Raw genomic sequence first — 115,331 nt, 5'->3', positions numbered from 1 at the left:
TGCTCAATCTCTTTTCAGTACAGCAGCATAACAGCTCTTTTTTTTGCTCTTTTGCTGGTTTTGTCTCCTACCTGGTAGTACTATTACTGGCAATGGAATTGGATTATCTGCAGATTGCTAAGCAGTGTGACTCAACTAAAATAATTACTCTTCTTATCTCCTATTTCAAACAGTGGTTGTTCTTCTGAGGCATCATTCTGAGCACATACCATGGTTTTGTATATCTGATTGATACTCATCAATCCTATAATGCCAAAAGGCAACTGCTTTAATTCATCTCCAAATATCTTTTTAAAGTACAGTTGCTATTAACCATAAAGGTGAGCTAACCATATACAGCATTTCGTTAATCTTGGACAGATATATAAATTCAACTTTCTACAGCACAGCAGTCATTGGAAGTTGTATGATGATCCATTTCGGAAGAAATACATTCCTTTTTACTTCTTCATTGAACATAGATAATCATATATGATTAATTTTTTAAACCTTCAGTGGAATTGAATTTCTTGTAATCGTAAAACCTATTTTAAAATCAATAAAAATGTCCCCAACTAATAATTTTTTGCTCCTTGATTTGCATAGAAGTAATGCAGAACAGCATGTCACTTACTACTTTTTTTGATTAGCCAACTCAGTTTAAAAAATAATAAATTGAAGGTATTGGAATTTAGGGGGGTTTTCCTTAATTTTCCTCTTCTGCATTTTATTGCAACTTGCCTAAAAAAATCTAGGTCTCTCCTGATGACGTAATGCTCTTTGTTAAAAGATAATCGACCATAAGAGAAGAAACACTGTATTTGTTTTGGGGAGAAAACTGAAATGGCAGGAAATAAAAAGAAGCCAAACTTATAAGACTAGGAGAAAGTAAGAGGCAGATCTATGAAGTGAAAGACTGCAGAAAATAATACCTGGTTTTTTCCAGCTTCTGCAACAATTACTCATATTGAAAAGTACCTACTCATAAAAGTAGCATCTTTGAGTCCAATGGGACAGTAAAGTGAATGAGAGTTACTCATTTTAGCCACCATATGTGTTTGGCCAGACAACTGTAGGAAATACACATGGGTGGCTCTAAACAGGAATAGCTGTGTTGCTTTGAAAAACTTGACTCAGTGGGCAAAAATCAGCCAAACATCAACAATAATGAATTTTAACAGTGGTTTGCAATTCTGGACCACCAAAACCCGAAGTAGTTCAGAAGAATTTCTCTAATATCCAGGTATACAACCATAATTTACAAAGTCCACCTAAGTGGTACCACATAAAATCCATACGAAATCCAGGAGGGTGAGGAATCCCAAAGGTTTTGCTGGCTAATGGTCAACTTGTTCACCATGAATTATTCGCTTCACCACCTTCCCTGGGATCGAGGTGAGGCTGAACAACCTGTATTTCCCCAGATCCTCCTCCTTGCACGCTCAGACAGTAGCTCTATATTCTTCCCGGGTCACCTGCCCCTGCTCCCACCTTTTGTACGCTTCTTTTTTATATTTGAGTTTAGTCAAGAGCAGCTTGTTCATTCACGCAGGCTTTCTGCCACTCTTGTTTGACTTCCCACTGTCAGGATGGACTGTTCTTAAGCTTTTAGGTAGGGAGCCTTGAAAATCAAACAGCTCTCCTGGACTCTTCTTCATCCCATCCTTCCAAGCTGATCCCTGAGACCCCTGAAGAGGTGCAAGTCTGCTCTCACTAAATCCAGGGTTGTGATTCTGCTGTTTTGCCCTAATTCTACTGTCACATGGTCACTGCAGCCAAGTTCTTCCCCATTTGTAGGTATCAGATCCAGAAGAACATCTCCCCTTGTCAGCTCCTTGATCACCTTTGCAAGGAAGTTATCAGTGCACTCAGAAAACTTCTTATGTCATTGTAAGGGTAGCAAAATTTGGCCTTTAGAGACACCGGGTCATACTATGGTCCGTCCAAATACATCTAGGCAAGCACTGAGATGGGAAATAGCACTCTGAATGTCTTCGTCATATCACCAGCTATGCTACTACTACTTTCTGGACAGTGAGACTCAGGAAGCATATAGATTAAGCAGAGCAGACCAGATAATCAGCACAAGGAAAATACATCTTTTGCTAGGAGTGAAAACCCGTAGGTTGTTTCCCTTGGAAGTAAGGAGGGGAGGAATGAAAGCAGCTGGGTCTTTGGTTGTGGTTGTCTCCCAAAACTCCTCTCAGCATGGCACAGCTGTGTACTATACTATGCACAGGATGGTGCTGGTAGAGACAATCTGTCCATTACTATTTTAATTTAATCCTAAAGACTGGTATGTTCCAGCATATTGTCACTATTAATGTGTAGCAATGTTGTCCATATTTGTTATGCCATTTAAGTTAATTGTCTGCATACTTTTCCAGTAAATGACTTTCCTAAACAGTCTGTGCTACAGTATTCCACGTTGCAGTCAGGATCAATGCTGGCAAGAATCTCTGTCAGGAATAAAGGAGAATCTAGAAACAGATACCAGATTAAAGCTTGTGAAATTGATAACGGGGAGGCTTTTGGGTTTACTCTTTACCACTGAGAATTTCCAAAGTACCTGTAAGTGTAGCACCTGACCAGTGACATTAGAATGGCAGGGACTAAAGTTTCATGCCAAAGATTAAAGTTTCTGAGGTCAGGCAGAGAAGAGAGTATAATTGAGAGTTATCAAGGAAATCATAAGGCGTATCATATAAAACTGGTAGAGTCAGTACTTGAGCCTTGCTGAATTCTCATGTGCATACAAATGAATAAAGGATAAATCTTCCCAGCCACTGCACCAGGATTAGAGGTTGGAAGAGTTCATTGCTCCTAAAAGCATTTGTATGTTTCTTTAATTACCGCAATATACTATAAAAGCAAAAAGAGGCATGAGCTGTGGACTTCTACTAATTTAAGTAACGTATTCTGAAACATTAAACAATAAAGAATGTAATGTTCTTTCTAGATCCTATAATAGTAGTCTGTATGACACCTTTGGTTGACTAGGTACCACAGGGTAGTATATTATACAAAATCCTAAGCTGGAACTAATCATGGCCTTCAGGAATTACAAGAGTACAATTATTCCTTGAAGAAGATGGCAAAACGCTCAGGTATCTTTTGTGAATAAGAATGTTAAAATAATGTATGCACAAGTAAATATCCTCTGCTTTAAAAACTGTTAAGAAAAAGATATATTCAGGAATTTTACAAATACCCTTTTAATACTGTCAGACTTTTCAAGGACTTTTTCTTTCTGGTCACAATGCTGGAGCAATAGCTGTAAATTCTTCATTTCTGGTAGCATTTGTGTAGTTTACCAGTTAATTTTGCCTTTTCCAATAGATTTGTCGCAGGCATTTTTAATGATATAAAACATTCATTTGTAGTTCTGATAGTTTTTATAGCATCAGACATTTCAAATAGCCCTGCTTTATTATTTATTATTATTTATATAGCAATATAGGTATGCATAGCAGTCTCCAGGCATACGAATACTCCTAAAATATAGCAATAATTTTCAGGCACTACTTCAGGACCTTAATATAGCAAGTTCTGGACATCAGGTCAATTATATTTTCAATCTCCACTTCATTTTACTGAAGAAGTATTAGCTAAAAGGAGAGGTGGACCTGCTCTAATGTGAAGGATACTGCAGGGAAGCAAGGGTCAATTTTCTTTTAGAGAGTGGAAGATGATAGCTTTTGACAGGTACCGTCAATTTCAGCTTTTTGCAATAAAATGGGAAGTGTGTGCAGCATTTTACATCTCCTAAACAGATTACCCAACACAGACACACACGCGCACTTGTCAAAGCTAATGGCATTCTTTCTGCTGAGCCTCACAAACTCCAGTTCTAAATCTAAACAAGAATAAATCTTGGCCAAATGTTGACATTTTGCCCTCCTTCTGGGGCTGCCTCTCCAGGGAACAGAGAAATTTCTCTTCTCCAGCATCCTGAGCTGTAACAATTAGTGCTATAAACCCTGCAGAACAGATTGTCCTCACAACAGAGCAATCTTGCTCTTAATGAAACATTTTCTGTGAAGTGCAACAAAATAAAAGTGATACTACAGCTTTCATTTATATTAATGTTTTCTGGTTTTGGTCTACAGTGAGCTCAGGTATTTTGCTTGCCATAAGCATGCTTTAGATCAAGTATTTTAAAAATCGAGCTGAACATTACTTGTTGTCCAGTTTAGGGTTTTCTGTTCACAACTAATTGTACAGCAAGCTAGAGTACTCAGCCAGAAAAAACTTGGTAAAGTAAAATGCATCCTTAAAAATTCAATTTTTAATTTGTCATCATCATATAAAAACATTATATGCAGTGTTAATTATAGATATGCTTCTAGGTATATTTGCCATCCCTTGTCATTGCCCTAAAATATAGGGAGATGTTCCCAATGATCAATTACACTTGAGTGACTCTAGTCATACATACCTTTACTTTGATTGGTATAAAGTTCTCCCGCTTTGCTTTTAAAGGTATATACTAGAAAAAAATTCAAAGCGTATGCTCAGTGGGGGGGTGGTTGCACCTTGGAGGCGAGTAACTTTTGGGATGGAGATATCTTTTGGTATTATAATGATATTATAATGAACAAAGTTCACCCAAAGGACATGATGTTGCCTGTCAGTACCCCAGAATGGGGCACGTGTGATATAAATCAGAAGTAGGGCAGTAGGTCAACAGAACCCCCCTTATTTTACCTCCTTGCTTCGGTGGATTCAGTGCAGGGACCAACTGTTCTCATTCCTATCATTCCAGTTCCCTATCCCTCTGATCACACAGAGCCTGGCCACGGCATCTCTACTCCGCTCCACCTTCCGTGTTACTTCTCAGAGTCAACATACCAAGCTCCCCTGGTGTTGCTAACATCTAAGGTTGCAAGCTATGTTGCTTAGGGAATTATTATGGAACCAATTCCTTACGTGTCCACTGCATTCCACCCTGGAGGTTTACCTTCCCTTAAGCGGAGGGGGCGTCATATCAGTAAGTCACCTCCAGCAATCATTCCACACCCCACCAAATCTCAACCCTTCCCAAATCCTCCATAAGAATTTTAATTCAGTAGTTATATTTTTCTAGACCCACCAAATACCAGCTGCCTATTCTATCTGACGGCTTGTGTTTATGGTTGTCTTGCATCCCTAACTGGGTCCGATGCTGTGGTGCATCGGTCCTTGCTAGCAGGCAAGTACCCATGCAGCTGGTGGCTCCCTCCCTCCCCGCCAGTGGGACCAGGGAGAAAACAGGAAAAGGAGTGAGAAAATTCATCTGTCAAAATAAAGCTTTTTTGTCTGCAAAGCTCTGTTGCCTCCAGCTATTAACAACTTTTTTTTTTAATTTATTTTGTGGGAGATAGAAAGATAGAAAATGATCTTTCTTCTGCTTTGAGAGAATCCTTCAGTAGACATGTGAAATATTAAGAATCACCCTACTCCCTGCCTCACCTGTGTTTTTCATGAAATTACAATAATAAAATAACTTCTGTAGAGGAACATTATTGAATCTTTATTTCCAACTCAGCAGCAGCATGAACCATACCAAAAATGAGATATCAGAGATCCTTTCTCACTATAAGAGATACTCAGAATCCCAGTCAGCCACCTCATCCTTTCCTTGGGAATGTCAGATGAGATAAAACTCTCTTCTATGAAAGAAACAGTATTTAAAAAAAAAAAAAAGTAAACCGATATAATGTCCCCTACCTTTCCTTCCCTGAAAACACCTGTTCATTCTTCATATTTCACTGTTGGTTTATGGATTTTAAGGTTTTGCATTTTTAAGTTTTTTCCACAACCACGGACACTTTTCATTAAAAACTAAGATTTTCATTTAATACAAGAAGACTAGAAGCCTAAAGCTTTTACAGCCCTCTTTTTTGAGCAATATAGGTGTAAACTATTTAGATTCTACAGTTACCATTTGCAGCCAAAAATTTCTGAATTTCAACAGGAAATGGATATTAGATCTGAATTTTACATAACAGTGTGGGTTTGAACATACAGCAGCAGTGGCCACATTAATTATAATCAATTTTCGTAATTAAATTTGGGTTATTAAGGCATCAATCTGCATGGGTTAAGAACCCAGATGTTGAAGCTGGATATTTACCAAATAGGATGCCTGTAGGCACAGCTGTTATCCCACAAATCTTTGCAGTCCTCAGACATGACTGCTATCATTTTGCACCGCTTCTAGTCTCTCTGCACCTCCTGTACGCTCCTGTATGCACCCACAGTCCTGCATAAGGGGCTAAGCTTGATGCTTACTTTCATTTGCCAGCACCCTGTACATAAAATAGATATGTATTTGTGAAGAGGAGGGGGCACCTGGCTTAAGAGATCTTCCCCAGGGCCTGCATTTAGGTGTGCCTGGCAGCTCACGTGAAGGAAGACAGCAAACCTCGAGCCTTCTGGCCCACTCAAACACTTTCTTGGACGACACAGGGGATGACTCAGATTGTCAAGTGCCATGCATTTGATTTCTGCTAAGAACACAATCACTATCCGCGACAAAATGTCCGTGTTCCCCACAGAGACCGGAGGTAAAGAATAAATCCACACACCTAGTCCAAGGCTGTAATGCCCTTTTCTCCTTTAGCAATTCCTGAAGACATCTGGCAGAGGAGACACTCTTGCCCAGACTGACCTGGAACACCCTTAAACAAGAAACCTGCCTGGGTTGGCTGTTGGCATTATCAAGAGCCTTGGAGCTATGACCCAGCAATATCTTACAGACGAGATGTACTCCCTTGCCCACAACATATGGCTTTGAACAACAGGAGGCAAAGGCGGCTGTTACAGTCTATGTTTATCTTCTGCTCTGGCCTCCTGGGCAGTTTCCAGACCAAGACGGTTTGTGTGAGCAAGCAATCTGATTAATAACGCAGGCAGCTGAAAGAAATTGGGATTAGAGAGATCGGGGCTTGGCAGGAGGTAGGTAGAGGGCCTTTGGGTGACTTCTGCTATCTGTCTCCAAGAAGTGATAATACTGGACTCTCCTACAGTGTCTCTGTGTGTTCATAGACCAGGCTAGACCCATCGTGGCCCAGAAGTGAGACAATTCTGGGAGTGGTGCAAGGGACTACGCACCAGGTCATCCCTTTGCAACACACTGCCATTGCACTCCAGAGTCTGCAGAGTGATTCGTGTACAAATGAAGATCATCCCTGCTGCAGAGGGATGGTGGGACAGAGACACCGTGGATGCTGCCTTCATCGGAGATAGGAGATCTCACCTGGGAGATAGGTCCTGCTGGATGCGGCAGCTCTGGGGGGTGTGCTGCTGGTGACGGGGTCCCATACAGCACCCCAAGGAGCATCACGAACACCAGGCAGCCTGGTGGCATTTTATTTGGCTACTTTCCCAGCATGTGTGGGGTGTGCTGTAAGACCTAGACAGTCCGGACAGTCAGGAAACCTGGCCACAAAAGCATCCCTTCAGCAATTTTAGTGCAGCTTGAGCAGCTGAGGACAAAAAGTGACAGGGTCTGCATGTGTGGATTTCCCTAACTCTGCTGCATAAAGCTTGAGTAGTGTTACTAGTTCTTTTTTTCTTGCGTTAGGAGCTGCCAAACATCTTTATTTTACTAGTGATATTACAAGGTTTTCCCTAGCCCTGCAGATCCCATAGATACAGTACTACTGGTTAGATGTGTTCACTGAAGGGATCTGTGTTTTCGCTTAAGAGGATCACGTATTTGTCCTCTATTCATCAGGTGGAATTAGGAAAGTCAAAGTAAAAAAATTTTCTGATTGAGCAGAATTGAAAGGCAGAATTGGGAGTTGTGCAGGACCATTGCCTTAGGATTTATGTGAGAGTTAGTTTTCAGTTTCACTTTCATCTTTCTTTGTACACTCCTGAAAAATAGAAACCAGCAAACCCCCTAGTGTTATCCCCCTCTGTCACAGGAAAATTTGAAGTGCTGGGGTAAAACATTGTCAGAAATATGGCTTTGAGCCAGACCTCACCGTGCTTATGCCGAAGCAGTCTATTCCAGGACTGCACAAACTGTTCTGGACTGTTTTATTAGTATCGATCAGCTTTGCTTCCCCCCCACGACTCCAGCCTGCCTGGGTGCTGTGGGTGAGATGATCAAGCTGAGCCTCAGCTGGAGGATGACTCAGAAACCTGTGCATGTATTTGCATGTATTAGAGCTGAGAGTCCAGGCAGGGGCGGGTCTTGCAAGGAATTGAAACCAACTTGCGAGAACTCAGAGGTCTGAGTCTTTCCCAAGCCTTAGTGGCAATACTCGTTTCTGACAAGGCAAGGTGCTCCCGAAGCAATGTCTGGGGTTAGGGGATGGAGGGAAGGCAGCAGGCACAGGACGGCTGCTGGCTCCGCTACCCCGTTTTCCTCTCAGGGTTACCTTTGGGATGGCAACAATAAAAGAGAAGAGGCTGAAAACCCCCAGAAGCTGTCAAAATCTGAAGAGGAGCAAAGCAGCCAGGCGTTGGTCTACCAACAACAGCAGGAGCAGTAGTAAGTATCAAGGAGCCTGACTGAGATGGTGTTAACGTGTATCGGGTGCCTGTTCTCTACCATATTCGAGGTGTGCGCCTTCAAAGGTGGAAATTCTTTATAGAGAGCCTGTGAATGGGACCGGACACACAAGAAGCATGTCCTCGTCGCCTCAGAGCCACCTACGAACAACGCTTCCTACATGGGACCCGCGTTGTTCTGGTAGGATTCCTGATAGCGTGGCTTACAGCTCGTGGGATAGCAGTGGCTGGTTCTATACGTCTGATGTTGGCGTACACGGTGTCTGTTTCTTGTTTTCAAAGTGGAATTTCAAATCTGGTTCTACCTCCCTGTTTTCTGTCTCCTAATACTTCATCCTGGAAAGTCTAAAAATACTTCCTTTGGCTTAAGAGATGGATGCAGGCTGTGTTCCAGCACTGATCTGAATGCAATCCAGGACACAAAACGGCTTCCAACAACTCCATGCTGACAGAAGTAAAGCCAAAGCTTCAGCCCTCAGTTTCATTTTAGGCTTTATTGGGATCCATCCTCAGTCCCTCTCTGGTTTTCCAGTGACAATTCTTAGATAGCTTGTATAAGCTCTAGCTTGCAGATATAATACAGAACAGAAACTGACAGCAGTGTGTGTGTATTTTATGCACATGTGCTTAATACATATATACCTAGCTAACCAAAGCTAATTTTTTACAGTCTTTTTCCCCAAATGTGCTTTTTCTGAGCTGTTAGTAACAGTGCCTATAATGTTGTTATTATTATGTGCTGAGTTTGCTTAGCTTGCTTTTTGTTCCTGTCTCTCAAAGTGCAGCTGACAGAAACTGAAGGCAGTTTCAGTTTCCTTTCCCTTCTTTCTGGATGAAGAAAGTGGAGCCACGCTGTGAAAGCGGTGGCAGGCTGCTGATCGCAAGCAGCAATCAGCAGCTTTCCACTGTAACCCGTGAATGCTTGCCTACTAGGGACTATTAAGAGCTGGGTAGCTTTGAAATCCGTCAGCGCTTTAATGACCGACTTTCAAGAGAGCAAACAACCATTCCTGAATTACAGTCTATGTTTATTTTCTGCCACTTCCAAGCAGAAAAGACCCTCTGTCTTGCCTGCCCTCACACTGGCATATATCCACAGTAGAGTGAGAGCAGCCCTAGTTGGCTTACATAGTTGTGCTATGTGCATTTTTTTCATAGAACCGTGGAACGGTCTGGGTTGGAAGGGACCTTAAAGATCATCTAGTTCCAACCCCCCTGCCATGGGCAGGGACACCTTCCACTAGACCAGGTTGCTCCAAGCCCCATCCAACCTGGCCTTGAACACTGCCAGGGATGGGGCAGCCACAGCCTCTCTGGGCAACCTGTGCCAGTGTCTCACCACCCTCATAGTGAACAACTTCTTCCTTCCATCTAATCTAAATCTACCCTCTTTCAGTTTAAAGCCGTTACCCCTTGTCCTATCACTACATGCCCTTGTAAAAAGTCCCTCTCTGGATTTCTTGTAGTCTCCCTTTAGGTACTGGAAGGCTGCTAGAAGATTTCCCCTGAGCCTTCTTTTCTCCAGGCTGAACAACCCCAACTCTCTCAGCCTGTCTTCACAGGAGAGGTGCTCCAGCCCTCTGATCATCTTCGTGGCCCTCCTCTGGACCTGCTCCAACAGGTCCATGTCCTTCTTATGTTGGGGGCTCCAGAGCTGAATGCAGTACTGCTGGTGGGGTCTCACAAAAATAGAGTAGAGGGGGAGAATCACCTCCCTCAACCTGTTGGTCATGATTCTTTTGATGCAGCCCAGAATGTGATTGGCTTTCTGGGCCGTGAGCACACATTGGTGGCTCACGCTCAGTTTTTCATCCACTAATACCCCCAAGTCCTTCTCCACAGGGCTGCTCCCAATCCACTCATTGCCCAGCCTGTATTTGTGCTTGGGATTGCCCCGACCCACGTGCAGGACCTTGCACTTGGCCTTGTTGAACTTCATGAGGTTCACATGGACCCACCTCTCAAGCCTGTCGAGGTCCCTCTGGATGACATCCCTTCCCTCCAGCATGTTGACCACACCACACAGCTTGATGTCATCGGCAAACCTGCTGAGGGTGCTCTCAACCCCACTGTCCATGTCGCCGACAAAGATGTTAAACAGCACCGGTCCCAATACCGACCCCTGAGGAACACCACTTGTCACTGGTCTCCACTTGGACATCGAGCCATTGATGGCAACTCTTTGAGTGCGGCCATCCAGCCAATTCCTTATCCACCAAGTGGTCCATCCATCAAATCCATGTCTCTCCAAATTAGAGACAAGAATATCATGCGGGACAGTGTCAAATGCTTTGCACAAGTCCAGGTAGATGACGTCAGTTGCTGTTCCCTTATCCAGCAACGCTGTATCCCCATTGCAGAAGGCCACCAAATTTGTCAGGCACAATTTGCCCTTGGTGAAGCCATGTTGACCATCACCAATCACTTCCTTATTTTCCATGTGCCTTAACATAGTTTCTTGCCAGGCACAGAGGTGAGACTGGCCTGTAGTTCCCTGGGTCTTCCTTTTTTCCCTTTTTAAAAATGGATGGGTTTGTTGTTTGGGGTTTTTTGGGGGGTGGAGGAATGGATAGTGAGAGTTTTCTCATTGGTATAACTGACTTTTCCCAGATTTGGTCTGGGATACAAATCCCCTGGTATAGGTTAGGTAAATACTTCGTCAGTTGGTTAGCCTGAGCTCCCTGCAGAATTTAAGGCTAGAGCAAATATATTCACACAGATTCTGACCAGAAGATGGGATCGCCGCTAAAACTAAGTAAGCTTTTGGGGAAGAATATGTTAAAGCCCTGTTCCCTTTTTCATCTTCATATGATGCTTACAGAGAGAAAGGTGTTGTGCATCTTCTGCAAGGAACGCTTAATATTTTTTGCAATGTGATACGAAAGATTCTCTTTGCGTCTTCATAAAGCTGTAACAAAGAATTAATTCCTAAACCTGAGTGTACAAATTAAAGTCTGCATTAGTATGTAGTTAATGAGGAGGAGGCATGAGGGAAGGGCAGGTTCAAACAGAAACCATGTAATATGAGTGGGAAACAACTACTCAAAAAAAGAAGTGAACAGAACTGGGGTTTGCTCCCTTCTCTCTCGGAGGGGGATGGTAGCAGTCAGTCTGAATGGGATGAAGCTGCTTAAACTGTGATTTCCTTAACTAACCCAGATGAAAGTGGTAGATAGTATCTGAAATACTGAAGCAGACAAGGGAAGATCTTTATTCTTAAAACAAAAATTATTTCATTCAGTGTTATTGCCTTTGTTCTGTTATCTCAAGTTATATTTCAAGAAAGAACTCAGATTAGCATTTTAGCAGTGATAAAGCTGACTCAGCCTTTTAGCCATCAGTCATTTTGAAGGTGATCTTTAAAACTCAAATGCTAACACACCCTCAGAATAGTCCAGGTTTCAAGGCTCTGGAATAACCAAGGGTTGAACAGAGCAGTTGGAGAGCTGAAGTCATAGGGTGTCAGTAGACGAAAAAATGCAGACTAGCATTAACCTAGAAGGCTTTCTGGAATATACATAGCAGAGGGAACATGAGGGGCCCAAGGAGGATACCTCTGTGCCAAGGAGTGGCTCTATTCCAACTTGTGTGCTGCTTGCTATTTTTTGGAAACAGCCAAGATATGGTTTTGCTGCCAGCAAAGCAGGAGTTGGAGTCTCTTCTGAAGCCTCTGTGTGAGTTGTTTCCATGCAAACTCTCAGTCTCAGGCTGTGTTTCAGAGCAATTGGGAGTAGGAAAACACCTTCGCAGCATCTTAGGGTGGGATCAGGTGACCTTTCCTGTAGACTGGACACATGAAATATGTGTGGGACATGGCATGTTGTAGTCTTATCCACTAGTCGATATTCAAACTTGACTATTAAAAAGTACAAGGTGGGCAGCTGGTATTAGAGAGTAATTTTCCTCTTGCTTTGGAAAAGCTCTTATATGATATGTTGAGGCTGAGAAGTGATAATAAAATGGTTCTAATTAAGTTAAGAAAAATACTTCTTCAAATGCAAAATTGAAATCAAACTTTGCACATCCCCCTCCGGTTATATATAGGATATGGTTTCAGGCCATGGAGAAACAATCACCAGGATGACAAGTGCTTGAAACCGCTTATAATAATAAGCTTGCATTTAAGTTACTTCACTTTGTCTGCTAAGTGCCATGAAATTAAGTTGTAGAAAGTGAATTCCCAAATTGCCCCTGTTCATGTATATTCAGAAACAAAAGTCTGTGCAGAAGAAAAGGTAGAGGAAAGTGGGGAAATTAGAGACTGAACTATAGCTAGTGCCCAAAAAAGAAAATGCTGTCCCCATTCAGCAGTCTGTCCTTGGCGCCTTTAAAGCTGGCAGGAATAATATTGGTTCTGGTAAAATCCATTAAAAAGATCAAATTCAAATAATAAAATCTGAAGAGACGTTCTTGCACAGTTGGTAACAGTCCCTCATCATTTTGTGTGAAAGGAGAGCAGAGTTACTAGAATGCTTGACTCGCAAAATTGTGTTCTTTGACTGCCGGAGCCAAATCCATCAGGACTTTCTTTCCTTCCTTTTCCAATCTTCATCCTGAATTAAAAATATATATGTATATCTCTATAGTGTTATAAGAACTCTCAATCTTTTGCTGATAGAGTATACTTAGCAGTTCTTCTGAAGATTTTATTTTCTTTCACGATCTGAAATTTCTTTTTAAAAACACCTAATTAGTCTACGAAACTGGAGGCAGATGCTTAACAAAATGCTTGTTTTGCCCACTGCCCTGCCACCGGTGGGAGTGCTAGAAGGGTAAATTTGAATTATGGACAATCTGTTTAGAGTTGAGCTCTGCATTTGCTGCACAGAAGAAATCTCCCAACTCTCTATCCTTCAGGCTGATGTACTAATTTTTACAGCCCAGTGGGGTGATTCAGAGATGCCCGGCTTCGCTGCGGTCAGCAGCCAGCCTTGTCTGCAGCCAAGTGCTTGGTGGCAGGGTCTATGTAAGAGGATAACTATGCAGGAAGATTTCTGTTAGTCTGGATTATGGGGGTTGCTGTGTTCCTCATAATTCTTGGAAAGGGGGGAGAAAATCCTTCTAACTCCTGTATTAGAAGGCTTTCTCAGAAAAGCTTGATTTGCACAAGCGCCGATGTGTTCCCTTGATGTATAGCTTGATGAGGAGCTGTGGTGAGATGATGAATAAGGAACATATGGGAGGATGCTGTGTTTGGGCAGGGGCAAAAAAGGACAACAAATACTGTGGTGCAGAGGCAGAGGAGGAGGAAATATATTGTTAAAAAGAAAGTGGTGGAAGCAGTCTAAGTCTTAATCTTCATGTGATACAGCATCTCACCCGCTCAGCTCTCCAGGCAGCGTAGTCTACCCACGGGTGTATGCCGACTAAGGGCACGTCAGTGTTTTCAGGGAAGAGAGAAAGCTGTGCTGCGAGCCCAGTTTGGGCTGAGAGCTACCTCTTGGCTCCCTGATTTGATCCATCACTGTGACAATTTCCTTGGAGCTTTAGAAGGTGGTTGGGACCATCCAGAACAGGGAGCTGGCTGAAGTACCTGCCGTTCTTTCTGCTGTGCTGTCGCATGCTGAGCCCAAACCGAGCTGCTGAATCCGAGCCCCATCTTCACTCTTGGAAATTCAGCTCCGAGTTTCCGTTTTACTCTTTGGACCAAATTTTAAGTTCAGGAATTTCTCTGCAAGCTTGCGGGCACCAGAGAACTGAGATTTGGATGCCAACAGCAGAACCGCAGGTCTGTTGCTTTCCTGCTTGTTTCTGACTCATACCTTCTCCTGGGCCTCTCTCTGCTGCTGTTTTCCTCCTCGCTCTTTCCCCATGCAAGTTGGCTTCTGCAGGATTTAACTCTTTGTTTTATCCCCAGACCTCACTATGGCAAAAAGGCTGGCCATTTTAATGAAGATTTTAGCTAACCAGAGGGACAAGATACAGGAGTGAGTTACCCTGGCTTAATAAGCTTCCAGATATCAGCTGAACTGTGGTAATTAAGCGTGCTCCTAGCCTGTGGCAAACACAGGACAAAATCCACGAACACAGACTTTTGATGATAAACATTTTCTGCTAACGCAGTTCATTTTCTGCCTCTCGTGTTAAGAGCACACGTGCAGCTAGGACGAATCAGACAGGGTGTAATGCTAAGCCCCAGTAATTCCCTTTTGTCTCTGAGCTGCAAACTGGTAAGATGCTGCCGCTGATAACGATGGAAAGCCAGAGCCCCAAGCCTGCACGCAAGGTTTGTACACCCTCCCGGAGCTCTGCTTATGGCAACCGCCGGGGCACAGAGCATATTGCTCGACTGAGGTCTAGAACTGCGGCTGTCAGTTATCGTTAGCATCTGGCCGTGCGTGCATTGCGAAATAGGGATACCTACAGGACAGTTGTCTGGTCCCTGGGATTTGGCATCTTGTAGCCCTCTGATTTGGCAGCTTCCGTGGTCCTTTGCAGCATATGGCTGCTCCATCAGGCATGGGAGCCTTGGTGGAATCAATACCTTGTGGTGGCGTGGACTTGCCTGCTCTTAAAACAATACTTGATAACGGAATGCAAAGTTCAGCTTAGCGTATCTTTGAAGGAGACTCGACAATTGTCTTTGGCAGTTTGGTCTCTTTTCTCTTTTAAATTCAGTCTTAACCTATTATTTAATGCAGTGTTTCACCTACATCTTCCCTTGAGTCCTTCCTCCAGACTGAAGCTGCCCAGGTCTTTTTCCCAAGCTCTAGTCATTTGTGTTGCTCTCCAACTCTACTCTCCTTGGTTTCTGTCTCTTACACAGAGCACGCTGCCCAGCGGAGCGAAATATTTAGCTTTCAGCTTTGTGGCATTCATGTACCGATGCACCCGTGGTATAAAACACAGTGGAACTGGAAATGGTTTATAACAGCCATTACTTTTGTAACTCTTTAAACTATTTCACACTTCATTTGGAAAGCTCCCCAGTGGTAGATGGCTGGAGCAGGCTTGAGGAAAAACTGAAGGGCACAGCTCTGCAAAAAGCATTATTGGTGAAGAGCAGTTTGCATGTGTTTTTTCAGTTTTAGAAATAAACTATTTTATACAAACCTGAACGAAAGTAGAACAAAAGTTTCTATGGACTCTAGCCTGAAAGCATTGAAAAGGTGTCCTTGAGTGCTGCTAGTTAGATGAGTAGTTACACACAGGATTCTGAATTTAAGGTTGCAGACATGGTGTTCTCTGTGTTGCTGATCACTCAAACTGTAAGCTATCTTTGCAGATTTTCTACGACTGTATGGCATGTTTCTCCTGACTGAAATGTTTCTATATCTGTCTTTTTATAGATATTGTTATATAGGTATTTATCTTCCCACTAGTGTGGTATTTGATGTCTGTTTGAAAAATCATAGGAGGCTGCTTTTTGGCTTTATTTCAATACAGATACATTCTCTTATTGGGTTATAACTTTCTTAATCTCGTTAATATCTGTTCAGTCTGTGTAATTAGTCAATACATTCCCATTTTCTGTGGAGAAATTACATCAAAAAAAGTCTCATCAAGATTAGTATGACCTGTAAAGGCAGAAGACAATTTGTTTCTCTTTTTTGAAGAGCTGTAACCTAGGTAAGACGTTCTCGCTGCCTCCTCCAGGGGCTTCTGTATTTTTATTTATAAAACAACCCTACCTCAAAGATAGGCTTAAGTCGTATAACAATAAGAATCATTATTAGGGAACCTGTAAAGTTAAATTCTTTATCATCTTTTCTGGTTGTGGATTTTGAAGCACTTTGTATATTGGTATAAAGTACAAAAAGTCTGCACACCACTGATAGCTTCAAATCTTCACATTTCCTTAATTGCTACCCAGGTAAGTAGGATAATTTGCTCCAGACTTATGGCTACTGTGGCAACTCAGAAACTGACTGGAATATTAAATTGACGGGCTGTAGCAGGTTTTATAGGCTTTACTGGATCAGAGGTTTTGTCTGAACAAAGAAATGACATGCAATATCCTGCAAACTGGCTAAAAACACAAGATAAAAAGTGGTGGTGGGTTTTTGCATTAACTTTCCTTCAGAAAAAATCTCAAGAAAATAAGGGACGCTAGGTGCATATTTTAGTTTTAGCATTAGAACTCGTAGGGCAGATGGAGTCTCTCAGGGAACAGCTCATCTGGCTCCTCTCCTGCTGTAGGCTTGAAAAGCGAGGACCAGTTCCTGCCCCGACTTTCACCTACCCCACAAGAAGTTTACCATGAGCTCGCTCTTCCTTCTCCCTCATCCCAATACCCAAAGCTACACTCTTACATATCTACCTTTCCAGAGACCCAGGTGAACACTATAAAATTAGATAAACTCACTAATGCACTTTTTTTTTTTTTTTTGTTAACTTGGACTAAAACAAAGCATGTAGTATAAGCACTAAGTAAAAAACAGCCAAAAGTTGTTCTCCCTTTCCCTCCCCCACTGGAAACTTGATATCCTCATTTTATTTTAACTTTGCCTTTATTTCAATAACATGGAAAGCAAATTGGCCTTTAAGTAAGCACTCTTTCAACCACAATGACTCTTAAACTGCTCTTTGGAAAGCAAAGGAGAACTTTCGCTGGTGGTAAGTGTGGTGTCACCTCTACCTCTTTCGTAAACTGATTGATTTTTGCTGTATTTCATGTGCTGTCCTTCTGAGCTCCTGGATAATGACCACGGTCAGATGTCAGAAGAGTGGCCCTCAGCTGCCCTCCTGGACTTGGAGCTTTCCAGCCAAAAAGCAGAAGCAGATAAAGGAAATGATTCATGGCATAAAGGCTGGATTTGATATTGTGGTTTCTTATCCATGTGCAGACACGCAGAGGTCCATGCTTTCTTTTAAAATTGATTCCTAGTTTAAAAAAAAAACAGCCAACCAGCCAAGCGCTGTTTGAAGTCATCCAAGTACATCTGATGATATAAAAACTCTTCTGCCCTCTAGTGCTGTGAAGCAGTGGGATGTCTGAGATGCACTGATGGTTTTTTTTGCGAGGGGGAAATATTTAGCCTTGCAATTCACAATTCCAGCCATTCTTTTCACTGACAAAGGGAGGGAAGTGTAAAAGGTACTTAATAATTTTTGTGTATGGATTTGAGAGAAATATGATCTTAATATCTGAAACAGCCAAGAAAAACTACTAAAAAAATTTCTTGGAACTGATAAACTGTACAGCAGCTTGTCAAAGGCAGCTTGGGAAAAATTGTAAATGCTACTACTCGGTCAAACAAAGAAAAATCTGAAAAACCATCACTGATGGGGAACGTTGTGCCATAAGCAAGGCGGGTTGTCAAAACTTCTTTTAAGTTGTGCTGTGAATGCAAGAGGGGCATTGCTGCTCTCTTAGCTCCTGCCTTTGAGGGTCTGGGGTTCGGTGGAGAGGGGAAGGACAGTCTCATGGGCACCAGGGTAAGCTGGCAGGAAGGGAAAGGATCACATTAAATGGCTAAAGCTCACAGCTCTATCTTTACTAGTTTAATCTCATAAATTAATCCACATCCTCCTAGAATAAGTCTTCAAAGAGAAAGAGGTAATTGGATATAAATACTTTCCTTCTCAAACCTTGAATTACAGTGGTACGGTAGCGGGCAGCTTTTTGCACTTTGATCTCTTTGCATGATTTTCATTCCCCTTTTTAGCCTTCGTCTCGGGCCTCATTCTCTCATGACTTTTTCATACCCAGCTGTGCTCTCTCTGCTTCCTAGCTTGTCCTCTAGCCACCCTCTGTGGACCTTTCTTCTTTTAAGAGGCTCAGCCTTCGCCCCTCGTTTTTCTTTGTTTTCTGCTCTTCTCCTCGGGCCTTCCCCGCCATGAAGTCGGATGAAATATTTGCGCCCACACGTGCCAATAAAACCCGCGGAGAGATGTGAGCCTGCTCTGATACCTGGAGCCAGCTGCCGCTTGCCCCATTTCTGGTAAACCTTGCACCCCCGTGGCTCGGATTCTGCTGAGCGGGAGCCGTGTAAACTCATACCCACACAATACACTGTGTAGATAAACCCCTGTGTTTTCTTCAAGTGGAACTGACATGTTTTCATCACTCTTTTGATCACCTCGAGTCTCTAATACACTCTGAACGCCGTCCTGCTTCTTTGCTGTCATGTTAGATTGATAGCTCCTTGAGACAGGAACTGCATTTTGAATTAAGTCTAGAAAAACAGGGCCTTTGTCCCGATTCAGGGAGTCGCACCTTAGGCATGACAGCAAGATAAATATGCCCAAGGAATTCCCGGTGCCTGACACGCGCAAGGCTGACGAGGAAACTGAGGCTCGGGCTGAGAGCAAGGCACCTGGGTGCATCACAAACAGTAAGATTTTGCGCAGTCCTTGGACAACTCTTGGGCAAACTGCCTAAATCCACGAGGTTCTCGCTGCCCTCGAGGTGAGGACTGCCAGCACCAGTGCTCTTCCCAGGAGACGACGGTCTTCCTCTGTGCTTGAGCAAGTACTTGTGGAAGTAGTTGTCTACCACGTGGAACATTTTGTTCCAAGGAAGCTATTTGATTTGAAATGGCTGAGATTGAAGGTCAGTGGTCTAGAGTGAGACTTGAATAAGAAAGTGAAGGCTGTGCTAGAAGTTTCTGGAAATATTATCCTTGGTATTTGCAGCCAACTCCAAATATAGCAAGTATTTCTAGAGAATTTACCAAAAATTCCTGAAGAGCTGAATCAAAATAAATACCAGTTTTGATATGAAGTGATTTGCTACAACAGCAGAAAACTGACGTTGCTGATGAAGGAACCCCCTTCTAGTCCTGGTTTTCTGTAGACAGAAAAAATAAGAGAGTGTTTTCCTTCATTTTAGTGTTGGCCCATATGTCTTGATAACTCCAGAGGAAACCAGAAGAAACCGGTTGCAGCAAAGTAAGTTGACTTGTCTAATATGGTAATACACTATTTCTACTTGAATAAGTTTAGGGTTTTGTGCACTTTATTGCCCTTGCAACTTTTATCCTCATTTTTACAGTGCTTTTATATGTGCAGCTGTGACAGTTAAGTCAGTGCTATGAGCATTCTCCATCATCATGTAAGCTTTTCTTAAGATTAACTTCTCATCTGACTAAACTTCATGCAGAATAAGTCTTGTTCAGGAAAAGGTTTTTGGCAATTTCAGTGCTGGAGCTGTTCAAGCTGGCTCCTACAAGACTCAGCTCGAGTTAGTTCTATCGCACTTTTACAGCATTGAATTCAGATTGGAGAATCCGACTTTGAACGCTTTCTGGGTTAGGGGGAGGAAGAAAAAAAATGTAAGAAACGTTTTTGAAAATCCTCTCATGTGGAGACTAAAGCAACTAGAACCACTGCTGGTTCTTGAATCTCCGTTTAAGGATTTAGGTGGCTCTTTTAATAAAGCTGGGAAACATTGTTTTAGATGGAAAATATCTGTGGATATAAGTTCACTTTTGCTTGGCTTTGAGTCTTACTGGTGAAAGTAGCTAAGCAGGAACACCCATAACCTCTACCAGAATGTGTTAAAAAGCTTTCATTGGCAAAGTAACAGCAAGAGTCGGTCGTGAAAGAAATCCTGTATGCAGAGGTGACCAAGCACAGCAGTCCTATGTGCCTATCTGTTTATTTGTGTGAGATAAGAAAGCTGAAGGAGCATCAGTCAGCACTCTTCACAGTTTGAGCCCTCAAGTAAACAGTGCAATTAAATCCTTTCTTCTCACACCTTGTGAGTTTGGCTGAAATGCTTCACCTGGTGTGGGGTTGGGTTTCCTTTGGTTGCAAGAAAGAAAACGGACTCCTCGTGAACCAAACCATAATATTCTGGAAGGAGGAATAAAAGCAGATCGTCTTAGAGCTGACTCCAATGCTGACAGCAAAGGTGCTGCTGCTCTAATAAAGATCTGTTTTCACTTTGTGCCACCAGCATCCAAGGTCTGAACCATGCCAAGTATTTCTGCCTTGGATGCTGGCAGAAACAGGACCTCACTGAATCCAGTCTCTACCTAAATGCTTGTTTTAAAGGTGAAATTACAAGCTGGTGTCTCTCTTGGGCCTCTTTAGAGGCTTGCTCAGGAACTGGCTTTATCTTGTTAGAGGAGAGCTGGTGTTAGCACCCGATGGCCATCACCTGCCATTAGAAAATATGGTTTTAGTAAGAGTGAACTGAGTTCCTAGAGCAACTGAAGTACTGCTGTAAAACACAGCTCCTCTTTCCATAGGCTTTGTGGGCCTTGCTGTTGAAAGGAATTGTTGGGGTTTTTCCTCCGTCAGTCGATTTGGGAGAGCAGTTTAATCAACCAGCCGTCCTAGAGCACAGGGCTGGTGCCCCTGGCTGTATCGACTAGACTTCCACCAGCTACGCTGGGAACTTGCCAGCCATCCCACATGTGGACACCTGTGTTGAAGTGTCTTAATTTGAAGCTGAATCACCCATTCCTCCTGGTTTTATTTAGGGAGCACGTGGTTGGGAGGGAAAATTACTTATTCTTTATTTCCCTGCTGAGGTGTGTTACACCACAAGCATTTCCCTCCATGCAGCAATAACGTCTTAATCGTAACAACTTCTGCCTTACCTGCAGGAATAAATCCTGTGGCATTTACCTACAGGTTCCCACGGGTTAAAAAGTCTATTTGCAGTCCCTTAGCTGTTTTTTGTTTTGCTTTTGGGGTTGAGTCCTCGGGTTTGCTCACCACAGTCTGGAGTTAGGCAAAATGTTTGCCTTGTTAGCTGATCATTGCAGTGACTGCGCAACCTCCTGGGGGCTGTCTGCACCCCTTGAGAACAAGTTTGTCTGTTCCTGGATGGGTCTTCAGGGTTACATACAATTAGAGATGCTGCCTGCTTTTTAGTATTGCCTCTAACTTCCATATATTTGTTTCTTTTTGTACCTGCTCAGTTGCTAAGAAAGAGCTAGATGACCTGGAGCGGTGGAAGGAAGAGCACAGGCCAGGGCCAATTAAGCTGGTTCCACAGAGGCTGGGTAAGACACATAAATCAGCTATTATGAATTGCAAAATTTTACTTTCCAGGACATAGGACATTTTTCACTGTTTCTCACGTGCTACTTATTAAAGAGATTCAGTGTCAATAAGGGCTAACACGAGCCTACTGTACGTGCTCTGTGCTTTTCGATGGTCACGGTGATGAAGACGTTTCTGAAACAAAACAGCACAGATTGTCACTCAAGAAATCTGCTGAGATCAGTGTAGAGAATCTGTACTAACTTCTGGATAAAACAGGTGGTTTATCCCTCCTGTTGGTGACATTATCTGTGGTTGATGTCTCTGAGGGGGTGCACACTTGGCATTAGCGTGCAGACGGATGGCATGTGTCGGAGACCCTCCACTTACCCGTAAGAAAAACCTGTGTTAGGGCCAGTACCTGTGCTTTCTTGACTGCTGGCTCTTGAAGAGGCAAAAGTGATCCCTGCAGCTTCAGGCATTTGCAGGCTAAATGTGCATGAGGCTCTGTATTACCAATTTTATGAATGTAACATCAGAGACGGGTAAATGAAAAACAGGATAAAAAGCTACAGGAACTGAACTGATGTGTTTGATAAGATAACCAACTTTTTTTCTAGACAGGTGAGAGAAACCATAGGAGATCTCTTCAATCGTAACTACTATAAAACATTTAATTTAGTGCTATTTGGGAGTCAGTTTAAAAAAAACAAAAAAAGACCAAAAGCAAAAAACCAACCCACCCCCAATCTTGTACAGAGAATAGGACTGCAGGTTGGGCTGAAGCAAGAGGAAGTTTATTAGAAGGGCTTTTCAACTACCAGTCTTGTAGTACATTTCTTTAATGTGTTTGGCACAAAAGGTAGGAGAGCTGATGAAACTTGCTGACAAGACAAAACTTGAAAGCATCATCCCTATAGAACATAAGGAGGATACTGTGCAGCAAAAATGGGATGACCTTGAGGAACTGCACTAATAGAAATGGGACAAAATTCATTCTGACAAAGTGAATTATTATAATGATGCCTTTATTAGTTTTGTAAATCTAGAGCTGCCCTTCCTTCCCTTGGCTGTCACAGGAGAATTCGGGGTGCACAGTGCAGGCTATTGTCTCCCTTGACCTGGGAACTACGTTCTTTTTTTGCCATGCTACACAAGATAAGTTTGGGGTGGTGTACTGTGTATAAAAATAGATACCAGGTGGGAGGTGGAGGAATTTGAACCGACTCCAACCCAGATCTGGGGTTGTGGTCAAGGTGATACTGGTCCCACGTGTTTGTTTTGCCCTGCAGCCTGAGTCCCAGGTGTTTGCAGTGGTGAACCTACCTTTGCAAGTTGGTGTAATTCCCTGTATTCCCACCATCATGTGCAGTCATGTAGCCAGACGTGCTCTTTGTGAGTTCATACATACTAGCTGCTTCTTGCCTGTGAGCAGTTCCTAGAAGACATGCTTCTGTCCCAAGAGGAACACAAAGCTTTTTGCTGAAGAAAGGGAAATCTGAAAAACAGAAACTTGGTGTGTGGTGGCTGTGCAGGATGTGTGCGGGCTGGCTGCGTGACTGGGGACGTGGTGGCAAACCCACAGTGACTGAGTGCAGGGAGTCTTAATTTCTTCTGGTCCCACTGCATTTAAAAACTTTCTTGGGAAAGAAGCAAATTAAGAGGTGTGGGGAAGCAAGAAAAAGCTGAAAGAATTCAAGGATGTTATGTGAGCTCTTCAGTCACTCTCTAGCTGCCACTTAGAAAGACCCCTGGAGACTGAGACACATGCACTATGTTCAGTGCCTTTGAAATGAGGTAAGGTGCAAAGATTATTAGATCTTATCATTCCCACAGGAACAAATTTGGAACAGAAGAGAGCTCAAGGAAGGAGAAAAAAATATAAGTGGCATCTCTAATTTCACAACTGTAGGTACTCATTAAGGTAAAAAAGTTTCCTATGTTATTTTCTCAGAGTGATTTTTAAGAGACTACACATCTAGTCCAAATCACCAGAGAATTCTTAAAGTTGAAGTTTCTTAACACTCATGCTTTCCATAGGGAAATAAGTATTCTGGATTTCAACTGTAATATTTGACTGGCAAACTTTCAGGTACCACAGAGGGATGAGAGCAATGAAGGATGCAAAGTTCCACCCTCCTCCATAAGCAATGAGTGGAGCAACAAATCATGCCTGATAAATGCAATGGCCTCTTTTTTGATCGTATTATATAAAGCCAGTCATGACATACTCTGACTTCAGTGAAGCATTTGGCACATTACAGCCAAGCCAACTTGAGTGAATTAAACCTGGCTGAAAGGTTATAGGCGGTGGCTAACAATGATCAGAAAAATACTTGTTTAGAGCCATGTCCAGCAGTACATGCAGAAAAGTACAGTGAATGCAAGAGTGTTAAATGTTGCCCAGAAAAGGCTAGAAAGGAAGAAAGAATAAGCATCTGAAAGGTTTCAAAACTTGTTTAATAGCAATTTTATTTCCTAGACCTGGGGAGGGGACACTCTACAATAAGCTGTATGCTTATTGCTCCTGTGAGGTTGCTGCTTGTATACTGTACAGCCAGTCTTTCGTGAGAACTTAATCTGATGGAGTTATTTGTGCGCATAGAGATGTTGCCACACTTTGGGAATTGATCTCCCATTCACCGAACCTCACAAAAACACCTGAAGATTAGTTACCTTCCATTGGTAAGCGGAGAAAGCTACTTTCAGTGAAGAGTGATCCCTCCTGAAAGATCTAGTACAGTTGTCTCGCATTTCAGGCACCTCAGGTAGCACAGATCGGTCCAACTGTTTCTGTAGAATTAGCAGTCACATAGTGGGGAACTTCTCAGAAAAACACTAGGTGAAAATACAGCCCTCATCCTCAGAATGGGGTGGGGGCTGCTGCTGGGTTTTGCAACAACCGAGGGAAAGAACTATTGGCTTTCCCAAAGCAAGAAAACACTTTGGAGAATAGTAGAGCAGAATAATAGAATCAAACCCTCTCCCTCCATCCCTTAAGACCTGTTACCACTTTCTTTGTGTGGTTGGTTTTTTTTGTTTGTTATTTGTTTGTTTGTTTTAATTGAAGGCTGAACATTATGGCCAGAGCTTTAGATGTTCTCAAAAGAGAGCCTGTGCCTTTGGAAAGGGCACCTTCTGCTACCTGGATAGGAATATGAGGTCTGTGGGAAAAGGCTTTGATTTCCATTTCAGAAAGCAGATTCTTCCTCGAGGCCCAAGACATTACTTAGAAGATATTCAAATGATAGCATGCCATTAGAGCTGGCAGACTCCAAGCTCCTAAATTTGATAAAAGAGAAACTTTTTGGCAATAAAATTTCTGACTCTGTATGTGTGTGTGTGTGACAAACTGAGCGAAAGTGGGGAAAGCTGGATCTGAAAGTGAAGGCTCACCTGCAAAGCGTGACTGATTTTCTGAAAATGGAATAGTTCCTCAGTAAACTGATCATATACTGTAGGACATATTTGCGGGTAGAGTGGATGATACAGTGGATGCTCTGTAAATAACAAGCTAGTGCTTTTGACGGATGGATAAAATGATCAAAAAGGTCTCCTATCTGTTCTCTTTAATGTCAGACAGCTACCGTAATTATGAAAAATTTCCTGTATATGCATACATCCAATCTGTTATATTACTCTGTTCTGAAATGACTGGCATTTGAACTTAAAATGCTCATGCAAAATACAATTTATATGGATTTTTTTTTTTTTTTAAGGTGGAAAGGAATCAGAGACTGAAGCAAGGCAAAAACAGCAAATGATGCTCATGCAATCTAAATACCAGCAAAAGGTCAGGAAGAATACATTTTTTGTTTGTTTATTTTAAGAACTCAAAAAAAAGCTTTTCATGAAGTGTTTCATATGGCTATAAAATGAACTCACAGTTGCTTGACAAAAGAAAGTCATGAAACCTGAAGGAAGCAGCAGAAAACTAGAAACAAATGTTCTGCACCAAAGGAAATGGGAAATCTGGCTATAAATATGGAGCAACCCATATCACAGATCATATCTAAAATGATAACCAGTACAGGTGTAAAGCCACTTTGATGCATCGCTGTATCTTCCAGCATGCTGCCTACACTTCGACTAATTGATCAATGTACCACCCCATCCAGTGCTTACGTAGAAATGTTGTTCCTAGTATAAAAGGTATAAATGCTTGTAAGTCATCAAACTGCTGTGTGATTCCTTGCATGGATGCCCATTTATCAGTCCTAGATTTCTCAGTCTTTGTAGAGCCAATATTGGAGGAGCTGGTGCATAGCCTGCTTTATTCAGTGCTTCATTTTAAGAAAAAATTCTGGAAACTTTCCTTAAACACACTTTAGGTTTGAAAGATGTGCAGTACAGAAGTCAAGTCAAGTTACCTTATGTGTTCTTTATACACATACATATGTAAAATAATTTTCTGTGTTTATGTCATACAGCACAAGAGAGAAGAATATGTAAAAGCAAAAAAGGCAGCTGAAGAAGCTGAAATCCTGAAAAAGAAAGCAATTCAGAGAGAAAAGGTAAACATGGTTACTGCAGAGCTGGAGCCATATAAAAGTTCATGTCTTGATGCTTGATTTTGCTTAACTACGTGGAAAGGCTAATTAAATTAAATGGTAGCCCTGGATTGCATCAAGGAGTGAGGAAATCCAGTCCTCCTTCTCTTTGTAGCTGACTGAAGGATGCCTGACCTGGTGTTCTTTGGGGCTTGAGCATCCCTTTGGCTCTTCAGAAACTCCAGCCTTTCAGCTGCATCCATCCTGAAGAGTTAGCAGAGAGGGAGAACACTAGGGTCAGGATTAATGTTGTGTGTACAGGTTATATAGTTCACTTTGGCATGAGCTTTCTCTGTAAGATTGGATTGTGGCAGATGGCACAAAGACCTTATAGAAATCCATAATTGCCTGTTGTACACATGGGAAGAATACAAGAAAATCCCACCTGTCATGGTGGAAAAGGCATCCAAATCATGAAAAGGTCAGTGTAGTCTCTGCATTGTGCTGAGTGCACCCTGAAATTCAGATGCCCCTCCAGCCCCTCGGGGGGGGGCACACCCAGTTGCATTGCTAATAGGTAAGATCACTTTTTCTTCTAGTATTGGCCATATATTGACACCAACGATACCTCACTTGCAAATATTCATTTTTATTTTGCATTTGTTTGGTTTTACTAGTAATTCTCACAAAGCGTCTTCTCATCCTGCGTGCTGCATAAACCTTTGAAAAAGTTCATTCATGTCTCCTTGGTGGAAACCAAGTAGCACTCGGTTGAGAATGTAGTGTGGAATTTAAATGAAAAAAAGAAAAGAGGGGGAGCACGATGCTGATGTGCACAGTAGTAATGAGAGAAAGGGAGATTTTAGGTTTGCAAGTTTTGTTTCCACAACAGTAAAAATGATCTTCTGTGCAGAAGCTGAATGTTGAGAGTTAATTAAAAAATCATCACTACTGGATGGCATACAAGGGCATGCATAAACAAAATTAGTCTTAATTGCCTCTAGGTAAGGGTTAGTCTGTTCCCAGTCTTTCAGCGGTTAGCATTGCTCTTTGGGGATAAGCCCCTACACAATAGCTCACAGGGGCAATAAATATTATCATGTGAAAATGTCATTAACAGTTACCAGCTCAAGTATAGCTCCAGAAGCAGTGATGATAGCAATGGTAGAAAGGGGATTAATTATACTTTATTCACCTATTAAATATATGTTGTTTGTCCGTGGGCATTGGACAAGAAAAATGTTGCAAGTCTGCTATAATTTATAGTTATACCTAGAAATTGTATTGATGTATCAGTTTTGTTTTCATGCTCTTTAATTTCCTTACCTTCGCTCCCACAGATTATAAAATCTTTATAGATGTTGTAGATAGTAAAACTGTAACTATCAGTTTCTTCTAAAGGAGAATGCAACATCATGGCGAACATCTTTGCGAAACAGACTGTTTAATTTGAATAAATAAACATGTACCCACAAAGCAAACAAAAAAAACAGAGGAGCATGAAAGGGAACTCTTAATTTGAATATGTTTATTTGGGTTGTCTTCCACAATAGTGATTGAGCTGATGAACATTTCTACTTGGAAGATGTTTATATATTAAAAATTCAACTCGGTGTTTAAGAAAAGCATGCTGAAAAGCCACTAAAAGATGTCGATTTGGCCGTCTCACCCTGCCTGCAGATGAAAGGCTCCCAAGAGCTGAGGATGACAGGAAAGGGATCCTAAATATCTGGTACTGTACAACCAACACCGGGCCCTGGTTACCGCAGGAAAGGAACTATTTTTTTTTTAAATGATGGGTTTGTAGACAGCTGCACCTACAGGGCATCAGCTGAGAGCATGTCTTCCTGAAAATTCACAAGCCGCCTCTTCTTACTTAAGGCCAGTCCTTCTTTTGCTCAAGGTTTTTATTCATTCAATAAAAACCAAATTGTCTGAGAGTCTGAAAAGAGGTAATGGCTAGCCAGCTTTATCAGCAGGGGCCCTGAAACTTTCGCAGCTGGAGAGCTACTTTGCCAAAAAACGGGACCGGTGAAGCCCTACGGACTGATGCGTGGTGACTAGAACGGGTGCTGGTACTCAGCTCAGTCCTTGCTTGGTTGTAAGGATGATGTACTGGAAACCAGTGCTGCTTATGGACATAGGATCTGTTGATGTTATTGCTTTAACGCTGGTTTTGCAGAGAAAAGCGGTATCCGCTCTCCCGTCATCTTTGTGACCAAGAGAAATTTGGGTGTCTGCCAAAGCAGTACCCAAATGTGGAAGGTCGGCTTTACCATCTGTACGAGTCCACCTGCCTGTCTCTGTGATTCTTTAATTAACCGTGAGGTTAGGTCCTGGAATACCAACGCTCTTGGCATCTACCTTGTGTCTCTCCGGCTCCCAGAGAGAAGAAAGGTGGATCCTTTCCCCCCGTGGTGTTCCACAGGACCAGTTGGTGTGAACTGGTACGCGAGTGTCCCTGTGCAGCAGTGAATGGGATTTGGGATCCCGTGCGCTCCGTGTCAGGCAGCTTGTCCTGGGACTGCTTTGATTTGTTCATGGAATAACCCTGGGCTGCATGAGTTTGGATATTCTTCCAAGCTAGTGATCTCTGAGTGCTCACTGAAATAATTTTGGAGAGAGTTTGTAACGACAGTAGGGGAGTCCCTATTTCTGTATTTGTCCCTAGTGCCGAGATGTGTCTGTGATCTGCAGAAAGTGTGGGAGTACCTGGGAAGTAACATTACTATTATTTGCTCATTAGGAGCAGGCATCTGCAGTTGCATATCTTGTATGCAGCCCTTCACATCACAGATTTTGACCGGACCAAACCATAACTTCCTTTGTAGCTTTTTGGGTGAAAGGACCATCAAAGTTCCCAAGAAAATAAACAAGTGGCTGATATTTGACTTGTTTTTTTAAGCTTTCTGCATTTGTGCTGTACACAAAATAGCATAACTTCAGTGCACTGGATATTTCTGTTTCCTGTCATTCACTCTCTGTTCTTGTTACCCTGCCTTTAGCCTTTCCTTGGATATTCTAAATCTTGACTAAATATTAAAAAATTCAAAAGATTTGAAGTGAAAAGGCTCAGTCTAATTCTACTGCATGCAACTTGCTTTTGCTCTTACATTACATAGTAACAGTCCTGCCATCTTTAGAAACCATCCTATTTAGAATAAGCTGTAATTTCATTTTATTCTTTATCAAATCATGTGCTCTTTAATTTGACTGTGTTAATCAGCATGAATAGCCTTTTTTGGGATTTTGTTAAAACCAGGCACTTTACAGACCTTCTGCTAATGCTTTTCAACATGTTTACCTTCAATATCACAGCTGTTCCACTCCTGGCTTTGTTTCTGAAAACCGTGCCAAATGTGGAGAGCTTTGGCAATGTCTATTGATAGATCGTCATTAGTTAGAGAATGTCCCAGTCCCGTTGCCTGTCATTTGTACGTGTCCTAAGCAGGGGTCCCAGGGTAAACCTCCAGAGTAGAAGATAGTCACACCAGTTATAAGTAAACAATTTCAATATGCTGGATTTTTCTTCAGGCACCATTCTGGCGGTAGAATAGCTGTAGGATATTTCCTTCTTTTTTATCTAGTGGGAGATAGGGGTGATATTGAAAGACTGTATTTATCGAAGTTAGTATCACCGTGTTGTTCTAGCTAGGAGTTAGACCACAGCAGCTCTGGTGAGCTTTGGATTTGAACTTTCAGGAGCCTTGCTATATGTTGGTGGATCCCAAGTCAAATGCTTTTTCAGAGGTGAAGGCTCCAGCTTGCTGTGTTGAGCAGTGGTGGAGAAAAGCCTGGGAGCTATTACTGGTGTCTTGAGAGTACTAACATCACCTTTGACAGTAATAGATGCCGTCAGATTTCCTTTCTTTCCCTGTAAATTTTTAAGTTGCACAGATGGGTGGGAGTCTTTTGCCTAAAAAAATCATCTGCCGCTGGGTGGAAGGTTTAGGAGCAAACAAGATATCCCTTGAACACTATCAAAATTTAGCTATACTGTGGGTTAATATTCCTTACTTTAGTTGGAATTTATCTAAATTAATTTAATTGCATCAGTGCTTCATACGTTGTACCACTGTCTCAGCATGTCCAATGACTGAGCAATGGGACATCTTATTCAGAGGTTCATCTTCCTCCTTTTGTTTATTTTCCCATTGCCTTTTTCCAAATAACAACTTCTAAGTCATTTGCCTTCCAACAGTTTATATCGTTACACAACGTAGTGGCTCTTTTCCTATCTGCAGACATCTGACAGCATTTTTTTTTCTCAATCCAATACATGCCGAGGAGGAATTTGCACTTGTTTTGCAAATCTCTTCCAGACAGTCATTCTTTATCCAATTAAAAAATACCCACCCTGAAATCACTGAAGGCAAAATAATTGAGTAACTGCCAGTAGAACTGTAATTTCTCTGAAATGATATTGATTGCAGGACAGGAAGAAAATGATGGGGGTGGGGGTTACAGCCCTGTTCTTAACACCACTTTCCCCCTTACACCCATACCTACACCTGCCCCATTCTACCTGGCCTCGCAGAATACCTCCAGCCAGGTACAGTGTCCTCTCCCTGATTTGGGGCTCTGACCAAATGGGCCATTCCCACCTACAGCTCCCATCTCATCTCTGCAAGGTGTTGTCTGAAATTGCCAGGGCACTTCGTTTAGAGCGATGTCTGGTTGCTGGGTTACCAAACGATTAGGGGTTTTTTTTCATTTTGAGGGTGGGCGATGAGCAGAGTGACACTCCGAGATTGCAGTTTTCTCAACATGCTAGTCGTCGTGAACCTTGGGTGGGAGCTCTTCTTGGAGCATCCTCCCACCAACTGCAGCGTGGGAGCTTGTGCTTAGAATATAGCAGGGCTGAAATCCCGCTTTGGCACCCCTGATTTGTGCTTTTAATACACCGAACTGCCTTTTGTCTGCTTTTCCCACTGGACCTACCTACAGCCTGCATGTGAAAAAAAAATTTGGCAGGCCTCTTTTTGACTGGAATTTAGCTTGAGCTGCATATTGCTGTTGCAGCAAGTTCTCTGGTTTCTGCTTTGTTTTAACATTTTATTCCACTTGAATCTGGGGTGTGGGGCAGCTTAGACGACCCTTCCACTGGAAATTATGTGCAATTTTATATTAAAGGACTTAATCACTTGTGTGGTATCCAGATTTCCAGAGGATTTTTGTGTGTCAAGGGTTTGGTTGACTCTTGCACTGGGAATGATAACTGAGCCAGAATAATGCTGGTTAAGTACAAATGTCTCCCCCTTTCATCCATCTTAGCATGTATTCAACTGGCCAGTACCTAATGGTCCTGAAGGCCACAGGTCTATGTGCAGAGCTACGTGTACTCGTATCACGGTGCTTTCAGCGCTACAAGACTCTCATCTGCTTTGGTGCGGTGGTTCACGTCCTCTCCTTCTTACTAGGACCAACGTTGCACCAGTTACATCAAGAGATGGCCCCAAAAGTGCTGGGTCATAGAACTGGGATGGCTCACGAGGCCATTTGTGAGGATAGATGGGTCTGCCAGGAGCACAGTGCGTTTTTTTATTTCAGACTGGTCTCTTGACTAGGAGCTGTTTGGTCCTAAATTTTTAAATTTGAGAATGGGTCACTTCCGTACCCAACTGCTGCTATAGTTGTTTTAAAAAACAGAATATTGAAATAACTAAATTGAAATAATCAGTGTTTGTTTCTGGCTTACTGGAAATCTCAAGTACGTTTTCCTGTTTTTAATGTTGTAGGCAGAGAGACTTGAAGTTAAAAAAAGGCAACAAGAAATGAAAAGAAGAGACATGTTCCTTGAAGATCAATATTAGTAAGTAAAATTTGAAATTATTACCTAAATTTACTCATCTGCATGTCCTTCTGGTTTTGGTTTGGGTTTTTTGGTATTTTTACTTGTTTGCTTTTGTCTGGTTTGGGGCTCAGGAAGGGTTTTCCTTCTGTTGCTTTTTTTTCACTTTTTGACTTGAAACTTTTGACTTAAGGGCAAGAGGTAATGGGCACAAACTGAAACACTGGACATTCATCCTGAACATCAGGAAACACTTTTTTACTGCGAGGGTGACTGAGCATGGGCACAGGTTGCCCAGGGAGGTTGTGGAGTCTCCATCCTTGGAGATATTCAAAAGTTCTGGGCAACTGGCTCTAGGTGGCCCTGCCTGAGCAGAGGGTTGGACAAGATGACAAGATGACTCCAGAGGTCCCTTCCAACCTCAACCACTCTGTGATTCTGTGAAATATTCCAAGCCTCCTCCACACCTTATTCTGTGAGAAATTTGGTTCAGTAGATTTCTCTCAGCTTCTCAAAACATACACTTTGAAATGAAAACTGTGAATTACAGAACGACTTTGTGTTTTCCTTCTGTGAGTGAATCAATATGTGATCATTCAATCCAAGACTAATTATCGAAACAGGATCTAAATTACATCTCCACCCATTTATTTTAGTGACTAGTAAAGAAGTATAACCCACACGGAAATAATGAGGACTTCCTATATTTAGCATAGTCCTACAGCTTAAATGCAGAGATCTGCTGTGAAGACCTGTTTCCCAAGAATACCTCCTTAATGTGAGATTTAGATATGGCTTAACTCCTGACATAATTAATTCCATTGGCAGTGAAGTTCCTGCCTGGCCAGTTCACTCTATCCTATTTATTTATTTTTAACTGATCCAGACCAATTCTATCACATAATTAACACACAATGCTGTTTAGTCACCTTTACCTTTTTTATCTTTGGCTCCCAAAATTACTCACCTCTGTTCTTAGCATGATTGATGGCTCTTTCCTCCTCTGTGACCTTTAAAGAAGTCACTTTTGTCCCATGATAGTAGCTCCAGTTCCTTCATCATTTGCCCAGACTCTGTTCTCTAATGTATAGACATTTTAGTGCTTTCTCACTGATCTCAGCCTTTCTTGTCTTTTTCCTTCTATATCTTCCCATTTGGCTTTAGGTACAGCTCTTTCCTTAAATGCATTGCCAACATTTGTCTCTAGATATTGGTATTTTGCCTGCTGTTTGTCATCTGTTTGTGCCGATGTGGATTTCCCCCATGCACGTTGATTCCTCGGGATTTCTGAAGACCCTGCACAGCTTTAGATCTCTGCCTGTTTCTGTCAGACTAGACACCTTCACGCTCTTTGACCGTAGCTCAACAACAACCTCGTCAGATCTTTTCAGCCCAGGGTCCTCAGTTATGGGACTTACGTGCTTTTTCCTGAGGGGATTGTCAGGGTTCTTCCCATTTAATCTGATTTTTTGTCTGAAGGCTTATTCAGTTATAGTGAATAGGAGACGTATCTCTTCCTTTCCCTCACCTTCCCTGTCTGTACCTTTTTTTGCTTAGGGTGAAATTTATTCTGCTGATGGGTGCTTTTTTTCCATTAAAAGTAAGCTTTGTTCCGTCAAAAGCAGGCCCAAACCCTCTGAAACACCTTCACGTGGGCAGTCGGTTGGTGCCCAGGTGGTGGAGGAGCTCAGGCTGCCTGGGCACTGGGAAGGAGACTGGCCGGCAGCCCTTCTCTCCACTGGTTTAGGAAAGCCTTGTGAGCATTCAGCTGGTGGCATCTTAGGAAACCAGACTGGCTGATGCAGCTAAAGGTAAGGATGGACCGTCGAGCTCCATGGCTTGAGGTTATGGTCAACTATCAGAAGATTATTTGTATGTACTATGTGTTGAACGTGCACCAGGAGGACCCTGTAGGTAATGCACCTGGAGGAAGTGAGCTGAAAACCCACCTGCAGTGAATGAAATTTTAGTTAAGCAAAAACCTCCCATGCTGTACAGAGTGACATTAGTGCCTTCTCTGCTCTGAAGGAATCCTCTGGTGGGCAGAGGAGGAGAAGTCTTTGCCGCTGGATGCTGTTGAGGCTCCATTGCTAAGATACGTTGGCATTATGGAGCACAACATCCAGGAGTAATGGAAAGAGACCATGCGACATCTCGGATTTTGTAAAGTAACTCCACTGAAGTATTGCCAGTTATTAGAGACTCGTTCGCAGAAAAGTGCTTGGTATTTAAAGATGTGCTTTTGCCTACTATGCAAAAATGAGTGACTCATTACTTCCATCATCTGAGACCCTATGTCTAGAGGCGAAGAGAACAAATACGAGGTTGTGCCCCTCTCCTCGCTGTCTCTGCTCGAGTATTTTGATCTCCTTCCCTGCTTGCTGGGAGAGGGGGGAAGGAAGGCCATGTGCTGCATATAAAGCAATGACCTCTGCAAAGTCATGGCCTGTGGAGCCATTTCAAAAGATAGGCTGCCTTGTTAGTCTGTCCTCTGTAAGCATCTGTAGCTGCAACATCACAATTTTCCTGAGGAGATCAATGCCTACCAGCAGTCTCATTAGCTGGAAACCTTTTAAAATTGATCACCACCTCTAGCTGTATCAGCCTCCACAGGGTACAGCCCAATCAGTACTTCTCCTGTATGAACTGCTGCTTCTATTTGATAAGAAAAGGCACTTAAGATTCTCGTGTCATTAACATACTCTGACAATAAAGTATGACGCTGCCCAGAAGTTTGTTGTTCTGATTAAATTCCCGTCACTATTAAAACCCAAAACTTCTCACTGAAGTCCCCTTTCAAAGGGTGTAACGTGAAGTAAGTGAATGCCAAAAGGAAAAATTGTCTGCAACCTTGTCCACTGTCTGCAGAATACAGTTATTTCCTATCTCTTGAAAGCCTTGTTAGCTTCTTTGTGTACAACTGGCCCTTGAAAGTCAACTGTATCTCTTATCACAGTTGCTTGAGTATGTGTTTGTGTCTTGTGAGAATGAAGTCTAGACATGCATGCAGAGCACTGTGGAAAAGTCTGCAAGGCTCTCCTTTTTGGGATCAGCAGCTCCTCTGACCCAGGTGGACTCAAGCTCTATGAGGTGACTAAGATGGACAACACTCACAAGGTATCTCCTTAGTACTGTGTGTAAAAAGCCTGAAGAGCACGCAGGAGCAGACTTTGGGCTGGCAGAGTTGCTGCATGGCAGGTTTGCTACGGTTTGTACTACCAGAGAAGCACTTGAGGGATTTATTGGTGATAGCATCACTGTGGTTCTGCCTCTGCAGATGCCAGATCTAGAAAATCAGGAGTATGTGTGCACTTTTCTACTGGAAACTACTTACACATGAAATGGAGTCCTTCCTTCTGGGTAATGGTGTCTTGGATGCATTTTACATTGATGGGCTGTGGTAGAGACTCTGTTTCTGTCAGAGTGCATTAAAAGGTAACGAATGCTTGTGTAGTCCATACTTTGCAATTGCTAATCCTTGTGAGGAAAGGACTGAGCATCCATCTTTCCAAATGGGAACGAAGAAGAGGTTGTGTGGCTGGTTGAGGACTTTTCAGGACATCCCTCTTTAGTTAGGACACAAAAATTGTCATTTAAATGGTAATGAGGGATGGCTAACCTGATGACTTGCTTTTCTCCGTGGCTTGCTGTGCAGGCTGTATGAATCTGTGCCTGAACTGTAGCGTGTCTCACCATATGGTTTTAGCCCAGCTCTCTAGTAAGGTGCTTTTATTTAATTTGGATTTGACTTCCCAGGAACTGTAGTGTTGGATGCGGTCCACTGCTTTTCTAATAGCCACCTACCTATTTATGTAATGGGAAAAGCAGTCTAGAACATAGGGTTACTTTTTAGTAGTACATGATGGCTGTTGTGTCACTTAATCCTTCCCTTGGTTACAGATTTGTGCCTCTGTTTTTGTGAAGGTTGTACTACTGTAAAAATTCCTGGCACTGCTGCGCTCGGGTACATGTGTGCACTCAATATATTCTGCTCAGAATTTGGAGCTGGAAACAGAATTTGCCAGAGCGCTTCTAAGCGCATATTCCAAACACAATGCAGGAGGTTCACCAAACCAAGCTGATATACACTTGCCTGCCAAAGCAGTTTTCTCAAAAGTCATAAAATGCAAGAAAATAAAACCTGAATCAAAACAGAATTTTTATTTATTTATCTACTTTTTACAGGATAAATACTAGTGTCCTTGCCAGTTTTCAGTCCCCTATGATGTGTGGCTCAAACAGCAGGCTGGTAACAAATTTTCCCCACAGAAGTGCAAATGTAAACCTGACCAGACTTTTAATATAGGATGCTAGAGAGAATGAAAGAAGGCTTGCACAAAAAGGGTTTGCAGCCTTGAGAATCTTTTGTTTGCTTCTTTTCACCACAATGGTCTTCGCTTTGTTCATTTGCTCCTGATTATTTTAAGCATTGTCAATTATTTAGCTAACAGGCAGAAAACTAGGCTTTTATAGACATCCAAAGGGACTCTCTTGAGTGTAATAATGAAGGCAGTTTATTGAACGCCTGTGAGGTTGCTTTCTAATTGTACGCATTAATCTGCCCATGCAAGCTGGCTGAAAATATAGAAGCAGATTGCACATGCAGATGGAGCACACAGAATGGAAGATCTATGCTATAGACTTATACAAAACTGCATTTTCCTTAAAACTGGATTTATGCTTATTACTTCAGATAATAAATGAAACTTGATGTCTAAAATAACTTCCGAGAATATTGGATGAGTTGGTGGGAGGAAAGAATAGCCTAGCTGTATTATTTCATCCAGTCAGGAAAACAAAAAAAGCAAGGGGGTTGACAGGAAAGATTAGGTTTGGGTGTGGGTGGGAACTGATGAAAATAATTCTGCTGAGAAAGTTGCCTTTTTTTTGTAAACTTATTTTTATACTTTCTTGAAGCCTTATACCCAAAATGAACTAGTGCCACATTTTTTGTTTTTATCCCCAAGAATAAGCACACATGCTCAAGAACTTGCAGATGATAAAGCCTACCGGCCAAAGTCAGCACACTTTCGATCACTATCATTAGATTTGTCCAAGTCCTCCTTAGTATGCTTGTGCATTACTCCCAGGGAAGTCTGTGAATACTGCATTAAGCTTGGTGTGTGGCTGCTGGAAGGATTTGTGCTGGAAAGCAAGTGAACTAAGTACCTGGAGGATGGCCTTTCTTCCCAGTTAAGGGCATTGCAGAAGAGCCATCAACATCATACAGGAATTGAATGGGTTAATTATTTCACATTGTAATTATTCACCTTATAGCTTCCAGCAAAAGATGAATCCCCCGCCCACACGCACACCAAAAAATGGACATTCATTCATGCTGGTGTTTGGTTTTATTTCTTACCCAGAAGTGGACTCTGTCCTGCAGGTGTGGGTTGGAGTTGAGGTCCAGGAGAACCAGAATCCACGTAGAGCTGAGGGCATGTTTGTTGCTGATGGACGGAGACGTTTTTACTGCCTTGCCCCTTGTCATGGCCCAGCTGTGGGAAACACGGCAGTTGCTTGTAGCCTTCTGAACTTACTTAAACCTTGTAAACTTCTTGCCGTGGTAAATCTCTGCAAAGAGGAGGGGGTGTGAGGGGAGCCATGTATAACCATATATCAGCAAAAGCCATTGCTGTCCCCACTCAGGCTGCTTGCAACTTTCTTAATGGCTTAATTTTGAAATATATTACCTTTGGTGGGATTATTTTCACACATGGTATTATCGGCCCCCCACCTTCATTCCCACTGCAGCAAATGATTTTCATTAGTGCAAATCCCAACTACATCTCCCTTTGGAGTCTCTTTCTCCATCTCCCAACATAGAATCTATGGGAAACCTGCATAAATGAACAGCAATCTCATCGACCTTTGCCTCGACTTCTGGAATTTCTTCTATTTTAACATTTGATTTTGTTAAGTAATGTGCCAGAGGAGCAACAATGGCCCTAGAAAGCCTAGGCTTTGGTAGTGTTAAGCGACTGATCTTAATTTTGGCAAAAGTTGAGGAAGTTGTTATGCTTAGCCAATTAAGTATGTTGAAGTATGGGGAGAAGTGTAGATATGCTTGCTGGTGATGCAAGAAGATCCTTCTTGAATGAAATTCAGTTTTGTTTTTTTGTTTTTGAGAGGGGGAGTTCTGCTGTTGTTTAAAAACTATCATGAAACTTCTGGGCAGATGTGCGAAACTAACATTATGTATGCATTATGCATGGTTCTTAGTTTTTCAGCTGAATTGGAAGAAAATGGTGAAATATCACTTTAGCATTGCTTACTGGCAATGAATTTGGAAGCTGATGTGTCCATGTCATTCAGCACTAGATGCTCTTTCTGTTGTCTTAGCGACTACTCATGTTGTCTCCACTCTGAAATGGCTATAATGATTTACCTGGCTTGGGATCCTTTATTTTTATTTTTTATTACTGTTTTTGAATGGCTGTTAGCGTACTTGTGGACATTCATTAGAGCAGAATTGTAATGCTGGAGATCCTGCAGTTTGAGAAAACAAAATGTTCAGGAGCTGTCTTGGTTTCAATAGTAATAAGAGTGGCCATTATCTTTTAAAAATTGTCAAGAGAAATAAATAGATTTATGATATATGCAAAAGTATTGTGCTGCTTTTTTTTTTCAAAAGCACTGGCATAAAAGCCAGTATATTTTTTTGTATCCTGGCATTTCAATATCCATCAATTAAAGCAAAAGAATTAACTGCCACTGGTTTCATTGGGAAGGAATAATGAAGATTACAAGAAGCCTTTTTAATTGATGCATTTTAAATGTTAGTCTGTAAAACAGACTTAAAGCCAAGAAGTTTATGTGTAGGCAGAAAAATTATTTTCTTTCTCTGTTCTGAGAGGAATACAGTCTCAAATGAAAAGCTTAGCAAGTGGTGCTGTGCGACTCTTGGGTGGAGGAAGATGCTGGGCCCTGAGTCCGTATCCTAATTCACATCCCTAAGGATGAATCCTTTTCAGGACTGGCTCTTCTGTTTGCCTTGTAGATGCGACAGGAGCTAAGACCAAATGACACACAACATTAAAGCCCTCATTCCGCACAGGATTTTAGACCTCAGGTCTTGCAACAAGATCAGTTGCGGGTCTTCAGATCTTCCACAGTTGCACGCTGCGTGGGCAGCACACGCATTTAGTCCCAAGAAATAAGAAATGCGTGTGGATTCCCTGATCCACAAGTAGCTTGTGAGTGCAGGGTGCCAGCTCTAAATCCCTAAATGACAGCGTTCTCAGTGGAGCGCCTAGCAAATTCGTGTTTCTGCATTTTACCTGTACCTGTTGAGCTTCAAGTATGCGCTTTTACATAACAGCTTTTAAGAAAGGACTCTGCCTGAAGAACAGTTGTGATTTGTAAAGTCCTATATCTGAGGACCCACAGAAAGCATCTGCAGCATCGACTGGTTTCCACAGTCCTGCACTGTCCTCTCCTAGCACGTTACTTAATGATCCTGGCAGCAGAGTCAGTATTTTCCCATGACAGCTCTTAAGAGCTTTTCAGGCCCCGAATCCAGTATTGTGCTTCTCTCCCCACGGCTGCATCTGTACTAATAAATTAAATACTGCCAGTCACTGTCACTTTTGAGGCCAGCAGACCTGAGACTGCCTGCTTCCAGTGCTAGCAAACTTTTTTTTACCTCCCAAAATGGGACGGTTGCATCCAAAGTTACTTGTGGTTGATATTCATTCCCGGACAGCAGCCAGGAGTTATTTGGGAAAGTGCTATTGGAACAGGTCAAAACTATTCCGGGAACTGTCACCACAATAGAGATGGCTGAGTTCCCATGCTAAGAGTATCGCCTGGTGCTATTAAACGCACCAGTATGGGAGCAGCCTATTTTAATTAGCAGAGTAAAAGATTCGTTCCCAACGGTGTAATGGGAAACAGGGCTACCGAGAAAGACGAAATACTCTCATAAGATCGCTCCAGCTCAACCAGTGCTTCTGAACGGCTCTCTTCCCTTCAGCCTGATGCTTAGGGGTAGTCAGAGCTCAGGTCAGCAGCCTGTTAGGAGGGTGCCGCCTTCATGATTTGTCTAAATTTTGGATCTCTTTTTGCCTAGCTATTTTTGAAGGGTATCGGGATGCTGCTGTATTCAAATTAATTTCTTCAGCTCATGCTCTTCTTTCCTTAATAGTAATTAGTCTAGAGGAACACATTTTATTAGCATCTTTGATTAGCCCTTGAAGTTTTAGGGAGCGAGTGAGATGTTGCTCCAGCTGTCGGAATGTGGAATACCTATGGACACTTTGATATGCTGATTTCCTTCTGGAGATAATCCTTTCCTCTCTGGAACTTTAATTGAACTGTCATCTCTCCGACTTCCCCCTTTCCCTGCAGCATGGCTTATGCTATGCTCTGCATTGTTATGACTATAAGTTTAATATTATGAAAAATACCATTCAGACAATATTTTGACAGTCTGGCAACTCCAAATGCATTGCTGGGTTTCCATAGAGATGATACACAGCGAATCAACATATATGACTGACTTGACTGAGTTTGTCTTTATCCAGGTTCAGAACCCTAAGTCCCTTCCTTGTGTTAGGGACACTTTATTAATGTATTACTTAATTTGGTGTAGTAGGGTGTTTTCTGTATTCAGTCGCAGTGTACAGTCTTGCTGAGAAACTTTATTTGCTTCCACTCTTGTAATCATCTTTTCTAATCCCAAAACTGAGTTAGCTTTTCATCTATCAGTGTGCTGAGCCAGGAAATGCAGTGGTTTAACCCTCCACCCCATTTTTATGCAAATAATGAGAACTTCCACATACCCCATGCCATTCTTTTGCCATCCATAAGGAATTAGGACATCCAGGTATACTCCCAAGTTCCCAGATACTTCTTTGCTGAGCTTCAACCTTCTCAAATATATTACAGACTTTCTGTAGGAGTTCTTAGTCTTTCTGGTGTTTAAATAAATTGCTATTTTACCAATTTTAGCATAGGTAGAGAAACACAAAATCTGCAATTTAAAACTTCAAGTTCCCCAAATTATTCTGTGCAGTCTCACCACTCAACCACTCATCTTTCATGGAAAAAATGTGTGTGCTTAACACCTGGGTAAGAAGACTATAAATCTATTTAACCTTGATATGCGGGTGCTTTGTAGATCAGGGGATCTTATGTTTCACTTGGTTCTTTCTGTATTGTGTGTTGACTGAGGTCCATGTTAACTGCCCAGGTAATGGAGGAAAGGGATTGAAGTGGGAATGCTGAGACTCTAAAAGCATGGCTTGCTACAGCGTGAGCAAGTCCTCTGTACCTGAAGTGCTAACAGGGTTTTGTATTGTGTAGAGTAGCAGAGAAGAACTTGTGGGTTCTTGCTCTTTTTCCCCACTTCTTCTCAATATACCCACTGACCAGCAGGACGTTTTCCAAAAGTGCATCCACTCACTGTTTCAGATCATGGAGTGAAAGATAAAAACACGCTTGGTAGTCTGTTTCAGCAGTTAATCATCATCACTCTTTGGCAGCCAAGGCTTTTTCTGCAAGGTTAAGTAGCTGCCTTTGGTAGTGGCATAGAGCTAGCTGGTTGCCCTGTTAGCAGAGTAAATCTTTGCTCAATGCCTGTTGAAGCACTCTTTGTGCTCTCACTTCAGTACTTTCCTGCTTTCCAAAGCTGTACACAGAAATAAAATTGTCTCTTTCCTCTAACTCTGTTCCTTTGAGTGAGCAAAGACTTGAGTAGCCTGGGACTGCAGGTTAGGAAACTGATTCCTGATCATGGCACTGAAATTCCTATTCTTAACTTTTGTTTATGTTGCTGCTTGTGACTTTGTTTAACTGCACTTGGTTGAAACTGTGAGCAAAGCGATGCTACTTTGAAAATCTGGTTTATAAGGGGTGTGATTGGAAAAATAAAATTGCCCTTGCCAGAATAAGAAATGACAATGTTATGCAATTTTGCTTCAACTAAAGACAAGATTTTTCTTTTTTTCCAATGCTACAAAATGCTTCAAAGTCTTTCTGCTTAATTAAGTAATCTGTTGTAAGGCTGCATTGTATTAACTGTGAAGGAAAATTCCTTAAAATAATCTTTTAAATGACTTAGCTGAGATTTATAGATCCAGTAGAAGGATTTGCAACAATTCAGTGAAGCAATTGCATCCTGATGAAGTCCAATGTTATGCGAGTCTGTGTTTTAGGAGCTTTACAATGAGGAAAGAAAGCATAGCCACTGTAGAGCCCAAATATGCAAATGGCAATAATTATTTGCTTAAAAATTCCTCCCAGCAAATGTCTTGTCCACAATATAGGTTCTGTATCCTCTGTCCCATTTTATTCTGTTTGTCTCCACAACCTTTTGTTCCACCTGTGATGTTTTTCAGCAGTCACATGATAAAATGTCTCGGCTAGATTCCAAGGGTGGAATAAAAAGCTGTATTTATTTTTATAGAAGCACTAACAATTCTATTTGGATTGGATTTCTTCGTAGCAAAACCAATGAATTATTGAACAGATTGGACTTGGGTTTGCCAAAGAGTGATTCCTGTCAGATTGCTAATTGTGGCCCAGAATCTACAGCATGGGTAAGCAAAACCATGGCATGTGCTATATTTTCTGTCAGCTTTCCAGGTGCTGTCAATAGTGTAATATTAGAATATTCTAATTGAGCTTAATTGCCTCGACATAACTCAGCGAGTACCAGGGAGTCTTTCTGGGTGAATGAGATTGCCTACATTGTTTCTTACACACTGGCAGAGTATCCTACATAGTAGGGGACTGCCTTTATTACTCACAGATCTCTCTCTGATAAATGAGAGCCAGATTTATATTCTAAGGTCAGATCAGAATCTTAAATGTACTCCGTACCCATCCGTTGGAGGCAAGCTTTTATGAAATCTCAACTAATTCATGTCAACGGATGCTTTACTGCACTGAAAATCTAGTCAGAAGAGAAGCTTATTTCTCACTGCATCCTAAAAGTGGTTCCATAGACTGCTTGGGGACTTTGTCCCAGTTTGAATGAGCCTGGTAAGTATCAATGTAATTAGGAAATAGATAAAGTATTGCTTAAGTTTCATTATTCTAATTGCCTCAAAAAGGCTTTTTTACATATGATTAGTCTCTTCGTGTCTAAATCAAGCTTTCCTACTGATGTAAAAACTTGCGGTGAGGAATATTAACCCTGGGACAGAAGTATTTCTCGTTTAGGGAGATTTTTAATTGTGGGAAGACAGAGAGCAAGCAGCCAAGTGGACAGAAATTGTTGTTACAAGCAATAGTCTTTAGTCATTAGAACTTGGAAGTATCCAATCTGGGCAGCCCTTTGTTGTATACAACCTTGAACACCAACAGTTGAGTAAAGGGAGGAGAAGATTTACCTCCATATTTCCTTAGAAGCCTTGGAAACGTGCAAGACCCTCCCATTACAGAAATTGCTGCAAACAGAATATATGACAGCTCTGTCTTGCCTCTAGTATCTTTTCCTGGTTTTCATTGCATGAAAAGGGAAGGTGATATTGAAAATCGGTTCCTTTCCCCTTGGATTCCTCTGGGTTTTTGTAGTTCTGGGCAAACAAGGAAGATGAAGGACTATGGGAAGGGAGAAAAGATGTCTTGAAACCACTTCTACCTCCCTCTTGAATCATCTGACACTCCAAACAGGGGGGAGCTTGTTCTTTGCTAGGGAAGACCCAGCTCTGCAGCCTTTCATATGGTGTGAATGCTGAACTGCGAAAACAAGTGAGCTCGTGTCCCCGGGACTGACTTGGATTTTAGCATTATATTTTATATATTTATATTTTCGCATATACAGAAGTGGGTGGATGCCTGAAGGAGCACTGAATTCTTTCAGGTGTATAGGTCCTACTTTTAGCCTTTGCCTTCTACTTCACCTACCTATGTGTGCCTTTCTCGTTCCAGTTTTTGATGGGTTTCTTAATGAGTTATGCCAAATTACATACCACGGTTCATCTTTGGCTTCACTAATGTCCAAGCGGATAAAATACATAGTCTATCTGTACTGTTCCTTAATACTAGCTGATATTATACATGTCTTTTGCATGGCAGCATTTCTATAGCTTTGTGAATCAATTCATCACTTGCTTGTAATGCAGCAATGCAGTTGGCAAAATGTCTTCCCAGCCATCTTGGATGAGGTATGGTCTATAGGCATACGCACGGCCTCTGCGCTCGGTGTGAGGAATCTGAAGCACATAACCAATGAGTTGTTATCTAAATAAACCTGGCGTAGTACCAAAATGCTAAACCAGTGGGAAAATTTGAACTCTAATTTTGATGTTATCTTGGACCTGTCCTTTGCCTGGAGTAATTAAAAGATTCAGGAACAATGTATTTGAAATAGCGAAGCTTAGGAAGTGCCTGACATGCATGCTAAAAGGGGAGCATATATATATATATATATATATGTAGTGATTTTTTAAATTTAAAATTCATGTTCTAAAGAAAGTTTGGGACAATGTAATGTTGATTAATTTTTTTCCCTCACATCATTTCTTTGATGGTGATATTAATTTAGCATGCCTAGTTCAAATATCAGTGTCAAATATTACTTGATGTGCATGAACAAATTTAACTTCTTTGGAGTGACTCTGTCATTGGTGACTTTTTTGGCCCTCTTTCTTAATCAAGCTCATAATTAATTTTAATCCTGTCTTTCAAAGTGTTACCAATCCTGTGTAGATTTTTATTGTCTTTCAACTTGATTAACATACACTCCACACAATTCTCCAAGCCATTACGGAGAGTAATGAATAATATTGGACCCAGAATGAGTCTCCCTGGACACATGTAACAACTCCTCCCAGCTCAAAATTGAGCTATTAATAATTGCTTTCTCTATTCAGTCTTTTTAGCAAATTATGTGCCTGTTGTTTTAATGGTGTCATTCTGCATGCATATATCAAGTTTCGAGAACATTGTGTAGACCTGCAACAAATTCCTCGCTAAAGTCAAACCTGCACACTTCTTGTATTAAATTATACTGGGTCATTATTTAGTGTGCTACACTGTGTCCCTGCTCAAAGACTTCAGTGTAAGTTCCTATGTATAGGATCGTAAGGATCCTATAAGATCCTATTGGTAGGCTTTGCTAACAACTACAACTTGTGAAAGACCAGGGCTACTTATTGTCGTGAAAACCTACTACACCGTTGAATACATTATTCATGATGTGTAGTTCAGATTTTCAGTTCTCTTGGCTGCCCCACAAATAGTATAGCAGATTTGATCTCAGCTTCTGTTGCCCTACCTCCAAAAATGCCTTTCCACGAGTAATCCTGGATTCCCCTCTGTTCCCCATTCTGCTTTGTTATCCTGGTAATATTTTCAGTACTTTTCTTTCTTCCCAGAATACCCCACCTCACTGTCAGATATCCTGATTGTGTTTTGTGACTGCTCAGGGTATCTTTATGCTTGGCACTGGGACACGGAATAGCATGGGCTCTGGCTGCTTGGTTGTGATGTGCAGGTGGATATTCAGCCAAACCGAATGACTGAGAGCCTTTAGACCACGGCTTGTTGGAATTCTAGTCTTGAGACTAATCTGTTTTTTAACTTACTGGAATCATTCAACCATTTCTGTTTTAATTACCTGTATAACGATTTGGGAATAAGGTTTGGGATTTTGCCCCCCCCCCCTTCCCCCCACACCAATATATTTATATTCTCTGCTGAACAATAGATGAGAAGCCATACTTATAAGCAAGCTCTTCGAGAGGATGAAAACAGAAGATTAGAGGAAATGAAGCAAGAACAACGGAGGAAGGTAATTATACATTAACAGTTTGCATATTGTATCATTTTTGCATGCTGTGAAACCAATTAAATACATTGATTACTTGTAGCCTATGCATAGAGCTTCTCTTTAGAAAAAGTGATTCAATCACTGTTTTCAAATATTGTGAGAGAGATGAGCCAAGCTGTAAAATTTGGACGGGGACAGGACAATTATCTTCTGGGTTCAAGGCTATTTGCATCTGGATGACTAGCTCCTGTTCACGTCTTCATATGAACAATTATGCAGAGCATTTTTTGACCATGGCACCTGATTTCATAGGCTAAGGAAACCAATTTCCTCTCTTTCAGGCAGAAGTAACTTACTGAGATATTCGTGATGATCTCAGACTCTGAGTAGTCTCTTTCTTGAGAATCGAGGCCCCATGCGCCCTGCCTGCCCAAATGGGGGTGTGGAAGCACTCAGATTTGCTGTTAAGTCCGTATGCTTCTCCGTTCCCTTGCTAACCACCTAGAAGAAGAGTTTTGAATTGTCTAAAAACCAGGCATGCCGTAACCGCCGCTTTGAACTCCATCTTCTGCATATGCGGCACGCATTGCCTGAGATGTGTCCGAACCACTGTGGTCCCTCTGGCATGGATTTGGGTACCATATCCACATAAAGCTCGTCTGCACAAGGCGAAGGCGCTGTGCCAAGTTATCTGTCTCGGCTCCAGGTCTGGCTGGGCAAGTACGGGGAGGGCAGCATTTGCAAATCATATTAGCAAATCCATATTAGCAAATACGGAGCCTCTTGCCATGCCTCTGCTGTTACTAACATCCAAATTAATGTTAAACTGCTTCCCCAGTAGGAGAATCTTAGCGCAACAAATTCCACTCAGTGAGTTGCTACTAGAGCTGGACAAGTGACTCAGCCCCTCTCACGGATATTTTTCTTTAAATGTTGGGGATAAGTGTCCTCGTTTCATAGTATTCTAGCAACTAGGATGCTGGAAACAGAAGGTGGGGAAAAGGGGAGTCTCTTAATTGCTTTCCCATCAGGCATATGCTTATTCCCCAGAATTACACAGAGGAAAAATTTTTGAAAGCCGCTCCTGATGGGTGTAAGGCTGGTAGCTGTCGTATTCTTTACACTGATTCTTCCATAGAGAAAATAACTACAGATGTGAATTAGCATGCTCCTACTTTACGAGTTCGGTTTAAGGGACTCACGTAGAGCTTTAGACTCTTTATTGATTTCCACAGATAGCTGAGAAGGTGTTGGCTGCTTCTAAGGCTGCTCTTGGTTGCTACATGGTTCCAAGTGCTCCTTGCCTTCACAGTTACTACTACCTATTGCACAGAGTAATGCACTACTTACAGACCTACTGTAAATAACATGTATTTTAAAGGCTCCAATAATTGTCCCTCAGATATATGTTGGCTCGTTTCTACTTCAAACTAATATTAATTAAAGTAATTGTGAATTCTGTCTTGTGCGTACCTCTGAGCACAGTGTAGCTATAAAACGTATAGGCTTTGTCAGTTCCCTTTTTTTTTTTCGGAACAGGTTTTAGTATGTATTGCTTGATATAGAAATTTTCAGTACGCTTTGAACACCGCATCATATACACACAATATATTTCAGAACATTAGTCCATGAGAGGACTCAGCATATTGGAAACTCAGATACTGGGTTTTAATTTTCAGGTTGAATAGTTATTTAAAACAGTGAAAATTAAGGTTGGCTTTTTTATTTCTTAATCCTGTTTTTTCTTTTAGGGCTAGACAAATATTGATACACAACACATTTGCAGTTATTGATTTTCTTCATACATTTATTGCATAGTTTTTATTTAATGTTCCACTTAAATTGATTTTTTTTTTTTAAACTTTTGTGGTTCCATTCAGTTATTGAAGCTTTTATCTAACCGCTTCATTTTATTTTAGTTACTATTCCTACTGCTGCTCGGTTGCTATGGAAAACATGAAAGATGGGTCTGTTCCTATCCATTCCCCCTCACCCTGCAAGCCAAATTTTCTTTGCGGAAAAATCTGCATCTTCAATTCTTGGGTACATCGCAGGGAACAAGAGCCAGACAAACAAGCACAGACACGCAGAGCGGCGTCGCACAAGCTGTGTCTCCTTCGCAGTCCTGGCTAAAAATCGCATGAGCAAACTTTCCCAAAAAGAATTCCCATTGACGTTGTTTCTATACCTTAATATGACGTGATTTAAGGATGGCAGGCTGCCGCAACACTGGGAGCTTGCGCGCCCTTTTGCTGCCCCCACGGGTACCATTTTCCCTTCCTTCCCGAAGGGCACATCTCCATCAGACCCTACGGGCACAATGGCTGGGTCTGCTCCTGCTAGATGACTTCGGCTGTTTTTCCCCTTGGACCCACGGGGAAATTCAAACCCGTGGGTTGGGGCAAGGGGAAGCGGACTGGTGTCTGGCGCAGCCCTTTAAATGAATTGGGTTTGCAATATAGGTATGTTAATTGAAAGTAAGTTTGTTGGGATTTTTTTTTTTTTTCACTTTTATCATTCCCAGGCTGAATTCATGGAATTTAAACAAAAGCAGGAAGAAGAAGCCAGGACAAGAGCACATCGAAATGAACAGAGGAGGTATGATGCCAAAATGCAGAATACACTCTAATTGAATTCCTATCTGGAAAGGGTCTCAAAATTACAGGCATGCGTGCTTTAGGAAACAATTGCAATGAGGATTCCCTGACCTCGCCTCTGGTTTAGCTTTGCCTTCAAATGAGCCACTAATATCCATCATTACAATTGCTCCCTGTAATTCAGTATGACCTAGAGTGCCTTTTTCACTTCATTTATCCTTTCAGCATAGGTTACAGCATAGGGTAGAAACTATTAGTAGTTTCATGGGTAACTACTAGTATAGTAGTTTCAGCTGGGAAACATTTTATTTATTTATCTATATCTCTCTCTATCTATCTCTCTATTTATTTTTGCTTTATTTTAGAATGGGCTGCTTGTCCGTGCCACATTTTGTGGTTGACTGTCACTAAGTTAACAGGCAGAGCTAAACGTGGGATTTGATATCGATAGAGATGGAAGCTGCAGTGCAGCTTGGCCTTCTGCCGCTGCACTGGTCGTGCCCCAGGCTGTGCCCCACTGCTGTGCCCTCTCTGCGCTCAGCGGTTCTAATCTTGCACTTCTGTGACTTAACCGACTTTCCATTATCTTGAAGCACAGCTTTATTCTCAACTTTGTTTTCTGCTGGTAAAAAGAAACAACGCTTAGGCTCAAAAATAAAAACAGCAATTGTTTCTTCTTTATATCATTAGGGAAATATAAAAAAAATTACTTCTGTAGGCAACCACTCTCCATACTGTTTTCATTTCTTTTTTTCTCTAGCAAAGATATTGAGATAATTACCCATAGAAGTTAATGAAGGATTTTCGATTCAGTCCATCTCATGTCCCTAGACAGAAATAATCCAGTATCTTGCATTTTACATCATTCTTACCAATAGCATTGTAAAACATTAAAACAACAGTCATGTCTAAGCATGTGTGTCAGTCCTAAGCGTTAATAGGCGGGGAAAAAGAAACCGTTTTCAGAAGGTTTGAAAATATGTAAAACAGATAGAGGAAAAGTGTATTTGTATTTGTCCATGATTTCCAGATTGATAGAGCAGTACAAGAAAATGCTAGAGTTGATTTCAGAGCTGGATGATAGGGAAAGTTGTCAGCTACACAAATTGTCTCAATTAGTAACAAGATTAAGTGGGGAGTTTCTTTGGCATTAGCAAATCAGTACTTCTAGAAACTCTTCTTGTGTACTGAAGGCTGAAAGACTACCTAAGGTGAATTGTCAAAATAACTAACCCCCCCGATAAGGTGGGTGGTGGTATGCAGGTCGTCTTTCTACGGAGAATTTTGGCGCATTTCTCACAGCAGCTGAGGTGTGCCTTTTAATCACAACGGACTGATCACAGGATAAGGATGCACCTAGTGAAGTGAAAATGAAATCCACCCTATCTCATGCTCGTCCATGGTTATGCAGCACAGGCTTGAAAAACGTAGGAAAATGGGTATTGAACTGAGAATAGGGAAAGCCACTCACAGAATGTTAAATTTCAAAAGTCTGTGAACTCCTCAGCTACCTTCAATCATCATTCATTTTTTGTTGTATTTTAAGAGTAAATAATGCTTTCCTGGACCGACTGCAGAACAAAACACAACCTAATAGCATCTACCAACCTGGTTATTCTGGGAGTCTGGACTACCTCAGTAACGAAGCCTGGGTAAGTTTTTGGATACAGAACGTGAAAGCAATCAGATAGTTTAAAAGTTGACTTTTTCCCCAGATACTATGATGTGTCTGTGTGCGTTTAGCCTGCCTGACAGAACATACAGTCCTGGCTGGCTGTCTACAATAGCTTTTAAGAAGAAATCCTGTCCTAAATATAAGCTGTTCAAATGGGAGGAGGAAGGAACAGCTGCTCTTGCAGCAGAACTCAGTGGCTTTGCATGCAAGGTACTTACTGCAAGGAAACGCATCCAAGGTACTTCCTTAAGTTCAGAAAAAAGGGTGTTGAAATCATAAGGGATTTTTTGAAAGTTTTAAAGGAAAGATGTTTGGAAATGCTGTAAACATTTAAATATGATATTGAAATTGGAGGGGAAAAATCCCATGAAAGGTACAGCTGTTCATTTTTTACCTGTATAAAATTACGACAAAGAAGACCCAACTGCATCCGATTTAAAATACATAATTTTTGTAAGGATTCTTTGAAGAAAAGATATCCTGACTGTAGCCTATTAAACATCCAGTAATTTTTTCAGCTGTCCTAATGAGGCATTAATGTGACTGTTATTTAGAATTGCACTCTTCAGTGTAAAAAAACCAAAAAAGTAGCATTCCCATGATGGAAATTTCCATTAGGTTGAAATTCCATTGCTGATAGCACCCTGGTGCAGAAATGGAAGATTTACAAAGTCTGAGCAGCAAAAGGATGAGAGTCTAAGAGAATTTAGTGAGTGTGCCAGTGTAGAGAAAGACGTTTAGCTGATAAATCAGAAAAGCTTGAACGGGATTAGTTGGACTGTCTGGTGGGGATGTGTGTGTTGGCAGTATGGGTTCAAGCATCTACAAAGTCAAGGCATGATTAAGAAGCAGATATTCTTGCTGCTGGAGTTTTCTATATACTGGAAGTGGAAAAAAGAGAGTCTGAATCACTACAAGCTTTGGGCAAGCCCTGGGCCATGGCAGAGGGCTCGGGAACCTTGGACTGAGGCCACCTTTGTCCATAGCAGGTCTCTTGGTCCTGCTGAGACGAAGCAGGACCTCCCAGCTCAACATCCCGTAAGGTCTGCGGGCAGCTGCTTGGAGAACCAGTTGGTTAGAGGCTTTACTGGGAAGGCCTGTATCACATGCCAGGGAATCCAGGAGTTGTTGGAAGGCAAACTACAGATGTCCAGGCTAGTGACAGAGTGGGACCAAGAGAGCAGTCTGTATGGCTGAACCTTCTCCTGAAGGATGGCGTGTCTGCAGGTAGCAGAGGCTTCAGGTAGGACAGAGCCGACCAATACCTAGTAAGCGGCAAAAGATAAAGTCTGCTGGATGGGCCCTGGATAACAAAGGCAGCAAGGGCAGAAATTATTATTTTTATTTCACTTTGTGTCCTTTGTCCCAGTTTGTAAACTGTTTTCTGATAAAAGGAAATGCGTGACACAGCCGAGATCCCCAACATCTAAACTCGAGCATCTCCATCAGGGTGCCTGCTGTCACCACTGAAAACCTTTGCCATTGCCTGCAGAGGGAGAGGGGTTTTGCCTTTAGCCAGATGCCGTAAATCCTCTTCCACAGGGCGGGTGTTGGTACCACCAAATGAGCGCTCTCAGCTCAGGCACAGTTTGAACAACAGACGACTCTGTGACGTACACAGCCAATCTATGCTTTTTTAAAAACACATGCATTCAAAGAATGCATCAACACAAATGCAATAAAACTTTGTGTGTAGAAGTGATAAATTTCCTACTCTGATGTTTACTTAATGGCTCCCAAGGAGCCTGGCTTCTGTTGGGTAATGCTAGATTATCCATTTTTCCTTTATGCTATGATGCGAGATTTGAAGACTAAACAAAGCAGGGAAAGAATAAACTATGAGACAATATGTCATCATGGAAAGGAATTAAAAATTAGTATTGGCAACAAGAGCAAGAAAGAAAAATCTCTCTCAAAAGATAGGCTGGAGGCTGCAACCTCAGTGTCTTGGATTACACCAAGATTCTTCTCCCTTCCCTCGGGATTTTAAGCAAAATGAACTGAACTCCAGGTGGGGCTTGCAAGTCTGCAGTGTGACATTTTCCATTACAAGGGAGCTAACTGAAGCAGGTCAGACTATATAGTAAGATTAAAAGAAATTAAAAAGGTTCCTAAAGTTAAGACCTGCAGGTAATTTTTGAGCCTGCTCCGTCTGTGGCACTGAAGAGGAAATAATTGTTCTCTTTCCTGCTTTTTTTTTCCGGCTTGAACTCTTTACAGTCACAACGGCTTCACACTGAACAGCAACTAAACATCACACCGTGTTGTCGATACATCTGCTGTATTTTTCACTATTATTTCTCTTAGCCTGGTTTCGTAAGGAAATGAAGTTTGTATGATCATGCTGTGTGTCTACATGTAATAAGGCGTTCAACCTGCTGGCCAGTCTTTAGCCAAATTTGCAAGGGAGTGCAAGTCTCAATTAAGTTTCTGTGCGTTTCATGAAAAGCAATGGCTTTTGGGCGGAGAGACCCCCAAAAAGTGCCCCAGTCTGAGGGTTGATGGGAAGGACCTGGGCACTCTCTGCGTTGTTCGGCTGCAGCTCTGCCCTGTTTTCCTGGGGGCTAGGGGATGCAAAAAGGGACATGGACATCACAGGGGACGTGGAGAGGAGGGGAGGAAGGCGAATTTATTGTGTGCATCTGGGAAGGGAGGAGGAGAGCGGTTGCATTGCCCACTTGTCCCCTAATCGGTAAGAAACCAGTTTTCATTAATTCATCTGCCCTCCAGACATCTTGTGTTTTATTAGGAATATTTATAAGCTGTTATTTCAAGAAGGATCTTCACGAAAGTAATCTTTTCTCCCTTTTTGGTTATAAATGCCAGGGTGCTGTCTGGGTGGTTGTGTGGTTTCTTTTTTTAATGGGAAGACAAATTAATGAATTTCCACTTTTGTCTGTGAGCTACTGCACCCTTGAGAAAGCATCGAGTCTTGTCGTATGCTATCAAGAAACTTTTGATGTCCTTTGTGCCGCCTTTGTCTCTAACATAAGGATAAACCTTTTAGGATAGGAGGGTAAAAAAAAATAACAGTTGTCATTTTGATGTCAAAGTTTAATTAACAAGATTTAATCCTTACTCAGCTGTGACCTATGACTGAAACAGTATATGTTCACAGTAATGGCACAAATGATCAGTTTTACTTAAATGTTAAAACACTTCTATTTTTACAAAATAATAACTCTAAAACAGTTGCATGTTTTTCTGTCGCTCCCTCATGAGATTTGCCCATGTTGAAGTACGGAGGGATTTGCAGAGGCCAAGTGCTAACGCATGGCAAGCCTGTAAGAGAGCCCTTGTTTATTTTTTGTGTGGAAATGGAGCACTGTCAAGGACCCTTTTGTCTATTCGATTGATGGGAAGAGGTGACGTGGTGAACATATGAAATTTATTTGTCTACTCTCCTTTAATGAAATACTAGTTGTCTTGTTGAAACTCTCTGAGCTATAGTAAACCCAGGATCTAGAAGGCAACATGACATATTACACCTTCCCGTTTCATGTCTCCATTACACCCGGAGTCATGCATAAGAATGAGAAATGCTCTCTTGGATGCTGACTCTGCTCTTTCATTGGATGTGTAATTCTAAATATTTGTTGTGGGAAGCAACTATGCCCTGAATACACAGGTGCAGTGTGACAGAAACCCCCATTCTTTTCCTTTCCCATATGCAGAACAGGAATTCGATGGATGCTGGATAAATCTGGTTTGAGGAAACATGATTTATGGATAAAACTATTGGAAATAAACATGGTTTGTGGGTTAGCACTTGGTTTAGTTCTTGTAGCATGATCCATGGCAATGTTTCTTTGGAGTCTCAACCAGCACTTGATTTATGCTATTTGCTACCAATTTGAGAGGGAGCATGTCATGAAGTTACTGTTGCACAGCAAAGAAGAACCATAGCTCAAAGGTCCCTGAAGTTACAAGGCCAGCACGCATGCCACAGTTTTCCATATAGAATCAGCCTTTAATGCAGACTTCCATGAATTTTTAGATGGACAAAGCTGCACTGAAAATGCTGGTTTCCCAGCACAAAGAAAAAGCTTTTTTTTAACGTGGGAATATTGAGAATAGAATATTTATACAAAAAGGTTCCAGAGTGCAATCCACAATGGTTACATTTCTTTTAATGAGGAATGTGGTTTGCTAACTTAGCTTTAACCTGGTTAGTCTAGGTACAATCTGAGTTGGAAAGATTATTAAATTTTTTCCTAAAACTGGTTCTTTTGGTCTTTGGGTTTGTTTTCTTTTCGTTGAGAGTAATGTGCTTGTCTTTCCTGGCAGAAGGATGGCAGAAAATAAATAAACTACTCAGCAGAAGTATCAGCATCAATATAGGAACCTCAGATGAGCAGGTGCAGGCAGGCTGTAGCTGAGTTTAATGACTTGCCTCTGACAAGGCAGTGAAACAGCATATGCAGATGTGTTCTGCCTGGCTTGACTTTGAGCTCAATCATTCTTTCCTTTGAAAATCTCATCCTGAAAGAGAATAGTGGGAGTCTGGGGAGGAGCAGAAGAAACTTTTCACTCTTTCAAATTGTGTGAGATCAAGAAAGGATTGAGGCATCTGAAGATATTGGAAACACGTCTAGATTGATTTTTCCAGCAAAAACAAGATATGCTTATCTCCTGAGTTAATACACCCTGCTATTCATATTGAGTTCAAATTGAAGAAATATTTATTGCTGGAATTGGAATCTTGCAGAAGGGTTTACTTGTTATTTTAAGTGGAGTTTCAAAAGATGAGAAAGGGCACCAAGTAATCACGAAAGTTCCACACAACTGGAAAACCAGAATTCCTTGCATAAATATCTGATTGTACTGTACATTGTACTGTACTAATGCGGTTTTTTTCTTTCATCCAGGAGTCACACTACTTGGAATAAAGGAGGAGAAAGGTAAGGATAATGAATTTGTTCGTTCTTTTTAGTAACAATGCTGGTGTTAATTTAGCTTCATATTTGACATTTCATCATGACAGCTTACGTGGTTTAATTCTCAAGCAATATGAGATTTATCTTAAAAAAAAAGCTTTCCAACTCTTTGTTTGGGGCCATGCAATGGCACATACCTGTTCTGAAACACCTTCTCGTAAAGAAGTGCAGAACGTGTATTTCAAGTCAGAGGAGGTGCTGACGAAAGGGAAGGCATCTGCTGGGGGTGCCGTGAGATTTCCTGCTAAAACCTCAATACAGCCACATTCTCTGTGTCAGGGACCGTGAGTGGATAAACCTGGGCAGCTGAGGAACGCGGCTGGAAATGCAGGAGGCGACTCTGCAAACTTTCAGTGGGCTTAAGTGAAAGAGGATGACTTTGTCGTGGGCTGTGTTCTTCCTGCTGTTTCCCATGAGCAAACAGGGAGACTATTCCTATCAGTGGTAAAACACCACGACTGAATCAGAGAAATCAGGCCCGCTGCTTTCAAAAGACCTTTTCATAAGGCTCACGGCACCGATGTTCTTTTCTGAAAGGGGTTCCCTACCCTAATACCCAGTTCCGATACAAAGATTTGTGCAGAGCCTTTACTTCTAGGCTTGGAGATTTTTGAAGGAAGTTCAGGTATGGACTCACATCATTCTTGCCTTAGGACATGGCTTTGACATAACTCTTTTTTTTTTTTTTTTTGAGAGCTAGGATTTTATAAAAAGGAATTTTGAAAAATCAAATTTAAATAAGCCCCTTGCTTTCAACCCATCTCCCACAAATGCAGATATTCTTCTGTGACTTTCTTCCTCATTTTCTGCTCCAACAGTTATTTTAGTATTTTTGCAGCAGGGTTGTATTCTGAAGATGGTATCTAAATAATATTGTTGGCCTCCCATGAGTCGTCTTTTCAGTTTTATGAGGAGTAAAATTGTTATTAAAAACTACCTCAAATTCACTAAAGAAATGACGACGAGTAGATAAAGGCAGCTCCCCACAGGGGAAGAAATGGCCTTCTTTTGCAGCCCACAATACTATTAGGTTTTGCAAACTGTGGGCAGCTGAAGGAGTTCAACACATTGAATTCTTTGTCCGTTTTCACAATATCTACAATACCAATAATATATTTACATATGAACTGTACAAGAATTATGGATGGGTGTACTTTTGTACTTTTTTAAGCCATGTTTTACTGTTGTTTTGAAAACACATTTCAGCTTGCTACATTAATATATTGTTCAAAGAGTTATTAATATGTCTGCAGATAATTAGGACGTTTTGTGAATTAAATTTACAAAAAGATAGAAATCCCTTCATGAAGGCTTTACATAATTAAAAGCTAAAACCTGTCGGAAGAAAAGGGAGACTATTTTCCAGTGGACTTAATCCTCGGGAAGTTCACTTTGATTTTTGCTTTTGCTGCAAAAGATAATTTTTAATTCTGTTTTCTCCCTCTTGTTACAGGGTATTGGAAAAATATTCACTTTTATCTGGCCTAGGCCAAATGACCTTGTAAAAGCTCCAAGAAAGCGCTCTTTTATCATCGTGATTTTTTTTCTTACCCTGACTTCAGCTTCACACCCACTTCATGAGCAATCTGTGGAGACTGGTTTCTAGCTGTCATTATTCACGCATATTTGAAGCAGCTGATTATGAAAGTCCTATTTAATTTTTAATAAGAGAATGTGTCACTTTTTTTTTCATAAATTGTTTTGCCTCTTGCAGAATGTAATTATCCCAGTCTTTGGGATCTCAGAAAAAGAAGACATTAGTGGCTGCAGAAGCTGCAGTAATATCTGTGTTTACTTGCTGTTCTATACCAAGCCAAAAACATCTCAGGGACTTGAACTAAAGAAGCAGGTAGAGGCTTTCCTTTTGGGATGGGAAGGAGAAGCATTGCTGGTTTGGGGTTTTTGTTTTGTTTTATTTTGGTGGGATTTTGTGGAATTGGTTTACTATTGTATTCAACAGCAGACACTCAAGAAGAAAAAGATGTGTGTATTGTAGACAGGATCTTTTAAATATGTTTTTAGACACATACAACACATGAAAGAAATAAAAACTTGAAATAACACTGAAATTTATTCAATCTTTCCTACATCTTTTGTGATATGATATACCAGTTTTTCACTTTGCCTGTTTTACCTTGGTAATTTCTGTTACATGAGCGGGGAAAACTACTGCAAGGTTAGCTTTAGTTTCTTGTTTTTCTTTGTCCCTTTAGTCTATTGGAATTTAATTTTTATCTCCCTGTTTCTGCAGATGACAACATTTTAATGCTTTCCAAAATCAGATGCATGACCAAGGTATTTCTAATGGAAAAGAAGGGTCCACAGTACGTGGTAGACAAACCATGCAGACAAAAAAAAGTACCTGCAGCATTTACAAGTACATCTTAGGCAAAGTTAAATGCTTCCTGAGCAGCTTTTTTCAGTGTGCAGGCATGCCACGGTATTTTTCCATGACCCTTGCAACATGGAAACTTCATAATGGATCACCTGAAGTTTTCCTTTGAACTATGAATGTTGCTACTTTCCCCTCTGAGACTCTCTGCAGTTGCCCTTGGCTCTCTTTGCCTCAAAGAATTACTCAAATCTCTCATACTACTAGCTAGCTGATGTTAATAGGAAATGCCTGAGACCATGGTAATGCTCTGTGGTTTAGCCTTTTTTAAAATATCTGACACTGGGAAAATTCCTTGGGAAGACTTTTGCATACCTACACAATGGCACTGTATTGCAAGTGGTACTTGGCTGTGCTATTGGACTGCTGCTTTGGAAATTAAATTCACGTCTCCCTCCAAGAACTCCCTCACCCAGCCTCCTTTAGCAGATATCAAGGCTGGGGCTAAACGTCTGCAGAGTAGGATATATGCACATGCATGCACATATATTTTGAAGGAAATGTCTTTGCTTTAATCAGATCTTTCTATTGTACTCTAATCAGACCGAGACTTGCAGGTGGTCTTTTTGAAGTAGTGAACCTGCAGCCTCTCCACACTTCACGTACGATACCCCTAGACCCAGCTGACAAAGGCTGAGTGGGAGGGCACGTCACCACGGTCACTAACAAGTTAAAATTCAGTGTGAGCCTGTTGCTGTGTTTCTATACCCAAAGAAAAAGACGAACTTTTTATTAACCTGCTACTTTCACATTCAGGAACAGTGATGGCAAGTCACCTTGAGTAACCTCTTCCATTAAGCTTGTCTACTTTCTTTTGGCTTTCTTCAAAGATGAAACTTGATCACAATCTTCAAAGTGCTTCCCCTTATCCAGCATTTCAATCTCTTATTTGAAATGCTCTCTACAAACTATTTCAGACATTAACTATTCCAGGCCTTTTTAATGGCAAAGTATCTGAATTTTTCCTCTCCTATCTTTCTGAACAGAACAAACAAATCTATATGAACAGTGGCCCAGGAAATGTCTTTGAGAGCCATGGCCTGCAATGGAGATGATAAGAAGTTACACGCATCCATGAATTGATGTTAGCAGGATGTCTGGAAAATGCTGTTCTTATCCTGTTGGAAAGCTTCCAGTATCTCAGAATTACCATCTCTCCCCACACACATCTTGCCAAAACTTTAAGCTTGAAAGCAAAGGGATGTTATGACATCTCTTTAAAGGGGTTATAATGAAATGAACTGGTGATAGACTGGGAAAATGGCTTCATGTCTGTCAAGACTTAGGAACTGATAGTTGGGTGTGTTTGCTAGCTGCATGTTAGAGTAAACCTTTGATAAAGATTGTCAAATACAAATAGGTTCCTCTAAGTTATAACTTAGACCAACCAAATTAATTATCTTTTATGTAGTGGTATAAAAACAGATTTTATTATTATATAACAGTAAATGGAGGTTCTTTTTTTTTTGTTTTGAAAATTGCTGTTGTCTCCATATAATCTGCACTGATAATCTCCTTGCTCTTTCAGAAACAAACCTTCCAACAGGGCGTGGTATGGGGGCTGGAAGTAACGAGAGGAAACCCCCTTGCTTTTTCGTTGCTGAGACAAATTCATTTTAACAAACTGACTGAACCATTAAGATCAGCTATTCTGAATTCCGATGTAACTTGACAGCAAGATTCCTATGTTTAGATTTTATGGTCTGCCTAAATCAGAAACTACCTTCCTATGAAGAAATGCAGTGTTCGTTTAAGTACTTACAAGATTGATTCTCCATTATGTATCTAAAAGTTGTTCCAATGGTTGAACTATCCTTGCTTTTAAAAATATCTGCTTGACTCCTAGTTCAAACTTTCCCAGTTTCAGGCATCCGTTATTGAATTTTCTTAACAACTTGCCTGGTAAATTAAAGAGTTTTCTGCTCTTGGGGCTCTTATTTTTTTTTCAGCGTGCATATTTGGACAGCTTCATTCAATTTGCAGTCCTTGTTCAGCTTTTATTCTTAAAAATATCCCAGATTTACAGAAAGCCTCAGATGCGACAGGATTCGGTATAAGTGTACCTTCTTTTTGGTATGTGCCTCACTATCCAGACACTGAGGCAGAATATTATTAGCTACTAGAAAGCGAGCTAATCCATAGCTTACATTTTATGGTACTCATCCATGTTCAGTTCACGCCTCTGCTTCGAGAAATCCAAATCCCTGTCCCCTGTCTTGGAGAATATCTTAACCACTGGGCTCTTTAGGGTAGTTGTCAGCACCCAGGCTGTGATGGCTCTTCTGCTTTATGCAAAGGAATAGAAATTCACGTGAAGTGAGAAGGCACATGGCTTTTCCCAGCCCAGGAGCTGGATGTTCCTGCTGTGGCCCATGCCATGACTCTGCTCCCCATCTGTCCTGGTTTAACCCAGCAGGCAGCTAAACACCACACAGCCGTTCCCTCCCTCCCTAGTTGCATGGGGGAGAGAATTGCGAAAAAAAAAAAAAAAAGAAAAATTTGTGGGTTGAGGCAAAGGCAGTTTAATAGGACAGAAAAGGAAGGGGAAATAATAACAATAATAATGATAAAAGAATTGGAATATACAAAACAAGTGATGCACAATGCAATTGCTCACCACCTGCCAGCTCCTGAGCAGCGGCCCCCAGCCAGTCTTCCCGCTCGTTTATATACTGGGCGTGACATCCCATGGTATGGAACACCCCTTTGGCCAGTTTGGGTCCGCTGTCCTGGCTGTGTCCCCTCCCAAATTCTTGTGCCCACCCCCCCCCCCCCCCAGCCTCCTCACTGGCAGGGCAGTAGGAGAAGCTGAAGAGTCCTTAGTGTAAACGCTGCTTAGCAACAACTAAAACATCGGTGTGTTATCAACATTATCCTCATCCTAAATCCAAAACGTAACACTATACGAGCTACTAGGAAGAAAATGAACTCTGTCCCAGCCGAAACCAGGACACCCTCATAGTCTTCCCGAAGGGCTCCCTCACATAGCGCGCTCACTCCTTTACACTTCCAGATATTTGTTTTCTCTAGTCCTGCTCCTGGAGTACAGACTCTCTGGCAGAAATCCCTTTCACTCCCTCTGTTAAGCATTCCTCCTCCTTTCCCTTCAGTCATGCCCCCTTTCTTGTTAAATCCCTCTACTTCACCAGCTGAACTGCATCAGGAACCTGTAATCCAAGGATTCTTCTTTCACACTCTTGACTCCTTCATCAACAGACTCGTTCCCTGCTATATCTTATCGAAGAACAAATGGACAAAACACTATTGCTATTTGCTGCTTCAACTTTTTTTCTTTTGCAATCATTTCTCCTTCCTTTCTGAGAAGAGGATGTGTTTTCCTGACTCCTCTCTATGTCCCCTACTTATCCCATCCTTTCCCATCTTTATGGGGCTGCATTAGGAAGAGCATTGCCAATGGGTCAAGGGAGGTGATCCTTACCCTCCGCTTAGTGCTGGCGAGACACATTTGGATTGCTGGGTCCAGCAAAGGACCACAAAGATGGTGAAGGGACTGGATCATCTTTGATATGAGGACAGACTGAGAGCTGGGACTGTTCAGCCTGGAGAATATAAGGGTCAGAAGGATCTGATCCATGTGGGTAAATATCGGAAGAGGGGGAGTAAAGGAGATGGAGCCAGGCCATTGGTGCCCAAGGACAAGAGGCAATGGGCACAGGTTAAAATACAGAAATTTCTGTCTAAACACACAACCGCCCTTTCTTTGTACTGTGAGGGTGATCAGGCCCTGGCACAGGTTGCCCAGAAGGGCTGCTGAGTCCCCATCCTTGGAGATATACAAAACCAAAGTGGACAGTCCCGAGCAACCTGCCGTAGGTGACCCTGCTCTGATCTGACATCCAGAGGTGCCTGTGAACCTCACCTGTCCTGCGGTGATCTCCTAATCTGGCTATAGCTATTTTCATCTTCTGCTACCACTCATTTCTTTCCTCAGCCCGTATTTGCCACTTTCAGCTCACAATCCAAGAAAAAGTTGTTGTTTCATCCTGCAGACATAAACCGAAATTTTTGTGCCCCAATTAATTTTAACTGCTTCCACCCCTCTTTTTTTATAAAAAACTTTGTACCTTGTTTACAGTAATTCTACACTTTTAAAAATTAATTTTTGAAGAAGTAGTTTAAATCAATATCTTAAATTATTTCATTTTGTCTAAGTCTTGGAGCCGACCCTTTGTCTTCACCCTCCTTTCTTGTTCGCAACAGCCAGTCCTGGTCCTCTTGAGCTCTGCCCATGGTGGCTCTCCCCCAGCTCGTTCCCTTGGGCAGCTCTGGAGGACCCTGGATGCCAACTTCAGCGCACCTGAGGTCTGAACTGCTCATTTTCCTCCCTCACCTGTGGAGGAGGAACCTGTAAGCGTCTCGTGTTATCCACAATAAATGTTTTCTCTTGTCCTGGCCTTAAAGGAGTCACTGTCGCGGCGATCGTGGGCAGGCACTCAGCAGATGCTGACACCGTTAGTAGAGGGGGAGCATTCCCTGTGACCGGGGCCGGGTAGAAATGCAAGCTTGAAGATGAGAGAAAATTCACTTGAGCTTCTTCAGCCTCTCATTAAAGGCTTTCCAAATTTCAAACCCTTCTAGGGATCTCATCTGAACTCTCTGCGGTCTGCTCTCATTAAAAAAGTGTGGGTTTCTTTCTTGCCAACATTAATTCATTTTTTATCTCGCTTACAGCCCACATTCCCCGTTCCTAGCTGTTTGATCTTCACACCTAGCTCTTTAATTAAAAGAAGGCAAGCCCAGCTTTTCCTGCTGTCTGGACCTCTCTCTAGAAGCTCTCTTTATCTCTCATTCAGTTAGTGCCAACCACAGGCTTTACCACCAATTTCTCTTGCTTTCCCTCCCAATCCATGAACTCCCCTGAACTACATTTGGATAAGAAAACCCTGCCAGATATGTTATTTTTGAAAGATCATTCCCATTCAGTATTTTCTTTTAAAATCTCTCTAGTAAATTTTTAATTCGCTTACCTAGACTTTGAAATTTGAATAGTTCTTTATTTTTTTAAATGAGAAAGTCTTATGGCCTTATGTAACTTTGCTATTTTAACAAATGCACCTTTTGGCAGACTACTAATCACACCAAAAATGCAACTTATTTATCTTTAAAGTTTTATCTTTCATTAAACCATGTTGTCTGGTATTAATTATGCTGTTCACCCCTAATTCTTTATTGACCACATCCTATTTTGCCTTCCTGGTATCTCATTTTTGTAGAATTTGATCCTCACTGCAGATAAGCTTTTAGTAGTCACCCTCCATATTTACTCCACCAAGGAAAAGGTTAAGTCTTGGATTACAAAGGCAAAAACAAAGTTATAAAAAGAGAAAAATAACAAATGCAGTCTTGGTGTATTCCTGATACCAAAGCTCTCATCTTCAAAGCTTTGAGTAATACTATGGCCCAGCAGTCAAGAGCAAAACAGCCAGGTCTACTCTTCATTACCATCCTCTCAGTTACAGCCAAAAGTTTTCTGGTTTGTTCAATTGCATTTGTTCAATATGAAACCAGAAAACAGCATTTCTCACCTTGAGAATCTACAGTTTTCTCCATAATGTAGAATACCCTATGATATTTCGCTTTTGCTCTCCTTGACTGTATTGCTATTGACTCTCTCTTTTTTCTTTTTTTTTCTTAAAAGGAGCAAAAGGCATGTTAGAATGCTTGTATCTTGATTTGTATTTGTTTTGTTGATCTGCACAACTGAATTGCTTCCTTTTTCTTCGTGGAGAGTTGGGGAAACAGATGTTGTGCTGTCGTAGCACATCTTGAAGGTTAGCAATTGCTAGCACAGCAAAGCAGAGACTAGAGCTTTCAATCCTCGAAATTGGACTACTTCTCTTTATTCACGTACCTGATCCAAACCCATTTAAATAAATCAAAAAGATTTGCCACAAGGAACTAATCTGGACCTTTTACTGGAGGTTAAGGTAACTGGATTGCAACTCCAAAGCTATAATACATAAGGAAGTTTCTTAGGTAAATTTCACCTATTTTGCCCAATTTCTTTTTAACCTGAATAAAATGGCACCGCTCCCCCCCAAAACCCCAACCCCAAACCAAACCAAAATAAAACAAACTGTCTTTTTTCTTTTTAATTTCCTCCAGAGAGAAGAAATAGTTGAATTTGATAGGCTGGATTTTTTTTTTTTTTTGGATTAGCCTTTATTTTACGTGACTTTTCAGAAGTTCTGCAGTACCTTGTCACACTGGATCAATTCTGATGAATTCTCTGTTCTCTTGAACTTCTACGTTTTCTATATGTGAGATCAAAACTCAAAGTGCCAATTACTTTACTCTTTAAATCAATGTCTCTCTTGGCTCTCCTTCAAAAAAAGGCTGTATGAAGCAGTGATTCATTCTGCTTTCTCTGTTCAATCTGGGAAAATGCATTGCTTGCTCTTTGTACCTTGGCAATTGTCTCCAGCAGAAGGCAATGGGAAATATTGGTATTGAAATAGGTTAAACTGATAGGAAAGAAACCCAACCATGAAGATAAAATAATTTAATAAACAGATTCAGTGTAATCATTGCCTTACAAGTTGCAGCTTCTTTTGACTTCAAGTGGGATAGCCAGCACTTGGGTCTCCTGCAGGTTAGCTCTCTGGTGTCACAAAATGGACATGCAAAATGGGCAGTTTTTAAGGCTTGGGAGTGGGTATGTGGGCTCGTGAACAAGTACTGAAAACAAATGCTACTGTGTTAGCATTTTGCAAAATCATAGAGGATATCTTTCTTACTGGTTCTATTTTCAGTTTAACATAGGGAACGGTAATCTTTGTAGCGGTCTTTTCATGTTGTGAGGCAGAATAAATTGAAAAGGTAGGTGGAATACAAATATGGAGGTGGTACAAATAGACCACATATTAGGTTTGTAGTCTGCATGTGGAGAGGAGAAGCAAACACAAATTGGTCCTGCGGGAGCAGTTTATTTTCTGTTCCAAAGTGTCTTTACTGAGGGAAGGATTCAGTTTTCTGAACTGTCTGGAAAGGAGACCTGTGGAGCCATCTGGTACGGCATCTTTGACACCTAAGATGAATCAGCCTCTGAGGATGTCTGTCTGTCTTTGCTGTCTATGGAGAGAACACAAGTAATGACCACAGACTATGTTCCTAATTTTGGGGTGACGTGAATCCCAACTCTAACAACCTAAGCACCAAGAAAATTTATTTACTTGCAGCATATTCCCATAGGTGCAACTATATGGGTAGTCCTGGGGCCTCTTTAAAAAATTGCTTTCGCAAATAAATGCGAGGGTTTTCCACGAGGTTACAGCACTCCACACTTCACTCTGTCAGTTATCACAAATTGGTCTTTCGGGCAAGTATAGGGATCACAGTTTAAAATGGAGGCCTCGGTACTCATTGATATCTATTAGCTGAAATTATATGTTGATATTTGTGGCAGTCTAAGCTTAAGGGTTGTTGAAGGGTCAACTGAGATTCGAAGCCTGTTGTGTGAGCACACAGTGCTGTGCGTTGCTGTTCACTGAGAGTCCCTGACCCCAAAAAGCTTTGTTTAAACAGGCAAGGCAAAGGGTAGGGGAAAAAAAAAAAAAAAAAAAGAACAGAGTGATGGCTGGCAAACAATGAGTTCTCAGATACATTTTTTACAGAAGATAAATAAATTTGTATTTAATTCTTCAGTAGGTCATTAGAGAGGATTAACTAAACAAGGGAAATAAAAGAAAGTGAAGAGGAACCTGGGGTGGAAGGAGGGTGATTAGTGTGGGGCAGAAGAGAGCAGAGGAGCCTGTAGCTGAAGTGAAACGGTTGTGAGGACAGCCAGCCAGCCAGCTTAAAAGCTGTTGTGGTCCCAGGAAGGCGGCATCTCCCTAGAACTGCCCTCCATCGTGTCCACGGGGTAGAAAGAAATCAGTCTGGGGACAAAACGCCTTGAGAGAAATGGTGCAGGGCATCCTGGTTGTGGTCGAGCCGGAGGGGCACCACTCGATAGCTCTGGACTGGGATTCCCAGGGAGCTCTGACTGTGGCTAACTGGCATCTTTCTCTTTCTTCCCTTTCCATGGCCTGCAGAGGTGCCGCTGGGTTGACGAGATTTCGTTCGCATCCCAACTAGGAGGCACCTGGGCAGGGTCAGGCCTTGAGAAGATGACGCCTTATGACTTTTCATCCCTGAGCCACCTTGCTGCGCTTGGCTGCTGTTTGTCAGGCATCCGTCTGGAGGGGGTGACGACACCCGTAAATACCTAGTGCCAGTACTGAGGTCTATGTCACTTGATACACTCTTTCTCCCTAAAGGCAGTATAGACCACACAGGCCCCTAAGATACCTTGAATCTGACAGCTTTTTAAATAAATACGTAGGGTCAGATCATAAGAGGGGTAAATCAGCATAGCCTCGGTGAAATCGGGTCCTTTAAACTGCACGTGAACTGCAGATCTGGGTGCGAGGAATCCTGAGCGGCTGAAGTCTCACGCATTGCGAAGGAGGCGCGCGGCTGGCTCCGGGCGGGCTGGGGGGGATTTGCAGACACCCCCTACGGCAGATTGGGCTGGCAACGGACTTAATCCTGGGAATCCTTTCCGCAAGCTGCAGTCTATTGCCACTGCACCTCCTAAACACACCAACTGCGCATCCGTTGCGGGTGCCAAAGCAGCGCGGTCGTGCACATCAGTGAAGGAGGTGCTGGGGATGCCCGGCAGGGTCAGCGATGTGCCAAGCCGCTGCCTGATCTCGGTTACAGCTAAAACCCACAGATGAAGGCAGAACCAGCTCGCTGTGTTTAATTGCGAAAGGACATTAACTGCAGAGCTGTGAGGCCAAAGATTTGGCTGTTACGTGCAACCCTTCCACGTGTCAGGGAAAAAGGCCAGTAGTACTATGTGCTAATAGCTCCCAGTAGTGAGGAGTTAAGCTTTTCCTTGGACGCTTCCTTGCTAATGGATCTATGAAGTGTTTTCCTACTGTAATAAGGTACAGTTAGCCTGTCAAAGGTGGTCCTCTGTGCCAAAGCCTATTCAAACCGGTTCTACAAATATTTTGTTCAACGATTTCCCCAAGCTCCCAGCAAATGGTTAATCATTCGTTCACCAAAGGTTGCATTCCTCAAGTGTTAAGGGGCCAGTAAAACTCTACCATAAACTTTTATAACGAGCTTCTGTACTGAGTATCCAGCAGTCTCACTTTCTCCGTTACCTGGCCTTGCATATGTACGGATCAGAGCCAGCCTGTTCTGGGGTGCCCGTGTCTGTCGCTAGGAATAGATCATGCTGGAATTTATTAATCCACTTTGCTCAGCTCTGCCACCCCAGTCAGCACTGCAGCATTAGTTGTGTTCGCTCAGTACTTCCACTTCTTATTGAGTGATGATTACATCTGAGCAGCAGGGACCGGTGAGTCATCAAAGGGTATAAATTCCAGGCTCTGTTTAAATGTTAAAAAGGTGGTAAATGCATGATATATGAACTGCTAAAATCTTCTACAGTTGGGAAAGCAGTATGCTATAAACAGGATTTATTTTCAATATATTAAAAATTTCTTGAGTATTCCACTGATAAATATCACATGGGGCTGTATTCTTATTGTGCTGTAATTAAAATGAATGTTTCGAAAGTACCAGCCCCCAGGCTGACAATAATGACAGTGGAAACAGGTGAGGAAAATAAAAGTTAATGAAACTGGACCAGAGTTAAGAGATGTCACAAAACTGACTTTATTCCATATGTGCACAAGTTCCATTTAGAAATATTTAATGGTAAGCGTATAACTATTATTACACTCATAAATTAATCTTTGCTGACAGTGAATAGTTCATTATCGGTTACTCAGAGTCAGAGTTTAACACCAAGCACACAGCTTGCCAAACCCCTTCAGCTCAGGGACAACAGTCTTCAAAAGATGACAGTGACAAATATCCCACACGTTTAATCCGAAAGGTCTTTGGCTGTAGCTCTGTGATGTTTCGAGGGGCACCTCAAGACAGCCTTCCGATGGAAGCGCAGGGCTGGATGCCCCACAGGGCTCTCCCCATCGCTCAGGGGAGGCTGTGCATTCAAGTGTGCCTATGGCATTGGCATTAAGTCTGTCGCCAGCCCACTCTGCCATCGGGGTGGCTGGAAGGCATCCATATGTCTGGGAACTGAGCAAGTCAGGGAGCACCGTATGTTGCTGCCTGCTCTTTAAAAAAGACCAGCCAACCAACCAACCAAAAAAAAAACAACAACAACGAAATGTTGATCCACTCTTTGGGCAGGGATTAGCTTTTAGTATTAATTCTTAGTTTGATCACCAGCACAAGAAAAGGGCCTAGTTGTCTTTGTTGTAGGGCTCTGCAAAAATGCAAGCAAGCAGCAGAATACAGAATGCTTAACGTAAGCTGGCACAAGGAGCAATTCTCTCTTACAACTGTGAAAGAGGGGCACTAGGTGTATGACCAAGGAAACCTGTCTCAAAACATCTTTGTCTTGGAACAAAACAGCCAGCTAGGAACAACATCAGAAGAGGCATAAAAAATAATTTTAAAAAACCCCAACCAAACATAAAAACTCATTTGATTAGTTACAATAATTAGAGTGTAAACCCACCTGAAATAATGAAATGAGAAGATGCTTATGTTCTATGGTCTAAATAAAATGCTTATAAGAAACAAATGCACTTCCAACCTAATAACAGCACAAGGAGATCAGGAAGAAGTATATTGAATTTATCAAGGAAGTCCTGAAAGGAAACAAAGAACTGAAAGTCATAAGAAGGTAAAGGAAAGAGAAAGGAGCCAACGTGAACAGCTAGATAGAGATGGAAATTAAGTGCCAGTCAAGCCCTTAATAGCAAGATCTATGAGCAGGACTGAGGTGTGATGTACAGTTCAGAGCTATTGCAAGCCTTTATTCCACATCCCTGGGAGATAAAACTTCATTCTGAGGCCCATCTGTAGAAAAAGACTTGTAAAAACGATTGCACTAAAAAGAAGTTGCTCAAAAAGCCTATATACTTTCAGAAGGCATTTATCCATCTTGTTTTACTGACCCATAGCATCAACTAGCAAAAGTGCAGTTGTTTACTAAGTGCTGTGATATTGTTTTAAAACGCTACAGATTGCTTTACAAACTCCACTGATTTCTATCATCTGGCTTACAGGAGGACAAAAGTCAAAGAATAAAGGAAGAAGGAAATACCTGAGAGATAGAACCAGCATTTATATCGGTAGCAAAAGACTCATACCCAAGTACAGCATGGAAAGTATATCACTAAGCTGGGACAACGAAGCAGAGGGATTTTTCTCTATGGAGAAAACTTAAATGTCCTCATCTACTTTTACTAGTGTGTCAATCCATATACCAACGGTACTGCAGAATAACAGGGAACAAGCTACAGGCCTTACTAGTTTTAATGAATTGTGATGACATCCACAAATCCCAGTCCAATGACATGAATTATCCTTCATTTCTTCAATCCATAACAGAAATACATGCATAAGAAGAAGGGGATGGAGTTGCTTTGATATTGCCAAGTAAAGCAGCAGCGCAGGCAAAAGCGAGAACTATAAGGCATGAAATAGAAAAGATACCGCTAGGAAAACAACTGACAAATGCCTTATCCTTACCATGAAAGAGAAAAAGGTAAAAGAAAAGAACTCACTGATTTGACGTGACTCCAGCAAGGTGAAACTCAGCTTAAGACAATGATACTAAGCAGCAGTCCTAGATATGCTTTTTCTATAACGAGCCTGGGGAGCAGAGTTCTTAACTGATAATTGCTTATTACGTACATCCTATTCTGATTGTGGACAATACTTTTATCTCAGCTAAATTCCTCCATGGAAACAGCAACTGTCCCCCTGACCTGTCACTTAAAGAACTTTTCATCATTGTGGACGATTTTATTTTGTTATGTGGAGATTTATAATGGTTTCAGTAGAAAATGTAAATTTCAATTTTCTACTTCTCCAAAATCTCAATTTTCCATCTCTTTCTAACTAGTCCACGGATAGGATTAATCTGCTTCTAAAACGAAACCACATAAATCTGACATAGTTACCCTTGGCTCCTTTTGGTGTAGTAAGAAAGGTATCTCTGTTGGGTGATGAATCTTGTTCTAAGATAATTTTCTAATGTAGGTCATTTCAAATGATTTTTGGAGGCCCGTGTCTCTTCATTGGCTACAGAAGGAGCCTCCTGGGATTAGCTCAGCTCTAGATGTCCACTGCTGGATGGTGAAAGCAGGCTGACTTGGATGCTTTGAAAATCGTGAGACTTTGATATTCCTCTGTGGGTTGTGGGTCAATGGACCGTGGTGAAACTGCATCAGAAATCAGTGGGCAGCATCTAGGAGTCCAGATGGTCCTAGTCCTACCAGGTCCTCTGCTTTGTTCTTCGTGAGACCAGGCTGATGACTCGGAATCGATATCTGTAAAGGTCAGAACAGACCGCAGGGAACCTGCCTTTGTGAAAACCAAGAATCCTGCCTGGGGCTGGTAATGGAATTGCTGGGAAAAAAAATTCATACAGTAGCTGATAATAATGAAGACGAGCAAGGACGTTGCTTGAGAAATCATGTGCATACAAATGCGTGCTTTTGTTCGGTTGGCTGGGATACAACGGCTAGATCGTATTAGCAAGGGGGTTTGCCCAATAGGTACAGATTTGTAGAGGAAAACTGTTGTTGCTGAGGAACCCAGGCCCACACTATCTTTATTTTCAGCGGTTTGACTATGGACTAACTCTGCAGATTGAAGGCCCATTGGAGCATGTTGGAGGCACCACAGGAGTCCTTCCCATACCTTAGCTTCGTCAGGGAAGAACATGATCCAAGACTATTCTGAAATGTGAGCCCAAGTGTGGCGACTGGCACGCTAAGGAGATTTGCTTCAAATGTACACTGCTGATCTGAATTAAAATACTGGTGTAGACACACCCAAAATTTCAGTTCCGTTGAAAATCTCAAGACCTTGAAGAAAATGTTCTTGCAGAATCAGAATGAAGAGCCAAAGCATTTCCTTCCCCTTTCTACAGTATTTTATTTCAGAAACACTGGGAACAATTTGTTCTTCTTATAAATGATGAATGAGCTCCCTGGATCTATGGGAGCTGAAAAACAAGGCTTCTCTATCTACAGTGCACAGAGGACTCCTTGGTTTGGGAACTCTTAAGGCAGCTTGCTTGGGAATACGGTCAAGACATCAGACAAGTCTCAGGCACGAGTTTCATTACACACAATATGTGTGTCCCCACCATGTCCTTTTAAGTTTATTGAATCAGCATTTTTTTTACCTGTTGAAAATTCTCAAATTATTTATTTAAATGATGCTAAATATAAAGTCATCCCTCTAGAAATAAAGAACAGAGCCCAAATGGACTAGATGATTTTCTTACAAAGCAATAACTTCAAGAAGACCTTGGATATCTTGTTAGGGATCCGTGTTGGATAAACAACTAACCACTATCTCCTAGCAGTTTACTCCTGACTCCTGGGCGGCTGGCTGCTTCTGAGGACACTAATACATTTCTTGCATATAGGTGTAGGAAGGTGGTACTTCCCCTTTCTCTAGCATTGGGAAAAATGTCATGGATGTCTAGTCTGATCCTGTTGTCACTGCTTTTGAGAAAATGACATTATAAAAAGAAGAGTTCAGAGAAAAACCACAATAGTTACGAAGTCTGAAGAACGCATTTCGGCGTGACAGGCTGAAGGTGTACCATCTTCATTGTTTGTTGAGAAGCTGAGGTGGTGACTTGTTCAAATTCAACAAGTTGTGTTGCAAGGAGAAAGTATAGGAGAACCATCTAGTAAAGTGTAGAAAAGAACCAAGGACTGAATGGTAAGAAAACTGGATAAAATCACACTGGAGACTAACTGTCAGGGCCAAGAAAGGGATATCTGTGTGGAAGAAATAAGGAGAAAGAGACACCAAATATTGCAAGTCAAGGTTTACCCTATTTCCAAAGTAATACCTCTGAGGGACAATGTGTTCTCAGGGAAGTGGTTTCTCTGTGTACTCTTTCTCTAAGGTACCAGCAGGTTTTAGGCTTTTTGCCTGTAAATCACTGTCTCAGTATGATGCCTGTTGGAGCAATGCTGAAGAAGCAAGTGACCAGACAAATTAGTAACCTCTCCATCATTCCAAGTCATTAAGCAAAGCTAGGTGACTTTCTAAAAAGATGCATTTCTTATTCCCCCGAGTGAGACAAGTTTGGTCTTAACATTTACAAAAAAGATGTCAGGACTAATGTTAACAAATTCCTGCATTAGAGCTCTTACATTTGGCGGTGCCAACTGGGAGAATTTGGGCTGTGACTAATACATTCCCAGTTCTTGTTGTGACCATCTACTTGAAATTGTGACCCCACAAGTTGAAAAATGTAGCCCTAGTTCAACTACAAGTGTGCAGTATTGATGGGGAGCACGTTATTCGATGTAATCCTACAATCTTTGCTGGTATATAGGAGCTCACATAATCCTGTGTCCCTTAAAATGAGGAATTATCCCAGGAAACTGTATGGAGGAAACTGAGCCATGTTTGCCATGTTTCTGGATGAGCGTTAATGTGGAAAATATAGTCATATAAACTGGAAAATAGCAGGTGAACTAAACCATAGCTACTCTCTGATCTGCTCCTCGCCTTCCAAATCCCTGCCTTCCTCTAACATAACCATGGAAGGGAAATGGGGTGATCCCAAATTTAGGTGTTTTAGTGCATTCCCTGGTATTGGCTTCTGGACTGGGGATACATCTCATTCTCTGCTGAAGTTAGCACAGGCCTATGCACCATGAACAGTGCAATAAAAATAATAAACAACATTAATAAACTCTGCAGACACTCAGATATTCTACTCTTTTCAGCCTTGCCAAAATATATGGCACTCCCGCACTGGTGCTGTACCAGTAAGTAACATTAATGTGTGCAATCTGTATCTAAAAATTCATTAGGGCTTGAGCTTGAACTACCACATTTTCACATCCCAATACAAGGCTGAAAGACTTGGCAAGACAATTTTCTTTCTTTTTTTTTTTTTTTTTTTTTTTAAATTGAATTCCTTTCTCTTCCTTGCTTCGTGTGCGCACAGACCGATCCCACCTGCTCTCCTCGTGTCAGTAAATCCATTGACACAATGAGACCACTTCCGCGAGAGCATCGCCTGCTCTGGGACTCCTGGCGCAAAGCAAAGCAAATTTGACATCATTTCAATAATTTTATGACATTACAGCTGCTTCCCTCCGTGCTGTTTTTGTGTTTCCACAAGCTTATATCTCCCTACCTCGATTATCCTTGCTGGAGAGCTGACTGCCATCTAGTGATCCCTTAACTACCTTGCTCCCTATTGTCACTTTACAATATGCTTGTCTTACAGCTCCAGTCTTTTAGTTTATAGCCTGCCCTCTTTCTCTTTTTCCCTGGTGTTATGAGCAATATCAATTATAAAGCTTTGAAACACAGCCTACCAATCCCAGCAAAGGACAAACTAAATGTGATATTAAGTCATAATTTTAGTCCACATGATTTTTTTTCTCCTTCTGTATTTTATAGAAGGGATATTGGATTTCTGTGTTTCACTATAACCTTGCTGTCAAATAAAATCCTTCAGCAAGGGAGAAGGTTGTTTAACCCACCAGCAATGAACCATTGATTATGGTTGAATGTATTTAGCACTTTAATATGCCCATCTACCCTGGTACATGCTGTCCGCGCTTTTTGGCCGTTTCTCTGAGTGACTTGGTGCAGCTGCTTGCGTGTTGAGGGAGCAGGCAGAGCTCAACTCTTTCCAGCACCGTGCCAGGAAAACCTGCTCCGAGCAAACCCGAATGACTCCGTGCTGCAAAAACCAAGTGTCCTCGCTGCACAAGCCCTTAAATGTCAGCCATCCCCCAGCAGGTACTTCCCCCAGCAGCGGCAAAACGAGGCACCGTATATAGAAACGTGGTCCTTTTTCTGAGTTGTTTAGTCACCTAGTCCAAATTAGATGCAAACTGTCCTTAATTCATTAACGTCTGAGCGAGGCTCAGAGGAGGTAAAGCACTCTCTAACTGCTGAGAATCATGATAATTAATTTCCGAGTCCAATCCAATTAAAAAAGAACTTCAAAGGGGCTTTAAGCAGGGAAAGCTGAGATGTAAGTAATTTGAAATATGAGATATTAAACTCTCTTCCTATACAGTCCTAGATATTCCCACTTAAGCAAGTGAAGGTCTTCCTGTCTCTTTGTCTGTGTGTCCATTTGGAAAAGGATGGAGGAGGAGAAGGAGGATGATAAATTAAGTATTTTACAGTGGCAGGAAAACAGCATACTCTCCAGATCGACAGGTAACCAGTCTGCATTAAAAAACAAACAAACCAACCAACAACCGTGACACTACTGTTGAGCTTGCAAATTTTTCCATGCATCAGAACAGCAATCGTATTAAAAAGACAGGTGCTGAAAAACACTAGAGAAATCAGTGCAATTTTTTCAATGAGATCAGGGAATCCCAGACACATGTTGATCCTGGGAGAAGAGCTAAAAGCTTAATTTTTCAGTGAGCAGAGGAAGAAGGGGCGATTTGTCTGAAGATCATGAGGACACTAGAAAATGCAGGTAGCATCAAGGCATTATGAATAGATTTGTTACAGGCACGAGCATCGCTCACACCCTGGTACCAACCAGCCAAAGCTGCAATTCAATATACCTGGCGTAGCCACACCGAGCATCCAGGTCAGCTTCGCAGGGCTAGGACTGATGTAAACAACATAACTAGCTTTGAAAATTACTGGGGTGAAATCTGTCATTTCTTTTTTCTCAGAGCAAATGGCTTCCCAGAAGAATTGAAAAAGCAACCATGGGCAGATACTAGGAAATTGTGCACCTATGAGGGATTTTGGAAATTACCTAGATTCATTTTCAGCCTATGCTATTGCTCTCTTGATGATCAAAGGTTGTTGCTACTGTCTCCCTGCCTCAGTTTTCCCATCTGGAAAAGGGGATAGTCTTTGTCAAGCATCTCAAGACCTATTGAGGTAACACACTGTTCAAATAGAGTTTTCTGTAACAGATCACACTCCAGGTATGTCTATAACACGATCAGTGCCAGGACTGCAGATCGTGGTCATGTCTCTAGCTCAGTTTCAAACTGCCTTCAAAATTCCTTCCTAAAAGCCAGGCGAATGGGGTGAGCCGCACACCTCCTATTTTTCTAGCGGCACCTGGGCTGCTAGTTTGAGGCCAGCGTGTCTACAAAAGCTGAAGTGGTGGGATTACGCCGTGCAGAAGGCACCCTCTCGTGCTGGGCATTTGCACTGCTGGCAGAAAGCCTTCACACCTAGCAATTTGCTGCTAAACATAGCAGCGAGCAGCGGAGATGTTTCAATCTGGCTGCAGCGGCAGGTGGCTTAGCAATAATTAGTCACATTTTCCCTCTTCGCCGAAATCAATTCATTTCCGCATTATGCCTCTGTGTCTGCCTTATTGATTAGTGATACGCAGCACGACCCGGAGAAGCCATTCCTGGTCAAACGAAACTCTCGGTTAACAGGCAGGAAAAGACGCTGTGAAAATTGACTACCTAAGCAAAGTACCCAAGAAAAGCAGAAAGCGAAGTCCCCGGGAGACAACCTGTCTGTGACCCTGTCCGCTTGTAACGCGGCTACAGCCAAACTGCAAACCTAAGTGCTGCAGGGATCTGCCCAAGAAAAGCCTTCACGGGGAAGGACGAGCCCCAGAAACCCAAAGGGTTTTGTTCCCAGGAGCCGGGAATCTGTTCCCTGGGAGGCTCAGGGTTTTCCGCGGTCAGAGCTGAAGTGAGACCTTGCCCCAAGGCAACCTGAGGGATTGGTGCCGGTGTGTTTTTTGTAAAAAAAAAAAAACCACAACAAGCTGTCCTTGAGAGATGAAACCTGGCTCGGCAGATGTCATTAGTAGCATTGACTTCAGCAGGAGCAATACTTCACACAACAGCAGACAGTGTCACAGAGGACCATCCAATCTGCAGATTGGACTAATTAAAGGACTGCTACTCTGCCAGCTGGACAATCAATGTCTTTTGTACTATTACGGAAACTAATCATTTGCTGGATACCTTTGTGAGGTAAAATAGCTCTCAAGGCCCTTTGATTAAAAAAAAAAGAACAAACAACAAAACCTTTGATGGATGAAGAGAGTATTTCCTGTTTTCCTGGATTAATACAGCATCAGAATTTGAGAAGTCTTGAAAATGTTGGTTTCCACACGCTTGAATGAAGGAAATCATTCCTTCCAAACGACACCCAGTATTCCACTGGGCTGCTGAGAAAGCACCAGGAATTGAATTGTAACATCAGTTGTTTCATGTTGCTTCCAGTGATGATGAAGCACTTTTTTCCTATTAAAAGTGAACGTTCTGTAATTCACTTGTCTTATTTGGGCTGTAAAAGGTCTGCCTTGAGATGTTTATTATTTACTCAATACTTAATTGCCACGCTAGAATGCATTCACAGAAAAGCACGTACCAGTTTTTATTATCAATTGGGTGGTTCTGTTTTTCTTTAAGAAGCAAACAAAATATTTCCTGTTGTGTTTCAGTTATCCATCGATCCTTAGGCAAAAAACAGAGCAAAAATTCAGAATAATATGGCTGTGATATAATACACATACAGTTTTATTGTAGAATTGCTTTTGTTCATTTATATTTCTGATTGGTTGCTTGAGCAGAAGGAAATTAAGCCATAAAGAATAAGTTGCTGTGCATGATATTTCATTTCTGGAGGAATGGCAATGGAAATGTGCGGGCTGGGGACCCCCATACATTCATCTCCCTTGGTGTCCAGAAGTGAAATGAAATGTCATATAGAGCTGCCCTAGCCCTCCACAGCTTATTTCAGAGTAACATTTCAGTAAAACACAGTATTAAAAGGAAACCCAAAACTTCATCCAATGTTGTTTTGAACAGCTTCAGTGTGACTCCGTTTTTTATTACACAGATAACAGCTCCCTACTTCATCTCTCCAGCCATTCCTTTAAAGTCTGACTATCATATCATTTCACCCAGCACCAAATGGGCAACAGTGTGTATGTACTCTTATTGCTTAAAAACTGGTCTGAAAGGTTCTCCTAAGCCTGGGTGTATCTGAATAGTCCATGCATGTCTCTGAGTAGGTGGCTAACTAACCACAGCATGACCGTGCTGTGAGAAATCAAATCTATTCTCTGATCAACACTTCTGCTTTCTTTTACTTAATTTTCCTTTTTTTTTTTGGTACAGGAACAACCAATTAGCAAGAGAGAGTAGAAGAAAATAAGTCACTTAAAATACCCCGTAACATTAAAAAGTACAGATTTAAAATGCAGTTTGATAAGTAGCTCATTTATTCTTTTGCAGCCACCTTCGCTTTTTTCTGCAGTGAAAGAGAACATTTTCTTTTCATGGCCACTGGGATGCCAGCAGGGGGTTGACTTCAATGAATGCTACATTTAGCTGTAAATTTAGATGTGGTGCCAAACTGTCAAGATTAAGGAATTACATTACGTTGGGTCTCAAAAGGTGAACAGAAATATTATTAAGAAGAAATGGCATTGTGCTACATAGTGAGGCAAAACGACCTCATATGTATTGTTAGTAGACTCTTCAGTTATTTTTTCCTAAGTATAAACCCTTAAGGGTTCATTGCATTGCTGGTTTCCTGCACGGGGCCAGCCCAAAGACTCCTGTAGTCCCCAGGACTCCATCTCTTCTCATCAACAGGTACCGGACAGGATTGGCCACGAGCTGTCCCAGTGGTTCCCACGTGAGGGAATCAGCAGAATTCCTGACAACTGCCGAAGAGCAAAACCTGGTGATAGGAAGAGGGGGAGATGTATTTTTTCCCTGAAGCTCATAAAAACAACTTTAAAGTATTTTTAATCTGAAAAAAAGCTTCTCTTTTTTTTTCAGGAGAACATACATACATACGTGGAGATAAACATAGAATCAAAAATTGCATTTTTTTTAAAAGACACAAGCAAAAATTGCCAGTCACATTTCAGGAATCTATTGAGTTTTTGTCAATATAGACTAAAAGTTCAAAATAATCTGAGTTTTAGTGTAGAAAGCTATTGTCTGTCAGAGATACTGACTGGATGGCTAAGCAGCAGTATATTAACCCATAAAGTATATGGCTTAATCTTTTGATTGGTTATGGCATGTTATATTGTATCTAGCATATATGTGTAGTACATATGGAGTAGATTATTTTTATGTACACAGTTTCAAATACTTATATATAAATTTATGTATACAGAAATATGCTAATATATAATAAACTATGTTAATATATACTAGAAATTAACAGACGTATATAAAATATTTTCAATGATATCTATGTGTTTAAACATACACACATGAATGTATCTATATATTATGATAGGATATATATTATATATGAGATGAGATATATATATAAAAATGTCTGTTGAAATGGAAGAAATCAGATAGTGTGGTGCTACCATGTGTCCTTCACTCTGTCTTGATTATCCTGAATCCAGAGTCTGTTTTAGCGCCCTCAGTGTCATTATTATCGCTGCTGTACCTTTGGATACCACTGACGACCCTAGAGTGAGATGCAGTAGGACATTTATCATGGGCAGACGAGTCTCAAGTTGGGGAATCTTGCTTTAATTTACTGCCAGCCAACACAAACACCCACTAACGGATCTGGGTATTGAGAAAAAGAAGAAAAATTAGATTTTTAAAACTTACAGAAACTTCTGTCTCCCCACTTTCCCCACCGCATGGTCACCTACAGCCCCTCTAGATGTGACTGCCCCTGCCTGGGTTGCTCAAGGCTGCAGTCCCTCAAGGGTGTCCCTGCCCCGGCGTTGACCACCCGTGGTCACAGTTCCTCTTGGGTGTCTCTACCCTTTTGGGCACTGATTGTCCTCTCATCCCCCAAGAGTGTGTCTCCAGCCCCTGCTGGTTTCTTTCTTAAATTTGTTTGAGCAAGGGCACTGTGTGTTTCACTACCGTCCCCCTTGATAGGACACCCTGCAGCACATGCCCCAGCCTTTAAGGTATGATCCTGGCAAACTCCACCCCTTAAAAACAGGTATTTAAAGATCACGTTCAAATTGTTGCAAGTTAACAACAGTCACTGCTCCACTCCAAAGCTTCCCCCAGGCCGTGTGCCAAGCATCTAGGCTGAGGAACCGTGATGTGTACTTGGCTGTGAAGAGACCCGCACACAGCCTGGTTTCTGCGATGCACGAAAAGTAGGGCAATGGCTGAGGTTTTCCTATGGGATCGAAGTATTAACCTAAATCTTCAATTATTCAGTAGGCAGGAAACTATCAAGCAACTTCCTTTTCCAAGTTGGCAGTGAATGCATTGAAGTGAAAGGAGAGCAGGAGTCAGTATCACCGATGCTGGCCCAGCACCCACGAGGAGCAGGAAGGGTGCTGGCCACGCCAATGTAGAAGGAACGTAGGAAACATTGCCTGGGGGTCATGGCATAGCTACTGCCCATGAAGGCATAGTCCCCTGACCCAACTACAAAACCGAAGGAAATCAAGCAGAGCACTGGGGACTGGACAGAGAGGACCTTCTGAGCCACACTGGAGATGTCTCCAGTGAAGGATGGGTCAGTGCTTTGACCAACATACACTCTGCTCCAGCAGAGTTTTGTTTCTGTGGGTGCTAACCCAGAAGCTCATGTACGCTAAGCTCCTACATTGCTACCCTTGCCATGGCTGCTGAGGCTTCTTATTAGAGGTTCCGGTGAGTTTGCTCCTCTCCCACAATAACGTGTTTGCAAAATAAACTGAGTTTCTTGCCTGCAAATGCCAGACTCCTGACCTACTCATGCAGGGTGAAGCAGGTGTGCAGAGCTCCTTAAGGAACAAAGGAAAAGGGAAAAATAACACGCCGAGCTGACATATTCTGATGTTTTCTCTTGACACAGGGTAGGAACCTACACTGTGTTCAAGCCAGGGTCTCCCTGCAGCTGCTCACCAGAGTAGAAGGTAAAGAACTGGGTTCTTCAGGGCTTTAGCCATCACATTGTTTTTAAAGTTTTCCTATTGAAAATGCTCCTTTCTGATCATAGGTCCTATCTGAGTATGCTCCCAATAGTCCCCACAGCTCAAAAGAACAGACAACAGCTATGATCTCTGCTGTCTTTTGTAAAAGTAAACAAGGCGTTCTCATTTGGGGTGTAGGTGGAGACGATACATTGAGGCTGCAATGTGCTTCTGACATTCCTTCTCTGTATACCCCTTTCACCATTCCCTGCACGCTCGCAACCAGTAATTCGTGCCGTACACTTCTGGCTTACTCCAGTACCTATCTCATGACAGCAGGAATAACTGCTTGGACAAGCTAAACTCCATCCTTTCTTGCACATACCCAGCCTATCCTTTACACGACAATAACGTCTTACGCCATTACGTCTTTGAAAACTGGCTGGCCCTGGATGAGGGGGGTTTCTCTGCCTTCACCCTGCTTCATGCTCCATTTGACTGCGTGGGTCCTGCCCTCTGATATACACAAAGGAGCCATTTGCAAGCCACATACACTTTGAGGTACTTTGTCCCATTTATGGGAAAAGTCCTGGGAAGTCTTCAGCCCATGGCATGTTAATGGCACAGCTCTTAGGAGGACTTGGCGATGGCTTCTTCATCATCCTTCCTGATGGCTGGTGATCAGACTGTGCATCCATCTTATGCTTGGAAGTGTAATACTGGCATCGTTCTGTTCCAAGGAGCAGAGCCAACAATTTTATTTTTTTTTTTTTTCTGAGCAAATCATTTGCTTGTGCCCCCAGGGGCTTCTTTTGGCAAATGTGCTGGTCAATGGCTTTGCATCGCTGATGTTCTCCACTGGAGTCACAGACTTCAGCTGTAGCTGGTCCACAGAACTGTAACACTGCAGAAATGGTGTTGACTTGGAACTGCCTTTAATCTTACAGAAGCTGCTCCTTTGGTCTTCCCCACTCATTATGTGGTGACTGTATTAATAGCTCTTGGCCTTCTGACACGATGTGCTCATCCATGGATGGCAAACCTTTTAGATATTGGCAGCAAATTTAGCTTAAAAAGCACCCCAACTCTCTCATTACTGATGGTGCCAAGACTAATCTCTGTCAGTGTCAAATTTGGTAACAGGGCCAAGGACTTATCATTGCTTCCCTAATTTGAATTTTAGATCTATTCTCTTCCTTTCAATCCAATCTTGTCTATTTAGTCCTTTTCCCTTGGTACTTAACCATATGCTGAAGAATCCAATTCTTTTTACGGCTCTGAATCAAGACAGAGAGACCTATTGTCTCTTTAAATCCTGACCTTAGGTTGGTTAAATTTCTTCTTTTCAAGCTGAACCTGATGATGTGAACTTCTCTGCTCTCTATTCCCTGCTGAGAGAGAACAGAATGTGCATTAGCTTACTCGCTGTCAAGATGCATGGTTTCTGCTACTGTACAGTGGGTCCGCACGCATGTGCGGGAAACTATATAGACTTCCAGGAGAATAAGCCCATGGGCAACACATGCTCGTGAACTCCTTTTATTGTAGAAAAGTGACTTCTTTTCACTCCATGCTACAGATTTTCTCACTGTTATTTCCTGCCTACCTTGCAATAATTGTGTGAAAATTAATCGGTAAATGTTTACAAAATACTCCAGACATAAAACTGCTAGATAAGTACTAAGTATTATTTTAATTAGAATTAATAACAATAATAGAACTAGATTGAAAGCCTTTCCATGACTGTAATACTCGTTTTCAGAGGGAGACCTTAAACTGACCTGAATATTTAGCAAGTTACAGCTACATAGTGTAGATAATTAAAAATAAATTACTATCAGGGTTCTAAAAGTAATTGAAAATCATGTTAATAAATTTAGAAGGAAAAAAAAAAGAGCCCAGTGCAAAAACCAAACCAGCTCAGTTAGCCATCCCAGGGGTTTCCGAACAAGTGCAAAGGATTGAAGCCTACAGGATATAGAACAAACTTGTAAATCTCTGAACACCACTGGCAATTCTTATTGCTTGCCTAAAGACCTGACCTCTTAAGAAATGGAGCAGAATCAAACGTGGCCAGGTGTGTCTAGCAGGCAGCAAGATGTAACCAACCCTTGAGACAAAATAGAGAGCAAAATATGATGACAGCAGTTTGCAGGTAGATCAGGTCATGCTCTGTTTGGATTAAGTGCTATTGGAAGCTGAAAAGGGCCTTTACCGTCTTCTTTATCACAGAATCAAAAGCACTCAGGTGGTTGACTGGAACAACTCCCCCGTGCTATACACACAGCCAATGGCTTAAATTTGCCCCTTCTCCAGCTCAAGACAGGACCCTCCATCCGGAAACTCCAGTTTTTACTGTTTGGGCTTAAAACAGACAGCGCTGATGAAGTAGGGGTCAGATAAGTGGACAGTGAGGTGGTCTGAAATCCGGCCGGGTGGACGGGCCCAGAGGGCTGTGATCAGCGGCACAAAGTCCTGCTGGAGGCCGGTCACCGGTGGTGTGTCCAAGGGGTCGATACAAGGGCCAGTACTGTCCAACATCTTCATTAATGGCCAGGATGATGGGAGAGAGTGCACCCAACAGCAAGTTCACAGGTGGTACAAATCTGGGAGAAGTGGCTGACACACCAGAGGTTCGTGCTTCCATCCAGAGGGACCTTGACAGGCTGGAAAAATGGCCTGACAGGAACCTCATTGCGTTCAACAAGGAGAAATGCCAAGTCTGTCCCTGGGGAGAAAGAACCCCAGTCACCAGTACACACTGGTGACCAACTGGCTGGAAAGCAGCTCTGCAGAGAAGGGATTCCAGGTCTTGGTGGACAGCAAACTGACTATGAGCCAGCAATGTGCCCTCACAGCAAAAAAGGCCAACAGCCTCCTCGCACGAGGAAAAGCGTTGCCAGAACGTCGAGGTACGTGCTTAGGTAGAGGAGTAGAGCTGTCTTTGAAGAGCTCAGATTCAGGCCACAACTTGCAAGTAAGAGGAGAGCAAATTTTCAGGATTAGCATGACATAGCATTTTGTAATCCGGAAGCCTGTTGGTGCTACCACGTGCCCTTAGGGAAATCTCTCAAAGTCAGCAGGAACCATATCAATCATGTTCAGGAACTAGGAACACAGATGAATAAGAATTCTAGCCCTATGCACAGTCTTTGGATATTCAATGGCTTACTTGAGCCAAACAAATTTCCCTGTTCATGAAGTAGAATAGGAAGTAGGAAAAACTGAGCAATAACTCTGTCAATAGCCTAAGCACTATTTGCCTTGCAGAAACAGGTGGTCACTACATTGTCACTGGGTTAAGACCCTGAGAAAAGTGTCCAGATTTTATTTGAAGAGCAGCTTGAAGAAAGAGAAAATCCTGTACTGAAAGAAAAGGTTTGGTATCATACCCAAGAGAAAGCTGGGGTCAAGCAGAAGACTAAAGAGGAGACAGAACTTAGAGCTCTCCCCTGTCCCCCTCCCTGAAAAAAACAACTATGTCAGAAAGAAAAAGAAGCCAACATGGTAGGAAAGAAAATCTCTTACTTTGGACTAGGTGCTCGGGGAGAGAAAGAAAATCAAAGCATCACTCTCTGATGAGGCAGAGCTACCCATACTTCTGTAAATGTGCATCAGCTACTACATGGATGAGGGAGAGAGGGTCTCAGTAAGAAGAAGTGAAACATGTTGCGGATAGCGGTACTCAGGAGATCAGTTATTCACTAACAAGGAATTTGTGCCAGCCCCACACGTGTGCAGCTGTGCTGCCACCAGTACTGTTAAAGATTTCTTTCCTCACCTCTGATTTTAGTATCTGTGCAAATGGCCTGAGCAGTGCATGAATTATTATTAATAACAATGGTATGATTGCTTTTCATCTGTATAGAGTCTGTTATCCAACTCTTTTCTAATTCTTGCTAGGCTGCTCACTCCCTAAGCTTGGCAGCCAAGAGCTGCTGCACTAAACGTCAGTGAAATGAGAGTCTTGGCTGTTCATGGTTTAATCAATAATAGATTTAGGAGATGAAGTCGCCCGTGCTCTTCATTTTTGAATCTCAAGCCCCATCTGCTGCTCACTCACTGATTTGGTCTCTCTCCTGTGAATGCCTCTCTGATGATCTTCTTGTTTACTGTGAGTAAAATACTTGCCACTCAAGAGTTCAGTCAAGTACATACTTTCGCGGTCTTCCCAATTACAGAAAACATTGGTATTGCCAAAATACACTCTCTTTTGCATCATAAATGCTGCCTGATACCACATGAATGTTTATTTTTGAGCATTTTTTCACCTGAAAAAACGTATAGGGAGACTGCAAAATCAGACAGAGGAGATCTGGATGAGAAAATCCTTCCTCCATCTAGTATTTAACTTTCTGCTGATGAATAAGGTATAAGCTAATCTGCACTTCTAGAAAATACATTTGCATAAGAGTTACTCACGCAGTCCACTGCACAGAAGGTCTACAGAACTGGGCCAGGAATGAGGGCAGAAGCCCACATACATTTCATTTGCTGTCTTTTGCTACTCCAGTGCCACAGCTGCACATAGAGAGCAGGCATGAATATGTGAGGCAAGTCTCATGGCTTTTCTTAGGAACAGTTGGCAGCAGATTATTAATACAGACGCTCCAGTGCTGACAATTAGGAATAGGGAAGGACACACATAGGTTGCACTAAGCACCCCATCAGCAGAGCATCCGACTGCTGCTGCTCTCCATAGTAGGCTGAAACTGGTCCAGCTGCACCAATTGCTCTCTGCTGACTGCTGCATCAGGAAGGTGTAAACAAGCCTCAAACCTTCTGCATGCCAACACACAACGATAACGTAGGAACTGTGCAAGTAAAAGTATGGGCAGTCTGTTCTTAGGTACCGCTTTCTGTTGTCCGCTGAACTGTGATTTCTGCTCAAGTGATGCAACCCCTGATTCATCCAGGCAGATCCTAACAACAACATAAACTGCTACGGGCAAGGCAGGAAGATTTGAGGAGCTTGGTCCCAGGAGTTTTACAACAACCTTCCGATATGCTTCCGTGTGTTATTATCTCCAGGACATAGCGGACAGAATCTGCAAAATCTATTGTGTTGGTGAATCAACAAACTCTCCCCCCAAAATAGACCAGTAAACAAAGAAAATCTCCTACCAGGTTTGAACTCAGAGAACAGCTTTGGTTCAGCCATAATGTAAATGGGTGCAAATCCCTCAAGGTGGATGAAATCCCACCCTTTTACACCAAGATTCAGTGTTTCTCAGAAGAACCAACTCTTGCTTACAACAAGGCCACTCAACGCTGTCACAGAGGAGTTCACACTGAAATACTGAAAATCTTCGTGGGAAACGGAGGTGGGACACCTACAGTCTGCGGACTTAGCACACACCGTCACTTCATTTCATGCCAGCTATGAGTGCATCATTTGTTTTTTAAAGGCATTCATGTAAGATAACAGGCAGGTTCATGTTGATTTGTGGCTCAGTAACGATAGAAGAAAACAGTATTTCAAACATCTGGTGAAGATCCAAACCCAGTTCCATGTGTAACTATAGAGGATGTACTCATAGAGTAACTACAGAGTGATATTTTAAAAGCAATTATACTAATCCAGCTTCTAATACAGAGGACAATCTATTACCTCAAAAGCTGCTCGCTGCAGCTGTGTTCATCCTGGAGAAGGTTTGTATTGCTTTCACAATATCGGTCCTGTTAAGGGAAAACCACTTCTGCGTGTGGACTTGAAAACTGAACTCAGTGTCCTAAGTAAAATTGATGGCCCCACTAGAAGACCTTCTCGCTGCAATTGTGAAGAGAAGCTTTTTTAGCTGTCTGTAGCTTTTCCTCCCTTGCATACTGTGTACTGCTACTTAGTCATCTCTCTAATTGGAACATATTGGCATGAATATTGGATGATGATTTGGAGATGCTTAGCACCTCAGGAAAAATAATTGCAGCATGACCTCAGGTTTAAACCATCACCTTATTCTTATGCATAGCAGCTCCTTTACTCTGTATTTTTAATAGGGCTAACACCTTATTTCCTCTCTCTCATTTATTGGAGACTGCTATGTGAATGAGATTTGGGCATTTTTTTCCTAAGCCCTGTAGATTGCTGGTCCATCACTTTAATGTGCATGTCCTCCTTTTATAGCATTTTAGATTCTACCAAACTTGATTATCTGGGGAAAGTGAAAGGAAACCTTGCTCCTGGTAACAGGTTTAGTTGCCCATGACAAGACAGACAATGGCTTAACTCTCCATTCTACTGCAACTGAATTTTATGGTGCCTGCATGAAGCTGGTGTAAGAGAAGAGCTGGAGTCAGGCCCTTTACTTTACATTCCCAGGTCACCTTTTTCCCCCTTGCAGAATCATAGATACAGCAGCTGCTGCATTTGTGCGGAATTACAGGTTTAACCGTCTGGTCATATTGTATCGCATCCCCATAACATGACATGTTATTTAAAAAAATAAAGCAACAGAACTGCGATACAACACAGTACAGCAATGGCACAATACCAGGCAAGTCCAGAGCATGGAAAACATAAACAGTTAATTGCTATTTGCTGGTATGTGCCCCCACTGCACACAGGTGAAGCAGAGGCATCCGAACTAAATTTGAGTATAATACGAGCTTCTAATATCATTTGCTGTGAGAGGTCTGCCTTTATTTCTTTATGTGTTCAGATCCATCGTTAATAGAAAGCAAACACATTTTTTTTCCTAACACATACCTGAATGGAAAGATGTGATTAGAATCAGACATATTTTTACATATGCATCATTTATTCACTAAAGAAAAACATGCTTTGGACTGCCAATATCTGAATTCTTGCCAAAATGCACAAGTATTTACAGATGAAATCAAATGGATTTTTTTTTTTTTTTGGTGGGGACGCAATTCTAGCAATTTCTTTTTTAATACTGAAACAATCAAAATATTTCAAAATTTGGAAATATATATAGTATGCTATATATAGTATAGGTAGTATTGTTCTAGTGGTATTTCAAGACTAACTCCAGCTAAATTTTATTTTTTAAAGTATGAGAAAAATGCATAAAACAAAACCAAAATATCTTGGTTGGCATTGAATGAAAAGGATTTCTGTCAGTTGAAATGCATTTTCTTCATCATATTTTTGTTTTAGCCACCAAGCTAAAAAAAAAAAAAAAGAGATAGTGTTATTAGCCAGGCCATAGATCAAACCGTATTCAATCCACAGCATTATTGGAATGGGCTGGGAGATAGAGAGGGTGCTTTATAATACCCTTTGCCAAAGACAAGTGAAACATTGGGGAGAAGACAGGTACACCGCTGGGAACAAGAACTTTGTGTCACTCTTGAAATCACCTCTGCCCTACTAGGAAGCAGCAATATGTGCGTGCTCTGTAATTCACCCTTCTGGAGAAAAACTACCTGCGCCTGCGATCAGCCGAGCTGGTGAGAAGAAAAGGGAGTAGACAGAAGAGTCTAATAACGATCCCTGTGCTGGCACACAGGGGAGAGGCAGATTAAACACCTGCTGGGTCCCAGGACCACCAAGACACCCACCAGGAATTTGACACAAAATAAGAAGAGTCCCCACATCCCTGAACTCTAGCTCTGGTCGCTGGGAGATAAGACGCAGGCTGCCGAAGGTGGCAACGGTGACAAAATGGAGAAGTTTTACAGATGCTAGAAGATGCTGCTGGAGTTTTATCCAGCCGTCCCCTCGGTGGGATAATGGCTCTGGCAGCGGCAGGACCCCGTAGCGGAATATTGTCCTGCTTCAGACTGCGAGTCCTTATTACAGCAGTTCCAGGAAAGCGCTAGGGTGCCCTGACGATTGATCTACGGGCGGATATTATTTTGTGGGAGACTGTTGGGGCCCGCAGGAGTTTTTCTGAGCAAGGGCTGCGATGGCTGCTGCTGCTGTTACGATACAGGGAGAAGAAACGGAGCAAATTATCGACGACCTTGTTGTCAGATTTGGCCCGGGCACAAGCCAAAGGATTTACACTGCAGAAAGATACAGAGCCTAGGGTTTTTTTCATGCTAATTCCAGTGTTGGGCACTTTATTAGTACAATGTCCTTTTGGTGTTTTCAAGGAAATAGTTAACCTATGGAGATTACCTCGAGTATGTACAGCACAGCAGGAGAGAACCACTGGGTGGATATGTGATTTCCAGACTAATCAGTTCACCTTTCTGTATGGTTAGCTGCTTTCTTGTTTGCTGATGCTTTGGCCAGTCAAGGTAATACACAGACTTTACAGTTAACTGAAGATGAGTGATATATCATTTAAAGTATCCCTCTGCTAGACGAGAACTATGTAGTTTCTGTGCTGTCAGCTTTTCAATCTTCAAGACCACAGAGTTAGTCCCCTTGGATCTAGAAGATGGCATACATATTTGTTTGAATGTTCTTCTCTAAATTGTGAAGATCGTGCACTGTAGATTTGTAGTCACTGGAGGAATTGGTACCACTTATCTAACATTACAGCAGGCAAGACCCAGCACTGTGAGTTAACACCCACACTCCAGTTCTATATAACCACAGCGTGCTTTTTTCTCTTCTTTCATTTTGCTTTCTTTTTTTTTTCTTTTTACAGTTGTAAACTTCACTGACCTTAAAAAGCTTTTCAAATAAATTGGGAAATAAAGCCATAAATTTGCTAAAGAAAAAACAGACAGCCATTCATGAGAACTGCTGCCAATTATCTTCTCCATTTGCTACTGATCCTTTCTCGGAGAACCGATTCTGGCCCAAGCCTGAATGTCACCTGTTATTTCTTTCTCCTTCTTTTAACTTCATACCTGACCTAACATGACATCTGTTTGTCCAAAAGGTGGCACTGCATCTTTGAGCATTTCACGGACTGAAATTGCTCTGGTGCAGAAGAGGTCTTCTGTATAAATAAATAGAGCTGCTTTGCAGGTCTGCTAAACATTTCCGCTAGCTTTCCAGCCATGGACCCTTTCTAAAGTAAGTCCTTAAAGTTTTTAAAAATTTAAAGCTTTGATAAAAACAAAAGCTTGACCTTGAGTTTTCTGACATCTAATTTTAATGTTGTGGCTAAAAGCAATCTCTCCAGCCAAGCACATCCAGGTAAGAGATAGCTCCTTTTTGGGAAGCTCTTTAAGGAGAGTTGTAATTCTGAGCTTCCAGAAAAGCCCAGTGTCTTCCACTATGACAGGGAAATTGTTGCCCCTTCTGATCACTTGTTCTCTCTCTCCCAAATTTACCAGCTGTGCCATCCGGAGAAATAAAATCTATTTTAATACAAAAGGTAAAAACTCTTACTTAAGACATCCCTTCCTCCTCAAGCCACCAGGCACAAGACACAGCCACAGTTTTTCAGGCCCTGGGTAGTCCTAAGGGTATACAGTTTGGTCTAAGAAATATAGAACTGTCCTTTCCACAACACTCCCCACAAAGCAATTGGACTCCTGGTATCAAACCACGATGGCATGTCCCAGATTAGCTCCTTTGCTGGGCTACAGTCTCTTTCTCACAGACATCTGCTCCAACACGGATGGTAGGACCACCACTACCCCATCTCCCTGGCTTTTGTCAGCTTTCCCCCAGAGGCTTTTTTGACCCCTCCTTCCTCGCTTGCTTCTTGCTTTTCCAGCCAGGCGTTTCTCTTGCTGAGACCTGGCTCAAGGCACCTGTCCTCTGACTCCCAAAACCACTGCAGAGATGCCAGACTCCCACTTTTCCTGCCTCCTGTCAGGTCACTCTCTATTCCCCTTTTACCTTCTTTCTCTTTGGAAATCCAAATACTTGTCTCTTTTCTATCTTCCGGTGAGTTCAGATTCCTTTCCCCTGATTTTTTTTTTTTCCTCTCTATTTCAAGTCCTCCCTTCCTTAGGAGACCAGACTTCAGTTTTCATGTTGACAGTCAGCCTGGCTCTAGTCTTTCACTCCTTGAATTTAAATTTCTGGATTGCTGTCAGCTTTCAACTCCCCTATTGATTGCCAGAGTTGTTCTCTCCAGTTTCCACTCAGTTTTTCCACACCTTTCAGTCACTTCTTGCTTCTCTTCCTTATATTTCATTCTCTCCTGTGTCTTACAAGCCCTCTAACGAATTTCAGTCTCCTAGCATGTTCCTTAGCTTGCCTTTACCTCTCCAAAATAGCATTCCACCCTGATTCTCCTGCCTCCTTTCCTGTGATGTTTTTCATTGCTTTACATCTGACTGTAACCAGTGTGTATCCTTTAATTTTTTTTTTTTTCCCTTGCTACTGTTGTCTTGTTGCCCCGATTTACACTTAGGACCCTGTAGAGCAAGAAACCCCATGCAGGGCCAGTTCAATTGAAGGAAGCTGTGCTCTACAATTGGGAAGGAAACTGAACTCCTTCAAAGCCTGAAGAAGCTCTGTTTTGGTGTCTGAGGTTGATCAGCCTCAGAGAGCCTTAAATCAGAATTCACTGTCAAACTCTTACCTAACTTTTAAAAAATCCACACCATTATATAGTGCTTGTATGCAAGACGTGCTTCAATAGCACTTTTGACCTATAGGGCAGATCTTGTAGCTATGCATGACTTTGTGAATGTCTTATAATGGTCTTATGTTCCTGACAGAGTGGCCAAATGAATAATGTAAAGTGCCATGATGATGAGAACTGCCTAACTACTTACACAGACATGGGAGATATGCATGGGCTATGTAGTGGGCATTACCAATCAAAGGTTTATTCTTAAAAACCTGTTGTAGCCAGAAAGTGTCTTTTTCCAGATTTGGGAGGTTTTTTTGCTCATTAATCCAATCATCTTCATGTTTAGTTCAATTTTTCTCTTGTGAGAGGTAACAGTATTGCATAAAAATGTCTTTTCCAGTAAAATGCTTCTTTAACAATTTGGCCATGATACAAAACCAGATTCCCACCAGAAAAGACTTTTATCTCCAAGCATATTGCGGCCAATTTCCTTCCTAATTAATACCATATCCACCTCCAAATTCCATTTCAGTTCCCAAATGAAAATTGATGAGGCAGTCAACCACAAATAAGCACAATATACCACCAATAGTTCAATCAGCACAGTTTCCAGCATAGCGTGTTACTAAAGCACGACCAGTATTTATGTTTTCATGTCCGTTGGACATGCCCTGCTTCTAGTATGTTACTATGATAGCTTCAAGTTACACCCAAAGAAGGTTTTTATCGTGAAGTTTGATCAACAAGTCACCTGTGTACGTGTCAAAATGAACAGGATAGGTAAAATCTTTTCTGAGGAGCAAAAGCAGGATCTGAGTGGTGGCTTGCTTGAATGGAAGACAGCAGAGGCTGGAGCAAAGGGAGATGCATAGACCACATACATAAGCTCTTCCCTGATGTACGGGACAGTTTGCAGTATATTCATGGTACTGCATGGCAAGATATGCAACTGTGAGGCAACCCAGCTGCAAACAGCCCTGCAAAAGAGGACTTGAAATGGCTTTCTCCAGGCTGAATGGTACTGTGTCCCTGATCAGCTGCAATCTGGACTTGTCTTACACCAGTGCTACCAGTCAGTGTCATCAATGCTGATGGTGGTGCCAGTATTTGCAACGTATTTACCTAACCTTGAGAATGAAACTATGACTGGTCCTTGCTGGCCTTCTTGTAAGACTCTTCTTGGGAGCTGACATCAGGGAATGAAGCGATGTTTAATATGTTTAAATATGCTGGCTACCATCTTCCAAAGTATATACAAAACTTAAGTGTCTGCAGTGCAATCGTCCTCTTCCCTGAGCAGAGCCTATGTGAAATTACATACTGCCTTCCAGGAAAGCAAATGCATTTACCAGAAGAATCCAGACCACCAAAGTCTTTGTGTTTCGGATAAGAGGATACTCTACATTGATTATCAGACCCACATTCATACCAATTAAAAAGCTTCTGTCTTAGAGTAGTTCTACATTTGCTCACCTTGCCTGTGTACAGAAAATAATGGAGGAAATCCTGAAGGGTATGTTTTCCAGTTGAGAGGATATTTAGAAAAGAAAGAAATTACTTTATTTTAAAGTTGCAGAACACTGAGAAGAAAGTGGCAAAGCTAGATATTGGCAGTAGTCCTTTAAAGTAGCTGTAACAGCTATGGACATATTTTCTTCTGCTGGGGCTTATCCATGAAGCACAGCTGTTGGTTGGTAAAAAAAAGAATCCTTTCATGTAGATGAAAATGCTCTGACTCTAATGTTTCTATATCTATTTGCCTAGGTCTAGCAAAGTTTATTTTAAAGGGCAGTTTCTTCTTTAGGAATTTCTCAGTAAATAACATATTATGCATATCTTGGTGGAGGTATTCTCAAAGCTGCCTGCAAAAGCTGCTGTAATGCTCCAGAAATTGGAGGAATCCCAGCCAGGGGAAGTACACAACAAAAAAACTGCTTTGACATTAATTCTAGCTCTAGCCAAAGAGATTAATGAAATAACCAAACAGATTAATAAGCACAGTAATAGGGGGAATTAGTGTGGTGGGGGTAGTAGATCCCACACTCCCTACAGATCTCCTTCTTCTAGCACCAAGTGATAGCAACTCCCTTGAGAAAGGCCAGTCAGTTAATGCCTGCACATTTATTATTACAGCTACTACTATTACTACGACAACTTCTACTACAGCTACTACTGCTACACCACAAATAAATGTGGTGCTAGTAATGGGCATGACCAAAAAAAATCTCTGGACTTGTGCTGCATGCAGAGCAGTATGGCAGGTTTGTCCTCCTTGGTGGCCTTAATCCTGACCCAGAGGAAAGAGAGGACCAGCACCTTCCAGCCCTTGGCACACCTTTGGGCTGTCCACAGAACAGGGAACTAATGCCAATGGTGATCTTTCTTTCTCGTCATTATTGTTATTAATGTCATCCATCAGAGAGCACTGCCCAGGGACACCAGCCAAGCTAAGGTAATAATGTGCTGTACAAGCACGTGGTACCAGAGATATTATCACCCTGAAGGAAATAAAACCCAGAAATGTGAATTGACTGGCTTTTGTGTGGGGCTGGGAAGTGAGCCTGAATGCCTTGCTCTAAAGCAAGCCTTGACTCACATTCTTCCCAGATTCTTCCCTAAAATATACCTGAAAGTGGAATCTGGCTAACCATTTACAGCAGGTGGCCACTATACATGGGAAAAAAACATCATCGACTTCAGCAAGAGCTGGATCCAACCCATGGATGTTGAAAGAGCAATCTCATTTCATTATGTTTCCTCTTCATTTTCATTCAAATGGAAAACAACTTTCATAAACAAAGTTTGCAAGGCTGCTCAGGCCATCTGCCATTCATGTGTTGATGGCTAGTCCTTTGATATTTGTACTCATGGACAATTCATCTTTTAGCTATCAAGTTTGCAATTAACAAGAATTTACCCTACAGATTCTGTTTACACATGTGGTAAGCTCCCCTAGTTAAAAAAATATGATCAATTTAGTAGGTGTATCAACCACTACATAAAAATGCGCTGCTTCTCTACATTACCTTTCAGTCAACTATATTTGCAGTTCCCCGGTTTTCTAGAAATCAGCATTCACTCTTATCCCTGCATTTCCATTTTTATTCATTCTGGCTTAGAGAAGCAAAACTTTGCCCAATTGAAAACCACCATGGCTGCTTTCCAGATACTTAGGGGACCTGCTCTATTTTCATAAAATGGAGGGATCTGCAGATCCTCACACATTGTAAGCAGAGGACTCGTGCCACAGCTATAGGTTCTTAATATATTTTCCCTGGGGAGTCGATGAACTATGCAGACCACTACAGTTTCTAGAGTTAACCTCCTCTAGGGACAAGTCTGATCTTCAGCAGGAGTTGATCTCAGTCAGGCTGCAACGTATGGATATCATAGAGTTAAACTGCAGAGTCCTGGAGACCAGGAGATGCATCTCCACACCTGTGTAGTTCATTGTATTCAGGCCCCACTGATTAATGCCTACACCTTTACAATTTATTCCGCTGTACATAAAAAATTCACAGCAGTGACAAAGTAAAAGTTGGCTGTATGGTTTCCTTGCCTATGGAGCATTTTGGCTGCTAAAAATAATATGTTGTATCTTGGGAAAGCCAAATTCTTCATGTTATTGCAGCCAGACTGTCTAGACTGCCTAATAAGGTGGAGGTTGTTCTGGGATGGCCTCATATTCTTTTTAACATTGACTATTTGTTTCAGTGATTGCTTTGTTGGTAGATGTTGCCAATGTTACACTCATTTCAGATTCGGGGGCTTTTTTGAGGGATGAAAAAGAGTGTAGATTTCCCTCCTGGAATAATTGCTCTATAAATATTAGTCTTCTCAGATCAGTAAAGCCAAGACTATGAAAAACTTTTGAACACTTTCTGCCTAAACAAAAGAATATGATGCCAGTTCTAAGCAGCGACATCAGGAATGACAAGTGATTAGTTCATATTCAGGGCTTGACCTGGCTAGTCCTCCACATACACAAGTCAGTGTGAATTCCACGCATGGAGGCTTTAAAGGATCAGGTTTGTAGTTTGTAGAGCACTAAAAAGCCAGCGCTCATTTTTAAAATGTCACTGCACATGTGGTCGTCAACACAATAATTCAGCACTGCTTAGGCTATTGTGTTTCTCTTGACTTGGTGCTAAATGTCATGTTGCCTCTGATGTGTGAGAAGTCTGGCCTTCGTTCTGCAAGGGGCAAAGTTACTCTGAGTTTCTGAGCATCTGCCCAAGCCCATATCCTCTTGCAGCAGACCTCGTGCTCCTTCAGAAAAGACATCCTTTTAGTGCCATTTGTACCGTGCTAGAGAGGAAGGTGGAACCATGCAGACCAACAGTGAGCTACTTCTCCCCCTTGGAGTTTGGATATAAACTAGGTTTGTACACACAGACTGTGCGATTAACAGCAATTTACTACTAGCTGAATCTAGAGAGTATCCTGCTCCACATAAGGATTGCAGTTAGTGGCCAGGTGCTTCTTTTATTTGCCCTGTGGATATGCCACTGCCACTGGAGATTCCAGTTACCTCTCCTCTTTTTACTCTCTGGTGTCCTTACGTTCTTCTGTCGAAGGCACTTGACAGAAGCACAGAATGTACAGGCTGTGTTCCACTCTTCACCACAATCTTCTCAACACTTCCTCAAATGCCCAAACAGCCAGTGCATTTTCCAAGTCACCTAAAACTCTATTTCTGCATGTGATCTGCACTGCCATGATCTCTCGCAGCTAAGCATAACCACATTTTTTTGAAACCACGGTCTGAAGAGGAGGAAGACATCTCTTCCCTCTAGTAGTTCAGTGGCAAGAGGAGTGGGACCTCCACAGGATGGGTTCCTAGGACCTTCACGCATTAGCAGCTTCAGACTGTATCCCAGGAAAATATCCTAAGCTGTTCTGTGGCAAAAACCATTCTGCTCTCCACTGCATGAAACAAGGACCTTCGGGAAAAAAAATAATGTAATTCCACTGAGTTGGGAAGAGTGAGCACAGAATCACAGAAAAACTGGATTGGGAGGGACTTTCAGAAGCTGTCTGGTCTATCCACCTAGCTTAAGGAAGGCTTTTTTATACCTCCTGCTTGTCTAATTGCTACTGATCCGCCTGGATAGAGACTGCCATACCTCCTATGGCAATCTATGCCAGTGCTTCTCTATGCATAGGTTTAGGAGAATTTTCCCATTATTCTTGTTTGCACTATCCATTATGGGAAGAAGGAACAAATTATTCTCTTCTCTGAAGTGTTTGTTGTCATCTCCCTAAGCAGTCTTTAAGTTAAACAATCCCAAGTCCTTTAATCTTTCCCAATAGATCATACTTTTAAAATCTCTTTCTTCTAGACTGACTCCAGCTTGTCTTTCTGATACCCAGAACTAAACAGAGCACTTGAGCTGAGCTCTTACAAGAAGTGGAACAAAACAGTATGTCTTGCGAGCTGTTCTTCTGCATTTAAAACCTGATCTGATGTCTGCCATTTTTGTAATGGAAAAATGATGTTGATTTCAGCTTATGATGCCTGATGGTATGCATGTACATTAGTATTTCAGTTGTTACAAGAGTACTTTTGAAGTGGTTGACTCTATCCCCATATAAAACATTTCATTTTGCATTACAGAGCAGCCTTGAAGTGCATGACCTGCTTTCCTTTGGGATGAAACTAAACCAAAAGATGCTTCTCAAGAGTGCACTTACTGAGCATTTTCTGCTAATGGACAGTCAGTCCACAAGACCAGACTAGAGCTAGTCTGAAGTAAAACCTCTAAAAGTGAACCTGAGAGCTGGGTCCTCAGCCCTAGGTCTTGCACTCTAGAAACTTGCTCCCATTGCACAGCCCTGCTTGGTCACCCCTTGCAGGGTACAGAAGTACCCTGCAACCTTCAGAACCTGTCTTGAAGAGTGCCTTACTGGTTGTACTGTTCACCACATATGTACCATAGATTACTTTTGCCTTAGTGTCATATCTTGCATTTATCCACCTTTAATTTTAGTCAACATTTCATTTCTCAAGCTCTCCTTAAATTCTACATCTGTCCTCCAATGTATTTGCTGTCCTTCTTGTCTTCCAGCCATCTGCAAATTTAATATTTAATATTTTCTCTTCCGTCATCCAGGTCATTAATTAAAATATCAAGTAGAGTGAGATCCCAGACAGATGCCTCTGGCACACTACTCAGTACCTCCTTCCATCTTAACAGTGAACTACAGAAAATATTCTTAGCTTATAATTATCTGGTCAATTTTGTCCTACACTATAGAAGTTCCACCAAGGCTATATACGTGTAGATTTTTTAATGAGAATGTCATATGAGACAGTGTTGAGATCAAAATATGTGAAATTAACTGCCTTATCTCTATCTGTAAGATCTTGTCATAGACAGAAGTTAAACTGGTTTAATGCAATCTGGTTGTGATAAATTCCAGTGGGCTATTATTTATCTTCTTTTTATCCTTCAGGTACTTACCTATAGTTTAGTCAATTATTTGTTCTAGATTTTTTCTAGGAACTGATGTTGACTGGTCCTTTCCCTATTTAAGAATAATCACTATGCTTGCCATTCTTCCTGTCTTCTGGTACCTTATTTGACCTCTGTGATTCTCAAAGGCTTCATTTTGCACTACCAAATAAAACAGACTGAGGAGCACACTCCGGCCCTGAGGTCAAGTGGCACAGCACAATTCATCTCCACATGGCAAACCTTTCCCCTCACTCATCAGAAAAGAGTGAGCACATTCAAACTGTCCCTTACCCAGATTATTCCCCATCTGCATCCAGAAACTGTCTGGGAAAATAGTAGAACAAAAAGACACCAGAGAGCTTTTAGCAATAAACACTTTGGGTGATCCTAGGACAGCATGTTAGCCTATAAGCTGTCTCTGTTCTATTTATGACTATAGGCATAGCCAAGAAATTATCACTAGACCATCTGAGATAGCGTAAACCTGTTTAGTTGCGATGATGATGACGATGTTCAGCTTCAGTGCTTAGGATGCAAGATCCATTTCACTCCACTAGGAACCACAGTAACAGTATGGGGAGTGGGAGAAGATGCTTTTTCAAAGATGCAGAGATAGAAAACTGCCTGTATGTGCCAATTTAGTTTAGTTTCAGGATCTAACCTATCCCCTGCTCTGCACCCACCCCATAAAGAATGTTTCCTTTCTGTTCATTATATCTACTTTTTCTTTCCTTGGGTTGCTTACTTACTTGCCCTCATTTTCAAATGCCCTTGTTATTGTGATTCTGTGATATTCTCTGCTACCCATTTCAACCCAGGCCTTCTTTTTAGTTATCATATTGTTACATTATGCAAGCATCATTATTTGGTCCTTTCTTAAAGACAGAACCTCTAGCTGCTACATAATGCATGTACAGATTCAATGCATTTCTAATGCTGAGAATTTCTCTCCTTTCCCATTGTTCATATAACCAGAAATACTCTGTGGAAAAACTAAAAATAAATCTTCACCCAGTAGAATATGGTTTGTAATGTCTCTTGATATGGGCATTATCTCAGATTTAGCTCAGCTCACTTTGTATGGGAGATAGAGAGAGATTCAGCTCTAATTTAATATCTCTGAGATTGATCTGAGCTGTTTGCAGTTTCAGTCACACGTAATAAGGTGAAGGTACAGTGTCTGACTGTCTGGCTGAGCATTTATGCTGTGCTTATCATAGTAACATATCCGAGCCGCTTTGGAAAAAAAAATACTCTGAAAAGCCAGCAAAAATTCATTATGACCTTCCAATATTATTAACCTAACCTGATTCCTTTGTGCTTGACACCATTCGTTTTCATTCCTTTAATGTTGTGCTACCCCATTCCACAGTCCTGAAAGCTGCTGGAGTAAGCTCTTTTCCAAGGTTGAATGGGAAGCTGTGTCAGATGCCTTTCTGACAGAGATTCGTGCTGGACTCCGATCCTGATAGAGGCTGGAGCATGGAGCGAGGCTAACGCTCATGCGGCTGCACCACGGGTTTGGGGACTGGAAGGGAAAACGCCACGGGAGGCACTGCTAATAGAAGTGGGAGGGAGAGATGGATGGGCACCTCCAGCTGCAGCGCCGAATCTCTCCCTTGTGAGTTCTTATCGAAGATAATTCAAAATGGAGTCACTTTTGAAATATCTAGGCTACACAATTCAGCCTAATGCTGTGGTCCCTGAATTAGCTCCAGAAACGGTATAATTACATTGCCCTGTCATTCTGCCCAAGCTCCTTAGTCTTCTTGAGAGGCAGATCTAATTACTCTGGGCACAGCACCAGCCTAATGCGGCCACAGCTCTTCTGGGACTGAGCCGGGGCATGTGCTGACACTGGGCTGGACGGGATGGTCAGACCAAAGCCTACTCAGAAATAGCTCCGAATTGTCCTCCCAATGCCTTGTGGGACACTGCAGGTGTGTCTTACAGCCCCCTCTTTAAGAAAGTAGACCCCGAACCCAGACGGACTGGGTGGCAGGATTCTGGAAGCAATGGCCAGGGAGTATGTGGTTTCCCCTCCATCACCTCGCTGCAGAGCAAGAAGCAACATTGGGTGTTGGATTAAACCTGTTGGCCACGTACAGTCCTGAGATAGTGTCAGAGGAAAGAGCAAAGCCCTAAGAGACTACAAAAGAATTGCCTTCAGAATTAACGGGAGTATCCCAAGCTAACTTTTATTTAAATACTGTTCTTGCACGATGCAAAACAGCATGAGATAAGCACTGTAAGTGCTGCAAACAGAATGTCAGCTCCATTTTTAGGGTGTTTGTCTCCCAGAAGAATAATCCTCTGTATTAAGAGAAGGATTTTTTTTTTTCCCCCAAGTTATTTTGACATTCAAGCTTGTTGGCTCTGCTTCATGTCACTGTAACTTAATCAGTACATGAAAAAATGCCTAGATTCCCAGATCCAAGTTATGGAGCTTTTATTTCTAATGAACAAGGCCACTGGGCCTATCAGTACAGTTTGTGATTATAATTTGGTATGGCACCAGTGCTACCTCATTTAAGTGAGGTACTGTGGATCACTTTCAGTATCGTCAGACCCAGCAGGGCTTACAAAGACCAATCGATCCCATGAAAACAGCAGACATTTTGGGTGACTTCAAGGAGCTGCTGGACCAGGCTGATAAATGACACAGAGTTGCCTAACTGAGTGATTGTGACTTTTTTTCCATCAGTGATGTAAAGAAGTTGGACCCTGGCATCTGTGGACTGGAAGCAGGCTGAGTTGCTCGCCCTGCTTTTGCTGTCGCACACAGCGTGAGACTGAATAAACATTAATTAAACTTTTCAATATACCATGACTGTATCAACACCACTCTTTTGGAGACCTGCCTATTCAGCCATACCCTGTTGTTGCTTGTATGCTCAGCGGTACCAGTAACATCACTGGGTGTACTGGTGCCTGCCTTTCAGCAGCCTGATTTGGATCCATTTCATCTTTAATAAGAAACCAAGAGGATCAAGGGTGAAGAAAAGCATTCTAGCACAAAAGTCTAAGAATCTAATCTATCCTGAACAAGAAGCTCACAATTCTACATTGAATATCTCATCCCCGCCTCAAATTCCGTTCAGACGCGTGTTTAAAGTATAGGAGAAATCTGAAGATAGACTTATAATGTCTCCAGGACAAGGACTGTTCATTTCTGTTTGTACAATGTTTGGCACAACTGGACTCTGACTCAGAGACTTTGGGGCACCTGGGAGCGCAGAAGACTGATAGCAGTTAAGGGATGGAATGTCTGAAGCCGAGGGGTAGTTAGCCACTGGAGCAGTTCCACAGTTCTTCATTCTCCATCAAATTTGGTAAACCATGCTGAACTCAGTGGAAGCTCCTCTTGGGGAATCTTGACTCATTTGTGTGACTATGGTGCTCTCCATCAAGCCCTGACACATTTATAGCTAAACGGTCTTCGCTGCAGTAGTGGTCTGCTGCTGCGTTTTCCATTCCATAAAATAAACTGTGCAATTTACTGTTTTCTCTTCTCCTTTCCAATTTTTGTAATCTAGAAGAACAATAAGCACATATATTGCTTTTATGAGGGAAAGTTCTGAGAACCTGGCGACTTGCCTGGTCTCCTCATTTGTTTGTGATGGGGAACAGGCAGGATATTTTGTCGCAGCAAAAGAGTGAATAGAGTTCTGTCCCTCTGAAATCAATTGCTGAGGAGTACAGGACAGAGCCAGCATGCGTTGAGGTCTTCAGGAGGGACAGGGGATAATAAATCACCTCATTACTTCTTGTTTCTCATTACAGCCAGTATCAGGAGGAATGCGTCCAACCTCCTTACTGTGTGCTACTGCTTCAGCAGGGGTGTGGGAAGGGTAAACAAGGTTTAGTCCCCATTCTGTCAGCTTTACGCTTAATATCCCCTACTTGGAGCAGATTCTGACACCCTCATGGCACTGGAGAGAGTGTGTGGATCCTGGATGGATTTCGAAGGGACAAAGAACAGAAATTGAGCCTCAGGAGTATGGGCAATGGATGGGGAGGAGGTGGGAGATGGCAAACCTGAAATGGACTCTTGTGCCTCCTGATTTGGAGGCTGGTCCCTGTATGTGTGACAAAAGCCACCCTGGGGCTGCCTAACTAGTCACAGGATTATTTTGCATATCTGCTAGGGCCCTGCCTACCATGGTATTGCCTCCTATACCAGCTCATCTCTTCTTCCCCCTTGACAGTACTCCAGGCTCTGTGATTGGATTTTAGCAAAATGGATTAAATTTTTTGCATGACCACGGGTCTCTCCTTCCTTAGTTCTCCCAGCCAAGCCCTCCTACCTCTCTCCCAGTTTCTAGTGCCGTTTACATTCAGTGTGGTTCCTTCCCTTAGTGTAAAGAGACAAGAGCGAGCTGAGAGATCCTTCCTTAGCGTTTGACATATATCACAGATATCCGTACAGCAAGGTGTATTATACAGCACCGTTCAGTGGACATAGGCTTAGATTATGGGTCCCCAGGAGCAACCCCTTAAACTCCATTGATTCCAGTGGGATTACGTGCAGACTAACATCCTACCTGCTCTCAGGAGGCCTGGATGAATCCAAATCCTCGTGGGCAGAGTGGGCAGAAGCTTCCTGGTGAAGGATTTCTGTTTACCAGCTTGTTTTCAGTATGTGGCTGTATTAAGAGTTGCCCCTACTTGAGTAGTCCCACTGGAATGGTTTGCATCAACATTCTTATTCTGTAATAAGAAGTTCTCCATCTGCCTCTTATTTGAGGACTGGTGGATCTGTCTGTATTAGACACCCAGGACAGGACTGGGACTAGGTCCACCTGGCTGTCTCCAAAAGAGAGCCTGTGTAATGCTACTTTCAAGTCTGACAGCATCACCACCTCCATCCTCACATGAATTCTCTCCTCTCCTCCAAAGCAGGTAGAAGCGGAAATTTTTGGAGAAGGTGAGGTGCCTTTGGTAGTTATTGGTCTCTAGAGCTGAGCTGTAGAACCTGTACATCTCAGGGGTGTCAATTCACAGTTAAAACTACAGGAGGATTTCCCTTTTCACCAAAGCTAGGAAATAGACCCCTTGCACATCAGAGGAGCATCTATCGGATGGAAGGTGTTGCTGAAACTGCCACATTTCCCTCCCTCCAGATATACCTACAGTTGTCTGGTGAAGGCTTATCTGCACTGAAGTCCAGTGTAGGGGCCTGAACGAGCTTCAAATGAAGTAATTCAAGTGCCAGAAATATCTTTGCTGTTACACCGTGGAGTTAGAGCCGACTCTGTACCTTACCCCTACTTTTTTAATAACTCTGATAACTAGAAGAGGAAAGAAAGTATTTCCAGATTCACTCACTCAAGGAACAGATGTGGCCACCGATGAGCTTAACAAAATTGTGGCAACCAAAACCTTTGAGTCATCTGGTTCATCCCCTTTAGCTCAGAATTAGTTTCAAGAATGCATTCATTCATTAGCTCTTTCATAGTACAGCAAGGTTATCCTCTCGTAAGAGGGAGCAGCTGGGATAAAAAAGGTTATAGGTCTGCTAGTGCAAAAAGTAAAAGAGGTCTGCAAGATTGTCTGTAATGCTTGAGAGATGTCTTGCACAATGTAAGTGCTGCTGGAAATATCTTGGTAGTATGAGGATCTCTATCTCAATATTTATAGAGGTGCTAATAAATACTGTAAGCTATATCCTAAGACAATGTTTTAGAACGCAGACTTTGACCTTCTCAGGTAGATCTGGATTTTCTTCCTCATTTTTATACTGGGAATGTTACATCAGCCTGTGGGCTGTGTTGCATGACTAATTAGATTGGATAGGTCTATGCCATCAGGGAACAAGGTCAAACAGTGTATCTTTGATCATCTGAATGCCTCATTTGCTGGCTTGCCTCAGCCAGCTCTCTCCAAGACAAGGCTGCTCCAGGGGCCCTTGTGCAAGGCAGCGTGGACATCGTCCACCCTACCCAGCCTGAGGGTCAGAGACTGCGTCCTTGGCCCTTTTCTATTTTAGGAGAGTAGACATGGACCATAGGCAGACCATCTACCATGGCACCTAAGCTAGACTGAAATGATGCCTGTTAAGATATCCTTCGTTGTCAGAAGAGCAATGGAGAGAGACAGGGCTGCCAGATTTGCAACCAGCAGAGGGAAAAACTCAGTGGATGTGGGTAAGGATGTTACGAACTAGCCATAAGGCCCAAAGTTAGTACCTGTCATAAGCAGTCTGGAGCCTTCTCCATTGACTACACAGGTAGTCCGAGTCCAACAACTGATTACTAAGCCAGACTCGGTCACTCTTAACTTCAAGATCTGGATGGCTTTTAACACCCATATCTTGCCTGTCTGTCGTTACAACATGGCCAGCACCAGACCCGGACCCTGATGGGGCGGCTGTGCCATCTCACGGCTGTGGTCAGGTAAGATGATGTGCAGATCTACCAGACACGGTAGGAAGCCCACTGGTGTTAACACCTGTGTACGTGACACGTGGTCTGCGTCGAGCCTTTGTTATAATACCTAATCTTTAAACCACAGATCATCTCTGACCCCACGACACCGTTTCTGCTTCTAAAGTGACGCCCAGATCAAACATCCAAATCTCTGATGTATCCATTTGATCTGAAGAATTCAAAATTACCTCCTCTCATTTTTGTTAAATTCACAAAACTGCACGTAAAGTTTGTGCTGTATTAATGTGTTACACAGCAGCAAGTTGAATAATAATTGCTTTAAAGTATGTAGCTTTTGTCCCTGCTTTTTATTCTACTGCATTTTCTTATCCTTTTAAATTGTCCCTTTTATCATCAGATCCTCTGCTAGCTTTGATAACTTCAAGGAGGCCAAGTTTATAGGTTCTGCATCTTAAATCATCCATTTTCTCATTTTCTGAGTGCTGACTAAAGACTTCCCTTCACATTTACTCAAATTGTTATGAGTTTTTAAAATGTTCTTTTTTTTAAAAAAAGAGAAGAGTTTTCTAAAATAAAATGAAATTATTTCCTGCTGCTCCTGCTGGATTGAAACAGTTGTTTTGTTGAAACATATTATCCTGTTTAATTGCTTAGTTCCAATGCACATTATTGGCTTTCGTATGAATATGATGGATTTGGTTTATTACTCTAATACTGGTATCAGAGAGGTGTAAACCACTGTGACAGAGCAGGGAGTAAGGTCTCGTGGATCAAATCAATAGACTTACCTTTGCCATCAGCTCTTCGAGGAGATTTTAGCCAAGAGGTACTTACTGAATTATTCTGAAAACCAGCAGCATGGATTCATGTGAGGTGTTTGTGCAGCACTCTTCCATGCTATGGAGAGCTGAGAGCTTGTTTCACTACTGTACTGCGCCTTGGGTGCCATTTTTTAGCTTCTTCACACAGCAGCATCCTCCCTAATCATCAGTTTGCGCCTCATCCTTATGACTTGGGGGCTACACTGAGAGTTTACACTTAAGACCAAGGGACTAGGAAGAAAATTTAAAGGATGGTCCTGCGCACCTTGGGAACTCCTCTTTTACTCAGTTAGGAAGCTCTGTACCATCAAACCTCACCAGACGCATGATGCTTCCTAATTTGTGGTTGGTATATCAGAAGGGACAGAGCCATGTTCCCACCCTGCAGCACCAAATCCTGGGTGGTTTTGTTGAAAAAAAGCTTTCTCAGACCACACTGCCAGAGATAAACATACACGTTAGCATACTGTGACCACTTTACTGAAATCTATAGCATGATGCCAGTCAATTACTACGTTAATTAGTTCCATATAGCAAATAGTTATAGTTATGGTTAACTGGACTCTAGCAAACAACATGTTGTAATGAAGTAGTAAAATTAAATTGCAAAAATGTTATGCCATGCTTGACAAAATTTCAACTTGAGATTATATTAATGTTTCTGGTTTCTGTTGACTTTTATATAGGCCCATTATAGTCAGGAAGAGAGAATGTTTGTTGAAATCAGTCCATTCTGTGCAACACATTGTATTTTGGGCAACAGAATAAAATCTAGGGGAAAAAAGAGAAAGTTGTTTGGTTTTTTTAATATTATCCCCTTACCAGTCTCTACCTAATAGCTAAGACTGTACTTTCCTAAAAGCAAGCCTTGGAAGATATCTGGATGGAGGCTGGCATTGGGTTGCTGCCTTGTGCAGAATGGACTTCTGCTCCACATGATACTTCTTATTCCCACAAATTTCCTTTCTCTAGACAAACGTTTCTTTCTCTCTGTGATCATCCCCTCAGGGACCAAGAATTACATGTGAAGTATATCTGATATTAGTATTCCGTGAGGTCAAACGGTGGTAGAAAAATACTTTTACGTCTTCAAAGTGGCCTTGGAGACTCTGTATAGAGACTCACAGAATGCTGCTCATTGAACTGAATTTCACTGAGGAGCAATTTCAAAGAGTATTTTGACACCTAAATCTATTTATGAGATAGTAAAGGGATTAAACTACAAAATATAATCTGGTCATATCCCGACGTCTCCTCCCACACACAGCTGGTTCCTACTGTAGCTCTATGTAAATACAATATTTCCTTTTGACTTCCTTCTGTGAAACTTGGTGTAAACCTATCCTGTGTTATATTATATAAACTTTTATGCTGTATCACTGATGACAGAATCTGAGTACTGTTATTTGGTTGCCATGGCTGCCAAGAGATAGCTAGATTGCAATGGTAAAGGGATTTTATTTACATCCACCCACATGGCATGTTTTTTGGTATCCTGGCCCAATACATATTTCCAGAAGATGAATTTACTAAGCTGGGATTTTGTGGGTGTACTTGGCAGTGGGGGAGAGAGATGGTACTCACCTCTCCAGAAGCATTTGGTGCTGAATTAGAAGTGACCTGAGACCTTCCAGGACACAAAACCCTTTTTTTCTCCATGCAGTGATTTGAGATGCAAAAGGGAGAGGACACGGAGCTGGTCAGCGGCAAGCACGGCTTGTTGGGCTGGTGGGCATCAGACGAGACCCTACAGTCTGGTGCTGTGGGTGCTGCACCTCGCTAGATGGTCATTGTGAGTTTTAATTAATAGTTAGGCCATCTAAATCTTTGCAGATGGGTGTGTTTTAAATTTGAATAAATGAATAAATTAAGCTTTGAGGCTTGAGCCCAACTCGGCATTTCCAAGCGCAATTCAGAGCTGGCAGGATAGCTTCCATTTTTGATTAGTGATAAATCTAATTGCGAAGGAATGGCTGACTTTCAGAGCCGGGACTGTATTACAAGCCATCTGAGAGTAGGAATCAGGCTAAATGAGCCTGATATAATGATTTATTTACAGCAACTCTGATACTTTTAGTAATCCATTATAATTGTACAGACAGAGACTTCATTATCCCTTCACGTATCTGTGATCCCTTCAAGGGCTGGGGAGTTGCAGAGCAAGCCCGCAGAGAGGGGAGCGCTCAGAAGGCTTCATCCTGCAAGGTGCTGAGCAGGCTGCACCCCTCACCAGGCAGAACAGGGTATTCGGTTCTTCAGACAGTTTCCCCCTGTGAGTTATTCACATAGGAAGAATATAACTGGATTTATTTTATTTATGTTCTAATAAGGAAAGATAGTTAATTTCTGTCGGATAATTGGAATAAATCTCTAATTGAATCAAAGTCAATGTAAGTAAATATTTTTATGAAGTTTTAGCGCATTGTTTGAATGTACTCCTGTAAATGTTTATAGCTATCTTAGTTTGGGGGTGAAGGTGTTTTTAGCAACTACAAAATTAAATAAACTTGTAAGAAATTCTTTATTCCTTTAGAAAGTATTTATTTTTCAATTTAAAAGAGATAAGCCTCTTTTTTGACTCAAGCCTACACATTTTTTGAGAAAAATGGGGGCTGTATCATAATAGCATATCACACCTTATTCTGCCTTCTAAACTAAGATTACACTTCCCAAGTCAACGGTTTTCCTTGGAAAAATTGAGCTTTTTCTTAGTTGAAACCCCCATTTTCCTCTGAAAAACAACCTAGATGGAACCTTTTTGACTAACTGTAGTTGGACCGGTTCAGTTTGCAGAAAAAGTGCCAGCTAGTGCAACCCTTAGGTATGTCACTCTCATAGTTCAACAACAGCAGCAAAAAAGGAATGAGCAGTGCTGGCTTTGTTCTGCCTAATCCCAACCCGCTTCTGCCAGGAACATCTGTACCCCATCCTCTTTTTATCTCTTCCTCTGGGAGACAGTCCATTGAGGGCACATACTAAGCCTGAAAGAAAGTTTGAAACCTCACCAAAAAGTAGAGTTCCTTTGCTTCATCCCCATCCTTTCCACTTTTCAAGAGAATTAGGTAGGCTGATGTGTCATTCAAGGGCTCCAAGAGTAGGGTAAGATAACTGATGCCCTGTCTAAGGCTGGAGAAGTGGGATGAAGAGTCTTAATTGTTCCTTGCTTGTTTCAGGTAGAAACCCATTTTTTTAAGTCGTTTTTAAAGGGATAAAATTTCCCCAGGGAGTGGAGGAGCAGGACAGCCATGTATTTGCCAAGCCTAAGTAGACATATTGACGCACATTGAAGACTCTGAAGTAGGAGCAAATAGACTGAAGTACTACTGCTACAGCTACAGCTGACTGGGAGAGCAGAGAGAAAGCAAAAACTCTGGTCTCACTGAAGTAATTTTCCTTCGAAACAAAAATAAAGCTGATCTGCAAAAGTTAGCAGAGTGGAGCATTTCAGATGTGGGCCATGCAGTGATGCTCTTCATCCCACATTACAGTCTGGGAATCTGGAAAAGCATTCTGGCTTTGGACACATCATTACATCAGGTGCCTTTAAAAATCCCAGCCTATATCATTGCCATGGACAGATGGGAACAGTTTTATGCTGTCTTTTGTAAGCCATTTCTGGACTGTTCCTGTCACAGATCTGTCTTTTCGCCTATCACTCACATCAACACACAGTTCAGAAAAAGCAACCTGGATTATTTCTTTTTTTTTTTTTTTTTTTTTTTTTAAAGCTAGGATGCATTTTAATGCTTTAACATGGATGTAGAAGACAAGAATACACCATGTGCACCTGGTAGGACTTTAATCTCCATTAATTCCTGGATGTTGATAGGACAAAGGGAAATAATACAGGTTAATACCATTTTAGTATTATATCCACCAGAGACAGACAGAGTAAGACTCCAACAGAAAGTGAAGGGCAGAGAGAAGCTAGCAGTTCCCTTTTCCTGGGATCTTTACGTCTGTACAATCCATTTGATTCACACCCAGCTGAACCCTTTCAGCTGAGATGCTCTTTCTGGCTGAGACTGTCCTGGCAGACCTCTCACAAGCATGGTCCAGGAAGGAGAGGTAAAAACCTGACTTCTTCTTGGGTAACGTGACCTAAAAGCGCTGAAGTGCTTGTGCAGGAGAAGCCTCCTGCAGCACATAAAAACTAGCTTAACCACAGACACAGCAGCACTGGTCAAAGCAGCAGAAGGTTGTAAAACAACCAACAACAACGCTTTGCCAAGCGTGAATGATGGAGTCTGAAGGTACCACTCGCGATTAAAAGCTGGAGCTGCTGAGCCTTCTGTTGGCAGCCGGTGTCTCCTGGTGACGTGGCACTACTCCTGATGAGATAAGTGAGAGCAGCAGCAATCTTTTCTGATATGTCAGGGTTATGGGCTCAGCCAGTAGGAAACTGGCTACATTCAGCACCTCTCGCTTTCTTCGGTGCTTGGTAGAGCAAAATCTCATCCTAGAAGTCTGAATGGTGCAACCGATGTTAGTTTTGTCCTAAAATAGTCTTTCATTGTCTGGGACCTAATCATCTGCGGGTGACACTAAAACCTTTGGTATTCATTGACCTCATGCTACGCTTGGGAATGCCATTGCAACCTTTGGTATTCATTGACCTCAGGCTACGCTTGGGAATGCCATTGCAACCTTTGGTATTCATTGACCTCATGCTACGCTTGGGAATGCCATTGCATATCTCCAGGAGGTGCTGCTTCTTCAGGAAAAGGCTGCAACCCTACTTTAATGGTGCCACAAAGCCCAGGATTCCCAGCTTTCAGGGAGCTGCAGAGTGCAGAGACGAGAGATAATGACTCACTAAAGGCCACGGCTACCCAGCAAGTTGGTGGACTGGACCAGTAGCCCATTGGTGCATTTACTTTCTGTCTGTCTGCATTTAACGCTTCTGTGGTTAATGTCTGCAGAAAGGGACAGGCATTTTCTCGGTGAAGAAATTCACGTAAAAAGCAGGGAGCGTATTGTCTGTACCCCTTGGTGTGGTCATAAATTCTGCTGGGAAGGACACAGTCCAGTAGCCATAAGCTTCCTGAGGTCCTCCTAGCCAGTCTGTAAGCCTCTCCTCCTAACTTTCTCCAACCCCAGCTTTATCCTCCAGGCTCTGATTGCTTTAGGTTACTAATGCGCATAACAGTGCCATCGGGCACTTACCCAGTGAGCTCTGCCGCTGGAGGTTGAGCTCGTACCGGTGGTATGGTGTTTCCCTCATAGGTTTGCTGTCATAAAGCTTCAGGGTGCTGGAGAGAGAGCACTTCTGCCCTCGCCTCAGGACCCCTCAGAGAAAGGCTGCACATAGCAATTTGTGAACAATAGGACTGAATTTGCATCTGATTCAAAAGTAATTTCCCACGGTTTTGAAAAGGTTTGGGTTTTGTTGGTATTTTTTTTCTTCTTCCACTGTTCTCTTGCAGAGGGATTTTGTTAAATGAAGCAGGGAATAAAAACAAGGAAGAAAACTATAGGATGAGTGTTATATTGGAACGTTTGAACCATTTAAAACCACTAAGAGCAGATTTCCATGATGCAATGCTTGTTAGAGACCTTCTTTGTTACCTCCAAAAGGATTGGTACCTTTGGGTGGCAGATGGCAACAGCCTGAAAAATGGCAGCTCAAAGTCTCAACGTGCAGAGTCATGTCGGTACAGCTCTTCACCTGCTGGGGACTAAGAGCCCGAGGATGGGGCCAGGAAGAAAGAAGCAGTACAGCATTTTTGCCAATTTTTATTAATGTTAGTAAAGCTGAGGGTTCCTTAAATTCAGTTGTTGACTCCTACAGGTGAGCACAGTAATAACTGAGGCTTTGCTGGCTTACACTAGTTGGGAATAGAAGCTTGGGAAGTGTACACCAGATTTACAAATTTTCTGTTAGTCTTGAACACTAAGCATAAATGGGAAAGATGCAAAAGGAGGAGAAGGATATTGAATTACACCAATAAAACCTTCCAGCTGGAAAAGCCCAAGGAATGTGTAAAGATTGCTTGGAGTCAGAAATGAGTTCATTAAAAGATGTACCATAAGTAATGAGATAAGATAAGGAAGGGATGAGCCGGTCTTCCTTTTTGTTGCCTTAAAAAAAAAGAAAAAAAAAAATCAAATTGTTGGGGGAGGGAGGACTTGTAGAAAGAGCAGGGGCCACCCTGCATCTGCTCCACTCCAGTAACAAAACCCTTCTGGACATGAAGAACCACAGTAGCTCCATGAGATCCCACTGGAGCCCTTCCCACTCACAACCACCGCATGGGCAAGGACCCAGAAATAAGCAATCCTCCTGTCTCCCCTTCCCTCAGAGCTCCTCTTCCATCATCTGCCTTTTCTCTCCATCTTGCACTCGGCTTTTCAGCCATCTTGAGACTGCCTGCACTGCAGCCAACAGGCTGAGATGTTATGAGCTATCCAGAGCTGCCCAGACTGGGAAAGATCTGTTAAAAAAAAAAAAAAAAAAAAAAAAGAGAGCGAGAGCTGACCAGGCCACACAGTTAACTGGGGAAGGGAGCCAGCAACCAGAGCGATAGCTGTTGTGGCTGACCTGCCATCCCAAAGCATCCATCTGTGACTGACCATCTGCCTTGGATCCTGCAAGCATCAACAAAACACCATATTTTTTCCCCAGCTCTGCTATCCTTTCTCTCCTCCTTCCTCTTATGTCTGTCCATGCCTGGCCACAAACAGGGAAAGCAGCATCTCAGAGCAGAACAGAAGTAACCGTGGCCTCTCGTTTGCTGGGATTTTTGGAGCAGGCAGCGGTATCCATACATCAGCACGCAGAGCTGCGCAGGGTTACTTCAGCAGGTCACCTCCTTCCCCACAGGGAATTAAAGTGTGGGGAAGCACAAGCTACTTGTAACAGCATCTGCTAGGACGTATTATCAGGAGATGACAGAGCATAGGACAAATATGATGAGACATGACAGAAAGGTCACGGAAAGGAAAGGTGGAGTTCTTAAAAAAAAATAAATGGACAAAGCTGCTCATTTTGAGCTTTGTATCATCGAGTCCTGACATTTTAAATTGTATTATATTATTTGCTTTGGAAATAAAGGCAGAGTGAACATAGGAGTTGCTGCTGAGGAGAGCAGAACAGCTTCATTTTGAGGAGGAATATAAATAAAGGGGAAGCCAAAGAAGGCTGGAAAAACAAAGACAAAGCAGCGTCCATTTAAAGCGAGGTGATCCTACCTGATTTCAGCCCAGTGTGTATTCAAAGCTTCTTGTGGCACATATCAAATACTGCCCACTGAGAAAGACTCTGATGAACATTTCTCTCCTATTTCTTTGTTAGTGAAACTGTTCCTAACGGCTACAGCCGTGTATGTTACTGCTTAATGCATAAAGCCTGCTGTGTTTGCCTACACAGCCACCCGAGTTGGTAGCATTAAATTCACAGCGCTGTGCTTTGAGTTACCTTGCAGAATGAAAGACTTCGTGTATAAAACAAACCCTATTCAGCTCTGACTCACCCTCGCTTTTCCACAGGAGATAGTATTAATATTAAATTCTATTTCTCCCCGAGAACAGTACCATTTCCATTCTGTTGACAAATATCCTAGCAACACAGGGGTAGAAGAAGAAGAGACCGAAAGTGTGACAGAGAGCTCTGGGAACTGAGCTAAGTGTTTTGCACAACCTCAGCCATTGCACTGCTGTTTCTTTCGGAGGACCACATCTTTGGTGTTTTGCAATGCATCTGGCTCCTTTGATTCTCCCTGTGAAACCCCTGCCCAGCCTTCAAAATATGTCTCTGTGTGGATGCATAGGGCTGCTGAGGGCAAATGAGCAGCATCATGCATCCTAACATCAGGCAGAGGTTTGGGGAAGCAGAACGAGTCCACGCTATGAGAACCGGACAGCAAACAGACGTCTTCATGAAGGCAGAAAGAACAGACCCAGCAAGATCCTCTGAAAATGTTTTGTGATTCAAACAAGCCAGCTTCAGCTGTGCTAATAAGGCAGAGGCGGAACATTTCATTTAAGCCCTAATGAAATGGAATTGCAGTGTCCCACTGACTTTCAATGGGGGGTTGTGGGCTGTGAAGTCTGTTGAAAATCTTGAAAATCTAAAAATCCCATTTTTAGATGTGATCCACAAGCCCCTGTAACTTTCTGTACTAATTTACCACAAACATAGTAGCAAATGAGTGAGACTGTAACTTTCCAATAAGTATTGCAAGATATTCATAGAAATCAAATTTTTAATTCACAATCTGAAACATTACTGCTGAGAATTAATTCCTTCGAGTCAGGGGAAAGACTTATACAACATCTGCATGAATATTTGGAATACAGCTGTTCACAAAGAGCCAACAAACCAAGGATTATTTGTCAAAAGTGTGCAGTGAATAGTACCAGGTAACGGATGCATTTGGGATGATTGTGGTTAATTCACAGATTATTCAAGAACAAACCTAAAAGAGGTGATGAAATATATCAGCACCTGTAGGAATTATGCCTCTAGCTGCAGTGGAGAGACTGCTGTTTTGCAAACGGCAAGTACTCGGAAATGACATCTTTTACAAAAATTTTGTGGTGAGGCTGAAGAGTGGGTAGAAAACTCTGGTCAATTATTTCCCCTTGTTCTGCAGAATTAGCACAATAATCCTTATCCACTGGTGCTCATCAAAAAAGACAGAATGCGTCTTGCATTGTATTACTTGGAACACAAAGCAGCTTGCTGAAGTCAAGTGCAGTTTTGCAGACAGTACATCAAGAAACTTATCTAGAAGGAGTTTCCTGGTGTGATTTTAGATCTCAGTCTCCTGTGTTGTCTGTGAGAGGCATCTCCCATGCTTGGGGACGTGCCCCAGAGCAGACCCAAAAAGCTGCTGAACACTTAGATCTCGGTGATTGCTGAGCAAGCTCTTGAAAACCACTCACACTGCCCATTTTAGGGAAGACCTGGACTCCAGTCTGTGGTGTCTGTAAAAAGTATGTCCTCACCAAAACCTATCCCACCCCCAATTAAGAGTCAAGAGTAAAGTTAAGGAAAATATTTCTCTGGGGCCAGTGGTATATTTGTAGCCTGTATTTGTATAGAGGAAGAATGGAGGTCATTTCAGCCCCTTTATTAAATATTTGGATTTTAAGTAAGTGCATCAGTGCAAACGTGCATGATGTGTCAGTGTTTTTTTAAGGAACCAGGGGAGTTATTTGTTGTACATGAGGGTATTTGAACAGGATTTAAGAAATAGGTAGGAGCCTACATAAATTTAAGAGAGTTTGTAAAGCTTCTCAGCTCCATCCCATGACATCGCTTTACCAACAGACCTCAAGGTTGGCATTATGTGAAAATCCTTTCCCAAAGAGACAGTTTATGCAAAGTCTCTGTTAGGTGTTGCCCTGTAGCTGACACAGGGATGAGTGGGCACCTCTCTGCACCAGAGTACACAAAAAAATTTACATAAATTAAATCTCCCCGTGCACACCTGTCTTGCCTCAGAAAACAACATTACAGTGCTGGCTGAAATGTTGGGGGGGTGGCTGTGTCCCATACTGCCTCCCATTCTGAGACAGGAATTTGATCTCCAGACCCACATGATTTGTCAATGAATTGTTCAGATTATGAGCCTGATATGCAGGGACACTTAAAGCAATGTACACAAAGGTATTGGAAAAACCAGATCCCACCCACTTGTTTTTGAGGAAAAGCACTGGTACAACAAAAACTTTCAGGTATAATACTGGAAGTGGTTTCATTTTACAGAACAAAGAACCATGCTGGTAAAAGCTGGCATGATATAAATACCCCACAGACAAAGATTTCTCTCCCTACAGAGGAAGGGAGGAAGGAATAAAAGGGAAGAAGAGCACACGTTCATAAAACTGGGATCTCTCTCTTTTTTTTGTTATATCTTTTCTTAGATCCCTGTCAGTTTATTAGTAAGGTAGTGGGGTTTAATATTCTTTGCATATTTTTAATACCTCTGCATAGCTGTTATGCATATGTGCATGTGAGTGCATATATGTGCACAAACATATGTATCTACACACCTATACATACACATTCATAAATATGTGTATGTTATGTATAGAAACACATTTATACATACCTGCAATTTTCTGTCCTATAGAGGCATCACTTTTGTTTGTATCTATTCCTTATGCCTTCTCTATCTCTTTACTGGTATGGATGTAATTTTTCCACACACCAGATGTGATTTCAACATCTTTTACGCAAGTGTCAATCCACAGCCACTGCAATGACTGAAATTAAATCACTCTGGGGGTTTCTTGTGGCACAGCAAAGATCAAAATATGGGCAAACTGGGACTGTGTTTGCCTCTGTTGCCAGCACAGACCCACTTTGCAGCTACTAAGGCAGAAGATCTGAGGGGTTTTTTTATAAATGTAAAATGAATTTAATGTTATTTTGACCTTTTCAGAGAAGTACTGAGGGGAGAGCAGAGGTTGGAGACCCTCTGCATGTGACCTTGCCCCAGCGCAAGCTTCCCTCTTGCAAAGCTCTGCAAATTGTCATTAGGTCCTATGATTTATCCGTTCGAGCTAGATCCTGTGGTTTATCTGAGCCTCCCTCTCCAACCCAGAAGCCAAGCAATTTCCATGACAGGGACTCCCTGCAGGAGGATGGGTTGCTTTGAGGGTCACAGGGGATGCCAAGAGAAGGTGGAGACTTCCCCTGTGTGTTGTTGAAGTTGTAGATGAGGAGAAACATATGACAGCCAGCCAAGGCAGAGCCAGTTGTGCAATCAGCTTGGCTTGACTAGCCTTTGGTGGCATGACACTGTATCGGGGTGGAGAAACCATGACCTCTGTGTTGCACCCCGTCCCATCTCAGAGGAGAAAGGCTCTGCAACACGCTGGCCAATTCTGCTGCGGAGCCATGAGCAGCCCCATAGGTGACCCCGCCGCTTGGGATGAGCTGAGATTCCAAAGCGCTCAGAGAGAGCTGAAATCGTAATGCTGCGAATCTCCTTTCGGGAAGCAGAAAAGAGAGAATGGGAGCAGGAGAAAATTTATTGTACCTTCCTCCTCCTGTTTTTTTGCCTGGACTCGTGCCAAGCACATCTGGGCAAAGAGAGGGGAAATGTGGTTTCCACAAGATGAAACTTTGAACGGGTACAAGCAGTTTCTAAGGAGACCTGCTCTATAATTGTAGAGGAAATTACAAGCTGAATCATCTGTGGTTTGGGGAGATAAATCAATGATATTTTGTAAGTTGAACCCAACTGCTGACTACTTACCAAGAAGGAAACTGGAGAGAAATCAATTCCAAGAACTTTCAACAAAAATCCATCTTAATTCAGGTCTGACAGATCTGTTTTGTTCTCCTTCTCTAAAGCAACGCGATGCACCAGCCTGAAATCCCTATTACTATTGCAGAGACAGGCTCTCCCCAGCAAAGATGGACTAATACGCTACATTCCAGGCCTGCCAAACTGCTCGCTGCCATGTCTTGGGAATGCACAAAGCCCTGCACACCTTTCAGGGCTGGCCTGCTGAACCTGCTGGGGTGTCTCCAGGGGGGGCAGATCCAAAGCAGAATCCGCAAACTGTGATGCATTGCACTGTGCATTGAACTGGATTGCTGAAGCACAGCTGCACCCACTGGACCCTGTAAAGACAGCAGCAAACTAATTCTGCTTGTAACCTAAATGGCATCTGACTCCTAAATTAGTGTTCTTCATATGCTGATGCTTTACACATTTTAACTTTTTTTTTTTTTTTTTTTTTTTTGGAAGGCAAGGGGGAAAAAAGCGAGACCCTGAATATCTACTAGCGTTTGCCCTTCATTTTGCAGTTTTACTTTACTGAGTGTCCCTGTGGAATGCTGAACGCAGCATAGTTAAATCAGAAGAGATAATAGGGAGATAATATTCTCTCTTCTGGAAAGATGAGTGAGAGTTTCCTTTTGTGTTTATTCTATGTTTCTTTCTGGTGTTGAGCTCTCCACAGTCAAAAACACTGCAGTGCCTGGTTCTTGCCCCTAATCTTTGGCAGACTTAATCCTGCACATAGTGTAATTCCTAACCCATCTCACCAGAACTCATCTGCAAAAGAGACCTGCCAAAATCTGTGTCAGAAAGGCTGGATTAGTTACAAAGGTCACTGTTACTTAGTCCAAAGAGAATGACATGGACCCAAGCTGAGGTACTGGCTTCTTCAAAACAGGAGTATTCATAATTTCTTCTCTACTGCCCACAGTTGTCTTTCTTGTACCTGACTCTTTTCCTCCCTTTCTGCTTCTCCTTTTGTGTATCCGTGTTGACCAAAAGTACCTGATATTCAGCTCAGTGCTGCTGAGGTTTGTTGCTCTCTGCCTCACCACAAGACACACACAAGTAGCAACTAACCAACTTCTGCTTGGAACTTGGACCTTCGGGAGCTTTGACTCCTTTCTCATGTCATCCTGCCTCCC

The 115,331-nt window shown here is 42.1% G+C and overlaps 1 protein-coding gene across 3 annotated transcripts; it reads left to right on the top strand.

Moving 5' to 3' along the window:
• Positions 1-8,177: 8,177 nt before the first annotated feature.
• Positions 8,178-58,840, top strand: EPSTI1 (epithelial stromal interaction 1). 3 transcript variants are annotated; one of them, XM_075046141.1, is made up of 12 exons: positions 8,179-8,464; positions 19,259-19,317; positions 21,300-21,383; positions 25,083-25,156; positions 25,794-25,877; positions 31,592-31,665; positions 42,092-42,185; positions 45,302-45,385; positions 47,889-47,962; positions 49,508-49,613; positions 54,505-54,537; positions 57,952-58,840. In XM_075046141.1, the coding sequence occupies exons 1-11, from the start codon at positions 8,268-8,270 to the stop codon at positions 54,523-54,525; spliced, it is 951 nt and encodes a 316-aa protein (XP_074902242.1). In that variant the 5' UTR covers positions 8,179-8,267; the 3' UTR covers positions 54,526-54,537; positions 57,952-58,840. The 3 variants fall into 3 exon arrangements, with proteins under 3 accessions (XP_074902243.1, XP_074902242.1, XP_074902241.1); XM_075046140.1 differs by lacking the exon at positions 57,952-58,840 and adding an exon at positions 56,027-56,640 and having other exon boundaries at positions 8,180-8,464; XM_075046142.1 differs by lacking the exons at positions 19,259-19,317; positions 57,952-58,840 and adding an exon at positions 56,027-56,640 and having other exon boundaries at positions 8,178-8,464.
• Positions 58,841-115,331: the final 56,491 nt, after the last annotated feature.

Source organism: Buteo buteo, chromosome 14, assembly GCF_964188355.1.
Source record: "Buteo buteo chromosome 14, bButBut1.hap1.1, whole genome shotgun sequence".
Classification (NCBI taxonomy): Eukaryota; Metazoa; Chordata; class Aves; order Accipitriformes; family Accipitridae; genus Buteo; species Buteo buteo.
The sequence above is the reverse complement of the archived record's forward strand: the minus strand, read 5'-3'. Positions and strand labels throughout refer to the sequence as shown.

Excerpts from the sequence above, each read along its gene's own strand:
- EPSTI1 (XM_075046141.1), top strand. The coding sequence starts at position 8,268 with ATGTCTGGGGTTAGGGGATGGAGGGAAGGCAGCAGGCACAGGACGGCT. Across the intron at positions 19,318-21,299 it reads AAGAAACCGGTTGCAGCAAA|TTGCTAAGAAAGAGCTAGAT; the intron begins GTAAGTTGACTT and ends GTACCTGCTCAG. Across the intron at positions 21,384-25,082 it reads GCTGGTTCCACAGAGGCTGG|GTGGAAAGGAATCAGAGACT; the intron begins GTAAGACACATA and ends TTTTTTTTTAAG.